Source organism: Platalea leucorodia (genome assembly GCF_965183815.1).
Source record: "Platalea leucorodia genome assembly, chromosome: 1".
Lineage (NCBI taxonomy): Eukaryota > Metazoa > Chordata > Aves > Pelecaniformes > Threskiornithidae > Platalea > Platalea leucorodia.
In genome coordinates, this window is record NC_138823.1 from 1,252,189 (window position 1) to 1,376,735 (window position 124,547).

Here is a 124,547-nt window from a genome sequence, read left to right on the forward strand (position 1 = left end):
CGACCTGCTACACCACTTAGCCACAGACAGGTGTATGGGAGCGAATGGGATCCACCCAAGGGTACCGAGGGCGCTGGCGGAAGGGCTCACCAAGCCACTTTCCATCATTTGTCATCAGTCCTGGCTAAGCGGGGAGGTCCCTGTTGACCGGAGGTTAGCAACTGTGGTGCTCATCATGAAGGGCCAGAAAGAGGATCCGGGGAATTACAGGCATGTCAGACTGACCTTGGTACCAGGGAAGGTTATGGAGCAGGTCATTCTGAGTGCCTTCACTCGGCAGTTACAGGACAACCAGGTGATGAGGCCCAGCCAGCACGGGTTTATGAAAGGCAGGTCCTGCTTGACTATCCTGAACTACTATGAGAAGATGACGTGCTTAGTAGACGAGGGAGAGGCTTTGGATGTTTTTTACCTGGCCTTTAGTAAAGCCTTTGACACTGTTTCCCACAGCATTCTCCTGGAGAAACTGGCTGCTCGTGGCTCGGACGGGAGTACTCTTTGCTGGTTAAAAAACTGGCCGGATAGCTGGGCCCAAAGAGTGTGGTGAATGGAGATAAAGCCAGTTGGTGCTGGTGACAAGTGGTGTTCTCCAGGGCTGAGTGTTGAGGCCAGGTCTGTTTAATATCTTTATCAACGATCTGGACGAGACGAACAAGTGCACCCTCAGTAAGTTTGCAGATGAAGCCAAGCTGGGCGGGAGCGTTGATCTGGTGGAGGGAAGAAAGGGTCTACAGAGGGATCTGGAGAGGCTGGATCAATGGGCCGAGTGCAATTCTAGGAGATTTAACAAGGCTCAGTGCCAGGTCCTGCACTTGGGTCACAACAACGCCATGTAACGCTGCAGGCTTGGGGAAGAGCGGCTGGAAAGGTGCGCGAGGGAAAAGGAGCTGGGGGTGTTGCTTGATACCCGGTTGCTTATGAGCCGGCAGTGTGCCCAGGTGGCCAAGAAGGCCAATGGCATCGTGGCTTGTGTCAGAAATAGTGTGGCCAGCAGGACCAGGGAGGTGATCGTCCCCCTCAACTTGGCACTGGTGAGGCTGCACCTTGAATACAGTGTTGAGTGTTGGGCCCCTGACTACAAGAAAGACACTGAGGTGCTGGAGGGTGTCCAAAGAAGGGCAACGAAGCTGCTGGAGGGTCTGGAGCACAAGTCTGGTGAGGAGCGGATGAGGGAGCTGGGGGTTCTTTAGTTTGGCGAAGAGGAGGCTGAGGGGAGACCTTGTCGCTCTCTACAACGGCCTGAAAGGAGGCTGTAGCGAGGTGGGGGTCGGTCTCTTCTCCCAAGTAACAAGTGATGGGACAAGAGGAAATGAGCTCAAATTGTGCCAGGGGAGCTTTAGATGTGCCGGTCTATGTTGTTGTTGTTGCTGGGGGCCATGCTTGCTAAGAGAGGTCTTGCAGCCCCTTTCCATCCCTCCCGCTGGACTGTTGAGCCCTGGCTTTGTGCTGGGTGAGGTTGGAAGAGCGTTGGGAGAAGAAAGGAAGTGGAGGCATCTTCAGGCTGGGCTGCAGAAGCACTTTATTGAGAGGAAAAAGAGAGAAAAGGCAGGAGCAGCAAGTGGAAGGGAGGTGGTCTGAGGTGCAAGTAGGCTGACCATCAGCCGAGGTCCTTGGCTTGCAGTTGATTTTGCTGACCATCAGCCGAGGTCCTTGGCTTGCAGTTGATTTTGCTGACCATCAGCCGAGGTCCTTTGCTTGCAGTTGATTTTGCCAGAGCAGCAATATCTTCCTTCCCTACGGTGACAGCAGCCCACCGGAGGCTCCTGGTGGTCTTTGGCTTGTGAGAACGTAGTTGCAGCAGAGAGCAGTGGACGTAGCAGAAGAGACAGTGCCAAGAAGGAAGAGGGAGAAGAGGCAGAGGTACACGGGCCATGTTTGCAGGCAGCCCAGGCTGGCCCTTTCCCTGCTTCCTTTCTTGGTGCCTTGAGAGGAGGAGCCGTCGATGGCAGGTGCACGTGCCAGCAGCGGCCGGGAGGTTCATCCTCAATCCATGCCGTGGCTTCCAGGGAGTGGGTGGTTGTTGTCAGGGGTGGTGGTGAGGGCCCTTAGCAGGGGTAGCAGCCTCTTGCGCCGCTGAAGCAGCCCAGGCCTCCAAAGCCAGAGCCGTAGCCGAGGCCAAGGCCAAAGCCCCCGGAGACGGGCACTCCCTGGGAGCTGAGGACGTTGCCCACGGCAGCCGATGCGGAGGATCCGACGGCGGTGTTCTGGGGGAAGGAGCTGAGGATGGGTCCTGGCAGGGTGACCACGACGGTGGAAGGCTGGATGACGACGCGGGAGTCCTCGCACTGCCTGACACAGGGCTCGTTGCAGCTGTTAGCCAGCGGGGTGGGTCCGCAGGGGCGGCAGAGGTCGTAGCAGGCCATGGGTGTGGTGTGGAGGAGCCCTGGAAGAGAGGGTGTTGAGCAGGCGGAGGGGCGTGGGGGTGCGAGGGGCGGTGTTGCAGGAGGGCGAGGGAGCGGGGAGGCCTGGTGTGGGGCTGTGGGGAGCGTGGGGGTGGGGAGGCGTCAGCGCTGCTGAGGCTGGGGTCAGAGCGTGGTGGAAGAGAGGGGCCAGGTGGGTCAGGAGAAGGAGGGGAAGGGGGTTGAGGCTCACCTTGTTGAGCGCGGAGGAGAAGGCGTGAGGAGAAGTGCGTGAGGGATAGAGGTCCTGGGCTGGCTTTTATGGTGGTGTGCGAGGGGCGGGACAGCCTTTGCGCATGACAGCATTTTGCAGCAAGCAGCTGTTGCATGCCAGAGCCATGTAAGTAATGAGGTGGGGTGTGTTTTCCTTCCCGCAACGCTGCCTTTTCATGTCCTCCTCTTGAGGCCGTGTCCATCTGACCCTGGCGGCAGCTTTGAATTGTGAGTATTAGAGGCCAAAGGCTTGGTGTTGATGGTGTGTGTCAGGACGGGCAGAGGACGCGACCAAAGCCTAGGAGAGGTGGGGTGTCGTCAGTGAGGTCATCCCATGGCACTGGTGTGGTGTGGTTTGCGGGTGCGTTGTGAAGAGGGGGCCCCATTTCCTCGCAGCCCTGGCAGGCTGGTCTGGGCTTTGGAGGTGTGCCGGGCGTACGGCGCTGCGCCTTGCATCGTGTTTTGTCCCTGCCCGCTGTGCTGCCAGGTTGCTAAGCCCGTTTTTAGGCCTGGCCTTTCCCTTTGGGTGTGCTCTGTGAGTGTCTGGTGCCCCTCTTGTTTGAATTTGTGGTTCTTGTGGAGGACAAGCTGACTGCGAGGCAGCCATGCACCCTTGTGGCAAACGAGGCCAAGGTTCTCCAGGGCGGCGTTAAGAAGAGCATTGCCATGAGGTCGGCGGAGGTGATCTCGCTCTCTTTTTAGCGCTGGTGAGGCCCCGTGTGGAGTCCTGTGTCCAGCTGAGGGCTCCCCAGTGGAAGAAGGACATGACCTTGGTGGAGTGAGGGCCATGCAGGGCCACCAAGATGTTGAGGGGACTGGAGCATCCTTCCTATGAGGAGAAGCTGAGAGAGCTGGGAGGTTTTTCAGGCAGGAGGCAAGGCCGTGCGTGGAAGATGTCATCAATAAAAGCAGAGAAGACGAGCCATTTCCTTGGAAGAGCAGGCAAGGCTTTTTCATCATGAGGGTGGTCAAGTAGTGGAACCAGTTGTGCAGAGAGGTGTTGGAGTCTCCATCCTTGGAGATACTGACAACCCGAGTGGCCATGGTCGTGGACAGCCTGCTCGAGCTGACCCTGCTTGAGCAAGTTGGGTTGAACAGATCCTCTTAGAAGCTACGCTTAAGGCACATGGAGGACAGGGAGGTGATTCAAAACAGCCAGCACGGCTTCACCAAAGGCAAGTCCTGCCTGACCAACCTAGTGGCTTTCTGTGATGGAGTTACTACATCAGTGGACGAGGGAAGAGCTACGGATGTCATCTCTCTGGAGTTCTGTAAGGCCTTTGACACGGTCCCCCCCAATATCCTTCTCTCTAAATCGGAAGGATATGGATTTGATGGGTGGACTGTTTGGTGGATAAGGAATTGGCTGGATGATCGCATCCAGAGGGTAGTGGTCAATGGCTCGATGTCCAGATGGAGACCAGTGACAAGTGGTGTCCCTCAGGGGTCCATTCTGGGGCCAGTGCTGTTCGATATCTTCATCAATGACATAGCAGGATCGAGTGCACCCGCAGCAAGTTTGCAGACGACACCAAGTTGGGTGGAAGTGTTGATCTGCTGCAGGGCAGAAAGGCTCTACAGAGGGATCTGCACAGGCTGGCTTGATGGGCCGAGGCCAATGGTATGAGGTTCAACAAGGCTGATTGCCGGGTCCTGCACTTGGGTCACAACAACCCCATGCAGGGCCAATAGTGATAGGACAAGGGGGAATGGTTTTAAACTAAAAGAGGGGAGATTCAGACTAGATATCAGGAAGAAATGTTTGACAGTGAGGGTAGTGAAACACTGGAACGGGTTGCCCAGAGAGGTTGCCCAGAGATGCCCCATCCTTGGAAACATTCAAGGCCAGGCTGGATGGGGCTCTGAGCAACCTGATCTGGTTGTAGATGTCCCTGCCAATTGCAAGGGGGCTGGACTGGATGACCTTTAGAGGTCCTTTCCATCCCAAAGCATTCTATGATTCTAAATGGCCGCACCCCTCAGCACTCACCCCAAAGGAAGACCCCAAAGGCCCTGATCTAGTCGATCTCCGGAGGTTCCTTGCACGCTCACTGCTTCTGTTTGCTGGGATTCTGCTTGCTGTGATGGGCAGAGAGTTGTGCTGCGCAAGAAAGTTGGTCAACGGGGAGTACAAGGAAGCCCTCATAATGCAAGGGGCAGTGGTTAGCGACCTGCTACACCACTTAGCCACAGACAGGTGTATGGGAGCGAATGGGATCCACCCAAGGGTACCGAGGGCGCTGGTGGAAGGGCTCACCAAGCCACTTTCCATCATTTGTCATCAGTCCTGGCTAAGCGGGGAGGTCCCTGTTGACCGGAGGTTAGCAACTGTGGTGCTCATCATGAAGGGCCAGAAAGAGGATCCGGGGAATTACAGGCATGTCAGACTGACCTTGGTACCAGGGAAGGTTATGGAGCAGGTCATTCTGAGTGCCTTCACTCGGCAGTTACAGGACAACCAGGTGATGAGGCCCAGCCAGCACGGGTTTATGAAAGGCAGGTCCTGCTTGACTATCCTGAACTACTATGAGAAGATGACGTGCTTAGTAGACGAGGGAGAGGCTTTGGATGTTTTTTACCTGGCCTTTAGTAAAGCCTTTGACACTGTTTCCCACAGCATTCTCCTGGAGAAACTGGCTGCTCGTGGCTCGGACGGGAGTACTCTTTGCTGGTTAAAAAACTGGCCGGATAGCTGGGCCCAAAGAGTGTGGTGAATGGAGATAAAGCCAGTTGGTGCTGGTGACAAGTGGTGTTCTCCAGGGCTGAGTGTTGAGGCCAGGTCTGTTTAATATCTTTATCAACGATCTGGACGAGACGAACAAGTGCACCCTCAGTAAGTTTGCAGATGAAGCCAAGCTGGGCGGGAGCGTTGATCTGGTAGAGGGAAGAAAGGGTCTACAGAGGGATCTGGAGAGGCTGGATCAATGGGCCGAGTGCAATTCTAGGAGATTTAACAAGGCTCAGTGCCAGGTCCTGCACTTGGGTCACAACAACGCCATGTAACGCTGCAGGCTTGGGGAAGAGCGGCTGGAAAGGTGCGCGAGGGAAAAGGAGCTGTGTTGTTGTTGTTGCTGGGGCCATACTTGCTAAGAGAGGTCTTGCAGCCCCTTTCCACCCACCCCGCTGGCCTGTTGAGCCCTGGCTTTGTGCTGGGTGAGGTTGGAAGAGCATTGGGAGAAGAAAGGAAGTGGAGGCATCTTCAGGCTGGGATGGAGAAGCACTTTATTGAGAGGAAAAAGAGAGAAAAGGCAGGAGCAGCAAGTGGAAGGGAGGTGGTCTGAGGTGCAAGTAGGCTGACCATCAGCCGTGGTGCCTTGTGTGAGATAGCTCTAGCCAGAGCCTCAAGATCTTCCTTTCCTGCAGTGGGAGCAGCACACTGGAGGTCCCCCGTGGTCTTTGGCTTGTGAGAACGTAGTTGTAGCAGAGAGCAGTGGGCGTAGAAGATGAGGCAGTGCCAATAAGGAAGAGGGAGAAGAGGAGGAGGTACACGGGCCATGTTTGCAGGCAGCCCAGGCTGGCCCCTTCCCTGCTCCTTGCTTGGGGCCTTGAGAGGAGGAGCTGTGCACGGCAGGTGCATGTGCCTGCAACGGCTGGAAGGTGCGTCCTCAATCCATGCCATGGCTTCCAGGGCGTTGCTTCTTTGCTTCCTGATCGCTAAGCCTGGGCAGGTTGGGTTGAAGTAGCCAATCTCCAGAGATTCCTTGCGCACTCACTGATTCTGTTTGCTGTGATTCTGCTTGCTGTGATGGGCAGAGAGTTGTGCTGGGGAAGAGAGTTGGTCAAGTGTGTGCTGCCATGGGGAGCTTGCATTAGAGGCATGGGTAGAAGTGCATTAACATATGCAAGGCTTTCTTTGGGCAAGGGAAGGGTTTGTGTGATGGCTTGGAAGCCCTCTGGGTGCCAGTGGGTGGTGTTGCTGGGGCCATACTTGTGACGAGAGCTCTGGTAGCCCCTTTTTGACCCACCCCGCTGTCCTGTTGAGCCCTGGCTTGGTGCTGAGTGAGGTTGGGAGAAGAAAGGAAGAGGAGGCATGTCAGGCTGGGATGCAGGGAGATGTTTATTGAGAGAAAAACAGAGTGAAAACGCAGGAGCAGCAAGTGGAAGGGAGCCGGTCTGAGGTGCAATGTGGGCGACCATCAGCCAAGGTCCTTTGCTTCCAGTTGATTTTGCCAGAGCACCGAGATCTTTCTTCCCTGCGGTGGGAGCAGCCCACCAGAGGTTCGTTGATCATCTTTGGCTTGTCAGACAGCGATTGCAGCAGAGAGTAGTGGGCGTAGCAGAAGGGGAGATGCAAGGAAGGAAGAGGGAGACGAAGAGGAGTTACAAGGGCCATGTTTACAGGCAGGCCAGGCTGGCCCCTTCCCTGCTTCCTTGCTTGGTGCCTTGAGAGGAGGAGCCATGGACGGCAGGTGCACGTGCCAGCAGCGGCCGGGAGGTGCGTCCTCAATCCATGCTGTGGCTTCTAGAGCGTGGGTGGTTGTTGTCAGGGGTGGTGGTGAGGGCCCTTAGCAGGGGTAGCAGCCTCTTCTGCCGCTGAAGCAGCCCAGGCCTCCGAAGCCGTAGCCAAGGCCAAAGCCCGCAGAGACAGGCACTCCCTGGGAGCTGAGGACGTTGCCCACGGCAGCCGATGCGGAGGATCCGACGGCGGTGTTCTGGGGGAAGGAGCTGAGGATGGGTCCTGGCAGGGTGACCACGACGGCGGGAGGCTGGATGACGACGCGGGAGTCCTCGCACTGCCTGACACAGGGCTCGTTGCAGCTGTTAGCCAGCGGGGTGGGTCCGCAGGGGCGGCAGCTGTCGTAGCCGGCCATGGGTGTGGTGTGGAGGGGCCCTGGAAGAGAGGGTGTTGAGCAGGCGGAGGGGCGTGGGGGTGCGAGGGGCGGTGTTGCAGGAGGGCGAGGGAGCGGGGAGGCCTGGTGTGGGGCAGTGGGGAGCGTGGGGGTGGGGAGGCGTCAGCGCTGCTGAGGCTGGGGTCAGAGCGTGGTGGAAGAGAGGGGCCAGGTGGGTCAGGAGAAGGAAGGGAAGGGGGTTGAGGCTCACCTTGTTGAGCGCGGAGGAGAAGGCGTGAGGAGAAGTGTGTGAGGGAGAGAGGCGCTGGGCTGGCTTTTATGGTGGTGTGCGAGGGGTGGGACAGCCTTTGCGCATGACAGCATTTTGCAGCAAGCAGCTGTTGCATGCCAGAGCCATGTAAGTAATGAGGTGGGGTGTGTTTTCCTTCCCGCAATTGTCCAATTTCATGTCCTCCTCTTGAGGCCGTGTCCAACTGACCCTGGCGGCAGCTTTGAACTGTGAGCATTAGAGGCCAAAGGCTTGGTGTTGATGGTGCGTGTCAGGATGGGCAGTGGACACGTCTAAAGGATAGGAGGCGTGGGGTGTCGTCAGTGAGGTCACCCATGTCACTGGTGTGGTGTGGTGGGTGTGTTGTGAAGAGGGGGCCCCATTTCCTTGTGTCCTTAATGAGCTGGTCTGGGCTTTGCAGCTGTGCCAGGCGTGAAGGGCTGCCCCTTCCATAGCACTGGGTCAGTCCTTGCCTTGCTGCCAGGTTGCTAAGCCCGATTTTAGGCCTGGCCTTTCCCGTTGGCTCTGCTCTGTGGTTGCCTTGGTTCCCCTCTTGCTTGTAAGGCTGTAGGTGGGAGAAAGGAGGCTGCGTGTTTGGGCTTGTGCCCCCTTGGTGCTGTCCCTGGGGGTGGCAGTGCAAGCAGGCAGAGGAGGGCTGCTTTTGAGGGCACGCTGTTGTCCCGGTAGCCCTGGTTCAGAGTTCGGGAGCCCTGGCAGGCTCCCCAAAGGCTTGTGTTGGCCCCTCTGTAGCGCTCCCCTTAGCTGTGGTCGGCACGTTTGCAGGCTGGGCTGTGGCATAATTTGTGCAGAGAAGAGCAGGGCAGCTGGTGAAGGATCTGTGGAGAGGCTGAGGGAACTGGGGATTTTAATTTGCAGAAAAAGAAGGCTGAAGGATGACCTTCTCGCTCTCTACAACCCCCTGAAAGGATGATGTAACGAGGTGGGTGTCGTTCTCTCATCCCTAGTAATAAGTGATAGAAGAGGAAATGGCCTTCAAGATGAGCCAGGGGAGGTTTAGATTGGGTATTAGAAATAATTTCTTCACAGAAAGGGTTATCAAGCACTGGAACAGGGAAGTGGTTGTGTCCCCATCCTGAGAGGTATCTACAACACATGTAATGTGGTGCTCAGGGACGTGGTTTTGTGGTGGACTTGGCAGTGTTGGTTAATGGTTGCACTCAATGATGTTAAGGGTCTTTTCCAACCTAAATAAATCGATGCTTCTAAGTGTGTGCTGCCAAGGGAAGCTGGCGTCAGAGACATGGGCAGAAGCGCATTAGCGTGTCCAAGCCTTTGTTTGAGTAAGTTTTCGTCTTGTGTCACGGGCTTGATGTCCCCATGTGCTGGTCTGTGTTGTTGTTGTTGCTGGGGCCATACTTGCTAAGAGAGGTCTTGCAGCCCCTTTCCACCCACCCCGCTGGCCTGTTGAGCCCTGGCTTGATGCTGAGTGAGGCTGGAAGAGCGTTGGGAGAAGAAAGGAAGTGGAGGCATCTTCAGGCTGGGATGGAGAAGCACTTTATTGAGAGGAAAAAGAGAGAAAAGGCAGGAGCAGCAAGTGGAAGGGAGGTGGTCTGAGGTGCAAGTGGGGTGACCATCAGCCGTGGTCCCTTGTGTGAGATAGCTCTAGCCAGAGCCTCAAGATCTTCCTTTCCTGCAGTGGGAGCGGCACACTGGAGGTCCCCCGTGGTCTCTGGCTTGTGAGAACGTAGTTGCAGCAGAGAGCAGTGGGCGTAGGAGACGAGGCAGTGCCAAGAAGGAAGAGGGAGAAGAGGAGGAGGTACACGGGCCATGTTTGCAGGCAGCCCGGGCTGGCCCCTTCCCTGCTCCTTGCTTGGGGCCTTGAGAGGAGGAGCTGTGCACGGCAGGTGCACGTGCCTGCAACGGCTGGAAGGTGCGTCCTCAATCCATGCCATGGCTTCCAGGGCGTTGCTGCTTTGCTTCCTGATCACTAAGCCTGTCCTCAGGCCTGGCCTTTCCCGCTGGGTGTGCTCTGTGGGTGTCTGGAGCCCCTGTTGTTTGCCTTTGCGGTTCTTGTGGAGGATAAGCTGACTCCGAGGCAGCAATGCAGCCTTGTGGCAAAAGAGACCAAGAATCTCCACAGCAGCGTTGGGTCGAGCATTGCCAGCGGGTTGGGGGAGGCGATCTTGCTCTGTCTTCTGTGCTGGTGAGGCCCCGTGTGGAGTGCTGTGTCCAGCTGAGGGCTCCCCAGTGGAAGAAGGACATGGCCTTAGTGGAGTGAGTGCTGTGCAGGGCCACCAAGATGCTGAGGGGACTGGAGCATCCTTCCTATGAGGAGAAGCTGAGAGAGCTGGGAGGGTTTTTAGGCAGGAGGCAAGGCTGCACAGGGGAGAGGTCATCAATGTTTGTAAATCCGAGATAGGAGGGAAAGAGGCCAGGGGAGTCAGGCTCTTCTCATGGGTAGCCATGGCCAGGGGAAGGGTGGATGGAGAAAGCAGAGAAGACGTGCCATTTCCTTGGAAGGGAAGGCAAGGCTTTTTCAGCGTGAGGGTGGTCAAACAGTGGAACCGTCTGTGCAGAGAAATCTTGGAGTCTCCATCCCTGGCTTTATTGAAACCCTGACTGGTCATGGTCGTGGACAGCCTGCTCGAGCTGACCCTGCTTGAGCAGGTTGGGTTGAAGTAGCCAATCTCCAGAGATTCCTTGCGCACTCACTGATTCTGTTTGCTGTGATTCTGCTTGCTGTGATGGGCAGAGAGTTGTGCTGGGGAAGAGAGTTGGTCAAGTGTGTGCTGCCATGGGGAGCTTGCATCAGAGGCATGGGTAGAAGTGCATTAACATATGCAAGGCTTTCTTTGGGCAAGTGAAGGGTTTGTGTGATGGCTTGGAAGCCCTCTGGGTGCCAGTGGGTGGTGTTGCTGGGGCCATACTTGTGACGAGAGGTCTGGTAGCCCCTTTTTGACCCACCCCGCTGTCCTGTTGAGCCCTGGCTTGGTGCTGAGTGAGGTTGGAAGAAGAAAGGAAGAGGAGGCATGTCAGGCTGGGATGCAGGAGATGTTTATTGAGAGAAAAACAGAGTGAAAACGCAGGAGCACCAAGTGGAAGGGAGCCGGTCTGAGGTGCAATGTGGGCGACCATCAGCCAAGGTCCTTTGCTTCCAGTTGATTTTGCCAGAGCACCGAGATCTTTCTTCCCTGCGGTGGGAGCAGCCCACCAGAGGTTCATTGATCATCTTTGGCTTGTCAGACAGTGATTGCAGCAGAGAGTAGTGGGCGTAGCAGAAGGGGAGATGCAAGGAAGGAAGAGGGAGACGAAGAGGAGTTACAGGGGCCATGTTTGCAGGCAGCCCAGGCTGGCCCCTTCCCTGCTTCCTTGCTTGGTGCCTTGAGAGGAGGAGCCATGGACGGCAGGTGCACGTGCCAGCAGCGGCCTGGAGGTGCATCCTCAATCCATGCAGTGGCTTCCAGGGTGTGAGCGATTGGTGTCAGGGGTGGTGGTGAGGGCCCTTAGCAGGGGTAGCAGCCTCTTGCGCCGCTGAAGCAGCCCAGGCCTCCGAAGCCGTGTCCAGATGGAGACCAGTGACAAGTGGTGTCCCTCAGGGGTCCATTCTGGGGCCAGTGCTGTTCAATATCTTCATCAATGACATAGCAGGATCGAGTGCACCCGCAGCAAGTTTGCAGACGACACCAAGTTGGGTGGAAGTGTTGATCTGCTGCAGGGCAGAAAGGCTCTACAGAGGGATCTGCACAGGCTGGCTTGATGGGCCGAGGCCAATGGTATGAGGTTCAACAAGGCTGATTGCCGGGTCCTGCACTTGGGTCACAACAACCCCATGCAGGGCCAATAGTGATAGGACAAGGGGGAATGGTTTTAAACTAAAAGAGGGGAGATTCAGACTAGATATCAGGAAGAAATGTTTGACAGTGAGGGTAGTGAAACACTGGAACGGGTTGCCCAGAGAGGTTGCCCAGAGATGCCCCATCCTTGGAAACATTCAAGGCCAGGCTGGATGGGGCTCTGAGCAACCTGATCTGGTTGTAGATGTCCCTGCCAATTGCAAGGGGGCTGGACTGGATGACCTTTAGAGGTCCTTTCCATCCCAAAGCATTCTATGATTCTAAATGGCTGCACCCCTCAGCACTCACCCCAAAGGAAGACCCCAAAGGCCCTGATCTAGTCGATCTCCGGAGGTTCCTTGCACGCTCACTGCTTCTGTTTGCTGGGATTCTGCTTGCTGTGATGGGCAGAGAGCTGTGCTGCGCAAGAAAGTTGGTCAACGGGGAGTACAAGGAAGCCCTCATAATGCAAGGGGCAATGGTTAGCGACCTGCTACACCACTTAGCCACACACAAGTCTATGGGAGCAAATGGGATCCACCCAAGGGTACCGAGGGCGCTGGCGGAAGGGCTCACCAAGCCACTTTCCATCATTTGTCATCAGTCCTGGCTAAGCGGGGAGGTCCCTGTTGACCGGAGGTTAGCAACTGTGGTGCTCATCATGAAGGGCCAGAAAGAGGATCCGGGGAATTACAGGCATGTCAGACTGACCTTGGTACCAGGGAAGGTTATGGAGCAGGTCATTCTGAGTGCCTTCACTCGGCAGTTACAGGACAACCAGGTGATGAGGCCCAGCCAGCACGGGTTTATGAAAGGCAGGTCCTGCTTGACTATCCTGAACTACTATGAGAAGATGACGTGCTTAGTAGACGAGGGAGAGGCTTTGGATGTTTTTTACCTGGCCTTTAGTAAAGCCTTTGACACTGTTTCCCACAGCATTCTCCTGGAGAAACTGGCTGCTCGTGGCTCAGACGGGAGTACTCTTTGCTGGTTAAAAAACTGGCCGGATAGCTGGGCCCAAAGAGTGTGGTGAATGGAGATAAAGCCAGTTGGTGCTGGTGACAAGTGGTGTTCTCCAGGGCTGAGTGTTGAGGCCAGGTCTGTTTAATATCTTTATCAACGATCTGGACGAGACGAACAAGTGCACCCTCAGTAAGTTTGCAGATGAAGCCAAGCTGGGCGGGAGCGTTGATCTGGTGGAGGGAAGAAAGGGTCTACAGAGGGATCTGGAGAGGCTGGATCAATGGGCCGAGTGCAATTCTAGGAGATTTAACAAGGCTCAGTGCCAGGTCCTGCACTTGGGTCACAACAACGCCATGTAACGCTGCAGGCTTGGGGAAGGGCGGCTGGAAAGGTGCGCGAGGGAAAAGGAGCTGGGGGTGTTGCTTGATACCCGGTTGCTTATGAGCCGGCAGTGTGCCCAGGTGGCCAAGAAGGCCAATGGCATCGTGGCTTGTGTCAGAAATAGTGTGGCCAGCAGGACCAGGGAGGTGATCGTCCCCCTCAACTTGGCACTGGTGAGGCTGCACCTTGAATACAGTGTTGAGTGTTGGGCCCCTGACTACAAGAAAGACACTGAGGTGCTGGAGGGTGTCCAAAGAAGGGCAACGAAGCTGCTGGAGGGTCTGGAGCACAAGTCTGGTGAGGAGCAGCTGAGGGAGCTGGGGGTTCTTTAGTTTGGCGAAGAGGAGGCTGAGGGGAGACCTTGTCGCTCTCTACAACGGCCTGAAAGGAGGCTGTAGCGAGGTGGGGGTCGGTCTCTTCTCCCAAGTAACAAGTGATGGGACAAGAGGAAATGAGCTCAAATTGTGCCAGGGGAGCTTTAGATGTGCCGGTCTATGTTGTTGTTGTTGCTGGGGGCCATGCTTGCTAAGAGAGGTCTTGCAGCCCCTTTCCACCCATCCCGCTGGCCTGTTGAGCCCTGGCTTTGTGCTGAGTGAGGTTGGAAGAGCGTTGGAAGAAGAAAGGAAGTGGAGGCATCTTCAGGCTGGGCTGCAGAAGCACTTTATTGAGAGGAAAAAGAGAGAAAAGGCAGGAGCAGCAAGTGGAAGGGAGGTGGTCTGAGGTGCAAGTAGGCTGACCATCAGCCGAGGTCCTTGGCTTGCAGTTGATTTTGCTGACCATCAGCCGAGGTCCTTTGCTTGCAGTTGATTTTGCCAGAGCAGCAATATCTTCCTTCCCTACGGTGACAGCAGCCCACCGGAGGCTCCTGGTGGTCTTTGGCTTGTGAGAACGTAGTTGCAGCAGAGAGCAGTGGACGTAGCAGAAGAGACAGTGCCAAGAAGGAAGAGGGAGAAGAGGAGGAGGTACACGGGCCATGTTTGCAGGCAGCCCAGGCTGGCCCCTTCCCTGCTTCCTTGCTTGGTGCCTTGAGAGGAGGAGCCATGGACGGCAGGTGCATGTGCCAGCAGCGGCCGGGGGGTGCGTCCTCAATCCATGCCATGGCTTCCAGGGAGTGGGTGGTTGTTGTCAGGGGTGGTGGTGAGGGCCCTTAGCAGGGGTAGCAGCCTCTTGCGCCGCTGAAGCAGCCCAGGCCTCCGAAGCCGTAGCCAAGGCCAAAGCCCCCAGAGACGGGCACTCCCTGGGAGCTGAGGACGTTGCCCACGGCAGCCGATGCGGAGGATCCGACGGCGGTGCTCTGGGGGAAGGAGCTGAGGATGGGTCCTGGCAGGGTGACCACGACGGTGGAAGGCTGGATGACGACGCGGGAGTCCTCGCACTGCCTGACACAGGGCTCGTTGCAGCTGTTAGCCAGCGGGGTGGGTCCGCAGGGGCGGCAGCTGTCGTAGCAGGCCATGGGTGTGGTGTGGAGGGGCCCTGGAAGAGAGGGTGTTGAGCAGGCGGAGGGGCGTGGGGGTGCGAGGGGCGGTGTTGCAGGAGGGCGAGGGAGCGGGGAGGCCTGGTGTGGGGCTGTGGGGAGCGTGGGGGTGGGGAGGCGTCAGCGCTGCTGAGGCTGGGGTCAGAGCGTGGTGGAAGAGAGGGGCCAGGTGGGTCAGGAGAAGGAGGGGAAGGGGGTTGAGGCTCACCTTGTTGAGCGCGGAGGAGAAGGCGTGAGGAGAAGTGCGTGAGGGATAGAGGTGCTGGGCTGGCTTTTATGGTGGTGTGCGAGGGGCGGGACAGCCTTTGCGCATGACAGCATTTTGCAGCAAGCAGCTGTTGCATGCCAGAGCCATGTAAGTAATGAGGTGGGGTGTGTTTTCCTTCCCGCAATTGTCCAATTTCATGTTTTCCTCTTGAGGCCGTGTCCATCTGACCCTGGCGGCAGCTTTTAAGTGAGAGTATTAGAGGCCAAAGGCTTGATGTTGATGGTGCATGTCAGGAGACTGGAATAAAGCATAGTAGATGTCAAGTGTTGTCGCTGAGGTCATCGCGTGGCACTGGTGTGGTGTGGTTTGCGGGTGCGTTGTGAAGAGGGGGCCCCCTTTCCTCGCAGCCCTGGCAGGCTGGTCTGGGCTTTGGAGGTGTGCTGGGAGTGAGGAGCTGCCCCTTTCATCATGTTCCATCCATCCTTGCCTTACCACTAGGTCCCTAAGCCCATTTTTAGGCCTGGCCTTTCCCGTTGGCTGTGCTCTGTGGTTGGGTTGTTTTCCCTCTTGCTTGTAAGGTTGTAGGAGGGAGAAAGGAGGCTGCCTGTTTGGGTCTGTGCCCCCTTGGTGCCGTCCCTGGGCGTGGCATTGAAAGCAGGCAGAGGAGGGCCACTTATGAGAGCAGGCCGTTGTGCTGGCAGGCCTGGTTCAGAGTTCGCAAGCCCTGTGATGTGGGGAGCTCCCCTTAGCTGTGGCCAGCATGTTTGCAGGCTGGGCTCTGGGGTGAAGCAATGCTTGGGCTGTGGCTTGATGCGTCCAAAGAAGAGCAAGGGAGCTGGTGAAGAATCTAGAGAAGAAGACTTCTGAGGAGCAGTTGAGGGTCCTGGGGGTGTTTAGTTTGCAGAAAAAGAAGGCTGAGGGGAGACCTTCTTGCTGTCTACAATCACCTGAGAGGAGGATGTAACGAGGTGTGTGTCGGCCTGTCATCCCTCGTAACAAGTGATAGGAGAAGAGGAAAGGGCCTCAAGATGTGCCAGGGGAGGTTTGGATTGGGTATTAGGAACAATTTCTTCATGAGAAGTGTTATCAAGCACAGGACCAGGCTGCCCAGGGAAGTGGTTGAGTCTCCATTCTAGGAGGTATCTCAAAGACGCGTAGATGTGTTGCTCAGGGACGTGGTTTAGCAGAGGCCATTTCTCTGCACAGTGTCTGACGGGCTGACAGAGGATTTGGAGCTTGCGGAGGGGAGCTGGAGGTGAGCACGTGGCTGCAGAGGGGAGGCCCTGGTGGTGGTGGCTGCATGCCGAAGGGTGGATGAATGGCAAGGCCTGCCCCAAGTGAGCCGAGGTGAGTGTTTGTCAGGCCGTTTGTCAGGCGAGCAGTGGTTGTCGCTGAGGAAGATGAAGGGCGGCAGGAAGGAGTGCTTTGCGACTGGATGTACGCAAGAGCACGGGGCTTGACTGGTGGTAGCCACGAGTGCTGAGGGAGCTGTCTGATGTCCTTGGGAGGCCACTCTCCATTAGCTTGGAAAGGTCCTGGTGTGTGGGGGCAGTTCCTGAAGACTGGAAGAGAGCTCCTTGGCCTCCTCTCTTGAAGAAGATGAGGAAGGAAGATACAGGAAAGTAGAAGCTGGTGAGCCTGACCTCCTTTCTGGGGAACACAATGGAGGAAATCCTCCTGGGAAGCCCTGCCAGGACTAGGAAGGCCAAGACGGTGCTGGGGAGTGGTCGGTGTGGATTTATGAAGGAGAAATCTTGCTTGACCAAACTCCATGTCTTTCGAGTGTAAGCAACCGGATGTTGGACTAGGGGAGAGCAGTGGCTGTTGTTGAGCTCTACTGGAATGAAGCCTTTGTCACTGTCTCCCATTCCACGCTCCTAGAGAAGCCGAGAAAGTATGGGTTGCATAAGTGGCCAGTGAGGTGGACTGCAAAGTGGCTGAAGGGCTGGGCCCAGAGGCTCGTGATCGGTGGCAGGCCAAGCGGCCATGGGCACAAGTGAAAAGCGATGGAATTGCATGGGCAAGGAAGGCAAAGCTTTTTCAAAGAGTGGAAGAGGTGGTGGAGTCTCCGTCCTGGGAGATACCGAAAACCCGACTGGTCATGGTCCCAGACAACCTGCTCTGGATTTCCCTGCTTGAGTAGGGCGGTCGAAGCACCTGCTCTCCAGATGTTCCTGCCTAACTAAAGGCTTCTGTGATTCTCTTTCCTGGCAGTACCGGAGAGTCATGCGGGGGAAGAGTTAGTCGAGTGTGTGCTGGCACAGGGAGACTTGGTCAGAGGTGTGCAAAGGGGAATGTTGTCATGTCAAAGCCTTTGTTTGATGCAGTCATGGGCTTGTGTCACATTCTGGAATCCCCCCAGGTGCCAGCCTGCATTATTCATAGAATCCTAGAATGTCCTGAGTTGGATGGGACCCACAAGGATCACTGACTCCAGCTCCTGTCCCTGCATAGGGCAACCCCCAAAATCACACCATACCTCTGAGGGCATTGTCCAAATACTTCTTGAATGTTGTCAGGCTTGGCTCCCTGACGACCTCACGGGGGAGCTTGTTCCAGTGCTCCACTCCCCTCTGGGTGAAGAACCTTTTCCTAATGCCCAACCCAAACCTCCCCTGGCAGATCTTCCTGCCGTTCCCTCGGGTCCTATCGTTGGTCACCAGGGAGAAGAGATCAGCGCCTGCCCCTCCTCCTTCCCTCGTGAGGAAGCTGTAGACAGCGATGAGGTCTCCCGTCAGTCTCCTCTCCTCCAGGCTGAACAGACCAAGTGACTTCAGCCGCTCCTCGTACGGCTTCCCCTCTAAACCCTTCACCATCTTTGGGGCTCTCCTCTGGGCAATCTCTAGGAGCTTCGTATCCTTTTTGTACTGTGGGGCCCAAAACTGCACACAGCACTCGAGATGAGGCCGCACCAGTGCAGAGGAGAGCGGGACAATCACCTCCCTCAACCGGCTGGCAGTACAGTGCTTGATGCACCCCAGGACACGGTTGGCCCTCGTGGCTGCCAGGGCACACTGTTGGCTCGTGTTCAACTTGCCGTTGACCAGAACCCCCCGATCCCTCTCCGCGGGGCTGCTCTCCAGCCTCTCGTTCCCCAGTCTGTAGGTACACCCAGGGTTGCCCTGTCCCAGGTGCAAAATCTGGCACGTGCCCTTGTGAAACTTCATAGGGTTAGTCATTGCCCAGCTCTCTCGTTTTATCCAGATCCCTCTGCAGGGCCTCTCTGCCCTCGAGAGTGTCAACGGCTCCTCCCAGTTTTGTGTCATTGGCAAACTTTGATAGCAAACCTTCCAGTCCCGCATCCAAGCCATTTATGAAGATATTGAAGGGCACCGGCCCCAAGATGGATCCCTGCGGAACCCTGCTAGTGATGGGTCGCCAGCCCGATGTAACCCCATTTCCTATAACCCTTTGAGCCCGACCCGTCAGCCAATTGCACACCCGTTGCATTATGTGTTTATCCAGCTGTATGCTGGACATTTTGTCCAGGAGGATACTGGGAGAGACAGTATGGAAGGCTTTACTGAAGTCCAAAAAGATTACATCGACTGGCTTCCCTTGGTCAGCTCGGTGGGTAACCTTGTCATAGAAGGAAATCAAGTTTGTCAAGCAGGACTTTCCCCTCATGAAGCCGTGCTGGCTGGGACCAATGACTGCGTTGTCTTTCAGGTGTTTCTCAATAACTTCCAGAATGATCTTCTCCATGATTTGCCAGGCCCAGAGGTGAGACTGACAGGCCTGTAGTTCCCAGGGTCATCCCTGTTGCCCTTCTTGAAGATTGGGTCAACATTTGCCAGCTTCCAGGATCCAGCTGGAGCAGCAAATCCTGCACAGGTTTGCACCTTTCCTGGTCGGTTCTCTTCATACTTGTGCCAAGAAGGTATCATCCCGATGCTTTAGGAATCTTGTGGACCTGCTTGTACCAGCTGTGTGGTATTCCCAGTTGACATCTGGCAAGTTGAAGTCCCCCAGAAGGACAAGGGCAGACGACCTGGAAGCATCCCTTAGTTCCTTAAAGAAGAACTCATCCGTGTCATCATCCTGCTTGGGTGGCCTGTAGCAGACTCGCACAGCAACATCCGCTTTATTTGTCTGTCCCTGAATCCTTACCCAGAGGCTCTCAACGGTGCCATCGCCAGCTGCTAGTTCCATGCATTCCAGCCCCTCCACTACATTCAACGTCGCCCCACCACCTCGCCTGCCCTGCCTATCCCTCCTGAAGAGCCTGTAGCCATCCAGCATGGCATACCAGTCCCAGGACTCATCCCACCAGGCTTCGCTTATGCCTATGGCATCGTATCTCCGGGACTGGGCCAAGGCCACTGCCTCGTCTTGCTTCTTCCTCAGGCTGCGTGCATTTGTGTAAGAACACTTCAAGTGTGCTTCATTGTGCCCGTTGCCTGGTGGAGCAGCCTGAGGAATCTCACTAGCACGCAGCTCCTCGACCTTTGGCGGGCAATCCCATTGCTCATCGCTGCCTCGGGAAGGTATTGTCCCTTTCCCCCTCCCAAACCAGTTTAAAGCTCTATCAATCAGCCCTGCTGGCTCCTGGGGAAAAACGCTTTTCGCTTTCTGAGAAAGGTGAATCCCATTGGATGTCAGTAGACCTGGGGATGAATAGGCCATCCCCTGATCAATGAATCCGAAGTTCTGCCGTGGCTTGTCTTCTCGAGGCATAAAGCGAGAGAGAGCTGGGAGTGTTTAGCCAGGAGACGATAATGCGCAGGGGGGCTGTCGTAAATGTGTCTAAATCCCTGATGGCAGGGAATGAAGTCGGGGGAGCCTGGTTCTTCTGAGTAGTGCTTCCTACCAGGACAAGAGGCCATGGGCACAAGTGACAAGAGATGGAACTCCACGGGCAAGGAAGGCCAGGCTTTTTCAGTGTGAGGGTGGTCAAAGGGCAGAAGAGGTGGTGGAGTCTCCGTCCTGGGAGGTACTGAAAACCCGACTGGCCATGGTCCCGGACAACCTGCTCTAGCTGGTCCTGCTTGAGTAGGGGGGTTGAAGCACCTGCTCTCCAGATGTTCCTGCCCAACTAAATGCCTCTGTGATTCTCTTTCCTGGCAGTACCGGGGAGTCATGCTGGGGAAGAGTTAGTCGAGTGTGCGCTGGCACGAGGAGACTTGGTCGGAGGTGTGCAAAGGGGAATGTTGTCATGTCAAAGCCTTTGTTTGATGCAGTCATGGGCTTGTGTCACATTCTGGCAGCCCCCCAAGAGCCAGTCTGTGTGGCTAGTGGTAGTGGTGGTGACCTCTTCCTAGGAGAAATCTTCTTACCCTTTTGCACCCACCCTGATGGCAAGTCGAGGCATGGCTTTCTGCCAGATGAAGTTGGAAGAGCCTTGGGAGAAGAGTGCAACAGGTGGCATCTCAGGCTGGGATGCAGGAGAATTTTATTGAGAGGAAAAAAGAGTGAAAAGGCAGGAGCAGCAAGTGGAAGGGAGCCGATGTGAGGGCGAGCATCAGCCAAAGCCCCTTGCATGCACTAGATTTTGCAAGCGCACCGAGGTCTTGCTGCCCTGTGGTGGGAGCAGCACACTGGAGGTCCCCCGTGGTCTTTGGCTTGTGAGAAGGTACTTGCTTTATGCCTTGAGAGGAGGAGCCAGGCTTGGTGAGCCCACGTGCCAGCACTGGCCTGGAGGTGCGTCCTCAATCCATGCTGTGGCTTCTAGAGCGTGGGTGGTTGTTGTCAGGGGTGGTGGGGAGGGCCCTTAGCAGGGGTAGCAGCCTCTTCTGCCGCTGTAGCAGCCCAGGCCTCCGAAGCCGTAGCCGAGGCCAAAGCCCCCGGCGACGGGCACTCCCTGGGAGCTGAGGACGTTGCCCACGGCAGCCGATGCGGAGGATCCGACGGCGGTGCTCTGGGGGAAGGAGCTGAGGATGGGTCCTGGCAGGGTGACCACGACGGTGGAAGGCTGGATGACGACGCGGGAGTCCTCGCACTGCCTGACACAGGGCTCGTTGCAGCTGTTAGCCAGCGGGGTGGGTCCGCAGGGGCGGCAGCTGTCATAGCAGGCCATGGGTGTGGTGTGGAGGAGCCCTGGAAGAGAGGGTGTTGAGCAGGCGGAGGGGCGTGGGGGTGCGAGGGGCGGTGCTGCAGGAGGGCGAGGGAGCGGGGAGGCCTGGTGTGGGGCTGTGGGGAGCGTGGGGGTGGGGAGGCGTCAGCGCTGCTGAGGCTGGGGTCAGAGCGTGGTGGAAGAGAGGGGCCAGGTGGGTCAGGAGAAGGAGGGGAAGGGGGTTGAGGCTCACCTTGTTGAGCGCGGAGGAGAAGGCGTGAGGAGAAGTGTGTGAGGGAGAGAGGCGCTGAGCCGGCTTTTATGCTGGTGTGCGAGGGGCGGGACAGCCTTTGCGCATGACAGCATTTTGCAGCAAGCAGCTGTTGCATGCCAGAGCCATGTAAGTAATGAGGTGGGGTGTGTTTTCCTTCCCGCAACGCTCCCTTTTCATGTCCTCCTCTTGAGGCCGTGTCCATCTGACCCTGGCGGCAGCTTTGAACTGTGAGCATTAGAGGCCAAAGGTTTGGTGTTGATGGTGCGTGTCAGGATGGGCAGAGGACATGTGTAAAGCCTAGGAGAGGTGGGGTGTCGTCAGTGAGGTCATCCCGTGGCACTGGTGTGGTGTGGTTTCGGGTGTGTTGTGAAGAGGGGGCCCCTTTTCCTTGTGGCCCTAATGAGCTGGTCTGGGCTTTGCAGCTGTGCTGGGCTTGAGGGGCTTCCCCTTGCATTGCATTGGGTCAGTCCTTGCCTTGCTGCCAGGTCCCTAAGCCTGTTTTTAGGCCTGGCCTTTCCCGCTGGGTGTGCTCTGTGGGTGTCTTGGTTCCCCTCTTGCTTGTAAGGTTGTAGGTGGGAGAAAGGAGGCTGCGTGTTTGGGCTTGTGCCCCCTTGGTGCCGTCCCTGGGGGTGGCAGTGCAGGCAGGCAGAGGAGGGCTGCTTTTGAGGGCACGCTGTTGTCCCGGTAGCCCTGGTTCAGAGTTCGGGAGCCCTGGCAGGCTCCCCAAAGGCTTGTGTTGGCCCCTCTGTAGCGCTCCCCTTAGCTGTGGTCGGCACGTTTGCAGGCTGGGCTGTGGCATAATTTGTGCAGAGAAGAGCAGGGCAGCTGGTGAAGGATCTGTGGAGAGGTTGAGGGAACTGGGGATTTTAATGTGCAGAAAAAGAAGGCTGAAGGATGACCTTCTCGCTCTCTACAATCCCCTGAAAGTATGATGTAACGAGGTGGGTGTTGGTCTCTCATCCCTAGTAATAAGTGATAGAAGAGGAAATGGCCTTCAAGATGAGCCAGGGGAGGTTTAGATTGGGTATTAGAAATAATTTCTTCACAGAAAGGGTTATCAAGCACTGGAACAGGGAAGTGGTTGTGTCCCCATCCTGAGAGGTATCTACAACACGTGTAATGTGGTGCTCAGGGACATGGTTTTGTGGTGGACTTGGCAGTGTTGGTTAATGGTTGCACTCAATGATGTTAAGGGTCTTTTCCAACCTAAATAAATCGATGCTTCTAAGTGCGTGCTGCCAAGGGAAGCTGGCATCAGAGACATGGGCAGAAGCGCATTAGCGTGTCCAAGCCTTTGTTTGAGTAAGTTTTGGTCTTGTGTCACGGGCTTGATGTCCCCATGTGCTTGTTGTTGCTGGGGCCATACTTGCTAGGAGAGGTCTTGCAGCCCCTTTCCACCCACCCCGCTGGCCTGTTGAGCCCTGGCTTGATGCTGAGTGAGGTTGGAAGAGCGTTGGGAGAAGAAAGGAAGTGGAGGCATCTTCAGGCTGGGCTGCAGAAGCACTTTATTGAGAGGAAAAAGAGAGAAAAGGCAGGAGCAGCAAAAGGAAGGGAGGTGGTCTGAGGTGCAAGTGGGGTGACCATCAGCCGTGGTGCCTTGTGTGAGATAGCTCTAGCCAGAGCCTCAAGATCTTCCTTTCCTGCAGTGGGAGCGGCACACTGGAGGTCCCCCGTGGTCTTTGGCTTGTGAGAACGTAGTTGTAGCAGAGAGCAGTGGGCGTAGAAGATGAGGCAGAGCCAAGAAGGAAGAGGGAGAAGAGGAGGAGGTACACGGGCCATGTTAGCAGGCAGCCCGGGCTGGCCCCTTCCCTGCTCCTTGCTTGGGGCCTTGAGAGGAGGAGCTGTGCACGGCAGGTGCACGTGCCTGCAACGGCTGGAAGGTGCGTCCTCAATCCATGCCATGGCTTCCAGGGCGTTGCTGCTTTGCTTCCTGATCACTAAGCCTGTCCTCAGGCCTGGCCTTTCCCGCTGGGTGTGCTCTGTGGGTGTCTGGAGCCCCTGTTGTTTGCCTTTGAGGTTCTTGTGGAGGATAAGCTGACTCCGAGGCAGCCATGCACCCTTGTGGCAAAAGAGACCAGGAATCTCCACGGCAGCGTTGGGTCGAGCATTGCCAGCGGGTCGGGGGAGGCGATCTTGCTCTGTCTTCTGTGCTGGTGAGGCCCCGTGTGGAGTGCTGTGTCCAGCTGAGGGCTTCCCAGTGGAAGAAGAACATGGCCTTAGTGGAGTGAGTGCCGTGCAGGGCCACCGATGTTGAGGGGACTGGAGCATCCTTCCTATGAGGAGAAGCTGAGCGAGCTGGGAGGGTTTTGAGCCAGGAGTCAAGGCTGCACAGGGGAGAGGTCATCAATGTTTGTAAATCCGAGATAGGAGGGAAGGAGGCCAGGGGAGTTCAGGCTCTTCTCATGGGTAGCCATGGCCAGGGGAAGGGTGGATGGAGAAAGCAGAGAAGACGTGCCATTTCCTTGGAAGGGAAGGCAAGGCTTTTTCAGCGTGAGGGTGGTCAAAGAGTGGAACCGTCTGTGCAGAGAAGTCTTGGAGTCTCCATCCCTGGCTATATTGAAACCCTGACTGGCCGTGGTCGTGGACAGCCTGCTCGAGCTGACCCTGCTTGAGCAGGTTGGGTTGAAGTAGCCAATCTCCAGAGATTCCTTGCGCACTCACTGATTCTGTTTGCTGTGATTCTGCTTGCTGTGATGGACAGAGAGCTGTGCTGGGGAAGAGAGTTGGTCAAGTGTGTGCTGCCATGGGGAGCTTGCATCAGAGGCATGGGTAGAAGTGCATTAACGTATGCAAGGCTTTCTTTGGGCAAGTGAAGGGTTTGTGTGATGGCTTGGAAGCCCTCTGGGTGCCAGTGGGTGGTGTTGCTGGGGCCATACTTGTGACGAGAGGTCTGGTAGCCCCTTTTTGACCCACCCCGCTGTCCTGTTGAGCCCTGGCTTTGTGCTGAGGGAGGTTGGGAGAAGAAAGGAAGAGGAGGCATGTCAGGCTGGGATGCAGGAGAATTTATTGAGAGAAAAAAAAAGACCAAAAAGGCAGGAGCAGCAAGTGGAATGGAACCAGTGTGAGGGTGAGCATCAGCCAAAGCCCCTTGCATGCACTAGATTTTGCAAGCGCACCGAGGTCTTGCTGCCCTGCGGTGGGAGCAGCACACTGGAGGTCCCCCGTGGTCTTTGGCTTGTGAGAAGGTACTTGCTTTATGCCTTGAGAGGAGGAGCCATGTTTGGTGAGGCCATGTGCCAGCAATGGCCGGGAGGTGCGTCCTCAATCCATGCTGTGGCTTCCAGAGTGTGAGCGATTGGTGTCAGGGGTGGTGGCGAGAGCCCTTAGCAGGGGTAGCAGCCTCTTGCGCCACTGAAGCAGCCCAGGCCTCCGAAGCCAGAGCCGTAGCCGAGGCCAAAGCCAAAGCCCCCGGAGACGGGCACTCCCTGGGAGCTGAGGACGTTGCCCACGGCAGCCGATGCGGAGGATCCGACGGCGGTGCTCTGGGGGAAGGAGCTGAGGATGGGTCCTGGCAGGGTGACCACGACGGTGGAAGGCTGGATGACGACGCGGGAGTCCTCGCACTGCCTGACACAGGGCTCGTTGCAGCTGTTAGCCAGCGGGGTGGGTCCGCAGGGGCGGCAGCTGTCGTAGCAGGCCATGGGTGTGGTGTGGAGGGGCCCTGGAAGAGAGGGTGTTGAGCAGGCGGAGGGGCGTGGGGGTGCGAGGGGCGGTGTTGCAGGAGGGCGAGGGAGCGGGGAGGCCTGGTGTGGGGCTGTGGGGAGCGTGGGGGTGGGGAGGCGTCAGCGCTGCTGAGGCTGGGGTCAGAGCGTGGTGGAAGAGAGGGGCCAGGTGGGTCAGGAGAAGGAGGGGAAGGGGGTTGAGGCTCACCTTGTTGAGCGCGGAGGAGAAGGCGTCAGGAGAAGTGTGTGAGGGAGAGAGGTCCTGAGCCGGCTTTTATGCTGGTGTGCGAGGGGCGGGACAGCCTTTGCGCATGACAGCATTTTGCAGCAAGCAGCTGTTGCATGCCAGAGCCATGTAAGTAATGAGGTGGGGTGTGTTTTCCTTCCCGCAATTGTCCAATTTCATGTCCTCCTCTTGAGGCCGTGTCCATCTGACCCTGGCGGCAGCTTTTAAGTGAGAGTATTAGAGGCCAAAGGCTTGGTGTTGATGGTGCGTGTCAGGACGGGCAGAGGACGCGACCAAAGCCTAGGAGAGGTGGGGTGTCGTCAGTGAGGTCATCCAGTGGCACTGGTGTGGTGTGGTTTGCGGGTGCGTTGTGAAGAGGGGGCCCCATGTCCTCGCAGCCCTGGCAGGCTGGTCTGGGCTTTGGAGGTGTGCCGGGCGTACGGCACTGCCCCTTGCATCGTGTTTTGTCCCTGCCTGCCTTGCTGGCAGGTTGCTAAGCCTGTTTTTAGGCCTGGCCTTTCCTGTTGGGTGTGCTCTGTGAGTGTCTGGTGCCCCTCTTGTTTGACTTTGTGGTTCTTGTGGAGGACAAGCTGACTGCGAGGCAGCCATGCACCCTTGTGGCAAACGAGGCCAAGGTTCTCCAGGGCGGCGTTAAGAAGAGCATTGCCATGAGGTCGGGGGAGGTGATCTTGCTCTCTTTTTAGCGCTGGTGAGGCCCCGTGTGGAGTCCTGTGTCCAGCTGAGGGCTCCCCAGTGGAAGAAGGACATGACCTTGGTGGAGTTAGGGCCATGCAGGGCCACCAAGACGCTGAGGGGACTGGAGAGTCCTTCCTATGAGGACAAGCTGAGAGAGCTGGGAGGTTTTTTCAGGCAGGAGGCAAGGCCGTGCATGGAAGATGTCATCAATAAAAGCAGAGAAGACGAGCCATTTCCTTGGAAGAGCAGGCAAGGCTTTTTCATCATGAGGGTGGTCAAGCAGCTGAACCTGTTGTGCAGAGAGGTGTTGGAGTCTCCATCCTTGGAGATACTGACAACCCGAGTGGCCATGGTCGTGGACAGCCTGCTCGAGCTGACCCTGCTTGAGCAAGTTGGGTTGAACAGATCCTCCTAGAAGCTACGCTAAGGCACATGGAGGACAGGGAGGTGATTCAAAACAGCCAGCACGGCTTCACCAAGGCAAGTCCTGCCTGACCAACCTAGTGGCTTTCTGTGATGGAGTTACTACATCAGTGGATGAGGGAAGAGCTACGGATGTCATCTCTCTGGACTTCTGTAAGGCCTTTGACATGGTCCCCCCCAATATCCTTCTCTCTAAATCGGAAGGATATGGATTTGATGGGTGGACTGTTTGGTGGATAAGGAATTGGCTGGATGATCGCATCCAGAGGGTAGTGGTCAATGGCTCGATGTCCAGATGGAGACCAGTGACAAGTGGTGTCCCTCAGGGGTCCATTCTGGGGCCAGTGCTGTTCAATATCTTCATCAATGACATAGCAGGATCGAGTGCACCCGCAGCAAGTTTGCAGACGACACCAAGTTGGGTGGAAGTGTTGATCTGCTGCAGGGCAGAAAGGCTCTACAGAGGGATCTGCACAGGCTGGCTTGATGGGCCGAGGCCAATGGTATGAGGTTCAACAAGGCTGATTGCCGGGTCCTGCACTTGGGTCACAACAACCCCATGCAGGGCCAATAGTGATAGGACAAGGGGGAATGGTTTTAAACTAAAAGAGGGGAGATTCAGACTAGATATCAGGAAGAAATGTTTGACAGTGAGGGTAGTGAAACACTGGAACGGGTTGCCCAGAGAGGTTGCCCAGAGATGCCCCATCCTTGGAAACATTCAAGGCCAGGCTGGATGGGGCTCTGAGCAACCTGATCTGGTTGTAGATGTCCCTGCCAATTGCAAGGGGGCTGGACTGGATGACCTTTAGAGGTCCTTTCCATCCCAAAGCATTCTATGATTCTAAATGGCCGCACCCCTCAGCACTCACCCCAAAGGAAGACCCCAAAGGCCCTGATCTAGTCGATCTCCGGAGGTTCCTTGCACGCTCACTGCTTCTGTTTGCTGGGATTCTGCTTGCTGTGATGGGCAGAGAGCTGTGCTGCGCAAGAAAGTTGGTCAACGGGGAGTACAAGGAAGCCCTCATAATGCAAGGGGCAGTGGTTAGCGACCTGCTACACCACTTAGCCACAGACAGGTGTATGGGAGCGAATGGGATCCACCCGAGGGTACCGAGGGCGCTGGCGGAAGGGCTCACCAAGCCACTTTCCATCATTTGTCATCAGTCCTGGCTAAGCGGGGAGGTCCCTGTTGACCGGAGGTTAGCAAATGTGGTGCTCATCATGAAGGGCCAGAAAGAGGATCCGGGGAATTACAGGCATGTCAGACTGACCTTGGTACCAGGGAAGGTTATGGAGCAGGTCATTCTGAGTGCCTTCACTCGGCAGTTACAGGACAACCAGGTGATGAGGCCCAGCCAGCACGGGTTTATGAAAGGCAGGTCCTGCTTGACTATCCTGAACTACTATGAGAAGATGACGTGCTTAGTAGACGAGGGAGAGGCTTTGGATGTTTTTTACCTGGCCTTTAGTAAAGCCTTTGACACTGTTTCCCACAGCATTCTCCTGGAGAAACTGGCTGCTCGTGGCTCGGACGGGAGTACTCTTTGCTGGTTAAAAAACTGGCCGGATAGCTGGGCCCAAAGAGTGTGGTGAATGGAGATAAAGCCAGTTGGTGCTGGTGACAAGTGGTGTTCTCCAGGGCTGAGTGTTGAGGCCAGGTCTGTTTAATATCTTTATCAACGATCTGGACGAGACGAACAAGTGCACCCTCAGTAAGTTTGCAGATGAAGCCAAGCTGGGCGGGAGCGTTGATCTGGTGGAGGGAAGAAAGGGTCTACAGAGGGATCTGGAGAGGCTGGATCAATGGGCCGAGTGCAATTCTAGGAGATTTAACAAGGCTCAGTGCCAGGTCCTGCACCTGGGTCACAACAACACCATGTAACGCTGCAGGCTTGGGGAAGAGGGGCTGGAAAGGTGCGCGAGGGAAAAGGAGCTGGGGGTGTTGCTTGATACCCGGTTGCTTATGAGCCGGCAGTGTGCCCAGGTGGCCAAGAAGGCCAATGGCATCGTGGCTTGTGTCAGAAATAGCGTGGCCAGCAGGACCAGGGAGGTGATCGTCCCCCTCAACTTGGCACTGGTGAGGCCGCACCTTGAATACAGTGTTGAGTGTTGGGCCCCTGACTACAAGAAAGACACTGAGGTGCTGGAGGGTGTCCAAAGAAGGGCAACGAAGCTGCTGGAGGGTCTGGAGCACAAGTCTGGTGAGGAGCAGCTGAGGGAGCTGGGGGTTCTTTAGTTTGGCGAAGAGGAGGCTGAGGGGAGACCTTGTCGCTCTCTACAACGGCCTGAAAGGAGGCTGTAGCGAGGTGGGGGTCAGTCTCTTCTCCCAAGTAACAAGTGATGGGACAAGAGGAAATGGTCTCAAATTGTGCCAGGGGAGCTTTAGATGTGCCGGTCTATGTTGTTGTTGTTGCTGGGGGCCATGCTTGCTAAGAGAGGTCTTGCAGCCCCTTTCCATCCCTCCCGCTGGCCTCTTGAGCCCTGGCTTTGTGCTGGGTGAGGTTGGAAGAGCGTTGGGAGAAGAAAGGAAGTGGAGGCATCTTCAGGCTGGGCTGCAGAAGCACTTTATTGAGAGGAAAAAGAGAGAAAAGGCAGGAGCAGCAAGTGGAAGGGAGGTGGTCTGAGGTGCAAGTAGGCTGACCATCAGCCGAGGTCCTTGGCTTGCAGTTGATTTTGCTGACCATCAGCCGAGGTCCTTTGCTTGCAGTTGATTTTGCCAGAGCAGCAATATCTTCCTTCCCTACGGTGACAGCAGCCCACCGGAGGCTCCTGGTGGTCTTTGGCTTGTGAGAACGTAGTTGCAGCAGAGAGTAGTGGACGTAGCAGAAGAGACAGTGCCAAGAAGGAAGAGGGAGAAGAGGCGGAGGTACACGGGCCATGTTTGCAGGCAGCCCAGGCTGGCCCTTTCCCTGCTTCCTTTCTTGGTGCCTTGAGAGGAGGAGCCGTCGATGGCAGGTGCACGTGCCAGCAGCGGCCGGGAGGTTCATCCTCAATCCATGCCGTGGCTTCCAGGGAGTGGGTGGTTGTTGTCAGGGGTGGTGGGGAGGGCCCTTAGCAGGGGTAGCAGCCTCTTGCGCCGCTGAAGCAGCCCAGGCCTCCAAAGCCAGAGCCGTAGCCGAGGCCAAAGCCCCCGGAGACGGGCACTCCCTGGGAGCTGAGGACGTTGCCCACGGCAGCCGATGCGGAGGATCCGACGGCGGTGTTCTGGGGGAAGGAGCTGAGGATGGGTCCTGGCAGGGTGACCAGCACGGCGGGAGGCTGGATGACGACGCGGGAGTCCTCGCACTGCCTGACACAGGGCTCGTTGCAGCTGTTAGCCAGCGGGGTGGGTCCGCAGGGGCGGCAGAGGTCGTAGCAGGCCATGGGTGTGGTGTGGAGGGGCCCTGGAAGAGAGGGTGTTGAGCAGGCGGAGGGGCGTGGGGGTGCGAGGGGCGGTGTTGCAGGAGGGCGAGGGAGCGGGGAGGCCTGGTGTGGGGCTGTGGGGAGCGTGGGGGTGGGGAGGCGTCAGCGCTGCTGAGGCTGGGGTCAGAGCGTGGTGGAAGAGAGGGGCCAGGTGGGTCAGGAGAAGGAGGGGAAGGGGGTTGAGGCTCACCTTGTTGAGCGCGGAGGAGAAGGCGTGAGGAGAAGTGTGTGAGGGAGAGAGGTGCTGGGCTGGCTTTTATGCTGGTGTGCGAGGGGCGGGACAGCCTTTGCGCATGACAGCATTTTGCAGCAAGCAGCTGTTGCATGCCAGAGCCATGTAAGTAATGAGGTGGGGTGTGTTTTCCTTCCCGCAACGCTGCCTTTTCATGTCCTCCTCTTGAGGCCGTGTCCATCTGACCCTGGCAGCAACTTTGAACTGTGAGTATTAGAGGCCAAAGATTTGGTGTTGATGGTGCGTGTCAGGACGGGCAGAGGACACAACCAAAGGGTAGGAGAGGTGGGGTGTCATCAGTGAGGTCATCCCGTGGCACTGGTGTGGTGTGGTTTGCGGGTGTGTTGTGAAGAGGGGGCCCCATTTCCTTGTGTCCCTAATGAGCTGGTCTGGGCTTTGGAGGTGTGCCAGGTGTGAAGGGCTTCCCCTTGCATTGCATTGGGTCAGTCCTTGCCTTGCTGCCAGGTTGCTAAGCCCGATTTTAGGCCTGGCCTTTCCCGCTGGGTGTGCTCTGTGGGTGTCTTGGTTCCCCTCTTGCTTGTAAGGTTGTAGGTGGGAGAAAGGAGGCTGCGTGTTTGGGCTTGTGCCCCCGTGGTGCCGTCCCTGGCGGTGGCAGTGCAGGCAGGCAGAGGAGGGTTGCTTGCGAGAGTAGGTAGCCTGGGCTCAGAGTTTGCAAGCCCTGTGATGTCTTGGCTTGTGTTGGCCTCTCCGTAGCGCTCCCCTTAACTGTGGCTGGCATGTGTGCAGCCTGGGCTCTGGCTTGATGCACTGCTTGTGCTGTGGTGTGATGCATCCAATGAAGAGCAAGGCAGCTGGTGAAGAATCTAGAGAAGAAGACTTACAATGAGTGGTTGCAGGAACTGGGATGTTTAGTTTGCAGAAAAAAAGGCTGAGGGGAGATCTTATCGCTGCCTACAATCACCTGAGAGGAGGATGTAACGAGGTGTGTGTCAAGCACAGGACCAGTTATCAAGCATAAGTCCCCATCCCGGGAGGTATCTGAAAGACGCGTAGATGTGGTGCTTAGGGACAAGTGAGCCGAGGGGAGTGTTTTACAGGCTGTTTGTCAGGCGGGCAGTGCTTGTTTCTGAGGAAGATGAAGGGAGGTAGGAAGGAGTGGTTTGCGACTGGCTGTACATAAGTCCATGGGGCCTGACAGATTGCATCCATGAATGCTGATGGAGCTGTCTGATGTCCTTGGGAGGCCACTCTCCATTAGCTTGGAAGGGTCATGGTGCAGTGCATGGAGCATGCTTGACCTACCTCCGTGTCTTCTGGGTGTAAGCGACTGGATGTCGGATGAGGGGAGAGCAATGGTTGTTGTTGAGTTCTACTTGAATGAAGCCTTTGTCACTGTCTCCACTTCCATGCTCTTAGGGAAGCCGAGAAAGTATGGGTTGCATAAGTGGCCAGTGAGGTGGACTGCAAAGTGGCTGAAGGGCTGGGCCCAGAGGCTCGTGATCAGTGGCAGGCCAAGCGGCCATGGGCACAAGTGAAAAGCAATGGAATTGCATGGGCAAGGAAGGCAAAGCTTTTTCAAAGAGTGGTAGAGGACAACGTGCTCTAGCTGGCCCTGCTTGAGTAGGGCGGTCGAAGCACCTGCTCTCCAGATGATCCTGCCCAACTAACTGCCTCTGTGATTCTCTTTCCTGGCAGTACCGGGGAGTCATGCTGGGGAAGAGTTAGTCGAGTGTGCGCTGGCACGGGGAGACTTGGTCGGAGGTGTGCAAAGGGGAATGTTGTCATGTCAAAGCCTTTGTTTGATGCAGTGATGGGCTTGTGTCACATTCTGGCAGCCCCCCAAGAGCCAGTCTGTGTGGCTAGTGGTAGTGGTGGTGACCTCTTCCTAGGAGAAATCTTCTTACCCTTTTCCACCCACCCTGATGGCAAGTCGAGGCATGGCTTTCTGCCAGGTGAAGTTGGAAGAGCCTTGGGCGAAGAGTGCAAGAGGAGGTGTCTCAGGCTGGGATGCAGGAGAATTTTATTGAGAGGAAAAAAGAGCAAAAAGGCAGGAGCAGCAAGTGGAAGGGAGCCGGTGTGAGGGCGAGCTGCAGCCAAAGAGGTGTTGGAGTCTCCATCTGTGGATATATTGAAACCCTGACTGGTCATGGTCGTGGACAGCCTGCTCGAGCTGACCCTGCTTGAGCAGGTTGGGTTGAAGTAGCCAATCTCCAGAGATTCCTTGCGCACTCACTGATTCTGTTTGCTGTGATTCTGCTTGCTGTGATGGGCAGAGAGTTGTGCTGGGGAAGAGAGTTGGTCAAGTGTGTGCTGCCATGGGGAGCTTGCATCAGAGGCATGGGTAGAAGTGCATTAACGTATGCAAGGCTTTCTTTGGGCAAGTGAAGGGTTTGTGTGATGGCTTGGAAGCCCTCTGGGTGCCAGTGGGTGGTGTTGCTGGGGCCATACTTGTGACGAGAGGTCTGGTAGCCCCTTTTTGACCCACCCCGCTGTCCTGTTGAGCCCTGGCTTTGTGCTGAGGGAGGTTGGGAGAAGAAAGGAAGAGGAGGCATGTCAGGGTGGGATGCAGGAGAATTTATTGAGAGAAAAAAAAAGACCAAAAAGGCAGGAGCAGCAAGTGGAAGGGAGCCGGTGTGAGGGTGAGCATCAGCCAAAGCCCCTTGCATGCACTAGATTTAGCAAGCGCACCGAGGTCTTGCTGCCCTGTGGTGGGAGCAGCACACTGGAGGTCCCCCGTGGTCTTTGGCTTGTGAGAAGGTACTTGCTTTATGCCTTGAGAGGAGGAGCCATGCTTGGTGAGCTCACGTGCCAGCAATGGCCTGGAGGTGCGTCCTCAATCCATGCTGTGGCTTCCAGAGTGTGAGCGATTGGTGTCAGGGGTGGTGGCGAGAGCCCTTAGCAGGGGTAGCAGCCTCTTCTGCCACTGAAGCAGCCCAGGCCTCCGAAGCCATAGCCAAGGCCAAAGCCCCCGGAGACGGGCACTCCCTGGGAGCTGAGGACGTTGCCCACGGCAGCCGATGCGGAGGATCCGACGGCGGTGCTCTGGGGGAAGGAGCTGAGGATGGGTCCTGGCAGGGTGACCACGACGGTGGAAGGCTGGATGACGACGCGGGAGTCCTCGCACTGCCTGACACAGGGCTCGTTGCAGCTGTTAGCCAGCGGGGTGGGTCCGCAGGGGCGGCAGCTGTCGTAGCAGGCCATGGGTGTGGTGTGGAGGGGCCCTGGAAGAGAGGGTGTTGAGCAGGCGGAGGGGCGTGGGGGTGCGAGGGGCGGTGTTGCAGGAGGGCGAGGGAGCGGGGAGGCCTGGTGTGGGGCTGTGGGGAGCGTGGGGGTGGGGAGGCGTCAGCGCTGCTGAGGCTGGGGTCAGAGCGTGGTGGAAGAGAGGGGCCAGGTGGGTCAGGAGAAGGAGGGGAAGGGGGTTGAGGCTCACCTTGTTGAGCGCGGAGGAGAAGGCGTGAGGAGAAGTGTGTGAGGGAGAGAGGCGCTGGGCTGGCTTTTATGCTGGTGTGCGAGGGGCGGGACAGCCTTTGCGCATGACAGCATTTTGCAGCAAGCAGCTGTTGCATGCCAGAGCCATGTAAGTAATGAGGTGGGGTGTGTTTTCCTTCCCGCAACGCTGCCTTTTCATGTCCTCCTCTTGAGGCCATGTCCATCTGACCCTGGCAGCAACTTTGAACTGTGAGTATTAGAGGCCAAAGGTTTGGCGTTGATGGTGCGTGTCAGGACGGGCAGAGGACGCGACCAAAGCCTAGGAGAGGTGGGGTGTCGTCAGTGAGGTCATCCCGTGGCACTGGTGTGGTGTGGTTTGCGGGTGCGTTGTGAAGAGGGGGCCCCATTTCCTCGCAGCCCTGGCAGGCTGGTCTGGGCTTTGGAGGTCATGTGGGGCTGCCCCTTGCATTGCATTGGGTCAGTCCTTGCCTTGCTACCAGGTTGCTAAGCCCGTTTTTAGGCCTGGCCTTTCCTTTTGGGTGTGCTCTGTGGGTGTCTGATGCCCCTCTTGTTTGACTTTGTGGTTCTTGTGGAGGACAAGCTGACTCTGAGGCAGCAACGCATCCTCATGGCAAAAGAGGCCAGGAGTCTCCAGGGCGGTGCTAGGAGGAGCGTTGCCTTCAGGGTCAGGGGAGGCGATCTTGCTCTGTCTTCTGTGCTGGTGAGGCCCCGTGTGGAGTCCTGTGTCCAGCTGAGGGCTCCCCAGTGGAAGAAGGACATGGCCTTGGTGGAGTGAGTGCAGTGCAGGGCCACCAAGATGTTGAGGGGACTGGAGCGTCCTTCCTATGAGGAGAAGCTGAGAGAGCTGGGAGGTTTTTTCAGGCAGGAGGCAAGGCCGCAGAGGGGAGAGGTCATCAATGTTTTTAAATCCTGGAGGCGACGGAATGAGGCCAGGGCAGTCAGGCTCTTCTCGTGGGTGGCCGTGGCCAGGGCAAGGGTGGATGGAGAAAGCAAAGACGAGCCATTTCCTTGGAAGAGAAGGCAAGGCTTTTTCAGTGTGAGGGTGGTCAAGCAGCGGAACCAGTTGTGCAGAGAGGTGTTGGAGTCTCCATCCTTGGAGATACTGACAGCCTGAGTGGCTGTGGTCGTGGATAGCCTGCTCGAGCTGACCCTGCTTGAGCAGGTTGGGTTGAAGTAGCCGATCTCCAGAGGTTCCTTGCGCATTCACTGATTCTGTTTGCTGGGATTCTGCTTGCTGTGATGGGCAGAGAGCTGTGCTGCACAAGAAAGTTGGTCAACGGGGAGCAGAAAGAAGCCCTCATAATGCAAGGGGCAATGGTTAGCAACCTGCTACACAGCTTAGCTACACAGAGGTCTATGGGAGCGAATGGGATCCACCCAAGGGTACCGAGGGAGCTGGCGGAAGGGCTCACCAAGCCACTTTCCATCATTTGTCATCAGTCCTGGCTAAGCAGGGAGGCCCCTGTTGACTGGAGGTTAGCAAATGAAGGTAACGATAAGGTTGAGGGCTTATGGGTAAAGACCAGTGGGAAGGCCAACAAGGCAGATATCGTGGGGGGAGTCTGTTGTAGACCACCCAACCAAGATGACGAATCAGATGAAGCATTCTACAAGCGGCTGGCTGAAGTCTCACGATCGCTAGCCCTGGTTCTCGTGGGAGACGTCAACTTACCAGATCTCTGCTGGAAATACAACACAGCAGAGAGGAAACAGTGTAGGAGGTTCCTGGAGTGCGTGGAAGATAACTTCCTGACGCATCTGGTAAGCGAGCCAAGCATGGGAGGTGCCCCGCTGGACCTGCTGTTTACGAACAGAGGAGGCCTGGTGGTGATGGGAGTCTGTCTTGGGCACAGCGACCTTGAAACGATAGAGTTTTCGATTGTTGGAGAAGTAAGGAGGGGGGTCAGCAAAACCACTCCCCTGGACTTCAGAAAGGCAGACTTGGGCCTTCTTAGGAGTCTGGTTGAGGGAGTGCCTTGGGAGGCAGTCCTGAAGGGCAAAGAAGTCCAGGAAGGCTGGATGTTTTTCAAGAAGGAAGTCTTAAATGCACAGGAGCAGGCCGTCCCCATGTGCCGAAAGATGAGCAGGCAGGGAAGAAGACCGGCCTGGCTGAACAGAGAGCTTCGTCTGGAACTCAGGGCAAAAAAGGAGAGCTGGCCACCTTTGGAAGAAGGGGCAGGCAACTCAGGAAGACTACAGGGATGCTGTGAGGTTATGCAGGGAGAAAATGAGAAAGGCAAAGGCCCAGCTAGAACTTAAACTGGCCACTGCACTCAGGGATAACAAAAAATGTTTCTACAAATCTATCAGCGACAAAAGGAGGGCCAAGGACTATCTCCATTCTTTGTTGGATGCAGAGGGAAGCATCGCCACAAAGGATGAGGAGAAGGCTGAGGTATTTAATGCCTTCTTTGCCTCAGTCTTTAATAGTCAAACTGGTCATCCTCGGGGTATTCAGGCCCCTGAGCTGGTTGATGGAGATAGGAAGCAGAACAAAGCCCCAGTAATCGAAGAGGTAACAGTCAGCGACCTGCTCCTCCACCTGGATGCCCACAAGTCCATGGAGCCAGATGGGCTCCATAGCCAGATGGGCGCCTGTCAGCCTGACCTTGGTGCCGGGGAAGGTCATGGAGCAGATCCTCTTGAGTGCCATCACGCAGCACATGCAGGACAATTGGGGGATCAAGCTCAGCCAGCATGGGTTCATGAAGGGGAGATCCTGCTTGACCAACCTGATCTCCTTCTATGACAGGGTGACCCGCTTGGTGGATGAGGGGAAGGCTGTGGATGTTGTCCACCTGGACTTTAGTAAGGCCTTTGCCACTGTCTCCCACAGCATTCTCCTGGAGAAGCTGGCTGCTCACGGCTTGGGGAAGTGCACTCTGCGCTGGGTAAAAAACTGGCTGAATGGGCGAGGCCAGAGAGTGGTGGTGAATGGAGTTCAATCCAGTTGGTGACCGGTCACGAGTGGTGTTCCCCAGGGCTCAGTATTGGGGCCGGATCTGCTCAATATCTTTATCGATGATCTGGATGAGGGGATTGAGTGCACCCTCAGTAAGTTTGCAGATGACACCAAGTTGGGTGGGAGTGTTGATCTGGTGGAGGGCAGAAAGGGTCTACAGAGGGATCTGGAGAGGCTGGATCGATGGGCCAAGACCAAGAGGTTCAACAAGGCTCAGTGCCGCGTCCTGCACTTGGGTCACAACAAGCCCATGCAAAGCTGCAGGCTTGGGGAAGAGTGGCTGGAGAGCTGCCTGGCAGAAAAGGACCTGGGGAGGCTGGTTGATACCCAGCTGCTTATGAGCCAGCAGTGTGCCCAGGTGGCCAAGAGGGCCAATGGCATCCTGGCTTGTACCAGAAATAGTGTGGCCAGTAGGACTAGGGAGGTGCTAGTGCCCCTGTACTGGGCACTGGGGAGGCTGCATCTCAAATCCTGTGTTGAGTGTTGGTCCCCTGACTACAAGAAAGACACTGAGGTGCTGGAGGGTGTCGAAAGAAGAGCAAGGAGGCTGGTGAAGGGTCTGGAGCACAAGTCTGGTGAGGAGCAGCTGAGGGAGCTGGGGTGGTTTAGTTTGGCAAAGAGGCGGCTGAGGGGAGACCCTATCACTCCCTACAACTGCCTGAAAGGAGGCTGGAGCCAGGTGGGGGTGGGTCTCTTTTCCCAGCTAACAAGTGATAGAACAAGAGGAAATGGGCTCAAGTTGTGCCAGGGGAGATTTAGATTAGATATTAGGAAAAATTTCTTCACGGGGAGAGGGGTTAGGCATTGGAACAGGCTGCCCAGGGAAGTGGTGCAATCACAGTCCCTGGAGTGTTTAAAAAATCCTGTGAATGTGGTGCTGAGGGACATGGTTTAGAGGTGGACCTGGCAGTTAGGGTAACGGTTGGACTTGATCATCTCGGAGGTCCTTTCCAACCGTAATGATTCTATGATTCTATGGGTCTTTTCCAACCTAAACAAATCTATGCTTCTAAGTGCGTACTGCCAAGGGAAGCTGGCGTCACAGACATGGGCAGAAGTGCACTAGTGTGTCCAAGCGTTTGAGTAAGTGACAGGCTTGTGTCACGGGCGCGATGTCCCCATGTGCCGGTCTGTGTTGTTGTTGTTGCTGGGGCCATACTTGCTAAGAGAGGTCTTGCAGCCCCTTCCCACCCATCCCGCTGGCCTGTTGAGCCCTGGCTTTGTGCTGAGTGAGGCTGGAAGAGTGTTGGGAGAAGAAAGGAAGTGGAGGCATCTTCAGGTTGGGATGAAGAAGTACTTTATTGAGAGGAAAAAGAGAGAAAAGGCAGGAGCAGCAAGTGGAAGGGAGGTGGTCTGAGGTTCAAGGAGGGCGACAATCAGCCGAGGTCCGCTGCTTGCAGTAGATTTTGCGAGAGCACAGAGATCTTCCTTCCCTACGGTGGGAGCAGCCCACTGGAGGTTCCTGGTGGTCTTTGGCTTGTCAGAGAGAAATTGCAGCAGAGAGTAGTGGGCATAGGAGAAGGGGTGATGCAAGGAAGGAAGAGGGAGAAGAGGAGGAGGTACATGGGCCATGTTTGCAGGCAGCCCAGGCTGGCCCCTTCCCTGCTTCCTTGCTTGGTGCCTTGAGAGGAGGAGCCATGGACGGCAGGTGCACGTGCCAGCAGTGGCCGGGGGGTGCGTCCTCAATCCATGCTGTGGCTTCCAGGGAGTGGGTGGTTGTTGTCAGGGGTGGTGGTGAGGGCCCTTAGCAGGGGTAGCAGCCTCTTCTGCCGCTGAAGCAGCCCAGGCCTCCGAAGCCATAGCCGTAGCCGAGGCCAAAGCCCCCGGAGACGGGCACTCCCTGGGAGCTCAGGACGTTGCCCACGGCAGCCGATGCGGAGGATCCGACAGCGGTGCTCTGGGGGAAGGAGCTGAGGATGGGTCCTGGCAGGGTGACCAGCACGGCGGGAGGCTGGATGACGACGCGGGAGTCCTCGCACTGCCTGACACAGGGCTCGTTGCAGCTGTTAGCCAGCGGGGTGGGTCCGCAGGGGCGGCAGCTGTCGTAGCAGGCCATGGGTGTGGTGTGGAGGGGCCCTGGAAGAGAGGGTGTTGAGCAGGCGGAGGGGCGTGGGGGTGCGAGGGGCGGTGTTGCAGGAGGGCGAGGGAGCGGGGAGGCCTGGTGTGGGGCAGTGGGGAGCGTGGGGGTGGGGAGGCGTCAGCGCTGCTGAGGCTGGGGTCAGAGCGTGGTGGAAGAGAGGGGCCAGGTGGGTCAGGAGAAGGAAGGGAAGGGGGTTGAGGCTCACCTTGTTGAGCGTGGAGGAGAAGGCGTCAGGAGAAGTGTGTGAGGGAGAGAGGTCCTGAGCCGGCTTTTATGCTGGTGTGCGAGGGGCGGGACAGCCTTTGCGCATGACAGCATTTTGCAGCAAGCAGCTGTTGCATGCCAGAGCCATGTAAGTAATGAGGTGGGGTGTGTTTTCCTTCCCGCAATTGTCCAATTTCATGTTTTCCTCTTGAGGCCGTGTCCATCTGACCCTGGCGGCAGCTTTGAACTGTGAGCATTAGAGGCCAAAGGTTTGGTGTTGATGGTGTGTGTCAGGACGGGCAGAGGACATGTGTAAAGGATAGGAGGCGTGGGGTGTCGTCAGTGAGGTCATCGCGTGGCACTGGTGTGGTGTGGTTTGCGGGTGCATTGTGAAGAGGGGGCCCCTTTTCCTTATGGCCCTAATGAGCTGGTCTGGGCTTTGCAGCTGTGCCGGGCTTGAGGGGCTGCCCCTTCCATTGCATTGGGTCAGTCCTTGCCTTGCTGCCAGGTCCCTAAGGCCATTTTTAGTCCTGGCCTTTCCTGTTGGCTGTGCTCTGTGGTTGCCTTGGTGCCCCTCTTGCTTGTAAGGTTGTAGGTGGGAGAAAGGAGGCTGCGTTTTTGGGCTTGTGCCCCCTTGGTGCCGTCCCTGGGGGTGGCAGTGCAAGCAGGCAGAGGAGGGCTGCTTTTGAGGGCACGCTGTTGTCCCGGTAGCCCTGGTTCAGAGTTCGGGAGCCCTGGCAGGCTCCCCAAAGGCTTGTGTTGGCCCCTCCGTAGCGCTCCCCTTAGCTGTGGTCGGCACGTTTGCAGGCTGGGCTGTGGCATAATTTGTGCAGAGAAGAGCAGGGCAGCTGGTGAAGGATCTGTGGAGAGGTTGAGGGAACTGGGGATTTTAACTTGCAGAAAAAGAAGGCTGAAGGATGACCTTCTCGCTCTCTACAATCCCCTGAAAGGAGGATGTAAGGAGGTGGGTGTCAGTCTCTCATCCCTAGTAATAAGTGATAGAAGAGGAAATGGCCTTCAAGATGTGCCAGGGGAGGTTTAGATTGGGTATTAGAAATAATTTCTTCACAGAAAGGGTTATCAAGCACTGGAACAGGGAAGTGGTTGTGTCCCCATCCTGAGAGGTATCTACAACACGTGTAATGTGGTGCTCAGGGACATGGTTTTGTGGTGGACTTGGCAGTGTTGGTTAATGGTTGCACTCAGTGATCTTAAGGGTCTTTTCCAACCTAAATAAATCGATGCTTCTAAGGGCGTGCTGCCAAGGGAAGCTGGCGTCAGAGACATGGGCAGAAGCGCATTAGCATGTCCAAGCCTTTGTTTGAGTAAGTTTTGGGCTTGTGTCACGGGCTTGATGTCCCCATGTGCTTGTTGTTGTTGTTGCTGGGGCCATACTTGCTAAGAGAGGTCTTGCAGCCCCTTTCCACCCATCCCGCTTGCCTGTTGAGCCCTGGCTTTGTGCTGAGTGAGGCTGGAAGAGCGTTGGGAGAAGAAAGGAAGTGGAGGCATCTTCAGGCTGGGATGGAGAAGCACTTTATTGAGAGGAAAAAGAGAGAAAAGGCAGGAGCAGCAAGAGGAAGGGAGGTGGTCTGAGGTGCAAGTGGGGTGACCATCAGCCGTGGTCCCTTGTGTGAGATAGCTCTAGCCAGAGCCTCAAGATCTTCCTTTCCTGCAGTGGGAGCGGCACACTGGAGGTCCCCCGTGGTCTCTGGCTTGCGAGAACGTAGTTGCAGCAGAGAGCAGTGGGCGTCGGAGACGAGGCAGTGCCAATAAGGAAGAGGGAGAAGAGGAGAAGGTACACGGGCCATGTTTGCAGGCAGCCCAGGCTGGCCCCTTCCCTGCTCCTTGCTTGGGGCCTTGAGAGGAGGAGCTGTGCACGGCAGGTGCATGTGCCTGCAACGGCTGGAAGGTGCGTCCTCAATCCATGCCATGGCTTCAAGGGCATTGCTGCTTTGCTTCCTGATCACTAAGCCTGTCCTCAGGCCTGGCCTTTCCCGCTGGGTGTGCTCTGTGGGTGTCTGGAGCCACTGTTGTTTGACTTTGAGGTTCTTGTGGAGGATAAGCTGACTCCGAGGCAGCAATGCAGCCTTGTGGCAAAAGAGACCAGGAATCTCCACAGCAGCGTTGGGTCGAGCATTGCCAGCGGGTCGGGGGAGGCGATCTTGCTCTGTCTTCTGTGCTGGTGAGGCCCCGTGTGGAGTGCTGTGTCCAGCTGAGGGCTTCCCAGTGGAAGAAGGACATGGCCTTAGTGGAGTGAGTGCCGTGCAGGGCCACCAAGATGTTGAGGGGACTGGAGCATCCTTCCTATGAGGAGAAGCTGAGCGAGCTGGGAGGGTTTTGAGCCAGGAGCCAAGGCTGCACAGGGGAGAGGTCATCAATGTTTGTAAATCCCAGATGGGAAGGAAAGAGGCCAGGGGAGTCAGGCTCTTCTCATGGGTAGCCATGGCCAGGGGAAGGGTGGATGGAGAAAGCAGAGAAGACGTGCCATTTCCTTGGAAGGGAAGGCAAGGCTTTTTCAGCGTGAGGGTGGTCAAAGAGTGGAACCGTCTGTGCAGAGAAGTCTTGGAGTCTCCATCCCTGGCTATATTGAAACCCTGACTGGCCGTGGTCGTGGACAGCCTGCTCGAGCTGACCCTGCTTGAGCAGGTTGGGTTGAAGTAGCCAATCTCCAGAGATTCCTTGCGCACTCACTGATTCTGTTTGCTGTGATTCTGCTTGCTGTTATGGGCAGAGAGTTGTGCTGGGGAAGAGAGTTGGTCAAGTGTGTGCTGCCATGGGGAGCTTGCATCAGAGGCATGGGTAGAAGTGCATTAACATATGCAAGGCTTTCTTTGGGCAAGTGAAGGGTTTGTGTGATGGCTTGGAAGCCCTCTGGGTGCCAGTGGGTGGTGTTGCTGGGGCCATACTTGTGACGAGAGGTCTGGTAGCCCCTTTTTGACCCACCCCGCTGTCCTGTTGAGCCCTGGCTTGGTGCTGAGTGAGGTTGGGAGAAGAAAGGAAGAGGAGGCATGTCAGGCTGGGATGCAGGAGAATTTATTGAGAGGAAAAAAAGAGCAAAAAGGCAGAAGCAGCAAGTGGAAGGGAACCGTGTGAGGGCGAGCATCAGCCAAAGTCCCTTGCATGCACTAGATTTTGCAAGCGCACCGAGGTCTTGCTGCCCTGCGGTGGGAGCAGCACACTGGAGGCCCCCCGTGGTCTTTGGCTTGTGAGAAGGTACTTGCTTTATGCCTTGAGAGGAGGAGCCATGCTTGGTGAGGCCATGTGCCAGCAATGGCTGGGAGGTGCGTCCTCAATCCATGCTGTGGCTTCCAGGGAGTGGGTGGTTGTTGTCAGGGGTGGTGGTGAGGGCCCTTAGCAGGGGTAGCAGCCTCTTCTGCCGCTGAAGCAGCCCAGGCCTCCGAAGCCGTAGCCAAGGCCAAAGCCCCCAGAGACAGGCACTCCCTGGGAGCTGAGGACGTTGCCCACGGCAGCCGATGCGGAGGATCCGACGGCGGTGTTCTGGGGGAAGGAGCTGAGGATGGGTCCTGGCAGGGTGACCACGACGGTGGAAGGCTGGATGACGACGCGGGAGTCCTCGCACTGCCTGACACAGGGCTCGTTGCAGCTGTTAGCCAGCGGGGTGGGTCCGCAGGGGCGGCAGCTGTCGTAGCAGGCCATGGGTGTGGTGTGGAGGGGCCCTGGAAGAGAGGGTGTTGAGCAGGCGGAGGGGCGTGGGGGTGTGAGGGGCGGTGTTGCAGGAGGGCGAGGGAGCGGGGAGGCCTGGTGTGGGGCTGTGGGGAGCGTGGGGGTGGGGAGGCGTCAGCGCTGCTGAGGCTGGGGTCAGAGCGTGGTGGAAGAGAGGGGCCAGGTGGGTCAGGAGAAGGAGGGGAAGGGGGTTGAGGCTCACCTTGTTGAGCGCGGAGGAGAAGGCGTCAGGAGAAGTGTGTGAGGGAGAGAGGCGCTGAGCCGGCTTTTATGGTGGTGTGCGAGGGGCGGGACAGCCTTTGCGCATGACAGCATTTTGCAGCAAGCAGCTGTTGCATGCCAGAGCCATGTAAGTAATGAGGTGGGGTGTGTTTTCCTTCCCGCAATTGTCCAATTTCATGTCCTTTTCTTGAGGCCATGTCCATCTGACCCTGGCGGCAGCTTTTAAGTGAGAGTATTAGAGGCCAAAGGCTTGGTGTTGATGGTGCGTGTCAGGATGGGCAGAGGACACGACCAAAGCCTAGGAAAAGTGAGGTGTCATCAGTGAGGTCATCCCATGGCACTGGTGTGGTGTGGTTTGCGGGTGCGTTGTGAAGAGGGGGCCTCATTTCCTCGCAGCCCTGGCAGGCTGGTCTGGGCTTTGGTGGTGTGCCAGGCGTGAGGCGCTGCCACTTCCATTGCGTTGTGTCAGTCCTTGTCTTGCTGCCAGGTGGCTAAGCCCGATTTTAGGCCTGGCCTTTCCTGTTGGGTGTGCTCTTTTGTGTCTCAGTGCCCCTCTTGCTTGTAAGGCTGTAGGTGGGAGAATGGAGCCTGCGTGTTTGGGCTTGTGCCCCCTTGGTGCCGTCCCCAGGGCTGGCAGTGCAGGCAGCAGAGGAGGGCTGCTTCTGAGAGCAGGCCGTTGTCCTGGCAGCCCTAGTTCAGAGTTCGCAAGCCCTGTGATGTTAGGATCCCTGCCACGCTCTCCAAAGGCTTGTGTTGGCCCCTCCATAGCGCTCCCCTTAGCTGTGGCCAGCACGTTTGCAGGCTGGGCTGTTGCGTGACGCGATGCTTACGCTGCGGCGTGATGCGTCCAAAGAAGAGCAAGGCAGCTGGTGAAGGATCTAGAGAAGAAGATTTACAATGAGTGGTTGCAGGAACTGGGAGTGTTTAGTTTGCAGAAAAAGAAGGCTGAGGGGAGATCTTGTCCATGTCTACAACTACCTGAAAGGAGGATGTAACGAGGTGGGTGTTGGTCTCTCATCCCTAGTAAGAAGTGATAGGAGAAGAGGAAACGGCCTCAAGATGTGCCAGGGGAGGTTTGGATTGGGTATTAGGAACAATTTCTTCATGAGAAGTGTTATCAAGCACAGGACCAGGCTGCCCAGGGAAGAGTCCCCATCCTGGGAGGTATCTAAAAGACGTGTAGATGTGTCAATCAGGGACATGGTTTAGCAGTGGACATGGCAGTGTTTGTTTCACGGTTGGACTCGCTACTGTTAAGGGTCTTTTCCAAGCTCCATGACTCTCTGATTGGATATGGGGCACCCTGCAAGGGCAGGGGAGTTTCTGGAGAGCCCGTGAGTGTGTTGAGAGGCAGAGGGGGAGTGGAGGTGGCAGGCAGGGGAGGTGGTGAGCCAGGGCCTTTGGGGTGTTGTTTTGGGGTGAGTGCTGAGGGGTGAGGCCATTTCTCTGCACAGTGCCTGACGGGCTGAAAGAGGATTTGGAGCTTGCGGAGGGGAGCTGGAGGCGAGCATGCAGCACGTGGCTGCAGAGGGGAGGCCCTGGTGGTGGTGGCTGCATGCCGAAGGGTGGATGAATGGCAAGGCCTGCCCCAAGTGAGCCGAGGTGAGTGTTTGTCAGGCCGTTTGTCAGGCGAGCAGTGGTTGTTGCTGAGGAAGATGAAGGGTGGCAGGAAGGAGTGCTTTGCGACTGGATGTACGCAAGAGCACGGGGCTTGACTGGTGGTAGCCACGAATGCTGAGGGAGCTGTCTGATGTCCTTGGGAGGCCACTCTCCATTAACTTGGAAGGGTCATGGTGTGTGTGGGCAGTTCCTGAAGACTGGAAGAGAGCTCCTTGGCCTCCTCTCTTGAAGAAGATCAGGGGAAGACATTTGAGAAAATCCTCCCGGGAAGCCCTACCAGGACTAGGAAGTCAAGAAGGTGCTGGGGAGTGGTTGGTGTGGATTTACGAAGGAGAAATCATGCTTGACCAACCTCTGTGTCTTCCGGATGTAAGCAACTGGATGTCGGACAAGGGGAGAGCAGTGGCTGTTGTTGAGCTCTACTTGGATGAAGCCTTTGTCACTGTCTCCCATTCCACGCTCCTAGAGAAGCCGAGAAAGTATGGGTTGTATAAGTGGCCAGTGAGGTGGACTGCAAAGTGGCTGAAGGGCTGGGCCCAGAGGCTCGTGATCGGTGGCAGGCCAAGTGGCCATGGGCACAAGTGAAAAGCGATGGAATTGCATGGGCAAGGAAGGCAAAGCTTTTTCAAAGAGTGGAAGAGGTGGTGGAGTCTCCATCCTGGGAGATACTGAAAACCCGACTGGACATGGTCCCAGACAACCTGCTCTGGATTTCCCTGCTTGAGTAGGGGGGTTGAAGCACCCGCTCTTCAGATGTTCCTGCCCAACTAAAGGCTTCTGTGATTCTCTTTCCTGGCAGTACCGGAGAGTCATGCGGGGGAAGAGTTAGTCGAGTGTGTGCTGGCACGGGGAAATTTGGTCAGATGCCTGCTCATGGGAGCGTTGTCGTGTTAAAGCCTTTATTTGATCCTGTGATGGGCTTGTGTCACATTCTGGAATCCCCCCAGGTGCCAGCCTGCATTATTCATAGAATCCTAGAATGTCCTGAGTTGGAAGGGACCCACAAGGATCATTGAGTCCAGCTCCTGTCCCTGCATAGGGCAACCCCCAAAATCACACCATACCTCTGAGGGCATTGTCCAAATACTTCTTGGATGTTGTCAGGCTTGGCGCCCTGACGACCTCACGGGGGAGCTTGTTCCAGTGCTCCACTCCCCTCTGGGTGAAGAACCTTTTCCTAATGCCCAACCCAAACCTCCCCTGCCAGATCTTCCTGCCGTTCCCTCGGGTCCTATCGTTGGTCACCAGGGAGAAGAGATCAGCGCCTGCCCCTCCTCCTTCCCTCGTGAGGAAGCTGTAGACAGCGATGAGGTCTCCCGTCAGTCTCCTCTCCTCCAGGCTGAACAGACCAAGTGACTTCAGCCACTCCTCGTGCGGCTTCCCCTCTAAACCCTTCACCATCTTTGGGGCTCTCCTCTGGGCAATCTCTAGGAGCTTCGTATCCTTTTTGTACTGTGGGGCCCAAAAGTGCACACAGCACTCGAGATGAGGCCGCACCAGTGCAGAGGAGAGCGGGACAATCACCTCCCTCAACCGGCTGGCAGTACAGTGCTTGATGCACCCCAGGACACGGTTGGCCCTCGTGGCTGCCAGGGCACACTGTTGGCTCGTGTTCAACTTGCCGTTGACCAGAACCCCCCGATCCCTCTCCGCGGGGCTGCTCTCCAGCCTCTCGTTCCCCAGTCTGTAGGTACACCCAGGGTTGCCCTGTCCCAGGTGCAAAATCTGGCACGTGCCCTTGTGAAACTTCATAGGGTTGGTGATTGCCCAGCTCTCTCGTTTGTCCAGATCCCTCTGCAGGGCCTCTCTGCCCTTGAGAGTGTCAACGGCTCCTCCCAGTTTTGTGTCATTGGCAAACTTTGATAACAAACCTTCCAGTCCCGTATCCAAGTCATTTATGAAGATATTGAAGGGCACTGGCCCCAAGATGGATCCCTGCGGAACCCCGCTGGTGACGGGTCGCCAGCCCGATGTAACCCCATTTCCTATAACCCTTTGAGCCCGACCCGTCAGCCAATTGCACACCCATTGCATTATGTGTTAATCCAGCTGTATGCTAGACATTTTGTCCAGGAGGATACTGGGAGAGACAGTATGGAAGGCTTTACTGAAGTCCAAAAAGATTACATCGACTGGCTTCCCTTGGTCAGCTCGGTGGGTAACCTTGTCATAGAAGGAAATCAAGTTTGTCAAGCAGGACTTTCCCCTCGTGAAGCCGTGCTGGCTGGGACCAATGACTGCGTTGTCTTTCAGGTGTTTCTCAATAACTCCCAGAATGATCTTCTCCATGACTTTGCCAGGCCCAGAGGTGAGACTGACAGGGCTGTAGTTCCCAGGGTCATCCCCGTTGCCCTTCTTGAAGATTGGGTCAACATTTGCCAGCTTCCAGGATCCAACTGGAGCAGCAAATCCTGCACAGGTTTGCACCTTTCCTGGTCCGTTCTCTTCGTACTTGTACCAAGAAGGTATCATCCAGATGCTTTAGGAATCTTCTGGACCTGCTTGTACCAGCTGTGTGATATTCCCAGTTGACATCTGGCAAGTTGAAGTCCCCCAGAAGGACAAGGGCAGACGACTTGGAAGCATCCCTTAGTTCCTTAAAGAAGAACTCATCCGTGTCATCATCCTGCTTGGGTGGCCTGTAGCAGACTCGCACAGCAACATCCGCTTTATTTGTCTGTCCCTGAATCCTTACCCAGAGGCTCTCAACGGTGCCATCGCCAGCTGCTAGATCCATGCATTCCAGCCCCTCCACTACATTCAACGTCACCCCGCCACCTCGCCTGCCCTGCCTATCCCTCCTGAAGAGCCTGTAGCCATCCAGCATGGCATACCAGTCCCAGGACTCATCCCACCAGGCTTCGCTTATGCCTATGGCATCGTATCTCCGGGACTGGGCCAAGGCCACTGCCTTGTCTTGCTTCTTCCTCAGGCTGCGTGCATTTGTGTAAGAACACTTCAAGTGTGCTTCATTGTGCCCGTTGCCTGGTGGAGCAGCCTGAGGAATCTCACTAGCACGCAGCTCCTCGACCTTTGGCGGGCAATCCCATTGCTCATCGCTGCCTTGGGAAGGTATTGTCCCTTTCCCCCTCCCAAACCAGTTTAAAGCTCTATCAATCAGCCCTGCTGGCTCCTGGGGAAAAACGCTTTTCCCTTTCTGAGAAAGGTGAATCCCATTGGATGTCAGTAGACCTGGGGACAAATAGGCCATCCCCTGATCAATGAATCCGAAGTTCTGCCATGGCTTGTCTTCTCGAGGCATAAAGCGAGAGAGAGAGCTGGGAGTGTTTAGCCAGGAGACGATAATGCGCAGGGGGGCTGTCGTAAATGTGTCTAAATCCCTGATGGCAGGGAATGAAGTCGAGGGAGCCTGGTTCTTCTGAGTAGTGCTTCCTACCAGGACAAGAGGCCATGGGCACAAGTGACAAGAGATGGAACTCCACGGGCAAGGAAGGCCAGGCTTTTTCAGTGTGAGGGTGGTCAAAGGGCAGAAGAGGTGGTGGAGGCTCCGTCCTGGGAGATACTGAAACCCCGACTGGCTGTGGTCCTGGACAACCTGCTCTAGCTGGCCCTGCTTGAGTAGGGGGGTTGAAGCACCTGCTCTCCAGATGTTCCTGCCCAACTAAATGCCTCTGTGATTCTCTTTCCTGGCAGTACCGGGGAGTCATGCTGGGGAAGAGTTAGTCGAGTGTGTGCTGGCACGGGGAGCCAGTCTCTGTGTCTAGTGGTAGTTGTGGTGACCTCTTCCTAGGAGAAATCTTATTACCCTTTTCCCCCCACCCTGATGGCAAGTTGAGCATGGCTTTCTGCCAGGTGAAATTGGAAGAGCCTTGGGCAAAGACTGAAAGAGGAGGCGTCTCAGGCTGGGATGCAGGAGAATTTTATTGAGAGGAAAAAAAGAGTGAAAAGGCAGGAGCAGCAAGTCGAAGGGAGCCGGTGTGAGGGCGAGCATCAGCCAAAATCCCTTGCATGCACTAGATTTTGCAAGCGCACCGAGGTCTTGCTGCCCTGCGGTGGGAGCAGCACACTGGAGGTCCCCCGTGGTCTTTGGCTTGTGAGAAGGTACTTGCTTTATGCCTTGAGAAGAGGAGCCATGTTTGGTGGGCCCACGTGCCAGAAGTGCACGTAGAGGAGGTACTACAGAGGAGAGGAGGAGGAGGTACACGGGCCATGTTTGCAGGCAGCCCAGGCTGGCCCCTTCCGTGCTTCCTTGCTTGGTGCCTTGAGAGGAGGAGCCGTCGATGGCAGGTGCACGTGCCAGCAGTGGCTGGGAGGTGCGTCCTCAATCCATGCTGTGGCTTCCAGGGAGTGGGTGGTTGTTGTCAGGGGTGGTGGTGAGGGCCCTTAGCAGGGGTAGCAGCCTCTTCTGCCGCTGAAGCAGCCCAGGCCTCCAAAGCCAGAGCCGTAGCCGAGGCCAAGGCCAAAGCCCCCGGAGACGGGCACTCCCTGGGAGCTGAGGACGTTGCCCACGGCAGCCGATGCGGAGGATCCGACGGCGGTGCTCTGGGGGAAGGAGCTGAGGATGGGTCCTGGCAGGGTGACCACGACGGTGGAAGGCTGGATGACGACGCGGGAGTCCTCGCACTGCCTGACACAGGGCTCGTTGCAGCTGTTAGCCAGCGGGGTGGGTCCGCAGGGGCGGCAGCTGTCGTAGCAGGCCATGGGTGTGGTGTGGAGGGGCCCTGGAAGAGAGGGTGTTGAGCAGGCGGAGGGGCGTGGGGGTGCGAGGGGCGGTGCTGCAGGAGGGCGAGGGAGCTGGGAGGCCTGGTGTGGGGCTGTGGGGAGCGTGGGGGTGGGGAGGCGTCAGCGCTGCTGACGCTGGGGTCAGAGCGTGGTGGAAGAGAGGGGCCAGGTGGGTCAGGAGAAGGAGGGGAAGGGGGTTGAGGCTCACCTTGTTGAGCGCGGAGGAGAAGGCGTGAGGAGAAGTGTGTGAGGGAGAGAGGCGCTGGGCTGGCTTTTATGGTGGTGTGCGAGGGGCGGGACAGCCTTTGCGCATGACAGCATTTTGCAGCAAGCAGCTGTTGCATGCCAGAGCCATGTAAGTAATGAGGTGGGGTGTGTTTTCCTTCCCGCAATTGTCCAATTTCATGTCCTCCTCTTGAGGCCGTGTCCATCTGACCCTGGCGGCAGCTTTTAAGTGAGAGTATTAGAGGCCAAAGGCTTGGTGTTGATGGTGCGTGTCAGGAGACTGGAATAAAGCATAGTAGATGTCAGGAGTCGTCGCTGAGGTCATCCCATGGCACTGGTGTGGTGTGGTTTGCGGGTGCGTTGTGAGGAGGGGGCCCCATTTCCTTGCAACCCTGGCAGGCTGGTCTGGGCTTTGGTGGTGTGCTGGGAGTGAGGAGCTGCCCCTTTCATCATGTTCCATCCATCCCTGCCTTACCACTAGGTCCCTAAGCCCATTTTTAGGCCTGGCCTTTCCCGTTGAGTGTGCTCTGTGGTTGGGTTGTTTTCCCTCTTGCTTGTAAGGTTGTAGGTGGGAGAAAGGACGCTGCCTGTTTGGGCTTGTGCCCCACTGGGGTTGGCAATGCAAGCAGGTAGATAAGGGCCGTTTGTGAGAGCAGGCCGTTGTGCTGGCAGCCCTGGTTTAGATTTCGCAAGCACTGTGATGTGGGGAGCCCTGCCGGGCTCCCCAAAGGATTGTGTTGGCCCCTCCGGAGCACTCCCTTTAACTGTGGATGGCGTGTTTGGAGCCTGGGCTCTGGTGTGACTAAGGTCTGATGTGGGTCAGACTGCAAGGGCAGGTGAGTTTCTGGAGAGCCCGTGAGTGTGTCGAGAGGCAGAGGGGGAGTGGAGGGGGCAGGCAGGGGAGGTGGTGAGCCAGGGCCTTTGGATTGTTGTTTTGGGGTGAGTGCCGAGGGGTGAGGCCATTTCTCTGCACAGTGCCTGACGGGCTGAAAGAGGATTTGGAGCTTGCGGAGGGGAGCTGGAGTCGAGCACGCAGCACGTGGCTGCAGAGGGGAGGCCCTGGTGGTGGTGGCTGCATGCCGAAGGGTGGATGAATGGCAAGGCCTCCCCCAAGTGAGTCACGTTGAGTGTTTGCAGGTTGTTCCATGGTTCCTCATATAGAATCCAAACGTCCCCTGGTGCAATGTGAGGGTGATTCCTCTTGTCCGATCACTTGTTACTAGGGATGAGATACAGAAAGCCGCCTTCTTACAACTTCCATTCAGGCAATACTAGAGATCAATAGGGTTTCCCTTCAGCCTTCTTTTTCTGCAAACTAAACGCCCCGAGTTCCCTCAGCCACCCCTTAGAAGCCTTGTTCTCTAGATCCTTCATCAGCATCCTTGCTGTTCTTTGGAGACATCACACCAGAGCCCAGGCTGAAAACATACTGGCCACAGCTAAGGGGATCAATATGCAGGGACAAACAAAAGCCTTTGGGGAGCGTGGCAAGGATCCCCACATCACAGGGCTTGCGAACCCTGAACCAGGACTGCCAGGACAACACCCTGCTCTCACAAGCAGCCCTCCTCTGCCTGCCTGCACTGCCACCCCCAGGGACGGCACCAAGGGGGCACAAGCCCAAACACGCAGCCTCCTTTCTCCCACCTACAGCCTTACAAGCAAGAGGGGAACCAAGACACCCACAGAGCACACCCAGTGGGGAAAAGGCCAGGACTATAAACAGCCTTAGCGAGCTGGAAACTAGGCAAGGACTGAACCAATGCAATGGAAGGGGAAGCGCTTTATGCCCAGCACACCACCAAAGCCCAGACCAGCCTGCCAGGCCCAAAACCACAGGGGGCCCCATCTTCACAATGCACCCACAAACCACACCACACCAGTGCCACGGGATGACCTCACTGATGACACCCCACCTCTCCTATCCTTTGTTCGTGTCCTCTGCCCATCCTGACATGCACCATCAACACCAAGCCTTTGGCCTCTAATGCTCACAGTTCAAAGCTGCCACCAGGGTCAGATGGACATGGCCTCAAGAGGAAAACATGAAATTGGACAATTGCGGGAAGGAAAACACACCCCACCTCATTACTTACATGGCTCTGGCATGCAACAGCTGCTTGCTGCAAAATGCTGTCATGCGCAAAGGCTGTCCCGCCCCTCGCACACCAGCATAAAAGCCGGCTCAGGACCTCTCTCCCTCACACACTTCTCCTGACGCCTTCTCCTCCGCGCTCAACAAGGTGAGCCTCAACCCCCTTCCCCTCCTTCTCCTGACCCACCTGGCCCCTCTCTTCCACCACGCTCTGACCCCAGCGTCAGCAGCGCTGACGCCTCCCCACCCCCACGCTCCCCACAGCCCCACACCAGGCCTCCCCGCTCCCTCGCCCTCCTGCAACACCGCCCCTCGCACCCCCACGCCCCTCCGCCTGCTCAACACCCTCTCTTCCAGGGCCCCTCCACACCACACCCATGGCCTGCTACGACCTCTGCCGCCCCTGCGGACCCACCCCGCTGGCTAACAGCTGCAACGAGCCCTGTGTCAGGCAGTGCGAGGACTCCCGCGTCGTCATCCAGCCTTCCACCGTCGTGGTCACCCTGCCAGGACCCATCCTCAGCTCCTTCCCCCAGAACACCGCCGTCGGATCCTCCGCATCGGCTGCCGTGGGCAACGTCCTCAGCTCCCAGGGAGTGCCTGTCTCTGGGGGCTTTGGCCTTGGCTACGGCTTTGGAGGCCTGGGCTGCTTCAGCGGCGCAAGAGGCTGCTACCCCTGCTAAGGGCCCTCACCACCACCCCTGACAACAACCACCCACTCCCTGGAAGCCACAGCATGGATTGAGGACACACCTCCCGGCCGCTGCTGGCAGGCTGACCTGCCGTCCATGGCTCCTCCTCTCAAGGCCCCAAGCAAGGAGCAGGGAAAGGGCCAGCCTGGCCTGCCTGCAAACATGGCCCGTGTACCTCCTCCTCTTCTCCCTCTTCCTTCTTGGCACTGTCTCTTCTGCTACGTCCACTACTCTCTGCTACAACTACGTTCTCACAAGCCAAAGACCACCAGGAACCTCCGGTGGGCTGCTGTCACCGTAGGGAAGGAAGATATTGCTGCTCTGGCAAAATCAACTGCAAGCCAAGGACCTCGGCTGATGGTCAGCAAAATCAACTGCAAGCCAAGGACCTCGGCTGATGGTCAGCCTACTTGCACCTCAGAGCAGCTCCCTTCCACTTGCTGCTCCTGCCTTTTCTCTCTTTTTCCTCTCAATAAAGTGCTTCTGCAGCCCAGCCTGAAGATGCCTCCACTTCCTTTCTTCTCCCAATGCTCTTCCAACCTCACTCAGCACAAAGCCAGGGCTCAACAGGCAGCGGGAGGGATGGAAAGGGGCTGCAAGACCTCTCTTAGCAAGCATGGCCCCCAGCAACAACAACAACATAGACCGGCACATCTAAAGCTCCCCTGGCACAATTTGAGCTCATTTCCTCTTGTCCCATCACTTGTTACTTGGGAGAAGAGACTGACCCCCACCTCGCTACAGCCTCCTTTCAGGCCGTTGTAGAGAGCGACAAGGTCTCCCCTCAGCCTCCTCTTCGCCAAACTAAACAACCCCAGCTCCCTCAGCTGCTCCTCACCAGACTTGTGCTCCAGACCCTCCAGCAGCTTCGTTGCCCTTCTTTGGACACCCTCCAGCACCTCAGTGTCTTTCTTGTAGTCAGGGGCCCAACACTCAACACTGTATTCGAGGTGCGGCCTCACCAGTGCCAAGTTGAGGGGGACGATCACCTCCCTGGTCCTGCTGGCCACACTATTTCTGACACAAGCCACGATGCCATTGGCCTTCTTGGCCACCTGGGCACACTGCCGGCTCATAAGCAACCGGGTATCAAGCAACACCCCCAGCTCCTTTTCCCTCGCGCACCTTTCCAGCCCCTCTTCCCCAAGCCTGCAGCGTTACATGGCGTTGTTGTGACCCAAGTGCAGGACCTGGCACTGAGCCTTGTTAAATCTCCTAGAATTGCACTCGGCCCATTGATCCAGCCTCTCCAGATCCCTCTGTAGACCCTTTCTTCCCTCCACCAGATCAACGCTCCCGCCCAGCTTGGCTTCATCTGCAAACTTACTGAGGGTGCACTTGTTCGTCTCGTCCAGATCGTTGATAAAGATATTAAACAGACCTGGCCTCAACACTCAGCCCTGGAGAACACCACTTGTCACCAGCCACCAACTGGCTTTATCTCCATTCACCACACTCTTTGGGCCCAGCTATCCGACCAGTTTTTTAACCAGCAAAGAGTACTCCCGTCTGAGCCACGAGCAGCCAGTTTCTCCAGGAGAATGCTGTGGGAAACAGTGTCAAAGGCTTTACTAAAGGCCAGGTAAAAAACATCCAAAGCCTCTCCCTCGTCTACTAAGCACGTCATCTTCTCATCGTAGTTCAGGATAGTCAAGCAGGACCTGCCTTTCATAAACCCGTGCTGGCTGGGCCTCATCACCTGGTTGTCCTGTAACTGCCGAGTGAAGGCACTCAGAATGACCTGCTCCATAACCTTCCCTGGTACCAAGGTCAGTCTGACATGCCTGTAATTCCCCGGATCCTCTTTCTGGCCCTTCTTCATGATGGGCACCACATTTGCTAACCTCCGGTCAACAGAGACCTCCCCGCTTAGCCAGGACTGATGACAAATGATGGAAAGTGGCTTGGTGAGCCCTTCCGCCAGCGCCCTCGGTACCCTTGGGTGGATCCCATTTGCTCCCATAGACTTGTGTGTGGCTAAGTGGTGTAGCAGGTCGCTAACCATTGCCCCTTGCATTATGAGGGCTTCCTTGTACTCCCCGTTGACCAACTTTCTTGCGCAGCACAGCTCTCTGCCCATCACAGCAAGCAGAATCCCAGCAAACAGAAGCAGTGAGCGTGCAAGGAACCTCCGGAGATCGACTAGATCAGGGCCTTTGGGGTCTTCCTTTGGGGTGAGTGCTGAGGGGTGCAGCCATTTAGAATCATAGAATGCTTTGGGATGGAAAGGACCTCTAAAGGTCATCCAGTCCAGCCCCCTTGCAATTGGCAGGGACATCTACAACCAGATCAGGTTGCTCAGAGCCCCATCCAGCCTGGCCTTGAATGTTTCCAAGGATGGGGCATCTCTGGGCAACCCGTTCCAGTGTTTCACTACCCTCATTGTCAAACATTTCTTCCTGATATCTAGTCTGAATCTCCCCTCTTTTAGTTTAAAACCATTCCCCCTTGTCCTATCACTATTGGCCCTGCATGGGGTTGTTGTGACCCAAGTGCAGGACCCGGCAATCAGCCTTGTTGAACCTCATACCATTGGCCTCGGCCCATCAAGCCAGCCTGTGCAGATCCCTCTGTAGAGCCTTTCTGCCCTGCAGCAGATCAACACTTCCACCCAACTTGGTGTCGTCTGCAAACTTGCTGCGGGTGCACTCGATCCTGCTATGTCATTGATGAAGATATTGAACAGCACTGGCCCCAGAATGGACCCCTGAGGGACACCACTTGTCACTGGTCTCCATCTGGACATCGAGCCATTGACCACTACCCTCTGGATGCGATCATCCAGCCAATTCCTTATCCACCAAACAGTCCACCCATCAAATCCATATCCTTCCGATTTAGAGAGAAGGATATTGGGGGGGACCGTGTCAAAGGCCTTACAGAAGTCCAGAGAGATGACATCCGTAGCTCTTCCCTCGTCCACTGATGTAGTAACTCCATCACAGAAAGCCACTAGGTTGGTCAGGCAGGACTTGCCTTGGTGAAGCCGTGCTGGCTGTTTTGAATCACCTCCCTGTCCTCCATGTGCCTTAAGCGTAGCTTCTAAGAGGATCTGTTCAACCCAACTTGCTCAAGCAGGGTCAGCTCGAGCAGGCTGTCCACGACCATGGCCAGTTGGCTTTTCAGTATCTCCAAGGATGGAGACTCCAACACCTCTCTGCACAACTGGTTCCACTACTTGACCACCCTCATGATGAAAAAGCCTTGCCTGCTCTTCCAAGGAAATGGCTCGTCTTCTCTGCTTTTATTGATGACATCTTCCACGCACGGCCTTGCCTCCTGCCTGAAAAACCTCCCAGCTCTCTCAGCTTCTCCTCATAGGAAGGATGCTCCAGTCCCCTCAACATCTTGGTGGCCCTGCATGGCCCTCACTCCACCAAGGTCATGTCCTTCTTCCACTGGGGAGCCCTCAGCTGGACACAGGACTCCACACGGGGCCTCACCAGCGCTAAAAAGAGAGCAAGATCACCTCCCCCGACCTCATGGCAATGCTCTTCTTAATGCCGCCCTGGAGAACCTTGGCCTCGTTTGCCACAAGGGTGCATGGCTGCCTCGCAGTCAGCTTGTCCTCCACAAGAACCACAAAGTCAAACAAGAGGGGCACCAGACACTCACAGAGCACACCCAACAGGAAAGGCCAGGCCTAAAAATGGGCTTAGCAACGTGGCAGCACAGCGGGCAGGGACAAAACACGATGCAAGGCGCAGCGCCGTACGCCCGGCACACCTCCAAAGCCCAGACCAGCCTGCCAGGGCTGCGAGGAAATGGGGCCCCCTCTTCACAACGCACCCGCAAACCACACCACACCAGTGCCACGCGATGACCTCACTGACGACACCCCACCTCTCCTAGGCTTTGGTCGCGTCCTCTGCCCGTCCTGACACGCACCATCAACACCAAGCCTTTGGCCTCTAATACTCACAGTTCAAAGTTGCCGCCAGGGTCAGATGGACACGGCCTCAAGAGGAGGACATGAAAAGGCAGCGTTGCGGGAAGGAAAACACACCCCACCTCATTACTTACATGGCTCTGACATGCAACAGCTGCTTGCTGCAAAATGCTGTCATGCGCAAAGGCTGTCCCGCCCCTCGCACACCACCATAAAAGCCGGCTCAGCGCCTCTCTCCCTCACATGCTTCTCCTCACACCTTCTCCTCCGCACTCAACAAGGTGAGCCTCAACCCCCTTCCCCTCCTTCTCCTGACCCACCTGGCCCCTCTCTTCCACCACGCTCTGACCCCAGCCTCAGCAGCGCTGACGCCTCCCCACCCCCACGCTCCCCACTGCCCCACACCAGGCCTCCCCGCTCCCTCGCCCTCCTGCAACACCGCCCCTCGCACCCCCACGCCCCTCCGCCTGCTCAACACCCTCTCTTCCAGGGCCCCTCCACACCACACCCATGGCCTGCTACAACAGCTGCCGCCCCTGCGGACCCACCCCGCTGGCTAACAGCTGCAACGAGCCCTGTGTCAGGCAGTGCGAGGACTCCCGCGTCGTCATCCAGCCTTCCACCGTCGTGGTCACCCTGCCAGGACCCATCCTCAGCTCCTTCCCCCAGAGCACCGCCGTCGGATCCTCCGCATCGGCTGCCGTGGGCAACGTCCTCAGCTCCCAGGGAGTGCCCGTCTCTGGGGGCTTTGGCCTCGGCTACGGCTCTGGCTTTGGAAGCCTGGGCTGCTACAGCGGCGCAAGAGGCTGCTACCCCTGCTAAGGGCCCTCACCACCACCCCTGACAACAACCACCCACTCCCTGGAAGCCACGGCATGGATTGAGGATGCACCTCCAGGCCAGTGCTGGCACGTGGACTCACCAAGCATGGCTCCTCCTCTCAAGGCATAAAGCAAGTACCTTCTCACAAGCCAAAGACCACAGGGGACCTCCAGTGTGCTGCTCCCACCGCAGGGCAGCAAGACCTCCGTGCGCTTGCAAAATCTAGTGCATGCAAGGGACTTTGGCTGATGCTCGCCCTCACACCGGCTCCCTTCCACTTGCTGCTCCTGCCTTTTCACTCTTTTTTCCTCTCAGTAAAATTCTCCTGCATCCCAGCCTGAGACGCCACCTCTTGCAGTCTTTGCCCAAGGCTCTTCCAATTTCACCTGGCAGAGAGCCATGCCTCGACTTGCCATCAGGGTGGGTGCAAAAGGGTAAGAAGATTTCTCCTAGGAAGAGGTCACCACCACTACCACTAGCCACACAGACTGGCTCTTGGGGGGCTGCCAGAATGTGACACAAGCCCATCACTGCATCAAACAAAGGCTTTGACATGACAACATTCCCCTTTGCACACCTCCGACCAAGTCTCCCCGTGCCAGCGCACACTCGACTAACTCTTCCCCAGCATGACTCCCCGGTACTGCCAGGAAAGAGAATCACAGAGGCATTTAGTTGGGCAGGAACATCTGGAGAGCAGGTGCTTCAACCCCCCTACTCAAGCAGGGCCAGCTAGAGCAGGTTGTCCAGGACCACGGCCAGTCGGGTTTTCAGTATCTCCCAGGACGGAGCCTCCACCCACCTCTTCTGCCCTTTGACCACCCTCACACTGAAAAAGCCTGGCCTTCCTTGCCCGTGGAGTTCCATCTCTTGTCACTTGTGCCCATGGCCTCTTGTCCTGGTAGGAAGCACTACTCAGAAGAACCAGGCTCCCCCGACTTCATTCCCTGCCATCAGGGATTTAGACACATTTACGACAGCCCCCCTGCGCATTATCGTCTCCTGGCTAAACACTCCCAGCTCTCTCTCGCTTTATGCCTCGAGAAGACAAGCCACGGCAGAACTTTGGATTCTTCGATCATGGGATGGCCTATTCATCCCCAGGTCTACTGACATCCAATGGGATTCACCTTTCTCAGAAAGGGAAAAGCGTTTTTCCCCAGGAGCCAGCAGGGCTGATTGATAGAGCTTTAAACTGGTTTGGGAGGGGGAAAGGGACAATACCTTCCCGAGGCAGCGATGAGCAATGGGATTGCCCGCCAAAGGTCGAGGAGCTGCGTGCTAGTGAGATTCCTCAGGCTGCTCCACCAGGCAACGGGCACAATGAAGCACACTTGAAGTGTTCTTACACAAATGCACGCAGCCTGAGGAAGAAGCAAGACGAGGCAGTGGCCTTGGCCCAGTCCCGGAGATACGATGCCATAGGCATAAGCGAAACCTGGTGGGATGAGTCCTGGGACTGGTATGCCATGCTGGATGGCTACAGGCTCTTCAGGAGGGATAGGCAGGGCAGGCGAGGTGGCGGGGTGACGTTGAATGTAGTGGAGGGGCTGGAATGCATGGATCTAGCAGCTGGCGATGGCACCGTTGAGAGCCTCTGGGTAAGGATTCAGGGACAGACAAATAAAGCGGATGTTGCTGTGCGAGTCTGCTACAGGCCACCCAAGCAGGATGATGACACGGATGAGTTCTTCTTTAAGGAACTAAGGGATGCTTCCAAGTCGTCTGCTCCTGTCCTTCTGGGGGACTTCAACTTGCCAGATGTCAACTGGGAATACCACACAGCTGGTACAAGCAGGTCCACAAGATTCCTAAAGCATCTGGATGACACCTTCTTGGCACAAGTATGAAGAGAAGCGACCAGGAAAGGTGCAAACCTGTGCGGGATTTGCTGCTCCAGCTGGATCCTGGAAGCTGGCAAATGTTGACCCAATCTTCAAGAAGGGCAACGGGGATGACCCTGGGAACTACAGGCCTGTCAGTCTCACCTCTGGGCCTGGCAAAGTCATGGAGAAGATCATTCTGGGAGTTATTGAGAAACACCTGAAAGACAACGCAGTCATTGGTCCCAGCCAGCACGGCTTCACGAGGGGAAAGTCCTGCTTGACAAACTTGATTTCCTTCTATGACAAGGTTTCCCACCGAGCTGACCAAGGGAAGCCAGTCGATGTAATCTTTTTGGACTTCAGTAAAGCCTTCCATACTGTCTCTCCCAGTATCCTCCTGGACAAAATGTCCAGCATACAGCTGGATTAACACATAATGCAACGGGTGTGCAATTGGCTGACGGGTCGGGCTCAAAGGGTTATAGGAAATGGGGTTACATCGGGCTGGCGACCCGTCACTAGCGGGGTTCCGCAGGGATCCATCGTGGGGCCAGTGCCCTTCAATATCTTCATAAATGACTTGGATGCGGGACTGGAAGGTTTGCTATCAAAGTTTGCCAATGACACAAAACTGGGAGGAGCCGTTGACACTCTCGAGGGCAGAGAGGCCCTGCAGAGGGATCTGGACAAACGAGAGAGCTGGGCAATCACCAACCCTATGAAGTTTCACAAGGGCACGTGCCAGATTTTGCACCTGGGACAGGGCAACCCTGGGTGTACCTACAGACTGGGGAACGAGAGGCTGGAGAGCAGCCCCGCGGAGAGGGATCGGGGGGTTCTGGTCAACGGCAAGTTGAACACGAGCCAACAGTGTGCCCTGGCAGCCACGAGGGCCAACCGTGTCCTGGGGTGCATCAAGCACTGTACTGCCAGCCGGTTGAGGGAGGTGATTGTCCCGCTCTCCTCTGCACTGGTGCGGCCTCATCTCGAGTGCTGTGTGCAGTTTTGGGCCCCACAGTACAAAAAGGATACGAAGCTCCTAGAGATTGCCCAGAGGAGAGCCCCAAAGATGGTGAAGGGTTTAGAGGGGAAGCCGCATGAGGAGTGGCTGAAGTCACTTGGTCTGTTCAGCCTGGAGGAGAGGAGACTGATGGGAGACCTCATCGCTGTCTACAGCTTCCTCACGAGGGAAGGAGGAGGGGCAGGCGCTGATCTCTTCTCCCTGGTGACCAATGATAGGACCCGAGGGAACGGCAGGAAGATCTGGCAGGGGAGGTTTGGGTTGGGCATTAGGCAAAGGTTCTTCACCCAGAGGGGAGTGGAGCAGAGGAACAAGCTCCCCCGTGAGGTCGTCATGGCGCCAAGCCTGACAACATCCAAGAAGTATTTGGACAATGCCCTCAGAGGTATGGTGTGATTTCGGGGGTTGCCCTATGCAGGGACAGGAGCTGGACTCAATGATCCTTGTGGGTCCCTTCCAACTCAGGACATTCTAGGATTCTATGAATAATGCAGGCTGGCACCTGGGGGGATTCCAGAACGTGACACAAGCCCATCACAGGATCAAACAAAGGCTTTGACATGACAACATTCCCCTTTGCACACCTCTGACCAAGTCTCCCTGTGCCAGCACACACTCGACTAACTCTTCCCCAGCATGACTCTCCGGTACTGCCAGGAAAGAGAATCACAGAAGCCTTTAGTTAGGCAGGAACATCTGAAGAGCGGGTGCTTCGACCGCTCTACTCAAGCAGGGAAATCCAGAGCAGGTTGTCCGGGACCATGTCCAGTCGGGTTTTCAGTATCTCCCAGGATGGAGACTCCACCACCTCTTCCACTCTTTGAAAAAGCTTTGCCTTCCTTGCCCATGCAATTCCATCGCTTTTCACTTGTGCCCATGGCCGCTTGGCCTGCCACCGATCACGAGCCTCTGGGCCCAGCCCTTCAGCCACTTTGCAGTCCACCTCACTGGCCACTTATGCAACCCATACTTTCTCGGCTTCTCTAGGAGCGTGGAATGGGAGACAGTGACAAAGGCTTCATTCCAGTAGAGCTCAACAACAGCCACTGCTCTCCCCTAGTCCAACATCCGGTTGCTTACACTCGAAAGACATGGAGTTTGGTCAAGCAAGATTTCTCCTTCGTAAATCCACACCGACCACTCCCCAGCACCTTCTCGGCCTTCCTAGTCCTGGCAGGGCTTCCCAGGAGGATTTCCTCCATCGTGTTCCCCAGAAACGAGGTCAGGCTCACCAGCTTCTACTTTCCTGTATCTTCCTTCCTCATCTTCTTCAAGAGAGGAGGCCAAGGAGCTCTCTTCCAGTCTTCAGGAACTGCCCCCACACACCAGGACCTTTCCAAGCTAATGGAGAGTGGCCTCCCAAGGACATCAGACAGCTCCCTCAGCACTCGTGGCTACCACCAGTCAAGCCCCGTGCTCTTGCGTAAATCCAGTCGCAAAGCACTCCTTCCTGCCGCCCTTCATCTTCCTCAGCGACAACCACTGCCCGCCTGACAAACGGCCTGACAAACACTCACCTCGGCTCACTTGGGGCAGGCCTTGCCATTCATCCACCCTTCGGCATGCAGCCACCACCACCAGGGCCTCCCCTCTGCAGCCACGTGCTCACCTCCAGCTCCCCTCCGCAAGCTCCAAATCCTCTTTCAGCCCGTCAGGCACTGTGCAGAGAAATGGCCTCACCCCTCAGCACTCACCCCAAAACAACACCCCAAAGGCCCTGGCTCACCACCTCCCCTGCCTGCCACCTCCACTCCCCCTCTGCCTCTCAACACACTCACGGGCTCTCCAGAAACTCCCCTGCCCTTGCAGGGTGCCCCATATCCAATCAGAGAGTCATGGAGCTTGGAAAAGACCCTTAACAGTAGCGAGTCCAACCGTGAAACAAACACTGCCATGTCCACTGCTAAACCATGTCCCTGATTGACACATCTACACGTCTTTTAGATACCTCCCAGGATGGGGACTCTTCCCTGGGCAGCCTGGTCCTGTGCTTGATAACACTTCTCATGAAGAAATTGTTCCTAATACCCAATCCAAACCTCCCCTGGCACATCTTGAGGCCCTTTCCTCTTCTCCTATCACTTGTTACGAGGGATGACAGGCCGACACACACCTCGTTACATCCTCCTCTCAGGTGATTGTAGACAGCAAGAAGGTCTCCCCTCAGCCTTCTTTTTCTGCAAACTAAACACCCCCAGGACCCTCAACTGCTCCTCAGAAGTCTTCTTCTCTAGATCCTTCACCAGCTCCCTTGCTCTTCATTGGATGCATCAAGCCACAGCCCAAGCATTGCTTCACCCCAGAGCCCAGCCTGCAAACATGCTGGCCACAGCTAAGGGGAGCTCCCCACATCACAGGGCTTGCGAACTCTGAACCAGGCCTGCCAGCACAACGGCCTGCTCTCATAGGTGGCCCTCCTCTGCCTGCTTTCAATGCCACGCCCAGGGACGGCACCAAGGGGGCACAGACCCAAACAGGCAGCCTCCTTTCTCCCTCCTACAACCTTACAAGCAAGAGGGAAAACAACCCAACCACAGAGCACAGCCAACGGGAAAGGCCAGGCCTAAAAATGGGCTTAGGGACCCAGTGGTAAGGCAAGGATGGATGGAACATGATGAAAGGGGCAGCTCCTCACTCCCAGCACACCACCAAAGCCCAGACCAGCCTGCCAGGGTTGCAAGGAAATGGGGCCCCCTCCTCATGACGCACCCGCAAACCACACCACACCAGTGCCACGCGATGACCTCAGCGACAACACTTGACATCTACTATGCTTTATTCCAGTCTCCTGACACGCACCATCAACACCAAGCCTTTGGCCTCTAATACTCTCACTTAAAAGCTGCCGCCAGGGTCAGATGGACACGGCCTCAAGAGGAGGACATGAAAAGGCAGCGTTGCGGGAAGGAAAACACACCCCACCTCATTACTTACATGGCTGTGGCATGCAACAGCTGCTTGCTGCAAAATGCTGTCATGCGCAAAGGCTGTCCCGCCCCTCGCACACCAGCATAAAAGCCAGCCCAGCGCCTCTCTCCCTCACACACTTCTCCTCACGCCTTCTCCTCCGCGCTCAACAAGGTGAGCCTCAACCCCCTTCCCCTCCTTCTCCTGACCCACCTGGCCCCTCTCTTCCACCACGCTCTGACCCCAGCCTCAGCAGCGCTGACGCCTCCCCACCCCCACGCTCCCCACAGCCCCACACCAGGCCTCCCCGCTCCCTCGCCCTCCTGCAACACCGCCCCTCGCACCCCCACGCCCCTCCGCCTGCTCAACACCCTCTCTTCCAGGGCCCCTCCACACCACACCCATGGCCTGCTACGACCTCTGCCGCCCCTGCGGACCCACCCCGCTGGCTAACAGCTGCAACGAGCCCTGTGTCAGGCAGTGCGAGGACTCCCGCGTCGTCATCCAGCCTCCCGCCGTGCTGGTCACCCTGCCAGGACCCATCCTCAGCTCCTTCCCCCAGAACACCGCCGTCGGATCCTCCGCATCGGCTGCCGTGGGCAACGTCCTCAGCTCCCAGGGAGTGCCTGTCTCTGGGGGCTTTGGCCTTGGCTACGGCTTTGGAGGCCTGGGCTGCTTCAGCGGCGCAAGAGGCTGCTACCCCTGCTAAGGGCCCTCACCACCACCCCTGACAACAACCACCCACTCCCTGGAAGCCACAGCATGGATTGAGGACACACCTCCCGGCCGCTGCTGGCAGGCTGACCTGCCGTCCATGGCTCCTCCTCTCAAGGCCCCAAGCAAGGAGCAGGGAAAGGGCCAGCCTGGCCTGCCTGCAAACATGGCCCGTGTACCTCCTCCTCTTCTCCCTCTTCCTTCTTGGCACTGTCTCTTCTGCTACGTCCACTACTCTCTGCTGCAACTACGTTCTCACAAGCCAAAGACCACCAGGAGCCTCCGGTGGGCTGCTGTCACCGTAGGGAAGGAAGATATTGCTGCTCTGGCAAAATCAACTGCAAGCAAAGGACCTCGGCTGATGGTCAGCAAAATCAACTGCAAGCCAAGGACCTCGGCTGATGGTCAGCCTACTTGCACCTCAGAGCAGCTCCCTTCCACTTGCTGCTCCTGCCTTTTCTCTCTTTTTCCTCTCAATAAAGTGCTTCTGCAGCCCAGCCTGAAGATGCCTCCACTTCCTTTCTTCTCCCAACGCTCTTCCAACCTCACTCAGCACAAAGCCAGGGCTCAACAGGCCAGCGGGATGGGTGGAAAGGGGCTGCAAGACCTCTCTTAGCAAGCATGGCCCCCAGCAACAACAACAACATAGACCGGCACATCTAAAGCTCCCCTGGCACAATTTGAGCTCATTTCCTCTTGTCCCATCACTTGTTACTTGGGAGAAGAGACTGACACCCACCTCGCTACAGCCTCCTTTCAGGCCGTTGTAGAGAGCGACAAGGTCTCCCCTCAGCCAACCTAACAAACCCCAGCTTCCTCATCCGCTCCTCACCAGACTTGTGCTCCAGACCCTCCAGCAGCTTCGTTGCCCTTCTTTGGACACCCTCCAGCACCTCAGTGTCTTTCTTGTAGTCAGGGGCCCAACACTCAACACTGTATTCGAGGTGCAGCCTCACCAGTGCCAAGTTGAGGGGGACGATCACCTCCCTGGTCCTGCTGGCCACACTATTTCTGACACAAGCCACGATGCCATTGGCCTTCTTGGCCACCTGGGCACACTGCCGGCTCATAAGCAACCGGGTATCAAGCAACACCCCCAGCTCCTTTTCCCTCACGCACCTTTCCAGCCACTCTTCCCCAAGCCTGCAGCGTTACATGGCGTTGTTGTGACCCAAGTGCAGGACCTGGCACTGAGCCTTGTTAAATCTCCTAGAATTGCACTCGGCCCATTGATCCAGCCTCTCCAGATCCCTCTGTAGACCCTTTCTTCCCTCCACCAGATCAACGCTCCCGCCCAGCTTGGCTTCATCTGCAAACTTACTGAGGGTGCACTTGTTCGTCTCGTCCAGATCGTTGATAAAGATATTAAACAGACCTGGCCTCAACACTCAGCCCTGGAGAACACCACTTGTCACCAGCACCAACTGGCTTTATCTCCATTCACCACACTCTTTGGGCCCAGCTATCCGGCCAGTTTTTTAACCAGCAAAGAGTACTCCCGTCCGAGCCACGAGCAGCCAGTTTCTCCAGGAGAATGCTGTGGGAAACAGTGTCAAAGGCTTTACTAAAGGCCAGGTAAAAAACATCCAAAGCCTCTCCCTCGTCTACTAAGCACGTCATCTTCTCATCGTAGTTCAGGATAGTCAAGCAGGACCTGCCTTTCATAAACCCGTGCTGGCTGGGCCTCATCACCTGGTTGTCCTGTAACTGCCGAGTGAAGGCACTCAGAATGACCTGCTCCATAACCTTCCCTGGTACCAAGGTCAGTCTGACATGCCTGTAATTCCCCGGATCCTCTTTCTGGCCCTTCTTCATGATGGGCACCACATTTGCTAACCTCCGGTCAACAGAGACCTCCCCGCTTAGCCAGGACTGATGACAAATGATGGAAAGTGGCTTGGTGAGCCCTTCCACCAGCTCCCTCGGTACCCTTGGGTGGATCCCATTCGCTCCCATACACCTGTCTGTGGCTAAGTGGTGTAGCAGGTCGCTAACCATTGCCCTTTGCATTATGAAGGCTTCCTTGTACTCCCCGTTGACCAACTTTCTTGCGCAGCACAGCTCTCTGCCCATCCCAGCAAACAGAATCAGTGAATGCGCAAGGAACCTCTGGAGATCGGCTACTCCAACCCAACCTCCTCAAGCAGGGTCAGCTCGAGCAGGCTGTCCACGACCATGGCCAGTTGGCTTTTCAGTATCTCCGAGGATGGAGACTCCAACACATCTCAGCGCAAATGATTCTGCTGCTTGACCACCCTCACGCTGAAAAAGCCTTGCCTTCCCTTCCAAGGAAATGGCACGTCTTCTCTGCTTTCTCCATCCACCCTTGCCCTGGTCATGGCCACCCATGAGAGGAGTCTGACTCCACGGGCCTCATTCCCTCCGATCCGGGATTTACAAATATTGATGTCATCTTCCATGCACGGCCTTGCCTCCTGCCTGAAAAACCTCCCAGCTCTCTCAGCTTCTCCTCATAGGAAGGATGCTCCAGTCCCCTCAACATCTTGGTGGCCCTGCATGGCCCTCACTCCACTAAGGCCATGTCCTTCTTCCACTGGGGAGCCCTCAGCTGGACACAGGACTCCACACGGGGCCTCACCAGCGCTAAAAAGAGAGCAAGATCACCTCCCCCGACCTCATGGCAATGCTCTTCTTAACGTCGCCCTGGAGAATCTTGGCCTCGTTTGCCACAAGGGTGCATGGCTGCCTCGCAGTCAGCTTGTCCTCCACAAGAACCACAAAATCAAACAAGAGGGGCACCAGACACCCACAGCGCACACCCAAAGAGAAAGGCCAGGCCTAGAAACGGGCTTAGCAACCTGGCAGCAAGGCAGGCAGGGAAAAAACACGATGCAAGGGGCAGCGCCGTCCGCCCGGCACACCACCAAAGCCCAGACAAGCCTGCCAGGGCTGCGAGGAAATGGGGCCCCCTCTTCACAACGCACCCGCAAACCACACCACACCAGTGCCACGCGATGACCTCACTGACGACACCCCACCTCTCCTAGGCTTTGGCCGCGTCTGCCAAATGCCCTGACACGCACCTTCCATGCAAAACCTCCCAAATACCTACTCTCACTTCAAAGCTGCCGCCAGGGTCAGATGGACACGGCCTCAAGAGGAGGACATGAAATTGGACAATTGCGGGAAGGAAAACACACCCCACCTCATTACTTACATGGCTCTGGCATGCAACAGCTGCTTGCTGCAAAATGCTGTCATGCGCAAAGGCTGTCCCGCCCCTCGCACACCAGCATAAAAGCCAGCCCAGCGCCTCTCTCCCTCACACACTTCTCCTCACGCCTTCTCCTCCGCGCTCAACAAGGTGAGCCTCAACCCCCTTCCCCTCCTTCTCCTGACCCACCTGGCCCCTCTCTTCCACCACGCTCTGACCCCAGCCTCAGCAGCGCTGACGCCTCCCCACCCCCACGCTCCCCACAGCCCCACACCAGGCCTCCCCGCTCCCTCGCCCTCCTGCAACACCGCCCCTCGCACCCCCACGCCCCTCCGCCTGCTCAACACCCTCTCTTCCAGGGCCCCTCCACACCACACCCATGGCCTGCTACGACAGCTGCCGCCCCTGCGGACCCACCCCGCTGGCTAACAGCTGCAACGAGCCCTGTGTCAGGCAGTGCGAGGACTCCCGCGTCGTCATCCAGCCTTCCACCGTCGTGGTCACCCTGCCAGGACCCATCCTCAGCTCCTTCCCCCAGAACACCGCTGTCGGATCCTCTGCATCGGCTGCCGTGGGCAACGTCCTCAGCTCCCAGGGAGTGCCCGTCTCCGGGGGCTTTGGCCTCGGCTACGGCTATGGCTTTGGAGGCCTGGGCTGCTTCAGCGGCGCAAGAGGCTGCTACCCCTGCTAAGGGCCCTCACCACCACCCCTGACAACAACCACCCACTCCCTGGAAGCCACAGCATGGATTGAGGACGCACCTCCCAGCCATTGCTGGCACATGGCCTCACCAAGCATGGCTCCTCTTCTCAAGGCATAAAGCAAGTACCTTCTCACAAGCCAAAGACCACAGGGGACCTCCAGTGTGCTGCTCCCACCGCAGGGCAGCAAGACCTCCGTGCGCTTGCAAAATCTAGTGCATGCAAGGGACTTTGGCTGATGCTCGCCCTCACACCGGCTCCCTTCCACTTGCTGCTCCTGCCTTTTCACTCTTTTTTCCTCTCAGTAAAATTCTCCTGCATCCCAGCCTGAGACGCCACCTCTTGCAGTCTTTGCCCAAGGCTCTTCCAATTTCACCTGGCAGAGAGCCATGCCTCGACTTGCCATCAGGGTGGGTGCAAAAGGGTAAGAAGATTTCTCCTAGGAAGAGGTCACCACCACTACCACTAGCCACACAGACTGGCTCTTGGGGGGCTGCCAGAATGTGACACAAGCCCATCACTGCATCAAACAAAGGCTTTGACATGACAACATTCCCCTTTGCACACCTCCGACCAAGTCTCCCCGTGCCAGCGCACACTCGACTAACTCTTCCCCAGCATGACTCCCCGGTACTGCCAGGAAAGAGAATCACAGAGGCATTTAGTTGGGCAGGAACATCTGGAGAGCAGGTGCTTCAACCCCCCTACTCAAGCAGGGCCAGCTAGAGCAGGTTGTCCAGGACCACGGCCAGTCGGGTTTTCAGTATCTCCCAGGACGGAGCCTCCACCCACCTCTTCTGCCCTTTGACCACCCTCACACTGAAAAAGCCTGGCCTTCCTTGCCCGTGGAGTTCCATCTCTTGTCACTTGTGCCCATGGCCTCTTGTCCTGGTAGGAAGCACTACTCAGAAGAACCAGGCTCCCCCGACTTCATTCCCTGCCATCAGGGATTTAGACACATTTACGACAGCCCCCCTGCGCATTATCGTCTCCTGGCTAAACACTCCCAGCTCTCTCTCGCTTTATGCCTCGAGAAGACAAGCCACGGCAGAACTTTGGATTCTTCGATCATGGGATGGCCTATTCATCCCCAGGTCTACTGACATCCAATGGGATTCACCTTTCTCAGAAAGGGAAAAGCGTTTTTCCCCAGGAGCCAGCAGGGCTGATTGATAGAGCTTTAAACTGGTTTGGGAGGGGGAAAGGGACAATACCTTCCCGAGGCAGCGATGAGCAATGGGATTGCCCGCCAAAGGTCGAGGAGCTGCGTGCTAGTGAGATTCCTCAGGCTGCTCCACCAGGCAACGGGCACAATGAAGCACACTTGAAGTGTTCTTACACAAATGCACGCAGCCTGAGGAAGAAGCAAGACGAGGCAGTGGCCTTGGCCCAGTCCCGGAGATACGATGCCATAGGCATAAGCGAAACCTGGTGGGATGAGTCCTGGGACTGGTATGCCATGCTGGATGGCTACAGGCTCTTCAGGAGGGATAGGCAGGGCAGGCGAGGTGGCGGGGTGACGTTGAATGTAGTGGAGGGGCTGGAATGCATGGATCTAGCAGCTGGCGATGGCACCGTTGAGAGCCTCTGGGTAAGGATTCAGGGACAGACAAATAAAGCGGATGTTGCTGTGCGAGTCTGCTACAGGCCACCCAAGCAGGATGATGACACGGATGAGTTCTTCTTTAAGGAACTAAGGGATGCTTCCAAGTCGTCTGCTCCTGTCCTTCTGGGGGACTTCAACTTGCCAGATGTCAACTGGGAATACCACACAGCTGGTACAAGCAGGTCCACAAGATTCCTAAAGCATCTGGATGACACCTTCTTGGCACAAGTATGAAGAGAACCGACCAGGAAAGGTGCAAACCTGTGCGGGATTTGCTGCTCCAGCTGGATCCTGGAAGCTGGCAAATGTTGACCCAATCTTCAAGAAGGGCAACGGGGATGACCCTGGGAACTACAGGCCTGTCAGTCTCACCTCTGGGCCTGGCAAAGTCATGGAGAAGATCATTCTGGGAGTTATTGAGAAACACCTGAAAGACAACGCAGTCATTGGTCCCAGCCAGCACGGCTTCACGAGGGGAAAGTCCTGCTTGACAAACTTGATTTCCTTCTATGACAAGGTTTCCCACCGAGCTGACCAAGGGAAGCCAGTCGATGTAATCTTTTTGGACTTCAGTAAAGCCTTCCATACTGTCTCTCCCAGTATCCTCCTGGACAAAATGTCCAGCATACAGCTGGATTAACACATAATGCAACGGGTGTGCAATTGGCTGACGGGTCGGGCTCAAAGGGTTATAGGAAATGGGGTTACATCGGGCTGGCGACCCGTCACTAGCGGGGTTCCGCAGGGATCCATCGTGGGGCCAGTGCCCTTCAATATCTTCATAAATGACTTGGATGCGGGACTGGAAGGTTTGCTATCAAAGTTTGCCAATGACACAAAACTGGGAGGAGCCGTTGACACTCTCGAGGGCAGAGAGGCCCTGCAGAGGGATCTGGACAAACGAGAGAGCTGGGCAATCACCAACCCTATGAAGTTTCACAAGGGCACGTGCCAGATTTTGCACCTGGGACAGGGCAACCCTGGGTGTACCTACAGACTGGGGAACGAGAGGCTGGAGAGCAGCCCCGCGGAGAGGGATCGGGGGGTTCTGGTCAACGGCAAGTTGAACACGAGCCAACAGTGTGCCCTGGCAGCCACGAGGGCCAACCGTGTCCTGGGGTGCATCAAGCACTGTACTGCCAGCCGGTTGAGGGAGGTGATTGTCCCGCTCTCCTCTGCACTGGTGCGGCCTCATCTCGAGTGCTGTGTGCAGTTTTGGGCCCCACAGTACAAAAAGGATACGAAGCTCCTAGAGATTGCCCAGAGGAGAGCCCCAAAGATGGTGAAGGGTTTAGAGGGGAAGCCGCATGAGGAGTGGCTGAAGTCACTTGGTCTGTTCAGCCTGGAGGAGAGGAGACTGATGGGAGACCTCATCGCTGTCTACAGCTTCCTCACGAGGGAAGGAGGAGGGGCAGGCGCTGATCTCTTCTCCCTGGTGACCAATGATAGGACCCGAGGGAACGGCAGGAAGATCTGGCAGGGGAGGTTTGGGTTGGGCATTAGGCAAAGGTTCTTCACCCAGAGGGAAGTGGAGCAGAGGAACAAGCTCCCCCGTGAGGTCGTCATGGCGCCAAGCCTGACAACATCCAAGAAGTATTTGGACAATGCCCTCAGAGGTATGGTGTGATTTCGGGGGTTGCCCTATGCAGGGACAGGAGCTGGACTCAATGATCCTTGTGGGTCCCTTCCAACTCAGGACATTCTAGGATTCTATGAATAATGCAGGCTGGCACCTGGGGGGATTCCAGAACGTGACACAAGCCCATCACAGGATCAAACAAAGGCTTTGACATGACAACATTCCCCTTTGCACACCTCTGACCAAGTCTCCCTGTGCCAGCACACACTCGACTAACTCTTCCCCAGCATGACTCTCCGGTACTGCCAGGAAAGAGAATCACAGAAGCCTTTAGTTAGGCAGGAACATCTGAAGAGCGGGTGCTTCGACCGCTCTACTCAAGCAGGGAAATCCAGAGCAGGTTGTCCGGGACCATGTCCAGTCGGGTTTTCAGTATCTCCCAGGATGGAGACTCCACCACCTCTTCCACTCTTTGAAAAAGCTTTGCCTTCCTTGCCCATGCAATTCCATCGCTTTTCACTTGTGCCCATGGCCGCTTGGCCTGCCACCGATCACGAGCCTCTGGGCCCAGCCCTTCAGCCACTTTGCAGTCCACCTCACTGGCCACTTATGCAACCCATACTTTCTCGGCTTCTCTAGGAGCGTGGAATGGGAGACAGTGACAAAGGCTTCATTCCAGTAGAGCTCAACAACAGCCACTGCTCTCCCCTAGTCCAACATCCGGTTGCTTACACTCGAAAGACATGGAGTTTGGTCAAGCAAGATTTCTCCTTCGTAAATCCACACCGACCACTCCCCAGCACCTTCTCGGCCTTCCTAGTCCTGGCAGGGCTTCCCAGGAGGATTTCCTCCATCGTGTTCCCCAGAAACGAGGTCAGGCTCACCAGCTTCTACTTTCCTGTATCTTCCTTCCTCATCTTCTTCAAGAGAGGAGGCCAAGGAGCTCTCTTCCAGTCTTCAGGAACTGCCCCCACACACCAGGACCTTTCCAAGCTAATGGAGAGTGGCCTCCCAAGGACATCAGACAGCTCCCTCAGCACTCGTGGCTACCACCAGTCAAGCCCCGTGCTCTTGCGTAAATCCAGTCGCAAAGCACTCCTTCCTGCCGCCCTTCATCTTCCTCAGCGACAACCACTGCCCGCCTGACAAACGGCCTGACAAACACTCACCTCGGCTCACTTGGGGCAGGCCTTGCCATTCATCCACCCTTCGGCATGCAGCCACCACCACCAGGGCCTCCCCTCTGCAGCCACGTGCTCACCTCCAGCTCCCCTCCGCAAGCTCCAAATCCTCTTTCAGCCCGTCAGGCACTGTGCAGAGAAATGGCCTCACCCCTCAGCACTCACCCCAAAACAACACCCCAAAGGCCCTGGCTCACCACCTCCCCTGCCTGCCACCTCCACTCCCCCTCTGCCTCTCAACACACTCACGGGCTCTCCAGAAACTCCCCTGCCCTTGCAGGGTGCCCCATATCCAATCAGAGAGTCATGGAGCTTGGAAAAGACCCTTAACAGTAGCGAGTCCAACCGTGAAACAAACACTGCCAAGTCCACCGCTAAACCACGTCCCTGAGCGACACATCTACGCGTCTTTGAGATACCTCCTAGAATGGAGACTCAACCACTTCCCTGGGCAGCCTGGTCCTGTGCTTGATAACACTTCTCATGAAGAAATTGTTCCTAATACCCAATCCAAACCTCCCCTGGCACATCTTGAGGCCCTTTCCTCTTCTCCTATCACTTGTTACGAGGGATGACAGGCCGACACACACCTCGTTACATCCTCCTCTCAGGTGATTGTAGACAGCAAGAAGGTCTCCCCTCAGCCTTCTTTTTCTGCAAACTAAACACCCCCAGGACCCTCAACTGCTCCTCAGAAGTCTTCTTCTCTAGATCCTTCACCAGCTCCCTTGCTCTTCATTGGATGCATCAAGCCACAGCCCAAGCATTGCTTCACCCCAGAGCCCAGCCTGCAAACATGCTGGCCACAGCTAAGGGGAGCTCCCCACATCACAGGGCTTGCGAACTCTGAACCAGGCCTGCCAGCACAACGGCCTGCTCTCATAGGTGGCCCTCCTCTGCCTGCTTTCAATGCCACGCCCAGGGACGGCACCAAGGGGGCACAGACCCAAACAGGCAGCCTCCTTTCTCCCTCCTACAACCTTACAAGCAAGAGGGAAAACAACCCAACCACAGAGCACAGCCAACGGGAAAGGCCAGGCCTAAAAATGGGCTTAGGGACCCAGTGGTAAGGCAAGGATGGATGGAACATGATGAAAGGGGCAGCTCCTCACTCCCAGCACACCACCAAAGCCCAGACCAGCCTGCCAGGGTTGCAAGGAAATGGGGCCCCCTCCTCATGACGCACCCGCAAACCACACCACACCAGTGCCACGGGATGACCTCAGCGACAACACTTGACATCTACTATGCTTTATTCCAGTCTCCTGACACGCACCATCAACACCAAGCCTTTGGCCTCTAATACTCTCACTTAAAAGCTGCCGCCAGGGTCAGATGGACACGGCCTCAAGAGGAGGACATGAAAAGGCAGCGTTGCGGGAAGGAAAACACTCCCCACCTCATTACTTACATGGCTGTGGCATGCAACAGCTGCTTGCTGCAAAATGCTGTCATGCGCAAAGGCTGTCCCGCCCCTCGCACACCAGCATAAAAGCCAGCCCAGCGCCTCTCTCCCTCACACACTTCTCCTCACGCCTTCTCCTCCGCGCTCAACAAGGTGAGCCTCAACCCCCTTCCCCTCCTTCTCCTGACCCACCTGGCCCCTCTCTTCCACCACGCTCTGACCCCAGCCTCAGCAGCGCTGACGCCTCCCCACCCCCACGCTCCCCACAGCCCCACACCAGGCCTCCCCGCTCCCTCGCCCTCCTGCAACACCGCCCCTCGCACCCCCACGCCCCTCCGCCTGCTCAACACCCTCTCTTCCAGGGCCCCTCCACACCACACCCATGGCCTGCTACGACCTCTGCCGCCCCTGCGGACCCACCCCGCTGGCTAACAGCTGCAACGAGCCCTGTGTCAGGCAGTGCGAGGACTCCCGCGTCGTCATCCAGCCTCCCGCCGTGCTGGTCACCCTGCCAGGACCCATCCTCAGCTCCTTCCCCCAGAACACCGCCGTCGGATCCTCCGCATCGGCTGCCGTGGGCAACGTCCTCAGCTCCCAGGGAGTGCCTGTCTCTGGGGGCTTTGGCCTTGGCTACGGCTTTGGAGGCCTGGGCTGCTTCAGCGGCGCAAGAGGCTGCTACCCCTGCTAAGGGCCCTCACCACCACCCCTGACAACAACCACCCACTCCCTGGAAGCCACAGCATGGATTGAGGACACACCTCCCGGCCGCTGCTGGCAGGCTGACCTGCCGTCCATGGCTCCTCCTCTCAAGGCCCCAAGCAAGGAGCAGGGAAAGGGCCAGCCTGGCCTGCCTGCAAACATGGCCCGTGTACCTCCTCCTCTTCTCCCTCTTCCTTCTTGGCACTGTCTCTTCTGCTACGTCCACTACTCTCTGCTGCAACTACGTTCTCACAAGCCAAAGACCACCAGGAGCCTCCGGTGGGCTGCTGTCACCGTAGGGAAGGAAGATATTGCTGCTCTGGCAAAATCAACTGCAAGCCAAGGACCTCGGCTGATGGTCAGCAAAATCAACTGCAAGCCAAGGACCTCGGCTGATGGTCAGCCTACTTGCACCTCAGAGCAGCTCCCTTCCACTTGCTGCTCCTGCCTTTTCTCTCTTTTTCCTCTCAATAAAGTGCTTCTGCAGCCCAGCCTGAAGATGCCTCCACTTCCTTTCTTCTCCCAACGCTCTTCCAACCTCACTCAGCACAAAGCCAGGGCTCAACAGGCCAGCGGGATGGGTGGAAAGGGGCTGCAAGACCTCTCTTAGCAAGCATGGCCCCCAGCAACAACAACAACATAGACCGGCACATCTAAAGCTCCCCTGGCACAATTTGAGCTCATTTCCTCTTGTCCCATCACTTGTTACTTGGGAGAAGAGACTGACACCCACCTCGCTACAGCCTCCTTTCAGGCCGTTGTAGAGAGCGACAAGGTCTCCCCTCAGCCAACCTAACAAACCCCAGCTTCCTCATCCGCTCCTCACCAGACTTGTGCTCCAGACCCTCCAGCAGCTTCGTTGCCCTTCTTTGGACACCCTCCAGCACCTCAGTGTCTTTCTTGTAGTCAGGGGCCCAACACTCAACACTGTATTCGAGGTGCAGCCTCACCAGTGCCAAGTTGAGGGGGACGATCACCTCCCTGGTCCTGCTGGCCACACTATTTCTGACACAAGCCACGATGCCATTGGCCTTCTTGGCCACCTGGGCACACTGCCGGCTCATAAGCAACCGGGTATCAAGCAACACCCCCAGCTCCTTTTCCCTCACGCACCTTTCCAGCCACTCTTCCCCAAGCCTGCAGCGTTACATGGTGTTGTTGTGACCCAAGTGCAGGACCTGGCACTGAGCCTTGTTAAATCTCCTAGAATTGCACTCGGCCCATTGATCCAGCCTCTCCAGATCCCTCTGTAGACCCTTTCTGCCCTCCACCAGATCAACGCTCCCGCCCAGCTTGGCTTCATCTGCAAACTTACTGAGGGTGCACTTGTTCGTCTCGTCCAGATCGTTGATAAAGATATTAAACAGACCTGGCCTCAACACTCAGCCCTGGAGAACACCACTTGTCACCAGCCACCAACTGGCTTTATCTCCATTCACCACACTCTTTGGGCCCAGCTATCCGACCAGTTTTTTAACCAGCAAAGAGTACTCCCGTCCGAGCCATGAGCAGCCAGTTTCTCCAGGAGAATGCTGTGGGAAACAGTGTCAAAGGCTTTACTAAAGGCCAGGTAAAAAACATCCAAAGCCTCTCCCTCGTCTACTAAGCACGTCATCTTCTCATAGTAGTTCAGGATAGTCAAGCAGGACCTGCCTTTCATAAACCCGTGCTGGCTGGGCCTCATCACCTGGTTGTCCTGTAACTGCCGAGTGAAGGCACTCAGAATGACCTGCTCCATAACCTTCCCTGGTACCAAGGTCAGTCTGACATGCCTGTAATTCCCCGGATCCTCTTTCTGGCCCTTCTTCATGATGGGCACCACATTTGCTAACCTCCGGTCAACAGAGACCTCCCCGCTTAGCCAGGACTGATGACAAATGATGGAAAGTGGCTTGGTGAGCCCTTCCGCCAGCTCCCTCGGTACCCTTGGGTGGATCCCATTCGCTCCCATACACCTGTCTGTGGCTAAGTGGTGTAGCAGGTCGCTAACCATTGCCCTTTGCATTATGAAGGCTTCCTTGTACTCCCCGTTGACCAACTTTCTTGCGCAGCACAGCTCTCTGCCCATCCCAGCAAACAGAATCAGTGAATGCGCAAGGAACCTCTGGAGATCGGCTACTCCAACCCAACCTCCTCAAGCAGGGTCAGCTCGAGCAGGCTGTCCACGACCATGGCCAGTTGGCTTTTCAGTATCTCCGAGGATGGAGACTCCAACACATCTCAGCGCAAATGATTCTGCTGCTTGACCACCCTCACGCTGAAAAAGCCTTGCCTTCCCTTCCAAGGAAATGGCACGTCTTCTCTGCTTTCTCCATCCACCCTTGCCCTGGTCATGGCCACCCATGAGAGGAGTCTGACTCCACGGGCCTCATTCCCTCCGATCCGGGATTTACAAATATTGATGTCATCTTCCATGCACGGCCTTGCCTCCTGCCTGAAAAACCTCCCAGCTCTCTCAGCTTCTCCTCATAGGAAGGATGCTCCAGTCCCCTCAACATCTTGGTGGCCCTGCATGGCCCTCACTCCACTAAGGCCATGTCCTTCTTCCACTGGGGAGCCCTCAGCTGGACACAGGACTCCACACGGGGCCTCACCAGCGCTAAAAAGAGAGCAAGATCACCTCCCCCGACCTCATGGCAATGCTCTTCTTAACGTCGCCCTGGAGAATCTTGGCCTCGTTTGCCACAAGGGTGCATGGCTGCCTCGCAGTCAGCTTGTCCTCCACAAGAACCACAAAATCAAACAAGAGGGGCACCAGACACCCACAGCGCACACCCAAAGAGAAAGGCCAGGCCTAGAAACGGGCTTAGCAACCTGGCAGCAAGGCAGGCAGGGAAAAAACACGATGCAAGGGGCAGCGCCGTCCGCCCGGCACACCACCAAAGCCCAGACAAGCCTGCCAGGGCTGCGAGGAAATGGGGCCCCCTCTTCACAACGCACCCGCAAACCACACCACACCAGTGCCACGCGATGACCTCACTGACGACACCCCACCTCTCCTAGGCTTTGGCCGCGTCTGCCAAATGCCCTGACACGCACCTTCCATGCAAAACCTCCCAAATACCTACTCTCACTTCAAAGCTGCCGCCAGGGTCAGATGGACACGGCCTCAAGAGGAGGACATGAAATTGGACAATTGCGGGAAGGAAAACACACCCCACCTCATTACTTACATGGCTCTGGCATGCAACAGCTGCTTGCTGCAAAATGCTGTCATGCGCAAAGGCTGTCCCGCCCCTCGCACACCAGCATAAAAGCCAGCCCAGCGCCTCTCTCCCTCACACACTTCTCCTCACGCCTTCTCCTCCGCGCTCAACAAGGTGAGCCTCAACCCCCTTCCCCTCCTTCTCCTGACCCACCTGGCCCCTCTCTTCCACCACGCTCTGACCCCAGCCTCAGCAGCGCTGACGCCTCCCCACCCCCACGCTCCCCACAGCCCCACACCAGGCCTCCCCGCTCCCTCGCCCTCCTGCAGCACCGCCCCTCGCACCCCCACGCCCCTCCGCCTGCTCAACACCCTCTCTTCCAGGGCCCCTCCACACCACACCCATGGCCTGCTACGACAGCTGCCGCCCCTGCGGACCCACCCCGCTGGCTAACAGCTGCAACGAGCCCTGTGTCAGGCAGTGCGAGGACTCCCGCGTCGTCATCCAGCCTTCCACCGTCGTGGTCACCCTGCCAGGACCCATCCTCAGCTCCTTCCCCCAGAACACCGCCGTCGGATCCTCTGCATCGGCTGCCGTGGGCAACGTCCTCAGCTCCCAGGGAGTGCCCGTCTCCGGGGGCTTTGGCCTCGGCTACGGCTATGGCTTTGGAGGCCTGGGCTGCTTCAGCGGCGCAAGAGGCTGCTACCCCTGCTAAGGGCCCTCACCACCACCCCTGACAACAACCACCCACTCCCTGGAAGCCACAGCATGGATTGAGGACGCACCTCCAGGCCAGTGCTGGCACGTGGCCTCACCAAACATGGCTCCTCTTCTCAAGGCATAAAGCAAGTACCTTCTCACAAGCCAAAGACCACGGGGGACCTCCAGTGTGCGGCTCCCACCGCAGGGCAGCAAGACCTCGGTGCGCTTGCAAAATCTAGTGCATGCAAGTGGCTTTGGCTGATGCTCGCCCTCACACTGGTTCCCTTCCACTTGCTGCTCCTGCCTTTTTGCTCTTTTTTTCCTCTCAATAAAATTCTCCTGCATCCCACCCTGACATGCCTCCTCTTCCTTTCTTCTCCCAACCTCACTCAGCACCAAGCCAGGGCTCAACAGGACAGCGGGGTGGGTCAAAAAGGGGCTACCAGAGCTCTCGTCACAAGTATGGCCCCAGCAACACCACCCAATGGCACCCAGAGGGCTTCCAAGCCATCACACAAACCCTTCACTTGCCCAAAGAAAGCCTTGCATACGTTAAACCACTACCCATGCCTCTGATGCAAGCTCCCCATGGCAGCACACACTTGACCAACTCTCTTCCCCAGCACAACTCTCTGCCCATCACAGCAAGCAGAATCACAGCAAACAGAATCAGTGAGTGCGCAAGGAATCTCTGGAGATTGGCTACTTCAACCCAACCTGCTCAAGCAGGGTCAGCTCGAGCAGGCTGTCCACGACCACGGCCAGTCAGGGTTTCAATAAAGCCAGGGATGGAGACTCCAAGACTTCTCTGCACAGACGGTTCCACTCTTTGACCACCCTCACGCTGAAAAAGCCTTGCCTTCCCTTCCAAGGAAATGGCACGTCTTCTCTGCTTTCTCCATCCACCCTTCCCCTGGCCATGGCTACCCATGAGAAGAGCCTGACTCCCCTGGCCTCTTTCCCTCCCATCTCGGATTTACAAACATTGATGACCTCTCCCCTGCGCAGCCTTGGCTCCTGGCTCAAAACCCTCCCAGCTCGCTCAGCTTCTCCTCATAGGAAGGATGCTCCAGTCCCCTCAACATCTTGGTGGCCCTGCACAGCACTCACTCCACTAAGGCCATGTCCTTCTTCCACTGGGGAGCCCTCAGCTGGACACAGCACTCCACACGGGGCCTCACCAGCACAGAAGACAGAGCAAGATCGCCTCCCCCGACCCGCTGGCAATGCTCGACCCAACGCTGCTGTGGAGATTCCTGGTCTCTTTTGCCACAAGGCTGCATTGCTGCCTCGGAGTCAGCTTATCCTCCACAAGAACCTCAAAGTCAAACAACAGGGGCTCCAGACACCCACAGAGCACACCCAGCGGGAAAGGCCAGGCCTGAGGACAGGCTTAGTGATCAGGAAGCAAAGCAGCAACGCCCTGGAAGCCATGGCATGGATTGAGGACGCACCTTCCAGCCGTTGCAGGCACGTGCACCTGCCGTGCACAGCTCCTCCTCTCAAGGCCCCAAGCAAGGAGCAGGGAAGGGGCCAGCCTGGGCTGCCTGCTAACATGGCCCATGTACCTCCTCTCTTCTCCCTCTTCCTTCTTGGCTCTGCCTCGTCTCCGACGCCCACTGCTCTCTGTTGCAACTACGTTTTCACAAGCCAGAGACCACGGGGGACCTCCAGTGTGCCGCTCCCACTGCAGAAAAAGACGATCTTGAGGCTCTGGCTAGAGCTATCTCACACAAGGCACCACGGCTGATGGTCACCCCACTTGCACCTCAGACCACCTCCCTTCCACTTGCTGCTCCTGCCTTTTCTCTCTTTTTCCTCTCAATAAAGTGCTTCTCCATCCCAGCCTGAAGATGCCTCCACTTCCTTTCTTCTCCCAACGCTCTTCCAGCCTCACTCAGCATCAAGCCAGGGCTCAACAGGCCAGCGGGGTGGGTGGAAAGGGGCTGCAAGACCTCTCTTAGCAAGTATGGCCCCAGCAACAACAACAACACAGACCAGCACATGGGGACATCAAGCCCGTGACACAAGACGAAAACTTACTCAAACAAAGGCTTGGACACGCTAATGCGCTTCTGCCCATGTCTCTGACGCCAGCTTCCCTTGGCAGCACGCCCTTAGAAGCATCGATTTATTCAGGTTGGAAAAGACCCTTAAGATCACTGAGTGCAACCATTAACCAACACTGCCAAGTCCACCACAAAACCACGTCCCTGAGCACCACATTACACGTGTTGTAGATACCTCTCAGGATGGGGACACAACCACTTCCCTGTTCCAGTGCTTGATAACCCCTTCTGTGAAGAAATTATTTCTAATACCCAATCTAAACCTCCCCTGGCTCATCTTGAAGGCCATTTCCTCTTCTATCACTTATTACTAGGGATGAGAGACCGACACCCACCTCCTTACATCCTCCTTTCAGGGGATTGTAGAGAGCGAGAAGGTCATCCTTCAGCCTTCTTTTTCTGCACATTAAAATCCCCAGTTCCCTCAACCTCTCCACAGATCCTTCACCAGCTGCCCTGCTCTTCTCTGCACAAATTATGCCACAGCCCAGCCTGCAAACGTGCCGACCACAGCTAAGGGGAGCGCTACGGAGGGGCCAACACAAGCCTTTGGGGAGCCTGGCAGGGCTCCCGAACTCTGAACCAGGGCTACCGGGACAACAGCGTGCCCTCAAAAGCAGCCCTCCTCTGCCTGCTTGCACTGCCACCCCCAGGGACGGCACCAAGGGGGCACAAGCCCAAACACGCAGCCTCCTTTCTCCCACCTACAGCCTTACAAGCAAGAGGGGCACCAAGACACCCACAGAGCACACCCAGCGGGAAAGGCCAGGCCTAAAATCGGGCTTAGCAACCTGGCAGCAAGGCAAGGACTGACCCAATGCAATGCAAGGGGCAGCCCCTCAAGCCCGGCACAGCTCCAAAGCCCAGACCAGCTCATTAGGGCCACAAGGAAAAGGGGCCCCCTCTTCACTACGCACCCGCAAACCACACCACACCAGTGCCACAGGATGACCTCACTGACGACACCCCACCTCTCCTAGGCTTTACACATGTCCTCTGCCCGTCCTGACATGCACCATCAACACCAAGCCTTTGGCCTCTAATGCTCACAGTTCAAAGCTGCCGCCAGGGTCAGATGGACACGGCCTCAAGAGGAGGACGTAAAATCGGACAATTGCGGGAAGGAAAACACACCCCACCTCATTACTCTACATGGCTGTGGCATGCAACAGCTGCTTGCTGCAAAATGCTGTCATGCGCAAAGGCTGTCCCGCCCCTTGCACACCAGCATAAAAGCCGGCTCAGCGCCTCTCTCCCTCACACACTTCTCCTCACGCCTTCTCCTCCGCGCTCAACAAGGTGAGCCTCAACCCCCTTCCCCTCCTTCTCCTGACCCACCTGGCCCCTCTCTTCCACCACGCTCTGAACCCCAGCCTCAGCAGCGCTGACGCCTCCCCACCCCCACGCTCCCCACAGCCCCACACCAGGCCTCCCCGCTCCCTCGCCCTCCTGCAACACCGCCCCTCGCACCCCCACGCCCCTCCGCCTGCTCAACACCCTCTCTTCCAGGGCCCCTCCACACCACACCCATGGCCTGCTACAACAGCTGCCGCCCCTGCGGACCCACCCCGCTGGCTAACAGCTGCAACGAGCCCTGTGTCAGGCAGTGCGAGGACTCCCGCGTCGTCATCCAGCCTCCCGCCGTCGTGGTCACCCTGCCAGGACCCATCCTCAGCTCCTTCCCCCAGAGCACCGCCGTCGGATCCTCCGCATCGGCTGCCGTGGGCAACGTCCTCAGCTCCCAGGGAGTGCCCGTCTCCGGGGGCTTTGGCCTTGGCTACGGCTTCGGAGGCCTGGGCTGCTTCAGCGGCAGAAGAGGCTGCTACCCCTGCTAAGGGCTCTCGCCACCACCCCTGACACCAATCGCTCACACTCTGGAAGCCACGGCATGGATTGAGGACGCACCTCCAGGCCAGTGCTGGCACGTGGGCTCACCAAGCATGTCTCCTCTTTTCAAGGCATAAAGCAAGTACCTTCTCACAAGCCAAAGACCACGGAGCACCTCCAGTGTCCTTGCACCACAGGGCAGCAAGACCTCGGTGCGCTTGCAAAATCTAGTGCATGCAAGGGACTTTGGCTGATGCTCGCCCTCACACCGGCTCCCTTCCACTTGCTGCTCCTGCCTTTTCACTCTTTTTTCCTCTCAATAAAATTCTCCTGCATCCCAGCCTGAGACACCTCCTCTTGCACTCTTCGCCCAAGGCTCTTCCAACTTCACCTGGCAGAAAGCCATGCCTCGACTTGCCATCAGGGTGGGTGCAAAAGGGTAAGAAGATTTCTCCTAGGAAGAGGTCACCACCACTACCACTAGCCACACAGACTGGCTCTTGGGGGGCTGCCAGAATGTGACACAAGCCCATCACTGCATCAAACAAAGGCTTTGACATGACAACATTCCCCTTTGCACACCTCCGACCAAGTCTCCCCGTGCCAGCGCACACTCGACTAACTCTTCCCCAGCATGACTCCCCGGTACTGCCAGGAAAGAGAATCACAGAGGCATTTAGTTGGGCAGGAACATCTGGAGAGCGGGTGCTTCGACCCCCCTACTCAAGCAGGGCCAGCTAGAGCAGGTTGTTCAGGACCATGGCCAGTCAGGTTTTCAGTATCTCCCAGGACGGAGCCTCCACCACCTCTTCTGCCCTTTGACCACCCTCACACTGAAAAAGCCTGGCCTTCCTTGCCCGTGGAGTTCCACCTCTTGTCACTTGTGCCCATGGCCTCTTGTCCTGGTAGGAAGCACTACTCAGAAGAACCAGGCTCCCTCGACTTCATTCCCTGCCATCAGGGATTTAGACACATTTACGACAGCCCCCCTGCGCGTTATTGTCTCCTGGCTAAACACTCCCAGCTCTCTCAGCCTCTCCTCATGCGAAGGATGCTCCAGCCCCTTCAGCACCTTGGTGGCCCTGCACTGGTCTCGTTCAACTACGTCCATGGCATTCTCCGTCTGGGGAGCCCAGAACTGCACACAGCACCCAACATGGCACCTCACTCGTGCTGAGGAGACAGGAAGGGTCTCCTCCCCCTACTTGCTGGCAACGCGTTTCCTCATGAGGCCCTGGGGACTTGTGGCCCCAGTTGGCAGCAAGGGTGCTTTGCCACCTCATGGTCCATTTGTTCTCCACCAGGACCACAAGGTCCTTTTCTGCTAAGTTGCTTTCTATCCAACTGGCCCCAGCCATTCCGGCTACCGGGGGTGACTCCTCCCCAGAAACAGGGCTTTGCATCTCCTCTTGCTCAACTCCATCAGATTCCTCTGTGTCCGGTGCAAGGAACTCGGGTAGCTCCCTCAGCATTCGTGGGTTCAAACCATCTTTCCCCATGGACTTATGTACATCCACTTCCACAAACCCATCTTTCGGGGGGGCAGCCGTGAGTCCACTGGCACCTCCAGCACAGCCCAGCGTGCCTCTTGCCGGCCAGGCGCTCCAGCACGCACCAACGCAGAAGCACAGGTACCCTTCCTACCTCTCCTCCTCTTCCTCACAAACAAGCACTGCTCGCACAGTGAAGAACCCTCAAGACACTCACCTTCGCTGAATGTGGGCAGGTCTTGGGGGTCTGGGGAGGTCCTTGCGTACAGGAAGCTAGCCAACCTCATTCCAATTTATAAAAAGGGCAGAAGGGAAGACCCAAGAAACTGCAGACCTGTTAGGCTGGCCTCAGTACCTGGAAAAATTATGGAGAAGATCCTACTGGGTGCTGCTGAAAGGAATTTAAAGGACAATGCAATCCCCAGGCACAGACAACGTGGGTTCACTGCGGGAAAGTCCTGCCTGCCTAATTTCCTATCCTTTGACGATAAAGGCACCCGCCTCGTGCATGAACGGGAAGGCTGTGGATACACTTTTTCTGGATTTCAGGAAGGCTTTTGATCCTGTCCCTCACAGCATCCTTCTGGACAAGTTGTCCAACTGTGAGCTGAGCGGGTACCCGCTGCTCTGGGTGAAGAACTGCCTGAAGGGCAGGGCTCAAAGGGCTGCAGTGAACAGGGCTCCATCTGGCTGGCGACCGGTCACCAGCGGTGTTCCTCAGGCTTCAATCCTGGGGCCAGATCTGTTCGAGATTTGTATCAATGACCTGGATGCAGGAGTTGATTGCACCATTAGCAAGTTTGCTGATGGTACCAAACTGGGAGGTGCCGTTGAGCCTCTTGAGGGACAAGAGGACTTGCAGAGGGATCTAGAGAGATGAGAGCACTGGACAGTGATTGATGGGATGAAATTTAACAGGAACAAATGCCAGATCCTGCACCTAGGACGGAGCAATTCTGGACACGAGCACGGCTTGGGAGAGGAGTGGCTGGAGAGCAGCCCTGCAGAAAGAGATCTGAGGGTGCTTCATGGCACCAGGCTCAACACACGCGCCCTGGCAGCCAAGAGGGCAAACCGCGTTCTGGGGTGCCTGGGACTGTTCACTCAACTCCTGCGCAGATTTTGGCTAACCCAGCTTTGGCTACGGCCTCATGTATGCTGGGAGCAGCGCCATTAGGTCAAAGCGAGAGCACCACTTAGGCAGGACAAGTGGCCAGCAAGATGGAAACGGCCGTTCTGCAGCCATTATCACCTGCACATTGCTGTCTCCTGCAGCCATTCTCTTTTGTCTGGCCGGTTAGTCAAGAGTCTGCTACCGTATGGAAATGGTATAGACCAACCCTCCAATCTGGAAGGTACAAAACCTCAGCTTCCCCAAAAAGCTTTTCAAGCAGATCCAACAGCAGCTGGACTGCTGAGGCGTTCATGCTTCCCGCTGTGACACAAGGAACGCCTGCACCGTGACGGAGGAGGAAGGAGGAGCACCCTTACCATCGGCTAGGTAATTATATTGTTTTGCTCACAGGTGCACGATGTTAAGAGTTACGGGTTATAAGGTATGAAACCTAATAACTTGAATGGTGAATAAGTGAATTGACGTCATCAACTAGCCTGGGCAAAAGGGATTGTGCCCCAGTTTGTTGAGTTGGTTTACTGTATTTCTTAATGAGCTCAAGAAATACAGCTTAAATCACTTTCCAAATGATAATGGAGTGGCCTCCCAAGGACATCAGGCAGCTTCCTCAGCATTCGTGGGTGCAACCTAGGTACATCCAGTCTCAAAACACGCCTCATTACCTCCTTTCATCTGCCTCAGGAACAACAACTGCTTGCCTGAGAAACAGCCTGCGAACACTCAATGTGACTCAATTGGGGGAGGCCTTGCCATTCATCAACCCTTCGGCATGCAGCCACCACCACTCCTTTCTCCCACCTACAACCTTACAAGCAAGAGGGGCACCAAGAAACCCACAGAGCACACCCAATGGGGAGAGGCCAGGCCTAAAGACAGGCTTTGCAACCTGGCAGCAAGGCAAGGACTGACCCAATGCTATGGAAGGGGCAGCCCCACATGACCTCCAAAACCCAGACCAGCCTGCCAGGGCTGCGAGGAAATGGGGCCCCCTCTTCACAACGCACCCACAAACCACACCAGTGCCATGGGATGACCTCACTGACGACACCCCACCTCTCCTATCCTTTGGTCGTGTCCTCTGCCTGTCCTGACACACACCATCAACACCAAGCATTTGGCCTCTAATACTCTCACTGCTGCCGCCAGGGTCAGATGGACACGGCCTCAAGAGGAGGACATGAAAAGGGAGCGTTGCGGGAAGGAAAACACACCCCACCTCATTACTTACATGGCTCTGGCATGCAACAGCTGCTTGCTGCAAAATGCTGTCATGCGCAAAGGCTGTCCCGCCCCTCGCACACCAGCATAAAAGCCGGCTCAGCGCCTCTCTCCCTCACACACTTCTCCTCACGCCTTCTCCTCCGTGCTCAACAAGGTGAGCCTCAACCCCCTTCCCCTCCTTCTCCTGACCCACCTGGCCCCTCTCTTCCACCACGCTCTGACCCCAGCCTCAGCAGCGCTGACGCCTCCCTACCCCCACGCTCCCCACAGCCCCACACCAGGCCTCCCCGCTCCCTTGCCCTCCTGCAACACCGCCCCTCGCACCCCCACGCCCCTCCGCCTGCTCAACACCCTCTCTTCCAGGGCCCCTCCACACCACACCCATGGCCTGCTACGACAGCTGCCGCCCCTGCGGACCCACCCCGCTGGCTAACAGCTGCAACGAGCCCTGTGTCAGGCAGTGCGAGGACTCCCGCGTCGTCATCCAGCCTTCCACCGTCGTGGTCACCCTGCCAGGACCCATCCTCAGCTCCTTCCCCCAGAACACCGCCGTCGGATCCTCTGCATCGGCTGCCGTGGGCAACGTCCTCAGCTCCCAGGGAGTGCCCGTCTCCGGGGGCTTTGGCCTCGGCTACGGCTATGGCTTTGGAGGCCTGGGCTGCTTCAGCGGCGCAAGAGGCTGCTACCCCTGCTAAGGGCCCTCACCACCACCCCTGACAACAACCACCCACTCCCTGGAAGCCACAGCATGGATTGAGGACGCACCTCCAGGCCAGTGCTGGCACGTGGCCTCACCAAACATGGCTCCTCTTCTCAAGGCATAAAGCAAGTACCTTCTCACAAGCCAAAGACCACGGGGGACCTCCAGTGTGCGGCTCCCACCGCAGGGCAGCAAGACCTCGGTGCGCTTGCAAAATCTAGTGCATGCAAGTGGCTTTGGCTGATGCTCGCCCTCACACTGGTTCCCTTCCACTTGCTGCTCCTGCCTTTTTGCTCTTTTTTTCCTCTCAATAAAATTCTCCTGCATCCCACCCTGACATGCCTCCTCTTCCTTTCTTCTCCCAACCTCACTCAGCACCAAGCCAGGGCTCAACAGGACAGCGGGGTGGGTCAAAAAGGGGCTACCAGAGCTCTCGTCACAAGTATGGCCCCAGCAACACCACCCAATGGCACCCAGAGGGCTTCCAAGCCATCACACAAACCCTTCACTTGCCCAAAGAAAGCCTTGCATACGTTAAACCACTACCCATGCCTCTGATGCAAGCTCCCCATGGCAGCACACACTTGACCAACTCTCTTCCCCAGCACAACTCTCTGCCCATCACAGCAAGCAGAATCACAGCAAACAGAATCAGTGAGTGCGCAAGGAATCTCTGGAGATTGGCTACTTCAACCCAACCTGCTCAAGCAGGGTCAGCTCGAGCAGGCTGTCCACGACCACGGCCAGTCAGGGTTTCAATAAAGCCAGGGATGGAGACTCCAAGACTTCTCTGCACAGACGGTTCCACTCTTTGACCACCCTCACGCTGAAAAAGCCTTGCCTTCCCTTCCAAGGAAATGGCACGTCTTCTCTGCTTTCTCCATCCACCCTTCCCCTGGCCATGGCTACCCATGAGAAGAGCCTGACTCCCCTGGCCTCTTTCCCTCCCATCTGGGATTTACAAACATTGATGACCTCTCCCCTGCGCAGCCTTGGCTCCTGGCTCAAAACCCTCCCAGCTCGCTCAGCTTCTCCTCATAGGAAGGATGCTCCAGTCCCCTCAACATCTTGGTGGCCCTGCACAGCACTCACTCCACTAAGGCCATGTCCTTCTTCCACTGGGAAGCCCTCAGCTGGACACAGCACTCCACACGGGGCCTCACCAGCACAGAAGACAGAGCAAGATCGCCTCCCCCGACCTGCTGGCAATGCTCGACCCAACGCTGCTGTGGAGATTCCTGGTCTCTTTTGCCACAAGGCTGCATTGCTGCCTCGGAGTCAGCTTATCCTCCACAAGAACCGCAAAGTCAAACAACAGGGGCTCCAGACACCCACAGAGCACACCCAGCGGGAAAGGCCAGGCCTGAGGACAGGCTTAGTGATCAGGAAGCAAAGCAGCAACGCCCTGGAAGCCATGGCATGGATTGAGGACGCACCTTCCAGCCGTTGCAGGCACGTGCACCTGCCGTGCACAGCTCCTCCTCTCAAGGCCCCAAGCAAGGAGCAGGGAAGGGGCCAGCCTGGGCTGCCTGCTAACATGGCCCATGTACCTCCTCTCTTCTCCCTCTTCCTTCTTGGCTCTGCCTCGTCTCCGACGCCCACTGCTCTCTGTTGCAACTACGTTTTCACAAGCCAGAGACCACGGGGGACCTCCAGTGTGCCGCTCCCACTGCAGAAAAAGACGATCTTGAGGCTCTGGCTAGAGCTATCTCACACAAGGCACCACGGCTGATGGTCACCCCACTTGCACCTCAGACCACCTCCCTTCCACTTGCTGCTCCTGCCTTTTCTCTCTTTTTCCTCTCAATAAAGTGCTTCTCCATCCCAGCCTGAAGATGCCTCCACTTCCTTTCTTCTCCCAACGCTCTTCCAGCCTCACTCAGCATCAAGCCAGGGCTCAACAGGCCAGCGGGGTGGGTGGAAAGGGGCTGCAAGACCTCTCTTAGCAAGTATGGCCCCAGCAACAACAACAACACAGACCAGCACATGGGGACATCAAGCCCGTGACACAAGACGAAAACTTACTCAAACAAAGGCTTGGACACGCTAATGCGCTTCTGCCCATGTCTCTGACGCCAGCTTCCCTTGGCAGCACGCCCTTAGAAGCATCGATTTATTCAGGTTGGAAAAGACCCTTAAGATCACTGAGTGCAACCATTAACCAACACTGCCAAGTCCACCACAAAACCACGTCCCTGAGCACCACATTACACGTGTTGTAGATACCTCTCAGGATGGGGACACAACCACTTCCCTGTTCCAGTGCTTGATAACCCCTTCTGTGAAGAAATTATTTCTAATACCCAATCTAAACCTCCCCTGGCTCATCTTGAAGGCCATTTCCTCTTCTATCACTTATTACTAGGGATGAGAGACCGACACCCACCTCCTTACATCCTCCTTTCAGGGGATTGTAGAGAGCGAGAAGGTCATCCTTCAGCCTTCTTTTTCTGCACATTAAAATCCCCAGTTCCCTCAACCTCTCCACAGATCCTTCACCAGCTGCCCTGCTCTTCTCTGCACAAATTATGCCACAGCCCAGCCTGCAAACGTGCCGACCACAGCTAAGGGGAGCGCTACGGAGGGGCCAACACAAGCCTTTGGGGAGCCTGGCAGGGCTCCCGAACTCTGAACCAGGGCTACCGGGACAACAGCGTGCCCTCAAAAGCAGCCCTCCTCTGCCTGCTTGCACTGCCACCCCCAGGGACGGCACCAAGGGGGCACAAGCCCAAACACGCAGCCTCCTTTCTCCCACCTACAGCCTTACAAGCAAGAGGGGCACCAAGACACCCACAGAGCACACCCAGCGGGAAAGGCCAGGCCTAAAATCGGGCTTAGCAACCTGGCAGCAAGGCAAGGACTGACCCAATGCAATGCAAGGGGCAGCCCCTCAAGCCCGGCACAGCTCCAAAGCCCAGACCAGCTCATTAGGGCCACAAGGAAAAGGGGCCCCCTCTTCACTACGCACCCGCAAACCACACCACACCAGTGCCACAGGATGACCTCACTGACGACACCCCACCTCTCCTAGGCTTTACACATGTCCTCTGCCCGTCCTGACATGCACCATCAACACCAAGCCTTTGGCCTCTAATGCTCACAGTTCAAAGCTGCCGCCAGGGTCAGATGGACACGGCCTCAAGAGGAGGACGTAAAATCGGACAATTGCGGGAAGGAAAACACACCCCACCTCATTACTCTACATGGCTGTGGCATGCAACAGCTGCTTGCTGCAAAATGCTGTCATGTGCAAAGGCTGTCCCGCCCCTCGCACACCAGCATAAAAGCCGGCTCAGCGCCTCTCTCCCTCACGCACTTCTCCTCACGCCTTCTCCTCCGCGCTCAACAAGGTGAGCCTCAACCCCCTTCCCCTCCTTCTCCTGACCCACCTGGCCCCTCTCTTCCACCACGCTCTGAACCCCAGCCTCAGCAGCGCTGACGCCTCCCCACCCCCACGCTCCCCACAGCCCCACACCAGGCCTCCCCGCTCCCTCGCCCTCCTGCAACACCGCCCCTCGCACCCCCACGCCCCTCCGCCTGCTCAACACCCTCTCTTCCAGGGCCCCTCCACACCACACCCATGGCCTGCTACAACAGCTGCCGCCCCTGCGGACCCACCCCGCTGGCTAACAGCTGCAACGAGCCCTGTGTCAGGCAGTGCGAGGACTCCCGCGTCGTCATCCAGCCTCCCGCCGTCGTGGTCACCCTGCCAGGACCCATCCTCAGCTCCTTCCCCCAGAGCACCGCCGTCGGATCCTCCGCATCGGCTGCCGTGGGCAACGTCCTCAGCTCCCAGGGAGTGCCCGTCTCCGGGGGCTTTGGCCTTGGCTACGGCTTCGGAGGCCTGGGCTGCTTCAGCGGCAGAAGAGGCTGCTACCCCTGCTAAGGGCTCTCGCCACCACCCCTGACACCAATCGCTCACACTCTGGAAGCCACGGCATGGATTGAGGACGCACCTCCAGGCCAGTGCTGGCACGTGGGCTCACCAAGCATGTCTCCTCTTTTCAAGGCATAAAGCAAGTACCTTCTCACAAGCCAAAGACCACGGAGCACCTCCAGTGTCCTTGCACCACAGGGCAGCAAGACCTCGGTGCGCTTGCAAAATCTAGTGCATGCAAGGGACTTTGGCTGATGCTCGCCCTCACACCGGCTCCCTTCCACTTGCTGCTCCTGCCTTTTCACTCTTTTTTCCTCTCAATAAAATTCTCCTGCATCCCAGCCTGAGACACCTCCTCTTGCACTCTTCGCCCAAGGCTCTTCCAACTTCACCTGGCAGAAAGCCATGCCTCGACTTGCCATCAGGGTGGGTGCAAAAGGGTAAGAAGATTTCTCCTAGGAAGAGGTCACCACCACTACCACTAGCCACACAGACTGGCTCTTGGGGGGCTGCCAGAATGTGACACAAGCCCATCACTGCATCAAACAAAGGCTTTGACATGACAACATTCCCCTTTGCACACCTCCGACCAAGTCTCCCCGTGCCAGCGCACACTCGACTAACTCTTCCCCAGCATGACTCCCCGGTACTGCCAGGAAAGAGAATCACAGAGGCATTTAGTTGGGCAGGAACATCTGGAGAGCGGGTGCTTCGACCCCCCTACTCAAGCAGGGCCAGCTAGAGCAGGTTGTTCAGGACCATGGCCAGTCAGGTTTTCAGTATCTCCCAGGACGGAGCCTCCACCACCTCTTCTGCCCTTTGACCACCCTCACACTGAAAAAGCCTGGCCTTCCTTGCCCGTGGAGTTCCACCTCTTGTCACTTGTGCCCATGGCCTCTTGTCCTGGTAGGAAGCACTACTCAGAAGAACCAGGCTCCCTCGACTTCATTCCCTGCCATCAGGGATTTAGACACATTTACGACAGCCCCCCTGCGCGTTATTGTCTCCTGGCTAAACACTCCCAGCTCTCTCAGCCTCTCCTCATGCGAAGGATGCTCCAGCCCCTTCAGCACCTTGGTGGCCCTGCACTGGTCTCGTTCAACTACGTCCATGGCATTCTCCGTCTGGGGAGCCCAGAACTGCACACAGCACCCAACATGGCACCTCACTCGTGCTGAGGAGACAGGAAGGGTCTCCTCCCCCTACTTGCTGGCAACGCGTTTCCTCATGAGGCCCTGGGGACTTGTGGCCCCAGTTGGCAGCAAGGGTGCTTTGCCACCTCATGGTCCATTTGTTCTCCACCAGGACCACAAGGTCCTTTTCTGCTAAGTTGCTTTCTATCCAACTGGCCCCAGCCATTCCGGCTACCGGGGGTGACTCCTCCCCAGAAACAGGGCTTTGCATCTCCTCTTGCTCAACTCCATCAGATTCCTCTGTGTCCGGTGCAAGGAACTCGGGTAGCTCCCTCAGCATTCGTGGGTTCAAACCATCTTTCCCCATGGACTTATGTACATCCACTTCCACAAACCCATCTTTCGGGGGGGCAGCCGTGAGTCCACTGGCACCTCCAGCACAGCCCAGCGTGCCTCTTGCCGGCCAGGCGCTCCAGCACGCACCAACGCAGAAGCACAGGTACCCTTCCTACCTCTCCTCCTCTTCCTCACAAACAAGCACTGCTCGCACAGTGAAGAACCCTCAAGACACTCACCTTCGCTGAATGTGGGCAGGTCTTGGGGGTCTGGGGAGGTCCTTGCGTACAGGAAGCTAGCCAACCTCATTCCAATTTATAAAAAGGGCAGAAGGGAAGACCCAAGAAACTGCAGACCTGTTAGGCTGGCCTCAGTACCTGGAAAAATTATGGAGAAGATCCTACTGGGTGCTGCTGAAAGGAATTTAAAGGACAATGCAATCCCCAGGCACAGACAACGTGGGTTCACTGCGGGAAAGTCCTGCCTGCCTAATTTCCTATCCTTTGACGATAAAGGCACCCGCCTCGTGCATGAACGGGAAGGCTGTGGATACACTTTTTCTGGATTTCAGGAAGGCTTTTGATCCTGTCCCTCACAGCATCCTTCTGGACAAGTTGTCCAACTGTGAGCTGAGCGGGTACCCGCTGCTCTGGGTGAAGAACTGCCTGAAGGGCAGGGCTCAAAGGGCTGCAGTGAACAGGGCTCCATCTGGCTGGCGACCGGTCACCAGCGGTGTTCCTCAGGCTTCAATCCTGGGGCCAGATCTGTTCGAGATTTGTATCAATGACCTGGATGCAGGAGTTGATTGCACCATTAGCAAGTTTGCTGATGGTACCAAACTGGGAGGTGCCGTTGAGCCTCTTGAGGGACAAGAGGACTTGCAGAGGGATCTAGAGAGATGAGAGCACTGGACAGTGATTGATGGGATGAAATTTAACAGGAACAAATGCCAGATCCTGCACCTAGGACGGAGCAATTCTGGACACGAGCACGGCTTGGGAGAGGAGTGGCTGGAGAGCAGCCCTGCAGAAAGAGATCTGAGGGTGCTTCATGGCACCAGGCTCAACACACGCGCCCTGGCAGCCAAGAGGGCAAACCGCGTTCTGGGGTGCCTGGGACTGTTCACTCAACTCCTGCGCAGATTTTGGCTAACCCAGCTTTGGCTACGGCCTCATGTATGCTGGGAGCAGCGCCATTAGGTCAAAGCGAGAGCACCACTTAGGCAGGACAAGTGGCCAGCAAGATGGAAATGGCCGTTCTGCAGCCATTATCACCTGCACATTGCTGTCTCCTGCAGCCATTCTCTTTTGTCTGGCCGGTTAGTCAAGAGTCTGCTACCGTATGGAAATGGTATAGACCAACCCTCCAATCTGGAAGGTACAAAACCTCAGCTTCCCCAAAAAGCTTTTCAAGCAGATCCAACAGCAGCTGGACTGCTGAGGCGTTCATGCTTCCCGCTGTGACACAAGGAACGCCCGCACCGTGACGGAGGAGGAAGGAGGAGCACCCTTACCATCGGCTAGGTAATTATATTGTTTTGCTCACAGGTGCACGATGTTAAGAGTTACGGGTTATAAGGTATGAAACCTAATAACTTGAATGGTGAATAAGTGAATTGACGTCATCAACTAGCCTGGGCAAAAGGGATTGTGCCCCAGTTTGTTGAGTTGGTTTACTGTATTTCTTAATGAGCTCAAGAAATACAGCTTAAATCACTTTCCAAATGATAATGGAGTGGCCTCCCAAGGACATCAGGCAGCTTCCTCAGCATTCGTGGGTGCAACCTAGGTACATCCAGTCTCAAAACACGCCTCATTACCTCCTTTCATCTGCCTCAGGAACAACAACTGCTTGCCTGAGAAACAGCCTGCGAACACTCAATGTGACTCAATTGGGGGAGGCCTTGCCATTCATCAACCCTTCGGCATGCAGCCACCACCACTCCTTTCTCCCACCTACAACCTTACAAGCAAGAGGGGCACCAAGAAACCCACAGAGCACACCCAATGGGGAGAGGCCAGGCCTAAAGACAGGCTTTGCAACCTGGCAGCAAGGCAAGGACTGACCCAATGCTATGGAAGGGGCAGCCCCACATGACCTCCAAAACCCAGACCAGCCTGCCAGGGCTGCGAGGAAATGGGGCCCCCTCTTCACAACGCACCCACAAACCACACCAGTGCCATGGGATGACCTCACTGACGACACCCCACCTCTCCTATCCTTTGGTCGTGTCCTCTGCCTGTCCTGACACACACCATCAACACCAAGCATTTGGCCTCTAATACTCTCACTGCTGCCGCCAGGGTCAGATGGACACGGCCTCAAGAGGAGGACATGAAAAGGGAGCGTTGCGGGAAGGAAAACACACCCCACCTCATTACTTACATGGCTCTGGCATGCAACAGCTGCTTGCTGCAAAATGCTGTCATGCGCAAAGGCTGTCCCGCCCCTCGCACACCAGCATAAAAGCCGGCTCAGCGCCTCTCTCCCTCACACACTTCTCCTCACGCCTTCTCCTCCGTGCTCAACAAGGTGAGCCTCAACCCCCTTCCCCTCCTTCTCCTGACCCACCTGGCCCCTCTCTTCCACCACGCTCTGACCCCAGCCTCAGCAGCGCTGACGCCTCCCTACCCCCACGCTCCCCACAGCCCCACACCAGGCCTCCCCGCTCCCTTGCCCTCCTGCAACACCGCCCCTCGCACCCCCACGCCCCTCCGCCTGCTCAACACCCTCTCTTCCAGGGCCCCTCCACACCACACCCATGGCCTGCTACGACAGCTGCCGCCCCTGCGGACCCACCCCGCTGGCTAACAGCTGCAACGAGCCCTGTGTCAGGCAGTGCGAGGACTCCCGCGTCGTCATCCAGCCTTCCACCGTCGTGGTCACCCTGCCAGGACCCATCCTCAGCTCCTTCCCCCAGAACACCGCCGTCGGATCCTCTGCATCGGCTGCCGTGGGCAACGTCCTCAGCTCCCAGGGAGTGCCCGTCTCCGGGGGCTTTGGCCTCGGCTACGGCTATGGCTTTGGAGGCCTGGGCTGCTTCAGCGGCGCAAGAGGCTGCTACCCCTGCTAAGGGCCCTCACCACCACCCCTGACAACAACCACCCACTCCCTGGAAGCCACAGCATGGATTGAGGACGCACCTCCAGGCCAGTGCTGGCACGTGGCCTCACCAAACATGGCTCCTCTTCTCAAGGCATAAAGCAAGTACCTTCTCACAAGCCAAAGACCACGGGGGACCTCCAGTGTGCGGCTCCCACCGCAGGGCAGCAAGACCTCGGTGCGCTTGCAAAATCTAGTGCATGCAAGTGGCTTTGGCTGATGCTCGCCCTCACACTGGTTCCCTTCCACTTGCTGCTCCTGCCTTTTTGCTCTTTTTTTCCTCTCAATAAAATTCTCCTGCATCCCACCCTGACATGCCTCCTCTTCCTTTCTTCTCCCAACCTCACTCAGCACCAAGCCAGGGCTCAACAGGACAGCGGGGTGGGTCAAAAAGGGGCTACCAGAGCTCTCGTCACAAGTATGGCCCCAGCAACACCACCCAATGGCACCCAGAGGGCTTCCAAGCCATCACACAAACCCTTCACTTGCCCAAAGAAAGCCTTGCATACGTTAAACCACTACCCATGCCTCTGATGCAAGCTCCCCATGGCAGCACACACTTGACCAACTCTCTTCCCCAGCACAACTCTCTGCCCATCACAGCAAGCAGAATCACAGCAAACAGAATCAGTGAGTGCGCAAGGAATCTCTGGAGATTGGCTACTTCAACCCAACCTGCTCAAGCAGGGTCAGCTCGAGCAGGCTGTCCACGACCACGGCCAGTCAGGGTTTCAATAAAGCCAGGGATGGAGACTCCAAGACTTCTCTGCACAGACGGTTCCACTCTTTGACCACCCTCACGCTGAAAAAGCCTTGCCTTCCCTTCCAAGGAAATGGCACGTCTTCTCTGCTTTCTCCATCCACCCTTCCCCTGGCCATGGCTACCCATGAGAAGAGCCTGACTCCCCTGGCCTCTTTCCCTCCCATCTGGGATTTACAAACATTGATGACCTCTCCCCTGCGCAGCCTTGGCTCCTGGCTCAAAACCCTCCCAGCTCGCTCAGCTTCTCCTCATAGGAAGGATGCTCCAGTCCCCTCAACATCTTGGTGGCCCTGCACAGCACTCACTCCACTAAGGCCATGTCCTTCTTCCACTGGGAAGCCCTCAGCTGGACACAGCACTCCACACGGGGCCTCACCAGCACAGAAGACAGAGCAAGATCGCCTCCCCCGACCTGCTGGCAATGCTCGACCCAACGCTGCTGTGGAGATTCCTGGTCTCTTTTGCCACAAGGCTGCATTGCTGCCTCGGAGTCAGCTTATCCTCCACAAGAACCGCAAAGTCAAACAACAGGGGCTCCAGACACCCACAGAGCACACCCAGCGGGAAAGGCCAGGCCTGAGGACAGGCTTAGTGATCAGGAAGCAAAGCAGCAACGCCCTGGAAGCCATGGCATGGATTGAGGACGCACCTTCCAGCCGTTGCAGGCACGTGCACCTGCCGTGCACAGCTCCTCCTCTCAAGGCCCCAAGCAAGGAGCAGGGAAGGGGCCAGCCTGGGCTGCCTGCTAACATGGCCCATGTACCTCCTCTCTTCTCCCTCTTCCTTCTTGGCTCTGCCTCGTCTCCGACGCCCACTGCTCTCTGTTGCAACTACGTTTTCACAAGCCAGAGACCACGGGGGACCTCCAGTGTGCCGCTCCCACTGCAGAAAAAGACGATCTTGAGGCTCTGGCTAGAGCTATCTCACACAAGGCACCACGGCTGATGGTCACCCCACTTGCACCTCAGACCACCTCCCTTCCACTTGCTGCTCCTGCCTTTTCTCTCTTTTTCCTCTCAATAAAGTGCTTCTCCATCCCAGCCTGAAGATGCCTCCACTTCCTTTCTTCTCCCAACGCTCTTCCAGCCTCACTCAGCATCAAGCCAGGGCTCAACAGGCCAGCGGGGTGGGTGGAAAGGGGCTGCAAGACCTCTCTTAGCAAGTATGGCCCCAGCAACAACAACAACACAGACCAGCACATGGGGACATCAAGCCCGTGACACAAGACGAAAACTTACTCAAGCAAAGGCTTGGACACGCTAATGCGCTTCTGCCCATGTCTCTGACGCCAGCTTCCCTTGGCAGCACACACTTAGAAGCATGGATTTATTTAGGTTGGAAAAGACCCTTAACATCATTGAGTGCAACCATTAACCAACACTGCCAAGTCCACCACAAAACCACGTCCCTGAGCACCACATTACACGTGTTGTAGATACCTCTCAGGATGGGGACACAACCACTTCCCTGTTCCAGTGCTTGATAACCCCTTCTGTGAAGAAATTATTTCTAATACCCAATCTAAACCTCCCCTGGCTCATCTTGAAGGCCATTTCCTCTTCTATCACTTATTACTAGGGATGAGAGACCGACACCCACCTCCTTACATCCTCCTTTCAGGGGATTGTAGAGAGCGAGAAGGTCATCCTTCAGCCTTCTTTTTCTGCACATTAAAATCCCCAGTTCCCTCAACCTCTCCACAGATCCTTCACCAGCTGCCCTGCTCTTCTCTGCACAAATTATGCCACAGCCCAGCCTGCAAACGTGCCGACCACAGCTAAGGGGAGCGCTACGGAGGGGCCAACACAAGCCTTTGGGGAGCCTGGCAGGGCTCCCGAACTCTGAACCAGGGCTACCGGGACAACAGCGTGCCCTCAAAAGCAGCCCTCCTCTGCCTGCTTGCACTGCCACCCCCAGGGACGGCACCAAGGGGGCACAAGCCCAAACACGCAGCCTCCTTTCTCCCACCTACAGCCTTACAAGCAAGAGGGGCACCAAGACACCCACAGAGCAGAGCCAACGGGAAAGGCCAGGCCTAAAATCGGGCTTAGCAACCTGGCAGCAAGGCAAGGACTGACCCAATGCAATGCAAGGGGCAGCCCCTCAAGCCCGGCACAGCTCCAAAGCCCAGACCAGCTCATTAGGGCCACAAGGAAAAGGGGCCCCCTCTTCACTACGCACCCGCAAACCACACCACACCAGTGCCACAGGATGACCTCACTGACGACACCCCACCTCTCCTAGGCTTTACACATGTCCTCTGCCCGTCCTGACACGCACCATCAACACCAAGCCTTTGGCCTCTAATGCTCACAGTTCAAAGCTGCCGCCAGGGTCAGATGGACACGGCCTCAAGAGGAGGACGTAAAATCGGACAATTGCGGGAAGGAAAACACACCCCACCTCATTACTCTACATGGCTGTGGCATGCAACAGCTGCTTGCTGCAAAATGCTGTCATGTGCAAAGGCTGTCCCGCCCCTCGCACACCAGCATAAAAGCCGGCTCAGCGCCTCTCTCCCTCACGCACTTCTCCTCACGCCTTCTCCTCCGCGCTCAACAAGGTGAGCCTCAACCCCCTTCCCCTCCTTCTCCTGACCCACCTGGCCCCTCTCTTCCACCACGCTCTGAACCCCAGCCTCAGCAGCGCTGACGCCTCCCCACCCCCACGCTCCCCACAGCCCCACACCAGGCCTCCCCGCTCCCTCGCCCTCCTGCAACACCGCCCCTCGCACCCCCACGCCCCTCCGCCTGCTCAACACCCTCTCTTCCAGGGCCCCTCCACACCACACCCATGGCCTGCTACAACAGCTGCCGCCCCTGCGGACCCACCCCGCTGGCTAACAGCTGCAACGAGCCCTGTGTCAGGCAGTGCGAGGACTCCCGCGTCGTCATCCAGCCTCCCGCCGTCGTGGTCACCCTGCCAGGACCCATCCTCAGCTCCTTCCCCCAGAGCACCGCCGTTGGATCCTCCGCATCGGCTGCCGTGGGCAACGTCCTCAGCTCCCAGGGAGTGCCCGTCTCCGGGGGCTTTGGCCTTGGCTACGGCTTCGGAGGCCTGGGCTGCTTCAGCGGCAGAAGAGGCTGCTACCCCTGCTAAGGGCTCTCGCCACCACCCCTGACACCAATCGCTCACACTCTGGAAGCCACGGCATGGATTGAGGACGCACCTCCAGGCCAGTGCTGGCACGTGGGCTCACCAAGCATGTCTCCTCTTTTCAAGGCATAAAGCAAGTACCTTCTCACAAGCCAAAGACCACGGAGCACCTCCAGTGTCCTTGCACCACAGGGCAGCAAGACCTCGGTGCGCTTGCAAAATCTAGTGCATGCAAGGGACTTTGGCTGATGCTTGCCCTCACACCGGCTCCCTTCCACTTGCTGCTCCTGCCTTTTCACTCTTTTTTCCTCTCAATAAAATTCTCCTGCATCCCAGCCTGAGACACCTCCTCTTGCACTCTTCGCCCAAGGCTCTTCCAACTTCACCTGGCAGAAAGCCATGCCTCGACTTGCCATCAGGGTGGGTGGAAAAGGGTAATAAGATTTCTCCTAGGAAGAGGTCACCACCACTACCACTAGCCACACAGACTGGCTCTTGGGGGGCTGCCAGAATGTGACACAAGCCCATCACTGCATCAAACAAAGGCTTTGACATGACAACATTCCCCTTTGCACACCTCCGACCAAGTCTCCCCGTGCCAGCGCACACTCGACTAACTCTTCCCCAGCATGACTCCCCGGTACTGCCAGGAAAGAGAATCACAGAGGCATTTAGTTGGGCAGGAACATCTGGAGAGCGGGTGCTTCGACCCCCCTACTCAAGCAGGGCCAGCTAGAGCAGGTTGTTCAGGACCATGGCCAGTCAGGTTTTCAGTATCTCCCAGGACGGAGCCTCCACCACCTCTTCTGCCCTTTGACCACCCTCACACTGAAAAAGCCTGGCCTTCCTTGCCCGTGGAGTTCCACCTCTTGTCACTTGTGCCCATGGCCTCTTGTCCTGGTAGGAAGCACTACTCAGAAGAACCAGGCTCCCTCGACTTCATTCCCTGCCATCAGGGATTTAGACACATTTACGACAGCCCCCCTGCGCGTTATTGTCTCCTGGCTAAACACTCCCAGCTCTCTCAGCCTCTCCTCATGCGAAGGATGCTCCAGCCCCTTCAGCACCTTAGTGGCCCTGCACTGGTCTCGTTCAACTACGTCCATGGCATTCTCCGTCTGGGGAGCCCAGAACTGCACACAGCACCCAACATGGCACGTCACTCGTGCTGAGGAGACAGGAAGGGTCTCCGCACCCTACTTGCTGGCAACGCGTTTCCTCATGAGGCCCTGGGGACTTGTGGCCCCAGTTGGCAGCAAGGGTGCTTTGCCACCTCATGGTCCATTTGTTCTCCACCAGGACCACAAGGTCCTTTTCTGCTAAGTTGCTTTCTATCCAACTGGCCCCAGCCATTCCGGCTACCGGGGTTGACTCCTCCCCAGAAACAGGGCTTTGCATCTCCTCTTGCTCAACTCCATCAGATTCCTCTGTGTCCGGTGCAAGGAACTCGGGTAGCTCCCTCAGCATTCGTGGGTTCAAACCATCTTTCCCCATGGACTTATGTACATCCACTTCCACAAACCCATCTTTCGGGGGGGCAGCCGTGAGTCCACTGGCACCTCCAGCACAGCCCAGCGTGCCTCTTGCCGGCCAGGTGCTCCAGCACGCACCAACGCAGAAGCACAGGTACCCTTCCTACCTCTCCTCCTCTTCCTCACAAACAAGCACTGCTCGCACAGTGAAGAACCCTCAAGACACTCACCTTCGCTGAATGTGGGCAGGTCTTGGGGGTCTGGGGAGGTCCTTGCGTACAGGAAGCTAGCCAACCTCATTCCAATTTATAAAAAGGGCAGAAGGGAAGACCCAAGAAACTGCAGACCTGTTAGGCTGGCCTCAGTACCTGGAAAAATTATGGAGAAGATCCTACTGGGTGCTGCTGAAAGGAATTTAAAGGACAATGCAATCCCCAGGCACAGACAACGTGGGTTCACTGAGGGAAAGTCCTGCCTGCCTAATTTCCTATCCTTTGACGATAAAGGCACCCGCCTCGTGCATGAACGGGAAGGCTGTGGATACACTTTTTCTGGATTTCAGGAAGGCTTTTGATCCTGTCCCTCACAGCATCCTTCTGCACAAGTTGTCCAACTGTGAGCTGAGCAGGTACCCGCTGCTCTGGGTGAAGAACTGCCTGAAGGGCAGGGCTCAAAGGGCTGCAGTGAACAGGGCTCCATCTGGCTGGCGACCGGTCACCAGCGGTGTTCCTCAGGCTTCAATCCTGGGGCCAGATCTGTTCGAGATTTGTATCAATGACCTGGATGCAGGAGTTGATTGCACCATTAGCAAGTTTGCTGATGGTACCAAACTGGGAGGTGCCGTTGAGCCTCTTGAGGGACAAGAGGACTTGCAGAGGGATCTAGAGAAATCAGAGCACTGGACAGTGATTGATGGGATGAAATTTAACAGGAACAAATGCCAGATCCTGCACCTAGGACGGAGCAATTCTGGACACGAGCACGGCTTGGGAGAGGAGTGGCTGGAGAGCAGCCCTGCAGAAAGAGATCTGAGGGTGCTGCATGGCACCAGGCTCAACACACGCGCCCTGGCAGCCAAGAGGGCAAACCACGTTCTGGGGTGCCTGGGACTGTTCACTCAACTCCTGCGCAGATTTTGGCTAACCCAGCTTTGGCTACGGCCTCATGTATGCTGGGAGCAGCGCCATTAGGTCAAAGCGAGAGCACCACTTAGGCAGGACAAGTGGCCAGCAAGATGGAAACGGCCGTTCTGCAGCCATTATCACCTGCACGTTGCTGTCTCCTGCAGCCATTCTCTTTTGTCTGGCCGGTTAGTCAAGAGTCTGCTACCGTATGGAACCATGGACCAACCCTCCAATCTGGAAGGTACAAAACCTCAGCTTCCCCAAAAAGCTTTTCAAGCAGATCCAACAGCAGCTGGACTGCTGAGGCGTTCGTGCTTCCCGCTGTGACACAAGGAACGCCCGCACCGTGACGGAGGAGGAAGGAGGAGCACCCTTACCATCGGCTAGGTAATTATATTGTTTTGCTCACAGGTGCACGATGTTAAGAGTTACGGGTTATAAGGTATGAAACCTAATAACTTGAATGGTGAATAAGTGAATTGACGTCATCAACTAGCCTGGGCAAAAGGGATTGTGCCCCAGTTTGTTGAGTTGGTTTACTGTATTTCTTAATGAGCTCAAGAAATACAGCTTAAATCACTTTCCAAATGATAATGGAGTGGCCTCCCAAGGACATCAGGCAGCTTCCTCAGCATTCGTGGGTGCAACCTAGGTACATCCAGTCTCAAAACACACCTCATTACCTCCTTTCATCTGCCTCAGGAACAACAACTGCTTGCCTGAGAAACAGCCTGCGAACACTCAATGTGACTCAATTGGGGGAGGCCTTGTCATTCATCAACCCTTCGGCATGCAGCCACCACCACTCCTTTCTCCCACCTACAACCTTACAAGCAAGAGGGGCACCAAGACACCCACAGAGCACACCCAATGGGGAGAGGCCAGGCCTAAAGACAGGCTTCGCAACCTGGCAGCAAGGCAAGGACTGACCCAATGGTATGGAAGGGGCAGCCCCACATGACCTCCAAAGCCCAGACCAGCCTGCCAGGGCTGCAAGGAAATGGGGCCCCCTCTTCACAACGCACCCGCAAACCACACCACACCAGTGCCACTGGATGACCTCACTGACGACACCCCACCTCTCCTAGGCTTTACACATGTGCTCTGCCCGTCCTGACACACACCATCAACACCAAGCATTTGGCCTCTAATACTCTCACTTAAAAGCTGCCGCCAGGGTCAGATGGACACGGCCTCAAGAGGAGGACATGAAAAGGGAGCGTTGCGGGAAGGAAAACACACCCCACCTCATTACTTACATGGCTCTGGCATGCAACAGCTGCTTGCTGCAAAATGCTGTCATGCGCAAAGGCTGTCCCGCCCCTCGCACACCAGCATAAAAGCCAGCCCAGCACCTCTCTCCCTCACACACTTCTCCTCACGCCTTCTCCTCCGCGCTCAACAAGGTGAGCCTTAACCCCCTTCCCCTCCTTCTCCTGACCCACCTGGCCCCTCTCTTCCACCACGCTCTGACCCCAGCCTCAGCAGCGCTGACGCCTCCCCACCCCCACGCTCCCCACAGCCCCACACCAGGCCTCCCCGCTCCCTCGCCCTCCTGCAACACCGCCCCTCGCACCCCCACGCCCCTCCGCCTGCTCAACACCCTCTCTTCCAGGGCCCCTCCACACCACACCCATGGCCTGCTACGACAGCTGCCGCCCCTGCGGACCCACCCCGCTGGCTAACAGCTGCAACGAGCCCTGTGTCAGGCAGTGCGAGGACTCCCGCGTCGTCATCCAGCCTTCCACCGTCGTGGTCACCCTGCCAGGACCCATCCTCAGCTCCTTCCCCCAGAGCACCGCCGTTGGATCCTCCGCATCGGCTGCCGTGGGCAACGTCCTCAGCTCCCAGGGAGTGCCCGTCTCCGGGGGCTTTGGCCTTGGCCTTGGCTACGGCTACGGCTTCGGAGGCCTGGGCTGCTTCAGTGGCGCAAGAGGCTGCTACCCCTGCTAAGGGCCCTCACCACCACCCCTGACAACAACCACCCACTCCCTGGAAGCCACGGCATGGATTGAGGATGCACCTCCAGGCCAGTGCTGGCACGTGGGCTCACCAAGCATGGCTCCTCTTCTCAAGGCATAAAGCAAGTACCTTCTCACAAGCCAAAGACCACAGGGGACCTCCAGCGTGCTGCTCCCACCGCAGGGCAGCAAGACCTCGGTGCGCTTGCAAAATCTAGTGCACGCAAGGGGCTTTGGCTGATGCTCGCCCTCACACCGGCTCCCTTCCACTTGCTGCTCCTGCCTTTTCACTCTTTTTTTCCTCTCAATAAAATTCTCCTGCATCCCAGCCTGAGACACCTCCTCTTGCACTCTTCGCCCAAGGCTCTTCCAATTTCACCTGGCAGAGAGCCATGCCTCAACTTGCCATCGGGGTGGGTGCAAAAGGGTAAGAAGATTTCTCCTAGGAAGAGGTCACCACCACTACCACTAGCCACACAGACTGGCTCTTGGGGGGCTGCCAGAATGTGACACAAGCCCATGACTGCATCAAACAAAGGCTTTGACATGACAACATTCCCCTTTGCACACCTCCGACCAAGTCTCCCCGTGCCAGCGCACACTCGACTAACTCTTCCCCAGCATGACTCCCCTGTACTGCCAGGAAAGAGAATCATAGAGGCATTTAGTTGGGCAGGAACATCTGGAGAACGGGTGCTTCAACCCCCCTACTCAAGCAGGGCCAGCTAGAGCAGGTTGTCCGGGACCATGGCCAGTCGGGTTTTCAGTATCTCCCAGGACAGAGCCTCCACCCACCTCTTCTGCCCTTTGACCACCCTCACACTGAAAAAGCCTGGCCTTCCTTGCCCGTGGAGTTCCATCTCTTGTCACTTGTGCCCATGGCCTCTTGTCCTGGTAGGAAGCACTACTCAGAAGAACCAGGCTCCCCCGACTTCATTCCCTGCCATCAGGGATTTAGACACATTTACGACAGCCCCCCTGCGCGTTATCGTCTCCTGGCTAAACACTCCCAGCTCTCTCTCGCTTTATGCCTCGAGAAGACAAGCCACGGCAGAACTTTGGATTCTTCGATCATGGGATGGCCTATTCATCCCCAGGTCTACTGACATCCAATGGGATTCACCTTTCTCAGAAAGGGAAAAGCGTTTTTCCCCAGGAGCCAGCAGGGCTGATTGATAGAGCTTTAAACTAGTTTGGGAGGGGGAAAGGGACAATACCTTCCCGAGGCAGCAATGAGCAATGGGATTGCCCACAAATGCATGCAGCCTGAGGAAGAAGCAAGACGAGGCAGTGGCCTTGGCCCAGTCCCGGAGATACGATGCCATAGGCATAAGCGAAGCCTGGTGGGATGAGTCCTGGGACTGGTATGCCATGCTGGATGGCTACAGGCTCTTCAGGAGGGATAGGCAGGGCAGGCGAGGTGGCGGGGTGACGTTGAATGTAGTGGAGGGGCTGGAATGCATGGAACTAGCAGCTGGCGATGGCACCGTTGAGAGCCTCTGGGTAAGGATTCAGGGACAGACAAATAAAGCGGATGTTGCTGTGCGAGTCTGCTACAGGCCACCCAAGCAGGATGATGACACGGATGAGTTCTTCTTTAAGGAACTAAGGGATGCTTCCAAGTCGTCTGCCCTTGTCCTTCTGGGGGACTTCAACTTGCCAGATGTCAACTGGGAATACCACACAGCTGGTACAAGCAGGTCCACAAGATTCTTAAACCATCTGGATGATACCTTCGTGGTACAAGTACGAAGAGAACCGACCAGGAAAGGTGCAAACCTGTGCAGGATTTGCTGCTCCAGTTGGATCCTGGAAGCTGGCAAATGTTGACCCAATCTTCAAGAAGGGCAACAGGGATGACCCTGGGAACTACAGCCCTGTCAGTCTCACCTCTGGGCCTGGCAAAGTCATGGAGAAGATCATTCTGGGAGTTATTGAGAAACACCTGAAAGACAACGCAGTCATTGGTCCCAGCCAGCACGGCTTCATGAGGGGAAAGTCCTGCTTGACAAACTTGATTTCCTTCTATGACAAGGTTACCCACCGAGCTGACCAAGGGAAGCCAGTCGATGTAATCTTTTTGGACTTCAGTAAAGCCTTCCATACTGTCTCTCCCAGTATCCTCCAGGACAAAATGTCCAGCATACAGCTGGATTAACACATAATGCAACGGGTGTGCAATTGGCTGACGGGTCGGGCTCAAAGGGTTATAGGAAATGGGGTTACATCGGGCTGGCGACCCGTCACTAGCGGGGTTCCGCAGGGATCCATCTTGGGGCCAGTGCTCTTCAATATCTTCATAAATGACTTGGATGCAGGACTGGAAGGTTTGCTATCAAAGTTTGCCAATGACACAAAACTGGGAGGAGCCGTTGACACTCTCGAGGGCAGAGAGGCCCTGCAGAGGGATCTGGACAAACGAGAGAGCTGGGCAATCACCAACCCTATGAAGTTTCACAAGGGCACGTGCCAGATTTTGCACCTGGGACAGGGCAACCCTGGGTGTACCTACAGACTGGGGAACGAGAGGCTGGAGAGCAGCCCCGCGGAGAGGGATCGGGGGGTTCTGGTCAATGGCAAGTTGAACACGAGCCAACAGTGTGCCCTGGCAGCCACGAGGGCCAACCGTGTCCTGGGGTGCATCAAGCACTGTACTGCCAGCCGGCTGAGGGAGGTGATTGTCCCGCTCTACTCTGCACTGGTGCAGCCTCATCTCGAGTGCTGTGTGCACTTTTGGGCCCCACAGTACAAAAAGGATACGAAGCTCCTAGAGATTGCCCAGAGGAGAGCCCCAAAGATGGTGAAGGGTTTAGAGGGGAAGCCGCACGAGGCACGGCTGAAGTCACTTGGTCTGTTCAGCCTGGAGGAGAGGAGACTGACGGGAGACCTCATCGCTGTCTGCAGCTTCCTCACGAGGGAAGGAGGAGGGGCAGGCGCTGATCTCTTCTCCCTGGTGACCAACGATAGGACCCGAGGGAACGGCAGGAAGATCTGCCAGGGGAGGTTTGGGTTGGGCATTAGGAAAAGGTTCTTCACCCAGAGGGGAGTGGAGCACTGGAACAAGCTCCCCCGTGAGGTCGTCATGGCGCCAAGCCTGACAACATTCAAGAAGTATTTGGACAATGCCCTCAGAGGTATGGTGTGATTTTGGGGTTGCCCTATGCAGGGACAGGAGCTGGACTCAATGATCCTTGTGGGTCCCTTCCAACTCAGGACATCCTATGATTCTATGAATAATGCAGGCTGGCACCTGGGGGGATTCCAGAACGCGACACAAGCCCATCACAGGATCAAATAAAGGCTTTAACACGACAACGCTCCCATGAGCAGGCATCTGACCAAGTCTCCCCTTGCCAGCACACACTTGACTAACTCTTCCCCAGCATGACTCTCCGGTACTGCCAGGAAAGAGAATCACAGAAGCATTTAGTTAGGCAGCATCATCTGGAGAGCGGGTGCTTCGACCGCCCTACTCAAGCAGGGACAGCCAGAGCAGGTTGTCTGGGACCATGGCCAGTCGGGTTTTCAGTATCTCCCAGGATGGAGACTCCACCACCTCTTCCACTCTTTGAAAAAGCTTTGCCTTCCTTGCCCATGCAATTCCATCGCTTTTCACTTGTGCCCGTGGCCGCTTGGCCTGCCACCGATCACGAGCCTCTGGGCCCAGCCCTTCAGCCACTTTGCAGTCCACCTCACTGGCCACTTATGCAACCCATACTTTCTCGGCTTCTCTAGGAGCGTGGAATGGGAGACAGTGACAAAGGCTTCATTCAAGTAGAGCTCAACAAAAGCCACTGCTCTCCCCTCGTCCGACATCCAGTTGCTTACACCCAGAAGACACGGAGGTAGGTCAAGCATGCACTGCACCATGACCTTTCCAAGCTAATGGAGAGTGGCCTACCAAGGACATCAGACAGCTCCATCAGCATTCATGGATGCAATCTGTCAGGCCCCATGGACTTATGTACAGCCAGTCGCAAACCACTCCTTCCTACCTCCCTTCATCTTCCTCAGAAACAAGCACTGCCCGCCTGACAAACAGCCTGTAAAACACTCCCCTCGGCTCACTTGTCCCTAAGCACCACATCTACACGTCTTTCAGATACCTCCCGGGATGGGGACTGATGCTTGATAACTGGTCCTGTGCTTGATAACCCTTTCTGTTAAGAAATTGTTCCTAATGCCCACTCCAAATCTCCCCTGGCACATCTTGAGGCCCTTTCCTCTTCTCCTATCACGAGGGATGACAGGCCGACACACACCTCGTTACATCCTCCTCTCAGGTGACTGTAGACAGCAATAAGGTCTCCCCTCAGCCTTCTTTTTCTGCAAACCAAACAACCCCAGGTCCCTCAACTGCTCCTCAGACGTCTTCTTCTCTAGATCCTTCACCAGCTGCCTTGCTCTTCATTGGATGCATCACACCACAGCACAAGCAACGCATCAAGCCAGAGCCCAGGCTGCACACATGCCGGCCACAGTTAAGGGGAGCGCTACGGAGGGGCCAACACAAGCCAATACATCACAGGGCTTGCAAACTCTGAGCCCAGGCTACCTACTCTCGCAAGCAGCCCTCCTCTGCCTGCCTGCACTGCAACCCCCAGGGACGGCACCACGGGGGCACAAGCCCAAACACGCAGCCTCCTTTCTCCCACCTACAACCTTACAAGCAAGAGGAGAACCAAGACACCCACAGAGCACACCCAGCGGGAAAGGCCAGGCCTAAAAACGGGCTTAGCAACCTGGCAGCAAGGCAAGGACTGACCCCATGTGATGGAAGGGGCAGCCCCTCACGCCTGGGACACCTCCAAAGCCAAGACCAGTCTGCCAGGGCTGCGAGGAAATGGGGCCCCCTCTTCACAACGCACCCGTGAACCACACCAGTGCCACACAATGACCTCACTGACGACACCCCACCTCTCCTAGGCTTTGCCCGCGTCTGCCAAATGCCCTGACACGCACCTTCCATGCAAATCCTCCCAAATACCTACTCTCACTTCAAAGCTGCCGCCAGGGTCAGATGGACACGGCCTCAAGAGGAGGACATGAAAAGGGAGCGTTGCGGGAAGGAAAACACACCCCACCTCATTACTTACATGGCTCTGGCATGCAACAGCTGCTTGCTGCAAAATGCTGTCATGCGCAAAGGCTGTCCTGCCCCTCGCACACCACCATAAAAGCCAGCCCAGCGCCTCTCTCCCTCACACACTTCTCCTGACGCCTTCTCCTCCGTGCTCAACAAGGTGAGCCTCAACCCCCTTCCCCTCCTTCTCCTGACCCACCTGGCCCCTCTCTTCCACCACGCTCTGACCCCAGCCTCAGCAGCGCTGACGCCTCCCCACCCCCACGCTCCCCACAGCCCCACACCAGGCCTCCCCGCTCCCTCGCCCTCCTGCAACACCGCCCCTCGCACCCCCACGCCCCACCGCCTGCTCAACACCCTCTCTTCCAGGGCCCCTCCACACCACACCCATGGCCTGCTACGACAGCTGCCGCCCCTGCGGACCCACCCCGCTGGCTAACAGCTGCAACGAGCCCTGTGTCAGGCAGTGCGAGGACTCCCGCGTCGTCATCCAGCCTCCCGCCGTGCTGGTCACCCTGCCAGGACCCATCCTCAGCTCCTTCCCCCAGAGCACCGCCGTCGGATCCTCCGCATCGGCTGCCGTGGGCAACGTCCTCAGCTCCCAGGGAGTACCTGTCTCCGGGGGCTTTGGCCTTGGCTACGGCTACGGCTCTGGCTTTGGAGGCCTGGGCTGCTTCAGCGGCGCAAGAGGCTGCTACCCCTGCTAAGGGCCCTCCCCACCACCCCTGACAACAACCACCCACACCCTGGAAGCCATGGCATGGATTGAGGATGCACCTCCAGGCCAGTGCTGGCACGTGGCCTCACCAAACATGGCTCCTCTTCTCAAGGCATAAAGCAAGTACCTTCTCACAAGCCAAAGACCACGGGGGACCTCCAGTGTGCTGCTCCCACCGCAGGGCAGCAAGACCTCGGTGCGCTTGCAAAATCTAGTGCATGCAAGGGGCTTTGGCTGATGCTCGCCCTCACACTGGTTCCCTTCCACTTGCTGCTCCTGCCTTTTCACTCTTTTTTTCCTCTCAATAAAATTCTCCTGCATCCCACCCTGACATGCCTCCTCTTCCTTTCTTCTCCCAACCTCACTCAGCACAAAGCCAGGGCTCAACAGGACAGCGGGGTGGGTCAAAAAGGGGCTACCAGACCTCTCGTCACAAGTATGGCCCCAGCAACACCACCCACTGGCACCCAGAGGGCTTCCAAGCCATCACACAAACCCTTCACTTGCCCAAAGAAAGCCTTGCATACGTTAATGCACTTCTACCCATGCCTCTGATGCAAGCTCCCCATGGCAGCACACACTTGACCAACTCTCTTCCCCAGCACAACTCTCTGCCCATCACAGCAAGCAGAATCACAGCAAACAGAATCAGTGAGTGCGCAAGGAATCTCTGGAGATTGGCTACTTCAACCCAACCTGCTCAAGCAGGGTCAGCTCGAGCAGGCTGTCCACGACCACGGCCAGTCAGGGTTTCAATATATCCACGGATGGAGACTCCAAGACTTCTCTGCACAGACGCTTCCACTCTTTGACCACCCTCACGCTGAAAAAGCCTTGCCTTCCCTTCCAAGGAAATGGCACGTCTTCTCTGCTTTCTCCATCCACCCTTCCCCTGGCCATGGCTACCCATGAGAAGAGCCTGACTCCCCTGGCCTCTTTCCCTCCCATCTGGGATTTACAAACATTGATGACCTCCCCCCTGTGCAGCCTTGGCTCCTGGCTCAAAAACCTCCCAGCTCGCTCAGCTTCTCCTCATAGGAAGGATGCTCCAGTCCCCTCAACATCTTGGTGGCCCTGCACGGCACTAACTCCATAAAGACCATGTCCTTCTTCCACTGGGAAGCCCTCAGCTGGACACAGCACTCCACACGGGGCCTCACCAGCACAGAAGACAGAGCAAGATCACCTCCCCCGACCTGCTGGCAATGCTCGACCCAACGCTGCTGTGGAGATTCTTGGTCTCTTTTGCCACAAGGCTGCATTGCTGCCTCGGAGTCAGCTTATCCTCCACAAGAACCTCAAAGTCAAACAACAGGGGCTCCAGACACCCACAGAGCACACCCAGCGGGAAAGGCCAGGCCTGAGGTCAGGCTTAGTGATCAGGAAGCAAAGCAGCAACGCCCTGGAAGCCATGGCATGGATTGAGGACGCACCTTCCAGCCGTTGCAGGCACGTGCACCTGCCGTGCACAGCTCCTCCTCTCAAGGCCCCAAGCAAGGAGCAGGGAAGGGGCCAGCCCGGGCTGCCTGCAAACATGGCCCGTGTACCTCCTCCTCTTCTCCCTCTTCCTTCTTGGTACTGCCTCGTCTCCTACGCCCACTGCTCTCTGCTGCAACTACGTTTTCACAAGCCAGAGACCACGGGGGACCTCCAGTGTGCTGCTCCCACTGCAGAAAAGGAAGATCTTGAGGCTCTGGCTAGAGCTATCTCACACAAGGGACCACGGCTGATGGTCACCCCACTTGCACCTCAGACCACCTCCCTTCCACTTGCTGCTCCTGCCTTTTCTCTCTTTTTCCTCTCAATAAAGTGCTTCTCCATCCCAGCCTGAAGATGCCTCCACTTCCTTTCTTCTCCCAACGCTCTTCCAGCCTCACTCAGCATCAAGCCAGGGCTCAACAGGCCAGCGGGGTGGGTGGAAAGGGGCTGCAAGACCTCTCCTAGCAAGTATGGCCCCAGCAACAACAACAACACAGACCAGCACATGGGGACATCAAGCCCGTGACACAAGACGAAAACTTACTCAAACAAAGGCTTGGACACACTAATGCGCTTCTGCCCATGTCTCTGACGCCAGATTCCCTTGGCAGCACACACTTAGAAGCATGGATTTATTTAGGTTGGAAAAGACCCTTAAGATCATTGAGTGCAACCATTAACCAACACTGCCAAGTCCACCACAAAACCATGTCCCTGAGCACCACATTACACGTGTTGTAGATACCTCTCAGGATGGGGACACAACCACTTCCTGTTCCAGTGCTTGATAACCCCTTCTGTGAAGAAATTATTTCTAATACCCAATCTAAACCTCCCCTGGCACATCTTGAAGGCCATTTCCTCTTCTATCACTTATTACTAGGGATGAGAGACCGACACCCACCTCCTTACATCCTCCTTTCAGGGGATTGTAGAGAGCGAGAAGGTCATCCTTCAGCCTTCTTTTTCTGCAAATTAAAATCCCCAGTTCCCTCAACCTCTCCACAGATCCTTCACCAGCTGCCCTGCTCTTCTCTGCACAAATTATGCCACAGCCCAGCCTGCAAACGTGCCGACCACAGCTAAGGGGAGCGCTACGGAGGGGCCAACACAAGCCTTTGGGGAGCCTGCCAGGGCTCCCGAACTCTGAACCAGGGCTACCGGGACAACAGCGTGCCCTCAAAAGCAGCCCTCCTCTGCCTGCTTGCACTGCCACCCCCAGGGACGGCACCAAGGGGGCACAAGCCCAAACACGCAGCCTCCTTTCTCCCACCTACAGCCTTACAAGCAAGAGGGGCACCAAGGCAACCACAGAGCAGAGCCAACGGGAAAGGCCAGGCCTAAAATCGGGCTTAGCAACCTGGCAGCAAGGCAAGGACTGACCCAATGCAATGCAAGAAGAAGCCCCTCAAGCCCGGCACAGCTCCAAAGCCCAGACCAGCTCATTAGGGCCACAAGGAAAAGGGGCCCCCTCTTCACTACGCACCTGCAAACCACACCACACCAGTGACAGGGGTGACCTCACTGACGACACCCCACGCGTCCTATCCTTTACACATGTCCTCTGCCCGTCCTGACACGCACCATCAACACCAAGCCTTTGGCCTCTAATGCTCACAGTTCAAAGCTGCCGCCAGGGTCAGTTGGACACGGCCTCAAGAGGAGGACATGAAATTGGACAATTGCGGGAAGGAAAACACACCCCACCTCATTACTTACATGGCTCTGGCATGCAACAGCTGCTTGCTGCAAAATGCTGTCATGCGCAAAGGCTGTCCCGCCCCTCGCACACCAGCATAAAAGCCGGCTCAGCGCCTCTCTCCCTCACACACTTCTCCTGACGCCTTCTCCTCCGTGCTCAACAAGGTGAGCCTCAACCCCCTTCCCCTCCTTCTCCTGACCCACCTGGCCCCTCTCTTCCACCACGCTCTGACCCCAGCCTCAGCAGCGCTGACGCCTCCCCACCCCCACGCTCCCCACAGCCCCACACCAGGCCTCCCCGCTCCCTTGCCCTCCTGCAACACCGCCCCTCGCACCCCCACGCCCCTCCGCCTGCTCAACACCCTCTCTTCCAGGGCCCCTCCACACCACACCCATGGCCTGCTACGACAGCTGCCGCCCCTGCGGACCCACCCCGCTGGCTAACAGCTGCAACGAGCCCTGTGTCAGGCAGTGCGAGGACTCCCGCGTCGTCATCCAGCCTCCCGCCGTGCTGGTCACCCTGCCAGGACCCATCCTCAGCTCCTTCCCCCAGAGCACCGCCGTCGGATCCTCCGCATCGGCTGCCGTGGGCAACGTCCTCAGCTCCCAGGGAGTGCCCGTCTCCGGGGGCTTTGGCCTCGGCTATGGCTCTGGCTTCGGAGGCCTGGGCTGCTTCAGCGGCGCAAGAGGCTGCTACCCCTGCTAAGGGCCCTCACCACCACCCCTGACAACAACCACCCACTCCCTGGAAGCCACGGCATGGATTGAGGACGCACCTCCCGGCCACTGCTGGCACGTGCACCTGCCGTCCATGGCTCCTCCTCTCAAGGCACCAAGCAAGGAAGCAGGGAAGGGGCCAGTCCGGGCTGCCTGCAAACATCGCCCATGTACCTCCTCCTCTTCTCCCTCTTCCTTCCTTCCATCGCCCCTTCTGCTATGCCCACTACTCTCTGCTGCAATCGCTCTCTGACAAGCCAAAGACCACCAGGAACCTCCAGTGGGCTGCTCCCACCGTAGGGAACGAAGATCTCTGTGCTCTCGCAAAATCTACTGCAAGCAGAGGACCTCGGCTGATTGTCGCCCTCCTTGAACCTCAGACCACCTCCCTTCCACTTGCTGCTCCTGCCTTTTCTCTCTTTTTCCTCTCAATAAAGTGCTTCTCCATCCCAACCTGAAGATGCCTCCACTTCCTTTCTTCTCCCAACGCTCTTCCAGCCTCACTCAGCATCAAGCCAGGGCTCAACAGGCCAGCGGGATGGGTGGAAAGGGGCTGCAAGACCTCTCTTAGCAAGTATGGCCCCAGCAACAACAACAACACAGACCGGCACATGGGGACATCGCGCCCGTGACACAAGCCTATCACTTACTCAAACACTTGGACACACTAGTGCACTTCTGCCCATGTCTGTGACGCCAGCTTCCCTTGGCAGTACGCACTTAGAAGCATAGATTTGTTTAGGTTGGAAAAGACCCGTAGAATCATAGAATCATTACGGTTGGAAAGGACCTCCGAGATGATCAAGTCCAACCGTTACCCTAACTGCCAGGTCCACCTCTAAACCATGTCCCTCAGCACCACATTCACAGGTTTTTTTAAACACTCCAGGGACTGTGATTGCACCACTTCCCTGGGCAGCCTGTTCCAATGCCTAACCCCTCTCCCCGTGAAGAAATTTTTCCTAATATCTAATCTAAATCTCCCCTGGCACAACTTGAGCCCATTTCCTCTTGTTCTATCACTTGTTAGCTGGGAAAAGAGACCCACCCCCACCTGGCTCCAGCCTCCTTTCAGGCAGTTGTAGGGAGTGATAGGGTCTCCCCTCAGCCGCCTCTTCGCCAAACTAAACCACCCCAGCTCCCTCAGCTGCTCCTCACCAGACTTGTGCTCCAGACCCTTCACCAGCCTCCTTGCTCTTCTTTCGACACCCTCCAGCACCTCAGTGTCTTTCCTGTAGTCAGGGGACCAACACTCAACACAGGATTTGAGATGCAGCCTCCCCAGTGCCCAGTACAGGGGCACTATCACCTCCCTAGTCCTACTGGCCACACTATTTCTGGTACAAGCCAGGATGCCATTGGCCCTCTTGGCCACCTGGGAACACTGCTGGCTCATAAGCAGCTGGGTATCAACCAGCCTCCCCAGGTCCTTTTCTGCCAGGCAGCTCTCCAGCCACTCTTCCCCAAGCCTGCAGCTTTGCATGGGCTTGTTGTGACCCAAGTGCAGGACGCGGCACTGAGCCTTGTTGAACCTCTTGGTCTTGGCCCATCGATCCAGCCTCTCCAGATCCCTCTGTAGACCCTTTCTGCCCTCCACCAGATCAACACTCCCACCCAACTTGGTGTCATCTGCAAACTTACTGAGGGTGCACTCAATCCCCTCATCCAGATCATCAGTGAAGATATTGAGCAGATCCAGCCCCAGTAATGAGCCCTGGGGAACACCACTCGTGACCGGTTACCAACTGGATTGAACTCCATTCACCACCACTCTCTGGCCTCGCCCATTCAGCCAGTTTTTTACCCAGCGCAGAGTGCACTTCTCCAAGCCGTGAGCAGCCAGCTTCTCCAGGAGAATGCTGTGGGAGACAGTGGCAAAGGCCTTACTAAAGTCCAGGTGGACAACATCCACAGCCTTCCCCTCATCCACCAAGCGGGTCACCCTGTCATAGAAGGAGATCAGGTCGGTCAAGCAGGATCTTCCCTTCATGAACCCATGGTGGCTGAGCTTGATCCCCCGATTGTCCTGCATGTGCTGCGTGATGGCACTCAAGAGGATCTGCTCCATGACCTTCCCCGGCACCGAGGTCAGGCTGACAGGCGCCCATCTGGCTATGGAGCCCATCTGGCTCCATGGACTTGTGGGCATCCAGGTGGAGGAGCAGGTCACTGACTGTTACCTCTTCGATTACTGGGGCTTTGTTCTGCTTCCTATCTCCATCAACCAGCTCAGGGGCCTGAATACCCCGAGGATGACCAGTCGGACTATTAAAGACTGAGGCAAAGAAGGCATTAAGTACCTCAGCCTTCTCCTCATCCTTTGTGGCGATGCTTCCCTCTGCATCCAACAAAGAATGGAGATAGTCCTTGGCCCTCCTTTTGTCGCTGATAGATTTGTAGAAACATTTTTTGTTATCCCTGAGTGCAGTGGCCAGTTTAAGTTCTAGCTGGGCCTTTGCCTTTCTCATTTTCTCCCTGCATAACCTCACAGCATCCCTGTAGTCTTCCTGAGTTGCCTGCCCCTTCTTCCAAAGGTGGCCAGCTCTCCTTTTTTGCCCTGAGTTCCAGACGAAGCTCTCTGTTCAGCCAGGCCGGTCTTCTTCCCTGCCTGCTCATCTTTCGGCACATGGGGACGGCCTGCTCCTGTGCATTTAAGACTTCCTTCTTGAAAAACATCCAGCCTTCCTGGACTTCTTTGCCCTTCAGGACTGCCTCCCAAGGCACTCCCTCAACCAGACTCCTAAGAAGGCCCAAGTCTGCCTTTCTGAAGTCCAGGGGAGTGGTTTTGCTGACCCCCCTCCTTACTTCTCCAACAATCGAAAACTCTATCGTTTCATGGTCGCTGTGCCCAAGACGGACTCCCATCACCACCAGGCCTCCTCTGTTCGTAAACAGCAGGTCCAGCGGGGCACCTCCCATGCTTGGCTCGCTTACCAGATGCGTCAGGAAGTTATCTTCCACGCACTCCAGGAACCTCCTACACTGTTTCCTCTCTGCTGTGTTGTATTTCCAGCAGAGATCTGGTAAGTTGACGTCTCCCACGAGAACCAGGGCTAGCGATCGTGAGACTTCAGCCAGCCGCTTGTAGAATGCTTCATCTGATTCGTCATCTTGGTTGGGTGGTCTACAACAGACTCCCCCCACGATATCTGCCTTGTTGGCCTTCCCACTGGTCTTTACCCATAAGCCCTCAACCTTATCGTTACCTTCATTTGCTAACCTCCAGTCAACAGGGGCCTCCCTGCTTAGCCAGGACTGATGACAAATGATGGAAAGTGGCTTGGTGAGCCCTTCCGCCAGCGCCCTCGGTACCCTTGGGTGGATCCCATTCGCTCCCATAGACCTCTGTGTAGCTAAGCTGTGTAGCAGGTTGCTAACCATTGCCCCTTGCATTATGAGGGCTTCTTTCTGCTCCCCGTTGACCAACTTTCTTGTGCAGCACAGCTCTCTGCCCATCACAGCAAGCAGAATCCCAGCAAACAGAATCAGTGAATGCGCAAGGAACCTCTGGAGATCGGCTACTTCAACCCAACCTGCTCAAGCAGGGTCAGCTCGAGCAGGCTATCCACGACCACGGCCACTCAGGCTGTCAGTATCTCCAAGGATGGAGACTCCAACACCTCTCTGCACAACTGGTTCCGCTGCTTGACCACCCTCACACTGAAAAAGCCTTGCCTTCTCTTCCAAGGAAATGGCTCGTCTTCGCTTTCTCCATCCACCCTTGCCCTGGCCACGGCCACCCACGAGAAGAGCCTGACTCCCCTGGCCTCATTCCGTCGCCTCCAGGATTTAAAAACATTGATGACCTCTCCCCTCTGAGGCCTTGCCTCCTGCCTGAAAAAACCTCCCAGCTCTCTCAGCTTCTCCTCATAGGAAGGACGCTCCAGTCCCCTCAGCGTCTTGGTGGCCCTGCACTGCACTCACTCCACCAAGGCCATGTCCTTCTTCCACTGGGGAGCCCTCAGCTGGACACAGGACTCCACACGGGGCCTCACCAGCACTGAAGACAGAGCAAGATCACCTCCCCTGACCCTGAAGGCAACGCTCCTCCTAGCACCGCCCTGGAGACTCCTGGCCTCTTTTGCCATGAGGATGCGTTGCTGCCTCGGAGTCAGCTTATCCTCCACAAGAACCACAAAGTCAAACAAGAGGGGCATCAGACACCCACAGAGGACACTCAAAAGGAAAGACCAGGCCTAAAAACGGGCTTAGCAACCTGGCAGCAAGGCCAGGACTAACCCAATGCAATGGAAGGGGCAGCCCCACATGACCTCCAAAGCCCAGACCAGCCTGCCAGGGCTGTGAGGAAATAGGGACCCCTCTTCACAACGCACCCGCAAACCACACCACACCACACCAGTGCCACGCGATGACCTCACTGACGACACCCCACCTCTCCTAGGCTTTGCCCGCGTCTGCCAAATGCCCTGACACGCACCTTCCATGCAAAACCTCCCAAATACCTACTCTCACTTCAAAGCTGCCGCCAGGGTCAGATGGACACGGCCTCAAGAGGAGGACATGAAAAGGGAGCGTTGCGGGAAGGAAAACACACCCCACCTCATTACTTACATGGCTCTGGCATGCAACAGCTGCTTGCTGCAAAATGCTGTCATGCGCAAAGGCTGTCCCGCCCCTCGCACACCAGCATAAAAGCCGGCTCAGCACCTCTCTCCCTCACACACTTCTCCTGACGCCTTCTCCTCCGCGCTCAACAAGGTGAGCCTCAGCCCCCTTCCCCTCCTTCTCCTGACCCACCTGGCCCCTCTCTTCCACCACGCTCTGACCCCAGCCTCAGCAGCGCTGACGCCTCCCCACCCCCACGCTCCCCACAGCCCCACACCAGGCCTCCCCGCTCCCTCGCCCTCCTGCAACACCGCCCCTCGCACCCCCACGCCCCTCCGCCTGCTCAACACCCTCTCTTCCAGGGCCCCTCCACACCACACCCATGGCCTGCTACGACAGCTGCCGCCCCTGCGGACCCACCCCGCTGGCTAACAGCTGCAACGAGCCCTGTGTCAGGCAGTGCGAGGACTCCCGCGTCGTCATCCAGCCTCCCGCTGTGCTGGTCACCCTGCCAGGACCCATCCTCAGCTCCTTCCCCCAGAACACCGCCATCGGATCCTCCGCATCGGCTGCCGTGGGCAACGTCCTCAGCTCCCAGGGAGTGCCCGTCTCCGGGGGCTTTGGCCTCGGCTACGGCTACGGCTTTGGAGGCCTGGGCTGCTTCAGCGGCGCAAGAGGCTGCTACCCCTGCTAAGGGCCCTCACCACCACCCCTGACAACAACCACCCACTCCCTGGAAGCCACGGCATGGATTGAGGACGCACCTCCAGGCCATTGCTGGCACGTGGGCTCACCAAGCATGGCTCCTCTTCTCAAGGCATAAAGTAAGTACCTTCTCACAAGCCAAAGACCACGGGGGACCTCCAGCGTGCTGCTCCCACCGCAGGGCAGCAAGACCTCGGTGCGCTTGCAAAATCTAGTGCATGCAAGGATCTTTGGCTGATGCTCGCCCTCACACCGGCTCCCTTCCACTTGCTGCTCCTGCCTTTTCACTCTTTTTTCCTCTCAATAAAATTCTCCTGCATCCCAGCCTGAGACACCTCCTCTTGCACTCTTCGCCCAAGGCTCTTCCAATTTCACCTGGCAGAGAGCCATGCCTCGACTTGCCATCAGGGTGGGTGCAAAAGGGTAAGAAGATTTCTCCTAGGAAGAGGTCACCACCACTACCACTAGCCACACAGACTGGCTCTTGGGGGGCTGCCAGAATGTGACACAAGCCCATGACTGCATCAAACAAAGGCTTTGACATGACAACATTCCCCTTTGCACACCTCCGACCAAGTCTCCCCGTGCCAGCGCACACTCGACTAACTCTTCCCCAGCATGACTCCCCGGTACTGCCAGGAAAGAGAATCACAGAGGCATTTAGTTGGGCAGGAACATCTGGAGAGCGGGTGCTTCAACCCCCCTACTCAAGCAGGGCCAGCTAGAGCAGGTTGTTCAGGACCATGGCCAGTCGGGTTTTCAGTATCTCCCAGGACGGAGCCTCCACCACCTCTTCTGCCCTTTGACCACCCTCACACTGAAAAAGCCTGGCCTTCCTTGCCCGTGGAGTTCCATCTCTTGTCACTTGTGCCCATGGCCTCTTGTCCTGGTAGGAAGCACTACTCAGAAGAACCAGGCTCCCTCGACTTCATTCCCTGCCATCAGGGATTTAGACACATTTACGACAGCCCCCCTGCGCGTTATCGTCTCCTGGCTAAACACTCCCAGCTCTCTCAGCCTCTCCTCATGCGAAGGATGCTCCAGCCCCTTCAGCACCTTGGTGGCCCTGCACTGGTCTCGTTCAACTACGTCCATGGCATTCTCCGTCTGGGGAGCCCAGAACTGCACACAGCACCCAACATGGCACCTCACTCGTGCTGAGGAGACAGGAAGGGTCTCCTCCCCCTACTTGCTGGCAACGCGTTTCCTCATGAGGCCCTGGGGACTTGTGGCCCCATTTGGCAGCAAGGGTGCTTTGCCACCTCATGGTCCATTTGTTCTCCACCAGGACCACAAGGTCCTTTTCTGCTAAGTTGCTTTCTATCCAACTGGCCCCAGCCATTCCGGCTACCGGGGGTGACTCCTCCCCAGAAACAGGGCTTTGCATCTCCTCTTGCTCAACTCCATCAGATTCCTCTGTGTCCGGTGCAAGGAACTCGGGTAGCTCCCTCAGCATTCGTGGGTTCAAAGCATCTTTCCCCATGGACTTATGTACATCCACTTCCACAAACCCATCTTTCGGGGGGGCAGCCGTGAGTCCACTGGCACCTCCAGCACAGCCCAGCGTGCCTCTTGCCGGCCAGGCGCTCCAGCACGCACCAACGCAGAAGCACAGGTACCCTTCCTACCTCACCTCCTCTTCCTCACAAACAAGCACTGCTCGCACAGTGAAGAACCCTCAAGACACTCACCTTCGCTGAATGTGGGCAGGTCTTGGGGGTCTGGGGAGGTCCTTGCGTACAGGAAGCTAGCCAACCTCATTCCAATTTATAAAAAGGGCAGAAGGGAAGACCCAAGAAACTGCAGACCTGTTAGGCTGGCCTCAGTACCTGGAAAAATTATGGAGAAGATCCTACTGGGTGCTGCTGAAAGGAATTTAAAGGACAACGCAATCCCCAGGCACAGACAACGTGGGTTCACTGAGGGAAAGTCCTGCCTGCCTAATTTCCTATCCTTTGACGATAAAGGCACCCGCCTCGTGCATGAACGGGAAGGCTGTGGATACAGTTTTTCTGGATTTCAGGAAGGCTTTTGATCCTGTCCCTCACAGCATCCTTCTGCACAAGTTGTCCAACTGTGAGCTGAGCAGGTACCCGCTGCTCTGGGTGAAGAACTGCCTGAAGGGCAGGGCTCAAAGGGCTGCAGTGAACAGGGCTCCATCTGGCTGGCGACCGGTCACCAGCGGTGTTCCTCAGGCTTCAATCCTGGGGCCAGATCTGTTCGAGATTTGTATCAATGACCTGGATGCAGGAGTTGATTGCACCATTAGCAAGTTTGCTGATGGTACCAAACTGGGAGGTGCCGTTGAGCCTCTTGAGGGACAAGAGGACTTGCAGAGGGATCTAGAGAGATGAGAGCACTGGACAGTGATTGATGGGATGAAATTTAACAGGAACAAATGCCAGATCCTGCACCTAGGACGGAGCAATTCTGGACACGAGCACGGCTTGGGAGAGGAGTGGCTGGAGAGCAGCCCTGCAGAAAGAGATCTGAGGGTGCTTCATGGCACCAGGCTCAACACACGCGCCCTGGCAGCCAAGAGGGCAAACCGCGTTCTGGGGTGCCTGGGACTGTTCACTCAACTCCTGCGCAGATTTTGGCTAACCCAGCTTTGGCTACGGCCTCATGTATGCTGCGAGCAGCGCCATTAGGTCAAAGCGAGAGCACCACTTAGGCAGGACAGTGGCCAGCAAGATGGAAACGGCCGTTCTGCAGCCATTATCACCTGCACGTTGCTGTCTCCTGCAGCCATTCTCTTTTGTCTGGCCGGTTAGTCAAGAGTCTGCTACCGTATGGAACCATGGACCAACCCTCCAATCTGGAAGGTACAAAACCTCAGCTTCCCCAAAAAGCTTTTCAAGCAGATCCAACAGCAGCTGGACTGCTGAGGCGTTCGTGCTTCCCGCTGTGACACAAGGAACGCCCGCACCGTGACGGAGGAGGAAGGAGGAGCACCCTTACCATCGGCTAGGTAATTATATTGTTTTGCTCACAGGTGCACGATGTTAAGAGTTACGGGTTATAAGGTATGAAACCTAATAACTTGAATGGTGAATAAGTGAATTGACGTCATCAACTAGCCTGGGCAAAAGGGATTGTGCCCCAGTTTGTTGAGTTGGTTTACTGTATTTCTTAATGAGCTCAAGAAATACAGCTTAAATCACAAACTACATTGTCCCGTGAATGTGACGGATGCAAACAGACCGTGACAGCAGGAACGAGGTCACGATCAACAGCCTCTACTTTCCCAGACCCTCCCTCTTGATCTTCTTCAAGATACAAGGGCCATGAGCTTTCTTCCAGCCTTCAGGAACTGCCCCAATGCACCATGACCTTTCCAAATGATAATGGAGTGGCCTCCCAAGGACATCAGGCAGCTTCCTCAGCATTCGTGGGTGCAACCTAGGTACATCCAGTCTCAAAACACGCCTCATTACCTCCTTTCATCTGCCTCAGGAACAACAACTGCTTGCCTGAGAAACAGCCTGCGAACACTCAATGTGACTCAATTGGGGGAGGCCTTGCCATTCATCAACCCTTCGGCATGCAGCCACCACCACTCCTTTCTCCCACCTACAACCTTACAAGCAAGAGGGGCACCAAGACACCCACAGAGCACACCCAATGGGGAGAGGCCAGGCCTAAAGACAGGCTTCGCAACCTGGCAGCAAGGCAAGGACTGACCCAATGCTATGGAAGGGGCAGCCCCACATGACCTCCAAAACCCAGACCAGCCTGCCAGGGCTGCGAGGAAATGGGGCCCCCTCTTCACAACGCACCCGCAAACCACACCAGTGCCATGGGATGACCTCACTGACGACACCCCACCTCTCCTAGGCTTTACACATGTCCTCTGCCCGTCCTGACACACACCATCAACACCAAGCATTTGGCCTCTAATACTCTCACTTAAAAGCTGCCGCCAGGGTCAGATGGACACGGCCTCAAGAGGAGGACATGAAAAGGGAGCGTTGCGGGAAGGAAAACACACCCCACCTCATTACTTACATGGCTGTGGCATGCAACAGCTGCTTGCTGCAAAATGCTGTCATGCGCAAAGGCTGTCCCGCCCCTCGCACACCAGCATAAAAGCCGGCTCAGCGCCTCTCTACCTCACACACTTCTCCTCACGCCTTCTCCTCCGTGCTCAACAAGGTGAGCCTCAACCCCCTTCCCCTCCTTCTCCTGACCCACCTGGCCCCTCTCTTCCACCACGCTCTGACCCCAGCCTCAGCAGCGCTGACGCCTCCCCACCCCCATGCTCCCCACAGCCCCACACCAGGTCTCCCCGCTCCCTCGCCCTCCTGCAGCACCGCCCCTCGCACCCCCACGCCCCTCCGCCTGCTCAACACCCTCTCTTCCAGGGCCCCTCCACACCACACCCATGGCCTGCTACGACAGCTGCCGCCCCTGCGGACCCACCCCGCTGGCTAACAGCTGCAACGAGCCCTGTGTCAGGCAGTGCGAGGACTCCCGCGTCGTCATCCAGCCTTCCACCGTCGTGGTCACCCTGCCAGGACCCATCCTCAGCTCCTTCCCCCAGAGCACCGCCGTCGGATCCTCCGCATCGGCTGCCGTGGGCAACGTCCTCAGCTCCCAGGGAGTGCCCGTCTCCGGGGGCTTTGGCCTTGGCCTCGGCTACGGCTACGGCTTTGGAGGCCTGGGCTGCTTCAGCGGCGCAAGAGGCTGCTACCCCTGCTAAGGGCCCTCACCACCACCCCTGACAACAACCACCCACTCCCTGGAAGCCACGGCATGGATTGAGGACGCACCTCCAGGCCATTGCTGGCACGTGGGCTCACCAAGCATGGCTCCTCTTCTCAAGGCATAAAGCAAGTACCTTCTCACAAGCCAAAGACCACGGGGGACCTCCAGTGTGCTGCTCCCACCGCAGGGCAGCAAGACCTCGGTGCGCTTGCAAAATCTAGTGCATGCAAGGGACTTTGGCTGATGCTCGCCCTCACACCGGCTCCCTTCCACTTGCTGCTCCTGCCTTTTCACTCTTTTTTTCCTCTCAATAAAATTCTCCTGCATCCCAGCCTGAGACACCTCCTCTTTCAGTCTTCGCCCAAGGCTCTTCCAATTTCACCTGGCAGAGAGCCATGCCTCGACTTGCCATCAGGGTGGGTGCAAAAGGGTAAGAAGATTTCTCCTAGGAAGAGGTCACCACCACTACCACTAGCCACACAGACTGGCTCTTGGGGGGCTGCCAGAATGTGACACAAGCCCATCACTGCATCAAACAAAGGCTTTGACATGACAACATTCCCCTTTGCACACCTCCGACCAAGTCTCCCCGTGCCAGCGCACACTCGACTAACTCTTCCCCAGCATGACTCCCCGGTACTGCCAGGAAAGAGAATCACAGAGGCATTTAGTTGGGCAGGAACATCTGGAGAGCAGGTGCTTCGACTGCCCTACTCAAGCAGGGCCAGCTAGAGCAGGTTGTCCGGGACCATGGCCAGTCGGGTTTTCGGTACCTCCGAGGACAGAGCCTCCACCACCTCTTCTGCCCTTTGACCACCCTCACACTGAAAAAGCCTGGCCTTCCTTGCCCGTGGAGTTCCATCTCCTGTCACTTGTGCCCATGGCCTCTTGTCCTGGTAGGAAGCACTACTCAGAAGAACCAGGCTCCCCCGACTTCATTCCCTGCCATCAGGGATTTATACACATTTACGACAGCCCCCCCGCGCATTATCGTCTCCTGGCTAAACACTCCCAGCTCTCTCTCGCTTTATGCCTCGAGAAGACAAGCCATGGCAGAACTTTGGATTCTTCGATCAGGGGATGGCCTATTCATCCCCAGGTCTACTGACATCCAATGGGATTCACCTTTCTCAGAAAGGGAAAAGCGTTTTTCCCCAGGAGCCAGCAGGGCTGATTGATAGAGCTTTAAACTGGTTTGGAAGGGGGAAAGGGACAATACCTTCCTGAAGCAGCGATGAGCAATGGGATTGCCCGCCAAAGGTCGAGGAGCTGCGTGCTAGTGAGATTCCTCAGGCTGCTCCACGAGGCAACGGGCACAATGAAGCACACTTGAAGTGTTCTTACACAAATGCACGCAGCCTGAGGAAGAAGCAAGACGAGGCAGTGGCCTTGGCCCAGTCCCGGAGATACGATGCCATAGGCATAAGCGAAGCCTGGTGGGATGAGTCCTGGGACTGGTATGCCATGCTGGATGGCTACAGGCTCTTCAGGAGGGATAGGCAGGGCAGGCGAGGTGGCGGGGTGACGTTGAATGTAGTGGAGGGGCTGGAATGCATGGATCTAGCAGCTGGCGATGGCACCGTTGAGAGCCTCTGCGTAAGGATTCAGGGACAGACAAATAAAGCGGATGTTGCTGTGCGAGTCTGCTACAGGCCACCCAAGCAGGATGATGACACGGATGAGTTCTTCTTTAAGGAACTAAGGGATGCTTCCAGGTCGTCTGCTCCTGTCCTTCTGGGGGACTTCAACTTGCCAGATGTCAACTGGGAATACCACACAGCTGGTACAAGCAGGTCCACAAGATTCCTAAAGCATCTGGATGATACCTTCTTGGCACAAGTATGAAGAGAACCGACCAGGAAAGGTGCAAACCTGTGCGGGATTTGCTGCTCCAGCTGGATCCTGGAAGCTGGCAAATGTTGACCCAATCTTCAAGAAGGGCAACGGGGATGACCCTGGGAACTACAGGCCTGTCAGTCTCACCTCTGGGCCTGGCAAATCATGGAGAAGATTATTCCGGGAGTTATTGAGAAACACCTGAAAGACAACGCAGTCATTGGTCCCAGCCAGCACGGCTTCACGAGGGGAAAGTCCTGCTTGACAAACTTGATTTCCTTCTATGACAAGGTTACCCACCGAGCTGACCAAGGGAAGCCAGTCGATGTAATCTTTTTGGACTTCAGTAAAGCCTTCCATACTGTCTCTCCCAGTATCCTCCTGGACAAAATGTCCAGCATACAGCTGGATAAACACATAATGCAACGGGTGTGCAATTGGCTGACGGGTCGGGCTCAAAGGGTTATAGGAAATGGGGTTACATCGGGCTGGCGACCCGTCACTAGCGGGGTTCCGCAGGGATCCATCTTGGGGCCAGTGCCCTTCAATATCTTCATAAATGACTTGGATGCAGGACTGGAAGGTTTGCTATCAAAGTTTGCCAATGACACAAAACTGGGAGGAGCCGTTGACACTCTCGAGGGCAGAGAGGCCCTGCAGAGGGATCTGGATAAAACGAGAGAGCTGGGCAATCACCAACCCTATGAAGTTTCACAAGGGCACGTGCCAGATTTTGCACCTGGGACAGGGCAACCCTGGGTGTACCTACAGACTGGGGAACGAGAGGCTGGAGAGCAGCCCCGCGGAGAGGGATCGGGGGGTTCTGGTCAATGGCAAGTTGAACACGAGCCAACAGTGTGCCCTGGCAGCCACGAGGGCCAACCGTGTCCTGGGGTGCATCAAGCACTGTACTGCCAGCCAGTTGAGGGAGGTGATTGTCCCGCTCTCCTCTGCACTGGTGCGGCCTCATCTCGAGTGCTGTGTGCAGTTTTGGGCCCCACAGTACAAAAAGGATACGAAGCTCCTAGAGATTGCCCAGAGGAGAGCCCCAAGGATGGTGAAGGGTTTAGAGGGGAAG

At 56.7% G+C, this 124,547-nt stretch overlaps 25 protein-coding genes across 25 annotated transcripts; 16 read left to right on the forward strand and 9 right to left on the reverse strand.

Annotated features, from left to right (window-relative positions):
* Positions 1 to 2,045: 2,045 nt before the first annotated feature.
* Positions 2,046 to 2,363, reverse strand: LOC309595047 (feather keratin-like; the record flags this gene model as incomplete). The annotated part of the gene is made up of 1 exon (XM_082321509.1): positions 2,046 to 2,363. One exon carries the CDS (start codon positions 2,361 to 2,363, stop codon positions 2,046 to 2,048), a length of 318 nt encoding a protein of 105 aa, XP_082177635.1.
* Positions 2,364 to 7,117: 4,754 nt separating this feature from the next.
* LOC309592351 (feather keratin-like) lies at positions 7,118 to 7,423 on the reverse strand (the record flags this gene model as incomplete). Its single annotated transcript, XM_082315628.1, has 1 exon — positions 7,118 to 7,423. One exon carries the CDS (start codon positions 7,421 to 7,423, stop codon positions 7,118 to 7,120), a length of 306 nt encoding a protein of 101 aa, XP_082171754.1.
* A 6,532-nt stretch (positions 7,424 to 13,955) lies between these two features.
* LOC309588069 (feather keratin-like) lies at positions 13,956 to 14,261 on the reverse strand (the record flags this gene model as incomplete). The annotated part of the gene is made up of 1 exon (XM_082306864.1): positions 13,956 to 14,261. One exon carries the CDS (start codon positions 14,259 to 14,261, stop codon positions 13,956 to 13,958), a length of 306 nt encoding a protein of 101 aa, XP_082162990.1.
* A 9,818-nt stretch (positions 14,262 to 24,079) lies between these two features.
* Positions 24,080 to 24,397, reverse strand: LOC309599016 (feather keratin-like; the record flags this gene model as incomplete). The annotated part of the gene is made up of 1 exon (XM_082330100.1): positions 24,080 to 24,397. One exon carries the CDS (start codon positions 24,395 to 24,397, stop codon positions 24,080 to 24,082), a length of 318 nt encoding a protein of 105 aa, XP_082186226.1.
* A 4,420-nt stretch (positions 24,398 to 28,817) lies between these two features.
* On the reverse strand, positions 28,818 to 29,129 carry LOC309599020 (feather keratin-like; the record flags this gene model as incomplete). The annotated part of the gene is made up of 1 exon (XM_082330106.1): positions 28,818 to 29,129. One exon carries the CDS (start codon positions 29,127 to 29,129, stop codon positions 28,818 to 28,820), a length of 312 nt encoding a protein of 103 aa, XP_082186232.1.
* Positions 29,130 to 32,256: 3,127 nt separating this feature from the next.
* LOC309591324 (feather keratin-like) lies at positions 32,257 to 32,562 on the reverse strand (the record flags this gene model as incomplete). Its single annotated transcript, XM_082313508.1, has 1 exon — positions 32,257 to 32,562. One exon carries the CDS (start codon positions 32,560 to 32,562, stop codon positions 32,257 to 32,259), a length of 306 nt encoding a protein of 101 aa, XP_082169634.1.
* Positions 32,563 to 37,517: 4,955 nt separating this feature from the next.
* LOC309597402 (feather keratin-like) lies at positions 37,518 to 37,829 on the reverse strand (the record flags this gene model as incomplete). The annotated part of the gene is made up of 1 exon (XM_082326741.1): positions 37,518 to 37,829. One exon carries the CDS (start codon positions 37,827 to 37,829, stop codon positions 37,518 to 37,520), a length of 312 nt encoding a protein of 103 aa, XP_082182867.1.
* Positions 37,830 to 41,408: 3,579 nt separating this feature from the next.
* On the reverse strand, positions 41,409 to 41,714 carry LOC309588213 (feather keratin-like; the record flags this gene model as incomplete). The annotated part of the gene is made up of 1 exon (XM_082307199.1): positions 41,409 to 41,714. One exon carries the CDS (start codon positions 41,712 to 41,714, stop codon positions 41,409 to 41,411), a length of 306 nt encoding a protein of 101 aa, XP_082163325.1.
* A 6,213-nt stretch (positions 41,715 to 47,927) lies between these two features.
* Positions 47,928 to 48,245, reverse strand: LOC309589532 (feather keratin-like; the record flags this gene model as incomplete). Its single annotated transcript, XM_082309758.1, has 1 exon — positions 47,928 to 48,245. One exon carries the CDS (start codon positions 48,243 to 48,245, stop codon positions 47,928 to 47,930), a length of 318 nt encoding a protein of 105 aa, XP_082165884.1.
* A 2,718-nt stretch (positions 48,246 to 50,963) lies between these two features.
* LOC309592518 (feather keratin-like) lies at positions 50,964 to 51,269 on the forward strand (the record flags this gene model as incomplete). Its single annotated transcript, XM_082315967.1, has 1 exon — positions 50,964 to 51,269. The coding sequence occupies one exon, from the start codon at positions 50,964 to 50,966 to the stop codon at positions 51,267 to 51,269; it is 306 nt and encodes a 101-aa protein (XP_082172093.1).
* Positions 51,270 to 55,677: 4,408 nt separating this feature from the next.
* LOC309597546 (feather keratin-like) lies at positions 55,678 to 55,989 on the forward strand (the record flags this gene model as incomplete). Its single annotated transcript, XM_082327068.1, has 1 exon — positions 55,678 to 55,989. The coding sequence occupies one exon, from the start codon at positions 55,678 to 55,680 to the stop codon at positions 55,987 to 55,989; it is 312 nt and encodes a 103-aa protein (XP_082183194.1).
* A 6,157-nt stretch (positions 55,990 to 62,146) lies between these two features.
* LOC309590110 (feather keratin-like) lies at positions 62,147 to 62,452 on the forward strand (the record flags this gene model as incomplete). Its single annotated transcript, XM_082311075.1, has 1 exon — positions 62,147 to 62,452. One exon carries the CDS (start codon positions 62,147 to 62,149, stop codon positions 62,450 to 62,452), a length of 306 nt encoding a protein of 101 aa, XP_082167201.1.
* Positions 62,453 to 66,011: 3,559 nt separating this feature from the next.
* Positions 66,012 to 66,323, forward strand: LOC309595190 (feather keratin-like; the record flags this gene model as incomplete). Its single annotated transcript, XM_082321819.1, has 1 exon — positions 66,012 to 66,323. The coding sequence occupies one exon, from the start codon at positions 66,012 to 66,014 to the stop codon at positions 66,321 to 66,323; it is 312 nt and encodes a 103-aa protein (XP_082177945.1).
* A 6,163-nt stretch (positions 66,324 to 72,486) lies between these two features.
* LOC309587958 (feather keratin-like) lies at positions 72,487 to 72,792 on the forward strand (the record flags this gene model as incomplete). Its single annotated transcript, XM_082306607.1, has 1 exon — positions 72,487 to 72,792. The coding sequence occupies one exon, from the start codon at positions 72,487 to 72,489 to the stop codon at positions 72,790 to 72,792; it is 306 nt and encodes a 101-aa protein (XP_082162733.1).
* Positions 72,793 to 76,352: 3,560 nt separating this feature from the next.
* Positions 76,353 to 76,664, forward strand: LOC309589680 (feather keratin-like; the record flags this gene model as incomplete). Its single annotated transcript, XM_082310123.1, has 1 exon — positions 76,353 to 76,664. One exon carries the CDS (start codon positions 76,353 to 76,355, stop codon positions 76,662 to 76,664), a length of 312 nt encoding a protein of 103 aa, XP_082166249.1.
* Positions 76,665 to 80,249: 3,585 nt separating this feature from the next.
* LOC309589690 (feather keratin-like) lies at positions 80,250 to 80,555 on the forward strand (the record flags this gene model as incomplete). The annotated part of the gene is made up of 1 exon (XM_082310144.1): positions 80,250 to 80,555. One exon carries the CDS (start codon positions 80,250 to 80,252, stop codon positions 80,553 to 80,555), a length of 306 nt encoding a protein of 101 aa, XP_082166270.1.
* Positions 80,556 to 84,776: 4,221 nt separating this feature from the next.
* LOC309589672 (feather keratin-like) lies at positions 84,777 to 85,088 on the forward strand (the record flags this gene model as incomplete). The annotated part of the gene is made up of 1 exon (XM_082310112.1): positions 84,777 to 85,088. One exon carries the CDS (start codon positions 84,777 to 84,779, stop codon positions 85,086 to 85,088), a length of 312 nt encoding a protein of 103 aa, XP_082166238.1.
* A 3,585-nt stretch (positions 85,089 to 88,673) lies between these two features.
* On the forward strand, positions 88,674 to 88,979 carry LOC309589682 (feather keratin-like; the record flags this gene model as incomplete). Its single annotated transcript, XM_082310130.1, has 1 exon — positions 88,674 to 88,979. The coding sequence occupies one exon, from the start codon at positions 88,674 to 88,676 to the stop codon at positions 88,977 to 88,979; it is 306 nt and encodes a 101-aa protein (XP_082166256.1).
* A 4,221-nt stretch (positions 88,980 to 93,200) lies between these two features.
* Positions 93,201 to 93,512, forward strand: LOC309589678 (feather keratin-like; the record flags this gene model as incomplete). Its single annotated transcript, XM_082310120.1, has 1 exon — positions 93,201 to 93,512. One exon carries the CDS (start codon positions 93,201 to 93,203, stop codon positions 93,510 to 93,512), a length of 312 nt encoding a protein of 103 aa, XP_082166246.1.
* Positions 93,513 to 97,097: 3,585 nt separating this feature from the next.
* On the forward strand, positions 97,098 to 97,403 carry LOC309592553 (feather keratin-like; the record flags this gene model as incomplete). The annotated part of the gene is made up of 1 exon (XM_082316043.1): positions 97,098 to 97,403. The coding sequence occupies one exon, from the start codon at positions 97,098 to 97,100 to the stop codon at positions 97,401 to 97,403; it is 306 nt and encodes a 101-aa protein (XP_082172169.1).
* Positions 97,404 to 101,631: 4,228 nt separating this feature from the next.
* LOC309587591 (feather keratin-like) lies at positions 101,632 to 101,949 on the forward strand (the record flags this gene model as incomplete). Its single annotated transcript, XM_082305889.1, has 1 exon — positions 101,632 to 101,949. One exon carries the CDS (start codon positions 101,632 to 101,634, stop codon positions 101,947 to 101,949), a length of 318 nt encoding a protein of 105 aa, XP_082162015.1.
* A 5,480-nt stretch (positions 101,950 to 107,429) lies between these two features.
* Positions 107,430 to 107,747, forward strand: LOC309587600 (feather keratin-like; the record flags this gene model as incomplete). Its single annotated transcript, XM_082305902.1, has 1 exon — positions 107,430 to 107,747. One exon carries the CDS (start codon positions 107,430 to 107,432, stop codon positions 107,745 to 107,747), a length of 318 nt encoding a protein of 105 aa, XP_082162028.1.
* A 3,585-nt stretch (positions 107,748 to 111,332) lies between these two features.
* Positions 111,333 to 111,644, forward strand: LOC309587618 (feather keratin-like; the record flags this gene model as incomplete). Its single annotated transcript, XM_082305925.1, has 1 exon — positions 111,333 to 111,644. One exon carries the CDS (start codon positions 111,333 to 111,335, stop codon positions 111,642 to 111,644), a length of 312 nt encoding a protein of 103 aa, XP_082162051.1.
* Positions 111,645 to 116,603: 4,959 nt separating this feature from the next.
* Positions 116,604 to 116,915, forward strand: LOC309587611 (feather keratin-like; the record flags this gene model as incomplete). The annotated part of the gene is made up of 1 exon (XM_082305914.1): positions 116,604 to 116,915. One exon carries the CDS (start codon positions 116,604 to 116,606, stop codon positions 116,913 to 116,915), a length of 312 nt encoding a protein of 103 aa, XP_082162040.1.
* Positions 116,916 to 121,310: 4,395 nt separating this feature from the next.
* Positions 121,311 to 121,628, forward strand: LOC309586766 (feather keratin-like; the record flags this gene model as incomplete). Its single annotated transcript, XM_082304217.1, has 1 exon — positions 121,311 to 121,628. One exon carries the CDS (start codon positions 121,311 to 121,313, stop codon positions 121,626 to 121,628), a length of 318 nt encoding a protein of 105 aa, XP_082160343.1.
* Positions 121,629 to 124,547: the final 2,919 nt, after the last annotated feature.